At 30.2% G+C, this 144179-nt stretch overlaps 6 protein-coding genes and 5 long non-coding RNA genes across 20 annotated transcripts; 7 read left to right on the forward strand and 4 right to left on the reverse strand.

The window, feature by feature from the left end:
- Positions 1–5644: 5644 nt before the first annotated feature.
- LOC106694103 (uncharacterized) lies at positions 5645–37661 on the forward strand. Its single transcript, XR_001345370.2, has 5 exons — positions 5645–5904; positions 23451–23622; positions 23944–24064; positions 24840–24972; positions 37576–37661. It is a non-coding gene; the product is annotated as an uncharacterized LOC106694103 (long non-coding RNA).
- LOC103577980 (uncharacterized) lies at positions 6962–25368 on the reverse strand. Of its 5 annotated transcripts, XM_014444290.2 has the most exons (7): positions 25219–25368; positions 22565–22851; positions 22318–22420; positions 21899–22237; positions 21429–21758; positions 20108–21125; positions 6962–8120 (listed from the first exon to the last, which is right to left on the reverse strand). In XM_014444290.2, the coding sequence occupies exons 5-7, from the start codon at positions 21533–21535 to the stop codon at positions 7839–7841; spliced, it is 1407 nt and encodes a 468-aa protein (XP_014299776.1). In that variant the 5' UTR covers positions 21536–21758; positions 21899–22237; positions 22318–22420; positions 22565–22851; positions 25219–25368; the 3' UTR covers positions 6962–7838. The 5 variants fall into 5 exon arrangements, with proteins under 5 accessions (XP_014299776.1, XP_014299778.1, XP_014299775.1 ...); XM_014444292.2 differs by lacking the exons at positions 21899–22237; positions 22318–22420 and having other exon boundaries at positions 22637–22851; XM_014444289.2 differs by lacking the exons at positions 21899–22237; positions 22318–22420.
- On the reverse strand, positions 33117–100275 carry LOC103577979 (CYFIP-related Rac1 interactor B). 3 transcript variants are annotated; one of them, XM_053740849.1, is made up of 7 exons: positions 100034–100275; positions 38378–38519; positions 38076–38300; positions 37687–38009; positions 37408–37487; positions 37204–37330; positions 33117–35686 (listed from the first exon to the last, which is right to left on the reverse strand). In XM_053740849.1, the coding sequence occupies exons 2-7, from the start codon at positions 38460–38462 to the stop codon at positions 35549–35551; spliced, it is 978 nt and encodes a 325-aa protein (XP_053596824.1). In that variant the 5' UTR covers positions 38463–38519; positions 100034–100275; the 3' UTR covers positions 33117–35548. The 3 variants fall into 3 exon arrangements, with proteins under 3 accessions (XP_053596824.1, XP_053596826.1, XP_053596825.1); XM_053740851.1 differs by lacking the exon at positions 100034–100275 and adding an exon at positions 64822–64895; XM_053740850.1 differs by lacking the exon at positions 100034–100275 and adding an exon at positions 54632–54852.
- Positions 69029–73013, forward strand: LOC128668184 (uncharacterized). Its single transcript, XM_053740507.1, has 8 exons — positions 69029–69117; positions 70323–70511; positions 70629–70708; positions 70817–70986; positions 71075–71334; positions 71407–71588; positions 72287–72477; positions 72563–73013. Exons 1-7 carry the CDS (start codon positions 69042–69044, stop codon positions 72326–72328), a joined length of 999 nt encoding a protein of 332 aa, XP_053596482.1. The 5' UTR covers positions 69029–69041; the 3' UTR covers positions 72329–72477; positions 72563–73013.
- Positions 93872–94405, forward strand: LOC106693982 (golgin subfamily A member 6-like protein 7). Its single transcript, XM_014443696.2, has one exon. The coding sequence runs from the start codon at positions 93872–93874 to the stop codon at positions 94403–94405; it is 534 nt and encodes a 177-aa protein (XP_014299182.2).
- LOC103578096 (uncharacterized) lies at positions 96611–96991 on the forward strand. The gene has a single exon (XM_008559048.1). It carries the CDS (start codon positions 96611–96613, stop codon positions 96989–96991), a length of 381 nt encoding a protein of 126 aa, XP_008557270.1.
- A 1788-nt stretch (positions 100276–102063) lies between the features above and the next one.
- On the forward strand, positions 102064–104967 carry LOC128668267 (uncharacterized). 2 transcript variants are annotated; one of them, XR_008404023.1, is made up of 6 exons: positions 102064–102154; positions 102222–103147; positions 103419–103636; positions 103889–104125; positions 104324–104459; positions 104543–104967. It is a non-coding gene; the product is annotated as an uncharacterized LOC128668267 (long non-coding RNA). The 2 variants fall into 2 exon arrangements; XR_008404022.1 differs by having other exon boundaries at positions 102222–103143; positions 104543–104965.
- Positions 104968–108981: 4014 nt separating this feature from the next.
- LOC106693968 (uncharacterized) lies at positions 108982–112061 on the reverse strand. The gene is made up of 5 exons (XR_001345319.2): positions 111558–112061; positions 110569–111490; positions 110076–110293; positions 109587–109823; positions 108982–109388 (listed from the first exon to the last, which is right to left on the reverse strand). It is a non-coding gene; the product is annotated as an uncharacterized LOC106693968 (long non-coding RNA).
- A 16529-nt stretch (positions 112062–128590) lies between these two features.
- Positions 128591–130282, forward strand: LOC128668268 (uncharacterized). 2 transcript variants are annotated; one of them, XR_008404024.1, is made up of 4 exons: positions 128591–129385; positions 129466–129572; positions 129650–129779; positions 129851–130282. It is a non-coding gene; the product is annotated as an uncharacterized LOC128668268 (long non-coding RNA). The 2 variants fall into 2 exon arrangements; XR_008404025.1 differs by having other exon boundaries at positions 128593–129385; positions 129856–130281.
- A 99-nt stretch (positions 130283–130381) lies between these two features.
- Positions 130382–131303, forward strand: LOC128668265 (uncharacterized). Its single transcript, XM_053740853.1, has 4 exons — positions 130382–130514; positions 130589–130691; positions 130771–130861; positions 131085–131303. Exons 1-4 carry the CDS (start codon positions 130496–130498, stop codon positions 131184–131186), a joined length of 315 nt encoding a protein of 104 aa, XP_053596828.1. The 5' UTR covers positions 130382–130495; the 3' UTR covers positions 131187–131303.
- Positions 131304–133547: 2244 nt separating this feature from the next.
- Positions 133548–134256, reverse strand: LOC128668269 (uncharacterized). 2 transcript variants are annotated; one of them, XR_008404026.1, is made up of 4 exons: positions 134100–134256; positions 133913–134019; positions 133706–133835; positions 133548–133634 (listed from the first exon to the last, which is right to left on the reverse strand). It is a non-coding gene; the product is annotated as an uncharacterized LOC128668269 (long non-coding RNA). The 2 variants fall into 2 exon arrangements; XR_008404027.1 differs by having other exon boundaries at positions 133567–133629.
- Between the last annotated feature and the right edge of the window lie 9923 nt (positions 134257–144179).

Below are 144179 nucleotides of genomic sequence, written 5' to 3' on the forward strand. Positions count from 1 at the left end.
AAATAATAAATTCCTGTAAAATTTTTTTTTCAGTGTATTAATTTACTCTGGATACACACAATCAATGATATATTTAACTTCTTCAATTACAAAAGTACATTGCAGGTAGTAAATTAGTAGTTATATAAAAATGAAATAAAATTAAGTCAGTGATACAAGTTCCTTTTGGCCAGAAAGTATCCAATTATTTCAAAGTCATTTGTATTATTATTGAGTAAATCATATGATTGACTTACCACTATAATATATTGAGAAAAATAAAAAGTAAGTTAAGATAATTGCATAAAACTTTTCATCAACAACATTTGCAAAATTGATTGAAAGAAATCAATAATTTTCATCAACTTAAAACAGTATTTTTTTCAAATTCATAGTTGTTTTTATCACATACATAGGCGACTTCAGCTCCATCTCTTATTTTTTACTCTAATCTCACATTTCATTTCATCAAATACATCGTTTTAGACAGAAAAATTTCTATAGTAAGCCTAAAACCGTAAAGTCTTTCATTCAAATCTCCCTATGAACTTGTTTTAATTTCCATGTTTTTAAATCAATTGAAATTCAGTTGACTCAAGTTCGAGTAGGCTAAGTACGCAGTGTATTTTGCAAGAAAACACGATTTTTATCAGTGTAGTGAACCATCTTGAAAGTACGTCACCTACGTAATATTTACAAACACTGAGTTGATGAAAAAGTGCCAAGAGTTCGTGTCATGTTAGAACTTAATTTTTAAAAAGGAATGTCATAAATTGTCTTGTCGATACCGTGGTATTGATAAACTTCATCAACTATTAATTTTTTTTTGAACAAAATATTAAATTTTTGTACTTAATATCAGCCTAAACTTTACAGTCAATAGATATTATCAAATACATAACCAAATAATTACAGTTATTATTTAAAATGAAACTGCCAGTACCGTGTCTGTCAGTACCATGTAAAATAGTAATAAAAATAGTATATAGTTATACTAATTAGTTGTAAAATTATTTTTTGCAACTCATGGTAAAAAAGCACGTCTTTGATTGGTTAAAAATTACATTATAAAGAATAAATATCACGAAGAATGTCCACATTGTTCGTGAAAAATATGACAAACGTACGCTTTTTACATAAATATAGATATACTATTTATTAGCGATTAACCCTGATTAAAAACTCCGATTGAATCTGATTGAAACTCAATCAGAATTCTATCAGTTTCAATCGGAAACAAATTTTCAATCAGAAATGGTCGGGAGCGTTCGGGGTCTCCGATTGAATTTCAATCAGATTCAATCGGAAAATAATAATTTTTTAAAAATTATTTTCCGATTGAAACCGATTAAAACTAATTGAAAAAAAATCAATCGGATTCAATCACATTCAATCGGAAAACAATAATTTATTTCTCGATTATATTCCGATTGAATCTGATTAAAACTAATTGAAATATTTCAATCAGATTCAATCGGAAAATAATAATTTATTTCTCGATTATATTCCGATTGAATCTGATTGAAATACTTTAATCAGTTTTAATCAGATTCAATCGGAAAATAATAATTTTTTAAAAATTATTTTCCGATTGAAACCGATTAAAACTGATTGAAGTATTTCAATCAGATTCAATCACATTCAATCGGAAAACAATAATTTATTTCTCGATTATATTCCGATTGAATCTGATTAAAACTAATTGAAATATTTCAATCAGATTCAATCAGAATATTATTGAGAAATAAATTATTATTTTCCGATTGAATCTGCTTAAATCCGATTGATTTTTTTTTCAATTAGTTGTAAGCAGATTCAATTGCAAAATAATCATTTTTTTACGATTATTTTCCGATAGAATCCGATAGAAGATTCTCAATCAGTTTTAATCGGATTCAATCGAAAAATAATATTTTATTTCACGATTATTTTCCGATTGAATCCGACAGAAAATTTTCAATCAGTTTTAATCGGATACAATGAGTGAATAATACTTTATTTTTAAGATTACTTATCATGTTTTTATTAACTCGCTTTCATGTATGTCTGTCCGGGTGCGCGGAGAAAAATGTTGGCTCGAGACCTAGCAATTTTTATTATGCTGTCGACCAACCTTGAAACAAGCTCTTAATAATAATACTACGGTTTGCGTCAATCCGTTTTTCTTTTTTGTACTCTGTAAACATGAATAAGTGAAATAGGTGAATATTCACTTATTCTAAGTGCCAATCGAACCACTTTTTAAAATAAGTGGTTCGGATTGCACTTAAAATTAGTGAATATTCACCGATTTCACTTATTCATATTTACAGAGTATTTAAATAACATGGGAAAAAAACTTTTTATTTTTTAGAATTTTCTAACTTTCAAGCTTATCAACGAATTATTATGCACGATAGATATTTTTGTAGTAAATTGAATGCTCTACAACAAAAGTCTCATCATTTTTTGATAACTCTAACTGTTCAAAAGTTATTTGAGCTTAAAGTCAAATTTATAGTAAATTTTGAGATCTTTTTACTTTTCCGGCGAAACTATCAGTTTTATCAGAAAATCTCATAAAAACTTTTTTGTAGGTAATTTCATTTCTCAAAAATTATTATAAATAAAGTTTTTCAAAATTTCGCTTTTTTTTTTAGTTATTTTCATTTCAATATCAAGCTCTTAAAAAAATAGTTTTCTGATTTATTTTTTATAAATTCTAAAATATATTTTTTGTATTTTAACTTATATTTTTTAAATAAATTTTTTTCATGTGGGTGTTTAACGCAATGATTTTCGTATGCTTCAACTAATAGAAAAAAAAGTTGCTTGAACCAAGAGAACAATTTCTTAGGAGAAAAGATATATATGGAGGAGAGAAAATTCACCAGTCCTAGGCAATAGAAGTGGGAGTAGTTCGGTTCTCGCCACTAGATAGCGCCTACCACTTGTGTAGTGTCCCTGGTAAGAAACGTAGTTCAGACGTATTATATTCCAGACTTGGAAGCAATTCTGACAAGAGCACTCCTCTGTTCTTTGACAGAGTGACAAGTACTATTTTTGGTGATAATATAGTATATCCTATATTACTTCATGACATGCAATCTAATTGTTAATATAGATTCAACGTAGATTTTGATATATTCCATTTTTTTATTTTGTACTGTTTAATAATATATAAAATTATTTTTTCCCGGGAGTCGGTAATTTTTTATTAATTTAAAATCGAAACCTTCCGGAAATATCCGATTAAATCCGATTGAAAGTCAATCGGAAATTTCTGATTAACTTTCAATCAGAATCATTCGGAAGTTTTCGATTGAATCCGATTGAAACTGATTGAATGTCAATCAGAAATTTCCGATTAAATCTGATAGGACATTTTCAATCAGTTTCAATCGGAGTTTTTAATCAGGGAAACGATCCACCAGAAAAACTAATGAACAGCCGTCGTGAATTAAAACAACGGAAAGTCCGAAACTATAGAAATTCATCAAACTATATTTAATTATTGTGTACAATTCACTATACAAACCTGAATAAAAACCCTAGTTACTTTTGTTAAATAGGTTAAAAAATAATTGACAGCTCAGAGTGACGTAGATTAATATTAAATAAAAAAATAATCTTGATTAATTATATAAATACTATAATTAAAAAAAAATAAAAATGAGTGAAAGTGAAATAGATGAAAATGAACCATCGACTTCGCCGGAATTTGTTAATGCAGTGATGTAGCTTCATTGGATCTTTTACCGATAAAGTCAAAAAAAAAAAAAAATACAACCAAGTATATGACATGTTTATAGATTGGCGTAAGGTCAACAAAATCAAATCATTTTCAGAAAGAGTTATACTAGTATATTTTACTGAATTAGCCAAAACAAAAAAACCTTCAACATTGAGAGCAATTTCTCAATGTTGAAAAGCACTTTAAATATACATCACGAAGTTAATATTGGAAATTACGCAAAACTTAAAGATTTTGCAATAAAAAATCAAAAATATTGTCTTCGACAGAAATATTTACTTTTTTAAATGACGCATCAAATGATGAATATCTTGTTGATAAGGTTATTTTAATTTTTGGTTTTACTGGAGCATGCCGAAACGCTGCAATTTGTGCATTAAATATAACTGATGTTCAAGACTCGGGTACTTCTTCAAGTATCCAAATTAACGCTACAACAACTCATAATATTCGAAGATTTGACATCGATGGTGAATTTTACACAATAGTCAAAAAATATATGATATTTCGACCTTCACCAACAAAAACCAACAGATTTTTTTTTAATGTAACAAATAACAAGTGTACTCAGCAGCCCATAGGAATTAATAAAATTGGTGCAGTATCAAAGAGAATTACTACATATTTAAAATTACCAGATCCAGAACAATATACAGGACGTTGCTTACGTCGTACATCAGCGACTTTGCTCGTGAATTCAGGGGCAAATATAACTGAATTAAAACGTTTTGGTGGTTAGGCATCGGTACTGCAGCCGAAGGATATATAGATGATTCCAATAATAATAGTAGAAAACAAAACTTTCAAAAAATAACAACATTAATAAATCTACAATCAACAACTTATAATTCTATAACGTTAAAAACCATAAATTCTACTTCATTATCTCAATCATCATCGTCATCATCAAAAGCCGTCACTACATCTACTGAAACTACACACGAAAAAAAAATTCGACGAGAAATTCCAATATTACTATTGTAATCCTGGACTATACTTTTATTATCTGTAACTTTCAAATATATGATACGAGAATTTACAGTTTCTAAAAGATTTTTTACTATTCACTATCGTAATTTCATTAAGAGTTTGTTGTATAAAATTCAATAAGAAATATTACAATCTTACTATCGTAAATAGTAAAAGAATAAAAAATAAGATTTGATTATAATATTTATTCCTTTATTCTTCCTCTTAATTTACAGTGCTGTCTCTATGTTTTTACAATACAAGCCACAAAAATTACGATAGTTGGATTGTAAATTTTCTGAAATGGTATAGTATATGCCATCTGAAGCGTTTACGTACAATCAGCGCCATGTATTCATACCGTACCTGGTTACAACCCTGCTTAAAAAATCCGATAGATTCTTATAGCTGTATGTATAAGGCCCTATACTTAATTATAGCACTTCCCATAGGGCTCATTCATTCTCATAAAATTTCTATGGGAATTTATGAGAATCTATTGGATTCTATGAGATTTTCTAAACAGGAAAGCGTACCAACGAACTTTTCTATGTAGCAAACTCTGTTTATGAATTTCTCTAATTAATATATTTCTATGGACTTATAATTACACAAAATACATTTATGTTGTAATAGTTTTTCCTGACAAATTATATCCAAGTAAAATAATTCTAACTTGTACAAATAGTTACAAAAATATTTCATTTATAAAATATTTCCAAATGCGATATCTCTATGTAAAATAAGTATATGTAAATTTACTATAGGATAATAAAAATGTATGTTTGATTATTTATATTAAAAAACTTTTCTATAGCTGTACATTTCAATGCAAAATTTTTCTATCTCAAAATTTTTCTATCATAAAATAATTCTCAAACATACATCGCAATGAAAAAAAATAATTAACACAATAAAATAAAAAATGCATGTACAGTCATCAGAGCGGGTAAGTATCGGCGTGAAAATAGACTAGGTTTTAAATAGTGACGCTAAAAGCTGACGGTGACTTAGTCGTTGGGTGGAGGACTTGATTATTAAATAGTTTTAAATTTACGAATTTTGCAAAGTATTTTTTCATAATTTATATGGAAAATAAATTTTGAATGAATGAAATGTCATATCGTGTTAATAAATTCAAATAATATACCATGGAGAGTGCTTGATAATTGCGAAAAACCTGGATTATCATCATAATAAATATCGCGTGCAAAATGCCAAAAGTGCGTATAATTTATTTTATTTTTTTTCAATCGCTTTCTAAATATTTTCTAAGCTTAAAAAAAGAAAAAGACATCCCAAAGCCAAAAGAGCGCATGTCTTAGTTTATACGCCTTTTTGGCGTTAGTAATTCCAAAAATTTTTCTATCGATCTTGACGTTTTCAATGATTTTGAGTTGAATGGAAAAAAAAATTTTTTTACACGCCCTTTTGCCACAAAACCTTATCTAACTGCTGTGGTATGCCCTTTTGGCATTTCGCACGTGATATGAGTATATATGATTATATATGAGATCATATATAATTACATTATATACAATCATATTCTCAATATTATTATCAATAATAATGAAAATAAATTATTATCATTATTATTGTATTGTTGATGGAATTTAATGGTACCGCCACGCGATTACCGGTGGTAAGATACAAAATCATTCGTAAAACTTAGTTTATTTTTTCTAATAAAGAAATGTTGAAACTGACTTTGGTCAACATAGAAAAATTTTAAAATAGAAAAATTTTTTCATAGAGTCGTTTTTTCATAGAGATATGCAGAATAGAGAAATATTAAGGAGGATTGTATAGTTATGGAGAAATTTCATAATATAAATATGTTAACACCTAATTCTATCATATTATAGTAAATTTTCTAGAGACTTAATTTTCATAGAGATATATAGTATCGAGATATTTTGGACATGAATTATTTTAGCATATATTTATATTTAATAGAATAAATTTACACAGAGATAATTTTACATAGAATTATTTTGCAACATAAATGTATTTAATATTGATATTTTCGCATTGAAATCTATTTAAGAGAGATGTATGTTGGTAGATTACTAAAAGTAGAAAAGGAAAAAGTACGCTTGTAACCAGGTACGGTATGAATACTTGGCGCTGATTGCACTATTTTAATACAGGTGGCACCAATACTTCATGCTAAAAAGCTACCTGATACAAGCGACAATTCATTTATTCAATGTTTATTAATTTAATTAATTAATTTTTTTTTTTTTTTTAGTAAATTCTATAAAATAAATTATAGTTGCCATAAATTATAAAGTTAATCGTTATTAATCATCATTAATGTGTTAAATATTTATTAAAAGAAGAGTTTAAAAGTGTTACAACAGAATTTATAAATGAATTTAATAATTTTCTCAAACAATTTTTACCGAATTTATTTTATATCAGTACCATGGAACGCAAAACTTGAAAATTGTTTCTCGTTTTTGACGCTTTCAAGTTGTAGTAAAATCCTCTCAGATTTTTATTTTTACAGTAAAATAGATAAATAATGTCCATAAAAAAATTGAAAAAGTTTAACTTCAAAATCTTAAAAGTTTTAATAAAAAAAATCACAGTTAGAACGGAATCACCCATATAATCATATACTTTATCAAAAATCGAATAAATAGTTTTTTATTATTCTGAGAATTTTAGTTGATCGATAATATTAAATTATTTATATCATTCTTTCATTTATTGAGGTAGGATTAAGTAGAGATTTAAATTTATTTAAAAATTAAGAGATATGTATTTAATATGTTGTGTTTATAAATGTTATATAGAAATGCAAACGACATGGTCACAGCCATTATATTGCTTTGCTAAGATTATTTTATAAATCTCGCACACGTCTTAACTTATAATATGATAATATATGTATAATATAATATAAGGTACCATGAAATACATATGGCCAAAGATCAGTATGAAAAACTATCTTTTGCAATAAAGTAGTTATGATTAAAATTAATTGTGACAAATATTCACCAGTAACTACTGAAAATATTATTTTATACTACATTCAATCATAAATTTTTGAATGCTCATCTATTAATTGTACAGATTAAATCGACTTAATTTTTTTTTTAATCGGTAAATTAATATTGATTGATAAATGAGTTGCTAATTATTCTTGACTTTACATGCTTCCAAATATTTTACGTCCTTTAGTAACAGACATGGAAACAACGACAACACTTAATATAAAAAAGACTAGCCCTAAGATGGTAGTGAGGGCACGACACCATTGTCGTCTACGTTTAGCGCGAGCAATTAAGCGACCTAATCTTTCAGCTCTATGACCGTCTAATGTAAAATCTAAGCTTTTATTAAAAACATTTATGCCTTGATTCCAATTAGCTTTATGTGACGAGTTTCTTACTGCACCATAAGAAGAACTTTCATCACTGAGGTCCAGCTGCTAGAACAAATTATTGTTGAATTTAATAAATTTTATGTATGAATGTTAGGGTGGTTCGTTTAGAACTACTTTTTTTTTCATTGCCACTTCAAAATATTATTGTAGACATAGTCCAGTCGAGTTAGGCCCAAAAAGTAACCCTTGCTAGTCATAATTCCTGGTCACCTAATTTTTTCGCAGAATGATTCCAAATATGCTAAAAGTACGACAACTGAAAAAATCCAACAAAAAAGTGCATTGCAAATATGTTTTAGGTAGATTCCTTTAGAAATACATGTATGTATGCATGTATGTATGTATGTATGTATGTATGTATGTATGTATGTATGTATATATATATATATATATATATATGTATGTGTGTGTATATATATATATATATATATATATATATATATATATACAATATAACGCGCCTTGTCATCATGATAGCACCCGCAATTCTTAATTGATCTTAATGAAATTGTATACCCTTATTTATTGGACGATTACCTTGATCAAGTTCAAAGATGAGCCCAATCGGTTGATTAGTTTAGAAGTTGTGGGTGTTTGAAATTTTTTCTGATTTTCATAAAAATGAATTTTCTGGCTTTATCCTAAAATAACTTTTGAACCGAAAATGATAACTCAGTTATGTTAAAAGTATCTCAAAATTTGAACGATTAGCTTTAATTTTCACTGTAATACTTGATTTTTTGAAACATCTTTTCTAACAATTTGATGATATCGAAAATTTCAAAAAAAATAAAAAAGCTTATTTTTCTAGCTTAGTCTTCTAATAACTTCTAAATAATCAGGCATAACCCATTGCCTCAAAATTCGTGTTTAAGCTTACAAAATAAGTATTAATTACACTATTGTAGCTTTATTGTATTTATATATTTAAGAAATCTACCTTTCCATTCCGGGTGAGGCCGGACGGCTCTTTTTTTTATAACAAAATTATCAAAATTCCGGTTTTACGCAAATATTTAACAAACTCTAGCACATGGATAAAAAAAACCTTAATAAAATTTAAAGAAAAAAAAATAAAATGAGCTTATATTTAAGTTTCTACGTATAGGCTCATTTTATTTTTTTTTCTATAAATTTTATTAAGGTTTTTTTTATCCATGTGCTAGAGTTTGTTAAATATTTGCGTAAAACCGGAATTTTGATCGTTTTGTTATAAAAAAACATATTTGCAATGCACTTTTTTGTTGGATTTTTTCAGTTGTCGTACTTTTAGCATATTTGGAATCATTCTGTGGAAAAATTAATCGGCCAGGAATTATGACCATCAAGAATCTTTATCTCGACTGGATTAACATTGAAAAAAAAAATTCCCTGAAAGTTTCAGCTCTTAATTTTAATTTCAAGTACATTACATTTGATTTTGAAGTTTTCCCATTGAAAATACATAGGAAAGTTTGGATTTTTTTTTCAATTTTGTAGATAATTTAATACTCTTCAAAAGTATCTTTAGTAATTTTACAGAGATCCGAATGGTTTTTTCTGCATTGGATCACGAAAAAAAATAAACTTTAAAAACTAATGTTTGAAATTATAACCCGGAACGCAGTTGTCAATATGGGGAATTTTAACATTCCAAATAATAAATTTTATAATAGGTAGCGTCGATTTTCTAAGTATCACTTACGATTTTTAAAGTTCAAATAGTAATTTTTCTTGCATGGACAATAAATTTTAATATTCATTCTATAATTATTTACGTTTTAATTTATGAATTAAAGAATCACTATTTAGAATGATAATATTTACTGATCACTTTATTATTATTTTACCTGTCACTTCTTAATTTATATAGTTCATTTTTTTCCGTGTTCTGAAAATAATTTCTTTAATAATATTTTGGGTTTTTCGTTGATATGATCTAAATAACTAAATTTACAGTGAAAATCTAGATAACGATTTTTTAGTAAATTTGATTCTCTACAAAAAAGGTCCTCTTAGTTACGTGGCCTAAGTTCTTCGTTCAAGCGATATATTGATATATATAGGGATTTTATTAATTTTATAAATGAAAAATTTGTCAACGATTTTTCTGATGCTTATCAAATTCAGTCCTTCGTATTTTCATTAATGGGTTAAGTTATAAAAAAAAAATCGGTTTATCGGTTGACTCTGCGGGCTAGCCCCAAATTTTTCCGTTCATTTCGAGCTTCTTGAGCTCGAAAATACTTTTGTATGCCGTTGTTTTCGAAAAAAAACGTTTTTTACCATTTTTTTCTCCCACGATATTTCATTGACAAATGATTTGATTTTTATGTTTGAAGTAGCAACCGACTCGTTTTGATAAAGTTTAAAGCTGATCAGATTTTGAAATCATTTGGTTCAGTTGTTTCAAATATATTCGCAAAATACTATTTTTTATCATTTCTATTTCCCGCGATAACTCTGGAACGAATTATCCGATTGAGATGGCTAAGGTGCCAATCGACGCGTTTTATTAAGTTCTAGAGCTGATTAGATTTCGAAGTCGATCGTAAAAGTCATTTCTGAGAAATCAATAAAAAACAAAAAAAAAAAACCTTTTTTTTTCGTAATTCGCAAATATTTTCGAGCCTACTTGATCAAAAAATCTGAAATTTTCAGAAAAGTTGATGGCCAACAAGCTCTTTCGATTGCCGCCTTAACCATCCAAATCGGTTCATTAGTTAAAAAGTTATAGACCGGTCACACACACACACACACGCACACGCACGCACGCACGCACGCACGCACACGCACACACACACAGACGGACATCGTTCTAAAAATAGTCAGAATAGCTTCCTAAGGCCTCAAAACGTTGACATCTGATGAAATTTCAATTTTCGCAAATCGGGGTGAAAACAATAACTTCCCGAAATTTTTGAAAATCATCGATTTTCTTAGCGGAAAGTTAAAAATCGATCTATCAGTTGATCTTACGGGCCAGCCTTAAAACTTCCCGCTGTTTTCGAGCTCCTTGAGCTCGAAAAAATGTGTGAATAAATTTTCGAGCTCGGATATACTTTTGCATGTCGTTGTTTTTGAAAAATAATGTTTTTTACCATTTTTTCTCCAACGATATCTGTCGAACGAATTGACCGATTGAGACGGTTAGGTCAACAATCGACGCGATTCATTGAGTTCTAGAGCTGATCAGATTTTGAGATTCATTTATCAAGCCGTTTTTGAGAAATTTCAAAAGAACTAAAGAAATATTATACTACATACCTAGGCCAGTAAAACAAAAGAAGTCTCAGATTACATGTAATTGTTGGCCGAGGCTTCGCAGCGGCCCGAAAGTTTCTACTTTCCGGCCGTAGGGAAGAAAATAGGATTTTTTAATTCTTTTGTTCATGGTTTTTCTTGAACAAAGGAACCGATTTTGATGATTGAGGGGCATTCGACGCGACTTATAAAGTTTGAGAGCTGATTAGATTTTAGAATCGATCTATTGAGTACATTAAAAGTTATCTGAAAAAAACTTTTTTGAAAAAAATTAATTTTTGGAATATCTTCGAACGCACTTCGCCAATCAAGCTCAATTTTTTACAGCTTTTAGATATTAACAAGCCTCATTGAATGACACCTTGACAATCAAAATCGATTCATCAGTTCAAAAGTTACAAATATTTACATACGTACATACGTATGTACATTCACACATGCGTACACTCGGACATCATCGTGAAATTAGTCAGAATAGCTTCGTAGAACCTCAAAACGTCAAGATCTGATAGAAATTCAGTTTTCGAGAGTCGGACCGAAACCAGTAACTTCTCGAATTTTCGAAAATTTTCAATTTTCTTAGCGGGAAGTTAAAAAAATCTGGGCGTTGGATGGCCCTGTGGGCTAGCCCCAAATCCCTGATACTTCGCACTCAAAAGGACTCGGGTTCGAATCCAATTGCCAAACGATAATTATTTTATTCTTTTACTAGCCGTTACCCGCCTGCTTCGCTGGGCATTTTGTAATGTTAGATGACTCTACATAAAGTTGCCACTTCTCCAGTTTTGATCGGGAGACTCCCGAAATCGCGTAATGTTTTCCGATCCCTGATTTAAAAATAAAATCTCCCGAATTCCGTAAATATAATTTTTGTTAAACAGAATTAATTGATTTTTCTATGATGTCTATCATGCTCATGTTGTAAGTTCCCAGAGAGAAAACTACGACGGGCCCGGGCATGGCCCAGGCTTGGCCCAAGAATGTAGAACCTTGGCCCAAGATTGTAAGCCAGCCTTGGTAGGACTCTGGAATGATAACACGGGGCCCGACTTGGTTGCTAGACTTGGCCCGTACTTGGCTGCCAGGCCTGGCCCATGCTTTGTTTCCAGTCCTGGCCCAGACTTTATTGCCAGACCTTGCCCATCGAAGAAACGAATAAATTTAATTTTAAAAAAATTTTATTATTATTAACCTCGCAGAATTTATGATCATTAATGTTTAAATTATCTAAAGGAGGTAAATGATGTGAAAAAAACTCGGTGAAAATTCTGCTGGGTTCCGGGCACGAACTGCCGACCTTCCGATTGCTGAGTCCGAACGATAGCTACTGGACGAACCTACTAATGTTGAACTGCTACATTAATATGATCTACTTATTAAACCATAAGTATAACCAAACTTTGGTAATCCTACCTTGGCCCAAGACTGGCTTCCCATTGGATGGCCAAGGCTAGGTTACCCAGTCTTGGCCCAAGCTCGGGTAATAATTGTAACGGCCAGGACTGAGTACCCAATCTTGAGCCAAGCATGGGCCACTATAGGTGTGCCAAAACTAGGTTCCCCAGTGCTGGGCCAAGGAGGGCCCCGTCGTTCAACTCTGGCAGCTCCTACATGGGTTATTCAACAATCTGGGCAAAAAATAAAACTTGTTTTAAGCTCGCTTTACCTAATTTTCTTTTGAAGTTACCTATTTTCAGATAAGATCTCGACTTTTTCGACTTAAATTCAATTTTTCTCAACTTTTAGAGCTTTTTTGATCTTAGTTTGAACTCCCTAATTAAAGAAAACGATTCATTCAATGTTAAATATATATTTATATAGTATAATTGAATCATTTTGAATTATTTTGAATCGTTTTTTTTTTTTTTAATCAGGCTTATTCATCTTCACGCCGTGCAAAACAGTCGTTCCCCTTAATTTTTACTTTCTGAACCAAGTCGAAAAAAAGTTATTTATTCGCCTTACTTTAGACTTGCTAAACCAAGTTAAAAGCAAAATTTATTTTTTAATGTAAAGTGTGTTTTTCATATTTCACTTTAGTTTCAACGTTTTCACCTTATAATTTAACTTATATAAGTCAAAATCAAGTCAATTTCGACTTGATTTAAACTTTTTCGTCACAAATCGTGACTAAGTAAGTCAGTTAGGCCGAAACCAAGGTGAAAACTCAATGTATTTCATACCTCCGCAAAAAAAAGTCAAGTTTGTCTTCGAAGACTAGAAATTGTAGGAAGGTGTAGTAGTTTGCTCCAAATGAGGCATGCCGAATGTCAAACTTGTGGCAAGTGAGGCATCCAAACAAGGCCGATGTTTGGGAAGTAACGCAGTTGCGAGACTCAGGGTTACTTGGCTTCCGAATTCGGCGGCAGTTTGGAAGCCACACTTGCTGAAAGGTCCTAAGTGACTCTCAAGCGACCGAGCATAAAAATTTAAACTAAATTAAAAAAAAAAAAAAATACTCGATTTTTGTATTTTTTGTTAAATCATTTTGGTTCTGCGGGAATCATCAGTTATGTGATTAATTTAAGTCCTAATCTAGTAGAATTTTTTTATTTCGAGAAAAAACACTATACTTATCAACTATCCACGCAGCTTTAGTGGGATTCGAACCCGGGACCTAACGAACGAAAGACCGACGCACTAACGACTAGGTTACGCTACCGACAGTGACTACTAGGTTTACTTGTGCTATATGATATTGAAAGAATACATCACTTTTAAAACAGCAAAATATGATTGAATATCTATTATTAGTAATAACAAAAACATTTCTTATTTTTTTTGTCCACTATAAAATCAGGTGAATCAGTAATTGTGATATGTGTAATTTTGATTATATAGTTTTGTATAAAATTCTTTAAAAAGCATATAGGCTCTACCCCCATGAAAAAAGTATATAAAAAAATTATATGTTAAAATATAAAAAAAAATCTATTTTTCATATAAAAAAAATTTATTAAAAACATACAAATATATATAAAATACGTATAAAAAATATATATTTAAAATAGCTAACTTTTAGCCGATTTTCGTATATATTTTATATATCTCAAATATATCTTAGAATATATAAAAAATATGAAAAAAATATACTAATCATATATTTTAAATCTATAGAAAATTCAATTGCAAAAATATAAAAAATAATATAAATAAAAATAAAAAATTTTTTATTATATTATTATATTTTTTATGTTTTTTTCACCTAGGTTGTTGGTTGGATTAAAAATATACTTTTTATATAAAGTTTTTATATTTCTTTTTCTTTTATTATTGAAGAAACATAAAAAATTAATCAAATAAAGTTGCCAATTAAATAGAAATTATCCAGCACTAGTATTATAAGTAGATAAAAAAAATTATGAGTACACGTGAAAGATTTACATTCAAGTATCGAAGTTCGGCTTGCCATAGATGTCCCTAGTTCCCCTTAAGCTTGGCAAGCCAACTTTGAGAAACCTTTGGAACGCCTAACTTGCAGGAAGTAACGACAACCCTTGTAGGAAAAAAATATTGACAACGGGGCCAGTCTTGGCACAATACTGGGCTACCGAGGCTCGGCCTCCCAAGGTTGGTCCGAGATCCGACCAACGTTCAAGTGACGAACCTCGGTTCGCCAGCCATGGGCTAAGATTCAGCCAATACTCAAGTGACAAGCCTTGGTTTGCCAGTCTTAGGCCAAGATTCAACAGACATTTAATTGACAAGCCTTGGTTTGCCAGTCTTGGGCCAAGATTCAGCAGACATTTAATTGACAAGCCTTGGTTTGCCAGTTTTGGGGCACGGTTCAGCCAATACTCAAGTGACAAGCCTTGGTTTACCAGTCGAAATAACAAATGGTACCTAAAAACTTCTGGCTTTTGTGACTAGCGTAGCAGCCTAGTGGATAAGACGTTTGCCTACCAGCCTTTAAGGACTAGGTTCGAGATCCAGCAAATGCAAAAAAAAAAATTAGTTTCATCGATCCACCTGATTTTTCTTTGTACAAATTTATTTCCATATGTTACCATCACGAACATGTCTACAAATATTTTTTTTTTAAATTTATTTTCAATAAGCATAGGTGCGTATTTAGCAACAGTCGTGGCACAATACTGGCTCTCGATATTGGGCCAATACTAAGACGCAGTCTTGGCACAGCGCTGTCACCCAAGCTTAGCTCGTTGTTATCATTTCGATGCTTAGACAGACTTGGACCAAGGTTGGATTTCAAGCTTTCCCCAGAGTTAATAAGTCTAGCGCCAAGTAAATATCTGTAACTTTTGAACGGATGAACCGATTCTGATCGTTAAGGTGTCATTCGACGCGGATTATAAAGTTCTAGAGCTGATTAGGTTTTGGAATCAATCCATCGAGCAAATTAAAAATTATCAAAAAAAAAAAATTTTTGGAAAAATTTTATTTTTGAAATATCTCCGAACGCACCATATTGATTAAGCTCAGATTTTCACAGCTTATAAATATTAACAAGGCGTGTCGAATGACCTCTTATCGATCGAAATCGATTAATCTGTTCAAAAGTTACAGATATTTACATACGGACGTATATTCACATCTACATACACTGGGACATAATCGTGAAATTAGTCAGGATAGCTACCTAGAACCTCAAAACGTCAAGATCTAATAGAAATTCGGTTTTTGGAATTCTAACCGAAACCAATAACTTCCCGAATTTTTGAAAATTTTCAATTTTATTAGCAGGAAGTTAAAAAACAATTATAACCCATCATTATCCCATTACGAGACTAGGCTCAAAATTCATGTTTTGGGGAGTAATATTTTTGAAAATTTTTTTTCAAAAATCGAAGGATACAAACAATCTTAAAATCGCTGTTTTAAGTTTAAAATAATAAAAAAACAATCGAATTCATAATGAATACTTTTTTGCATGAATTTTCTAGAAAATTCAACAAGAAACACGAATTTTGAAAGAAAAAAGACCCAAATCGAACAATTTTTCACTAAGTTATGGCTATAAAAAAAAAATCTCCGAAATCTGAAAATATTCATATCTCCCGATTGGCTAGATGAAAAAATTTGAAAAAATTCATTAAAACCTTTTTATAGTGGTACAAAAAAAGTGACCCAATTTCAGCCAAATCGGAGATGCAAAATCCATTGGTAGGACGATTTGGCATGGAATTCCCCATATACATATATCATTGAATAAATCGTTTCGTTTAAAAACGTCTCAAAATTTCGGCTTGGTAAACTAAGTTTAAATCAAGTTTTATATTTGAGCCGGGAATCAATTAAACTAAAAATACAAAGATAATAGATAATTTAACTTAAGAAATGTTTGAACTTATTCAATTTTATGTATTGTTATCTATTTTGACGAAAAAAAAATAATAATGTTTCAATTTATTGTTAATCGTTGAGATTTTATTTAGTGAATAAAGTGTATGCATCTATCTTCCGAATGTTTGGAACTTTGAGGTGGCAATCCCAAGTCTATATTTTGTTTTGATTATTGATATCACTATCCTAGCATATACCGTTGAAACATCAGTAAATATTCTTATTCTCTTGCACTTTTCTATGTAAAAAAAAATGTAAATAGTAAAACCACAGGATAGAGTCAATTGATAATATGTACTCCGGCTAGCCCCATAACAGTCGGCCCTAACTTTATTATGAGGCAGAGGTAGAAGAGACATTCCCTCTCCTACGCATGCGCACTACACCGCTTGCCCCACTTCTTTGCGGCAAGGAAACACGCATCACTGAACACGCAGTGCTTATAAAAATCATTGTTTCTTAAAACTTTAATAACTTTATTTTAAATAAAGATATCGCAATAATTTTTTTTTGATAAGGGTCAAGTGTCTAGAGAATGAAACTCTGAAAACTTAATTGAAATCCAGTAGTTTTTCCGTGATGCGCGCACAACTGCAGACCTCTATCATTTTATTTATATAAATTTAATATTGCTCTTCAAATTATACAATGTTCACATCGTAATTCATATTAGGGGAGAGGGTAAGGTATTAAAACTTTTTTTTTCGTTTTTTTTAATATTTTTTAAACTGAATGCATGATATTTCAAGAATATTGTGTCAAAATTTCAAGTCGATTGGAGCAAAATTGACGAAGTTGACAGTATTTATATACCTGTCGGTTTTTATACCTATTCGACCCGACCACTTGTTCAGTGGCAGATTTTCACTCGCTATATAATACCTAATGTAACCTCCCAGTTATACTTATAGAAATTTCAACGTAAATGCAAACGTGTTTATACCTGTACTGCAAATTTTGTCAGTATGAGGTAAGCTGATAAAATTCGCTTATAGATGTTTTATACCAGAATTTTTAGCGTTCAAAATTTTAAAGCGTTTTTCCCACAACTCACGTTTTCAAAGTCCGGTGTCCATGATAACTTAAAAACAATTGCACTGATCCTTTTGAAATTTTGAACACTATATCTGTACATAATTTACGAGGTAACGCTTGAGAGATTTTTTGAAATTTATTAATAATTCGTACTTTTTAATAACAAAATGAGTCAATTTTTTCTCTAAAAAATCGTGTTTTTTCCCTTAAGGGTTCCAAAAAAGTGAAAAATTCGAATTTAGAAAAGCCCTCCCAGTGTTACCTGGGGAAAACTTTTATCTAAAGAAAAAACTTTGAACCCTTGATTTCAAATGATCCAGCACAAAGTTATGAGGAGCACCGCGATTCTACTTTTTTCTGAGGCGCGTCCGAGTAATTCATGCCATTGTCGTATTTTTCAATATTTTTTCGTGAAAATTTCACAAAATATTCTTCGAACACCATAGTTAAATGTACCATTAGTTCGAATAAAGCGATTTTAACTGTGTCGTTACAAAAAATTCTCAAAAAGATCTTTTTTTGTACGAATTAACCTTACCGGTTTTTTTTGAAATGTTGATTATAGGAACGGCACCCATGTATTTTATGGTAATCATTCCTATAATTATGGGAATAATTCTCATATGGTATCGAAATAGTTCCTATGTAATCATGGTAATCGTTACCATGTAACTATGATAATGGTTACCATAATATTATGGTAATTGTCACCATAATATTTAGAAATTATAATAAATTTTTTTTTTGTAATAAGCATTTTTTTTGTATACTTAAAATTTTGTAATATTTTGTAATATACAAAAAAAACGCTTCTTACAAAAAAAAAAAAAAAATTATTATAATTTCTAAATATTATGGTAATCGTTACCATATTATTATGGCAACGGTTACCATAGTATCATGGTAATAATTCCCATACATTATGGTAACCATTACCATAATATGTTGGTTATGTTTACTATAATATTATAGGAATAGTTACCATAATATATAGGGCTTATTCCATATACACTTAGGAACCATTACAATAGGGTAATAGGATCGGTTACTATTTGCTTATGGGAACAATTCCTATGAGTATGGGAATCAGTATCATGATTCTTTCACATGCGATATGAGAACTGTTACCTTAATGATAGGAATTTTTCCCATACTTATGGGAACTTTTCCCGGAAAGTATGGGTCTATATCCCATAATCCCAAGTAATCATTACTATAACGGTATGGGATGATATTTCATAAACGTACTAGGAATAGTTACCATAATTTTCTTTCCATGTATTATATCTGATTAAATCTGACCGGATATAAACGGTGGTTGGCCAGATACAATGAGATCTGATCATGTCTAAATATTAGATCTGATTAGATATAATTATATCTGGTCAGATCTTAATTATTTTCCCCGGATAGAGCTGATTAAAATTTGGAATCGATCGGGTCAGTCGTTTCGAAAATAATTGGAAAAAACCGGTTTTCACCATTTCTTTCTCCCGCGATATCTCTCGAACGCATTAACCGATTGAGATGACTAATGCGGTAATCGACGTGTTTTATCAAATTCTGGAGCTGATTAGATTTTGGAATCGATCGTTTAAGTCGTTTCTGAGAAAACACTAAAAAATTAAAGAAAAAAAATTTTTTTTTTTCGTAATTTGCCAATATTTTTCAGTCTACATAATCAAATGATCTGGGACATCATTCTGAAAATAGTCAGAATTGCTTCCTAGGACCTGAAAACGTCGACATCTGATGAAAACTCGATTTTCGAAAATCGGAGTGAAAATAATAACTTCCCGAATTTTTGAAAATTTACAATTTTCTTAGCGGGAAGTTAAAAATTATTTACTGATTTAAAGTTTGAATTTTTAAAGAAATTTGGTCGAATTTTCAAAAAAATATTTTGTTTACAAAATTAATAAAATCCCTTTAAAATCACGTGAACGAAGAACTTGAGCCACGTAACTAAAAATACCTTTTTTTGTAGAGAATCACATTTTCTAAAAAAATCATTGTTTGCATTTTTATTGTAAATTTCGTTATTTAGTTAATATTAACTAAATACCCAAAATATTATTAAAGAAATTATTTTCAGAACCAATATAGAAGAAACGATTACAGTATTAGTAAAATTACTAAGTAGACTTATAAAGAATATTAAATTACCTACAAAATGACGCAAACGGCGACCCGATAACTTGAAATGCAGCTGATCTATAAAGAATTAAAAAAAAATCCTAACTTTCCTATGTATTCTTGATGGGAAAACTCCAAAATCAAATTTAAAGTGCTTAAAATTAAAATTAAGAGTTGAAACTAGCAGGGAATTTTTTTTCAACGCCTACAACAATATATTGAGGTCGGAGTGAAAAAAAAAATAGTCGTTGCAAATGGACCACCCTAATGAATATTAATAGTAAAATCATAAATTTCGAATAATAAATATTTACCGTAGAATATACTGGTTCATCAGAATTATAACAAATTTTATCCTGTGTGTGTTCAATTCTAGGAACCATCTTGTTATGTTCTATATCTTGCAAATTATCACGTATTTTAATTAATCTATTATCATCTTTATCATTAGTATTTTCGACACTTTTGGTATTATAATTAGAAACCGTATGTGCAGTATGTATACTATTGCAATGAGGCACAAGAAAAATCGCTGGTATTTTATTACACTGTTCGTGTTTGCGATGTTTCTCTTGAGATTTAGCAACAGACTTAAGTAAAAGTGTTTTTCCTTCATGAAGACACTGATAAGATGTTTTAAAAGATGGCACAGATGGATTAGCGTATCCTGGTTTACTGTATAACTTTAAATTAACAGGATTAACAGTTACTGAATCTTTACCAATGACGCTGGATGAAGATGATGATAACCGATAGATGTGTTCTTCACTTGAAATACCAGTAGAAGTTGTACCATTTGTTTCAATTCCTTTTTGCACAGTACGCGAGATATCACGAAGAATTTCTTCAGGCGTCATGTCGGACTCACCGTCAGTGACAGAGTTGAGGGTCCGTGAGAGCTCGAAGAGGACGTCTTGTGCCGTATGGGCAGAAGGCTGGCAGTCTTGCCAAGCATTGCGACATCGACTGGCGTACGTGTAAGCGCGAGCGTAACTGCAACTGGCAGATAAGCCCTCGCAGTCGAGTGTCTCGCAACCAACTAAGTGTAAATCTCTACGATAAATAGATGAACAAGGCCAAATAGGACGTGGTATTGCTTCTGCTTCATGAATTACTGCTAGACCGAGAGTGGCCTCCGCTCCAAGTGTCCCAACTGCGGAATTTCGGAGGACTGAAGCACAGCATGTAGAATATGAACCAGCGGAGAGTGGCGGCGAATGGCTTGAATACCCGGAACTCGTTGAGTTGCGCCATCTCTTAAGATTATGAAGGGCAGCCGCACCTCCGTTTACTAATTGGGATACTTCCGCATCTATTGCTTCCTGTTCAGACCTAAAATTACATATTAATAAAATCTATGTTGAATCTTTATCAATTAATAATTTATATGCCTCAGTCATCAATTATATAAGTCACCTCGTTAGAATATAAACTGATCAAGTTTATATTACTTTCTATAATCATCTTGATTTAAGTGTATATACATGGTAGACTCCAAAAAATTCTTCACCTACATTTCGTAGTGTGACTAAGTCTGATCGTTAGATTCGACTTTTTAAAAGTGAAAGGAATATGTATATACATATATACATACATACACGTCACCCTATCTTACTAATAATATTCTTGGCTCACCACTCGACGTCACAGCGATGGTAGTCCTGATGAAGTTGTGGCGTTAACCCGACTCCATTGTTTGTGGACTGGCCAGCAGTTGGATGTGTCTTGCCACACCGGGGCATTCCCTCATACGGCACCACGCTTTTTACACTTATACGTCAATGCCACTAGACCGCATGGACTTGATGCAGGTTCATCCAGTGTCAGTACCCACTTTAACATTCTCCCTCCTCCAAGGACTGTCAGTCAACTTGGCCTGCTGCTAACCGCAAGTAGCCCATTATTATCCACATCCTTTGTTTTTCTTTTTTTACACGATTTTTGTTTATCTGCTCTAAATAAACTCTGGAATAAGATTAATTGTAACAATAATTTTATGCATTTGTTATTAGAGTGTATTGAAAAAAAGAGAATAACAAGCCATTAAATAATTTAATAATCACAAGAGTGGGGTCGTTCATAAAATACGTCACCCAAAATTTTACCTTTTTAAATCTCTCCCTACTCTTCGTCACATTTTCTGCGATCCCCCTATCAATGTTGTGTCAAAAATGATAGTTCCCTTCTCCTGTTATGACGGAGATATGCATAGAAATATTTATATACTTACAAATATGAAACGAATGACTTTCTATCATAGCAAAAAAAAAAAAATTAAATTAAAAAAACCCGAGAGAAAATTTTTTAAAATTGTTGGATGAGTTATGAACGTCACGTTTCCTTAGACCTCCCAACCCCCCTTGTCATATCTTGTCACAGTAAGCGACACCCCCTCCTTCCTCATAAATGCGAACGTATTTTATGAACGGGTCCTGTAGCATCATCTTGAAAAATAAATAGCGTCTTGTCATTCGTTAAAGTATCTAAAAACTATATATGTACAAGTTTTTTTTTCCCAACCGACCTGTTAGTAATTATAATTGATTGTTGTGACATAACGATAGATATAAGTATCTAATGAAAACTAAATACACGATATTAGTTTCCTTGAAGCCCCATAGCGTAAGCTAGTGTTAAACAAAACGAATAAACATGAATTATTATTGCATGATACCGACGAGGCTATAAAAAACAATTACGAAATTTCTCTGTGTTTAGAATGACACAAGAGTATAATAAATAGTAGTGTATATATTATATATACACTATACCTGCTACTGAGCAGGTAGTGCATAGGCATCATTTGTATCGTGATGATGAGGATAAGATATATCAAGAGTTACTTGACATCCGCTGAATTTAATCGGGACCTCGGCGGTGGCCGTATAAACTTTCACGTTGTCTTGTTGTTGATGTTTACGTTATTACATAGTGGAGCCAAGGAATGTCGATGGGCGCGAGGGCATTTGGCAAAGGCCGTCTGCATGGTCGAAGTAACCTGAGCGCTCTAGCGAAAACTCGTTACAGGAGTCACCTGAATGCTCTCGAAAGTCCAAGCCTATAAAGAAACTTAATGATTAAGACGTAATAGTGAGGGGTATTACGGACATTTTTGCGTTCGTGGTCAAGGTAGATGACGTGGTCATACTACATTACTATTCTACTGTATTCATAATATATTTAGGACAAAGCTAAAGTGGTAAAACATCTGGTTATTAATTTAATTTTTTTCTGTTCAATTCTGTTGACATAAATGATAATAAACTGATAATAATTTCAGATTAAAAATTATTATTGTTACAATGGATAACTTAATTTATGTAATGTAAATATATGTAAAAAATTAGTTCTATTTATGTAAAAGAAACAGGTTGTTACAAACTAATAAAAAGCAGTAGTCGTTCATAGTTATTTTAAGCAATACTTTTTTTCCTGAGCAATACTACTTGATTAAATCCGGGTGTCGATCGAACTAGCCAACTAATATCTTGTAGACTTTATTTTGTACTACTTTGGCTTTCACTATTTTAATAGACTTAATGACTGCCAATGCATTGCGGGAATATCGATCATAATAATAATATCAAATAATCAATTGGTACGAAAATATAGAGAATATGTCCAAACTTTAGTAATTACATTTTTTTTGCTTTTCAGTATCTCCTCCCAATATGCTACGGTATTCGATTGCGTATTCATGCGTATACGAAAATAACGTTGGGAGTAAAATCAATAAGGCCCATCGGCGCCCCGCAAGGTCGAGCAAGTTGAAATATCTCTGAAGATACATCGCTGCTGTTCGGGCAAAATACGGAGGCGTGAAAATAACGTAACTTTCACTTCTCTTGAAAATATAAATTTAAGTACAATTTAACTTTTATTTTGTATATCAAAATTTAATTGTTAACAAAAGTAAAATCAAGATCTTGTGACAAATAATTTAAATTTTAATTCTTCTAAATGAATTATAATTATATACCAATTTATTTGTATTATCAATTGTGTATTATTGGAATTAATTAAATTTATCCTATAATTTTAATTTAAATATTTTTTTTTTATTTCATTAAAAAAAAAAAAATTTAATTTAAGTAAATGGAACAAAATGAAAAAATCATGAATTTATAAAAATGAAATATTATTTTTTCAGTTAGTCAATTGTACACCCAATGAGTTCCAGAAAAATATTTGATTTACAAACTTTCACTCGAGCGCTGCGACATGGTCGCACAAGTCAGGGACGTCCTTGTCTTGCAAAAGAAGACGCGGCTGTAAGTACTTATTCAGGCGCCATGCGTTTCATCGTAAAAAAAAAAAAAAAAAAAAATGAAAAATTTATGCAATCCTATGCAGCGAACATAAATAATAAATAAAAGGAATCAATTAATACCTACTTTTGAATTCTTAGAATAAAAAAAAATTTTAGTCAATGCCACTTTTATCTCTAAACTATTTATTAATATGAATGAAGTAACTGTAGGCTAATTTTGGTGAATTATAAATTAACATTAATCCTGATAAAATTTTAAAAGATATCTATCGTAAAGGATAGACTTATTCTCAGTAAAAACCAAATTAAAAATAGTAGATAATATACCAACGTAATCGAGATGAGTCAAGTGAGAGTTAAAAAAACATTAAAAGGTAGATGGAAGAAACGTGACAAAAGTTTGGAGAAAGTCATGAGATTATTGATTATCAACAGTGAGATCATACCCTAAGTAATTTGAAATTCAAAGCCATGAAAGTATGTACATATATATATATATATATATATATATATATATATATATATATCTACAGAGAGAGAGAGAGAGAGAGAGAGAGAAAATTAACATAAATTAATAATATATTTAACAAAGAGCACAAAGGGCCCTGATTAAAAAAAAAAAAAAAAACGATTAAAAATGACTAAAAACAATTCAAAAGGATTTAATTTTAATACTATATAGATATACATTCATCATTGAGGAAATCGTTTTGTCTATTCAGGGGGGTGCAATGACACGCTTTATCATGTAATATCTAAAATTATAACTTTTACAGCGGATATTAGTAATGTTTGTGTGAGGTTTATGGTAAAGTATTCAAGGAGCGATCACTGCTATTGCGTCAACAAGTACAAAGTAACGTCTACATGCTTGAATGAATACTCGATGAAATCGTCATCGAGGTAAAGGTAAGGCATATTTACATAGAATTTTATTATACTAGCACCTGTACGTGCAATTATTTACTAAAACTAGTAGACTTAAATAAATGTGTAAATTATGAATCTACTGTGATACAGGCAAGTATTTAACATTTAGCACTGTTACTTTTAAATTATAATATGTAACCTAATGTATGTTACGAATTAGAAGAAAAACATCATATAAGGTTGCAAATAATGTTATCAATCAGTGTATTAGTTTCATATAAGTACCTATTTCAGAAAACAGTGGCTGTCCTTTTGATGTAAAACTTTCACGCGCGTATAGCCGCGTTGTTTGCGCGCGGTCGATCTTGCACTCGCGGTTCTCTAAAAGAAACTGAAAGTCCCGTTTATCGAGGGACACACTGTCCACAAACTCAGGTCAGACCGGGCTTGTCGACACATTTCATAGCCGCTTGTTCGATTATATATACATATATAAAGAAGTATACGTTTAGTTGTTAAATTTTGAGATGTATCTTAATTATTAATGTAAACATTTTATAACAAAAGTGAACAATTAAAATATATTAATTATTCATTAAACCATCTATTACTATTTATTCATTAATTTGAATGTTCAGCTACCGTTTTTTTTATATTATAGAAGCAATACATCTTTGAAAAGAATGAAAGTCATTAAAACGTACTTTGGAAATAACAAACATGAAATAAATAAAATATATAAAAATAATTTTCTTAGGCTCTAGTCGACTGTAATCTTTGACAATACCGGAAAATAACTGGATGGCAGCACAATCCACGTACAATTATTGATAAGTAGGACAAAAGTCTTAGACACTTTCCAGAAGCTTATAAATATTATCGTCATGAGAAAATTATTATTAAATATATCGCATGTAACAAGTAGTTATAGAACATGTGTGAACCGTTTGAAAATTTTTATTGAGGTAAATCGTTTTGTATCTATCTATATAAATGAGTAAATACAATAAGCTTCTTGTGGTCTAATGACTTAATATTTTTTTATCGTGTAAAAGAAATGCTTCCGGATCTGTTAGGAAATTTTGAATTTACTTTCATTTTTAATATTAAATATCATTTCTCTAATGCTGATGCAACATCTGAAAGAAATTGACCATGCTCTCTCTTTTTTTATGAATATTATAAAATATAAAAAAACAATTATAATATATATATATATATATATATATATATATATATATATATATATATATATATATATATATTAGGGCGATTCGAAAAATAACAAATTTTTTTTTTCTCCTCGGAAACAGGTTCAAAAGTTTCATTTAGATATAAAAAGACGCCTGTGAAAATTAGAGCTCTTAATATTAACATTAAGAGGTTCCGCATTGCAATTTTTTATTTTCCATAATAAGAACAACATGGAAAAATTTTTTTTTGTTTCTTCTGATTTTTATAACTAGCTAACCATGCATCATAGAAAAAATCAGCAGGCATATTTTTGTAGAGAATCGAATGCTCTACAAAAAAGTCTGTTTTCATTTTTTGATAAATTCATTTGTTCAAAAGTTATTCGAGGTTGAAGTTGAATTTATATTAAATTTTGAGATCTTTTTACTTTTCCTGCGAAACTATCAGACTTATCTCAAATTATTATAGGCCCTTTTTTGGAGACATTTTAATTTCTTACAAATTATTACCTACAAAGTTTTTTCGAATTCCGCATCGCTTTTTAGTTGTTTTCATTTTAATGTCAAGCTCTTAAAATCGATCAGAAGATTATTTTTTTTATGACGTTGAGATTAAAATGAAAATAACTAGAAAACAATGCGGAATTTGGAAAAACTTTGTGGGTAATAATTTGAAGGAAATAAAAATGTATAAATAAAAAAATCCTATAATATTTTGTGATAAGTTTGATAGTTTCGCAGGAAAAGTAAAAAGATCTCAAAATTTAATATAAATTCAACTTCAACCTCAAATAACTTTTGAACAAATGGATTTATCGAAAAATGATAAAAGACTTTTTCGTGGAGCCTTCAATTCCCTACAAAAATATGCCTGTTGATTTTTTCTATGATGCATCGTTAGCTAGTTATAAAAATCAGAACCCTAATAGTAGAAATAATCGAGGGCTGCCTAGATTACAAACTAGGCCCTCGCTAGCGATATCGAGGCAAAACTAGAAATCGCGCCACCTACAACTCATGCGTAAGTTTTGCTTGAACCAATATCCGTGTATGCTAGTATGTGTGTATTTTATTGTATACAGTAAAAGAAATCGATGTTTTTGTTATTACTTGATGATAAAGAACCGCTAAAATTTGATTCAGATTTTTAATATAAAATTTTTTTTATGTAATTATTGAATAAATAAAAAATATATGCTCAAACATATTAAAATGAAAATATTTTAAAGTTTACTTATTTATTAAAAAGTTCCAATCTTCTTTAGAAGTAGAGTTCAAAAAAACTAATTCATTTAAACGAGACCCAGTTAATCGACTACGCCGTTCTCTTTTAATGTCTTCTGCTTTTAAACACAAACGTTCCAATGGGACGGAAGTTGCAATAATACACAGGTATTTCATTGCAACATAAAATAAGTTTGGAAAAGCATTTTTCATAGACAGCCAATATTCTATTGGGTCACTTTCCATTGGAAATTCCAATGTTTAATTCACTCTAAAGTTAACCTAATGAAACGTATCACTTACGTATGACTATTAAAACACGAATTTGATTCACTTGATTAATAATGATTAATATCAAAGAACAGAATATTGTGAATAACTATGAATAGAAATATACCAAATATTAATGTCAAACTGACAAACAAAAGTGTAATGAAATGAGAAATAATTATTATTGGACACGCGTCAGTGGAAGGATTGATAGTAGCATTCAAAAAGTTAGGCTAGACAAATTAAAAGTACATCCGTTTTTTGTTTTAAATTTTTTTTAAAATTATTTCGATTTTTTTTTATTATAAAAAAAAAATCAAATAATCGATTCATCGGTACTTGAGAACATCGAGAAAAAATAATCGATTATAGAAAGAAAAACATCGATGTTCGATTAATCGATTTTTTTTTGCCCATCGCTAATACAGTGAATAACCTATTATATCTCAGTGTATAAATAAATACTTAATTTTAATAATCGATGCAATTGAAAGACTTGAAGATTGTCATTTAGATGATTTATTAAAAATATTACAATGTAGTGTACTTCCAGAAAAATATGTGATATTAAATCGTTCAATAATAATGATAGTTAATTAACGATATTAATGATATTAATGAAGTGAAGAAATAATAAATTCAATATTACCATAATTAATAAATGTTAAAATATTCAAATTTTAAAATATTACAAAAATAAATAAATTATATTGTACTGGCTTTTACAATATTTGTTTCATAAAAAAGTTTTTAAATTATGCAGATTATCAATAATTATTATATTTAAAATTAGTAATTTAATTATTACAAATAATTTCTATTTCAATTTTTCAAAATAATAATTTATAATAGTTTATTTGTATTTGATCAATTTAGAACCTACAATTGGAAATCATGATTTAGTATCGCCATTTTTTATTTGATTTCTAGGCAAACTAGCCTGGCGCTAGCCAGCGCCTCGATCTTATACTGGCTAGCACCTGGCTAAAATCTAGTAAAACTAGCCAGGCGCTAACTAGCGCCTTGAATTCATTTTTACTAGGGAAGACGCAAAATGAAATTTTTTCATGTTATTCTTATGGAAAATAAAAAAGTTCAATGCGGAACCTCTTAATGTTAATATTAAGGGCTCTAATTCTCACAGGCGTTTTTTTATATCTAAATGAAACATTTGAACCTGTTTCCGAGAAGAAAAATAAAAATTTGTTATTTTTTGAATCACCCTAATATATATATATATATATATATATATATATATATATATATATATATATATATAAATATATATACATATACATAGGTATATATTAGGGTGGGTCAAAAAAATCATGTATTTTTTTTTTTTACACTTACGATCAAAAATTGAGTTGCTGGACACCTTAAAAAAATTCTCACCAAATATGAGTTCTTAATTTTAATAGGAAGATCCTCCGCATCGCAGTTTTTTATTTTTTTCTCAGTCCAATAGAAAAAAATTTATACCTCATCATAAATTGATTGTACAAAAAAATGTTCAAAAAGAATTTTGTAGGAAATTGAATGCTCTACAAAAAAGGTATCTTACATTTTTTCCGTAGACCTCACCATTCCAATGATATTGATGATGTAAGTTTTATCATTTTAAGACAAAATTCATTATTGTTTATGAATTTTATAACTTGACAATAAATGACTATTATTGAATGCGCAATACTAATTTTTGTAGGAAATTAACTGCTCTATAAAAATGGTGTCTTATGTTTTGACGATTAATTTAAGCATTCAAACGATATTCATCATCAAACTTTAATGTGTACTGATTTTAAGAGTTTTTGATAAGATAATCAATAAAATTTCTATGTAATTTATAAGTTTTTAAAATTTACACGAATTTTAGTTTTTATCAGCTAAGAAACTTCAAAATATTTATCAAGTTTTTTTTTATGTGTAAGTATCTTAGTTTGCATTCAAAAAAATAAATTGTACATTATTTATCGCTTAGTTAATTATTTGTTGATAAAAAAAGCAAAGTTTTCAATATAAATGATACTATAATATGTTTCAGTTTTAGAGAAAAAAAATGTTCAATAAGTTATAAAAAAGTTTTTTATTTCAATTTTCAACTGAGTTGTTAATTTTCAACAATTTTTTATTGTAAGTAGGGTAATTTTTTCGATGCTCTTTAACAACTTGCAATAAGAAATGAAATACAAACCAAAAATTCTCTATAGAAGAAATTTTTCCTAGGACAATATCTAGCTATATTGGAAAAATTTTTATAGCCGTTTTGAAGACAAATTTGAAAAAAAACATAATCGTGATTTTTAATAATTAAAAATAAAATGTTTAGAATTATTGAAAAAAAATTTTCAAAAATTTTGAAAATTAAAGTCAAATAATACTTACATTAATGACGAAAAATGGAATTTGTATGAAATTCATCATTAGAATTGAAATTTTTCTGTGTCTCATCAAAAACTCTTAAAATCAGTACACATGAAAGTTTGATGATGAATATCGTTTGAACGCTTAATTTAATCGTCAAAACATAAGATACCATTTTTATAGAGCAGTTAATTTCCTACAAAAATTAGTATTGCGCATTCAATAATAGTCATTTATTGTCGAGTTGTAAAATTTATAAACAATAATGAATTTTGTCTTAAAATGATAAAACTTAAATCATCAATATCATTGGAATAGTGAGGTCTACAGAAAAAATATAAGATACCTTTTTTGTAGAGCATTCAATTTCCTACAAAATTCTTTTTAAACATTTTTTTGTACAATCAATTTACGATGAGGTATGCATTTTTCTTTATTGGACTGAGAAAAAAATAAAAAACTGCAATGCGGAGGATCTTTCTATTAAAATTAAGAGCTCATATTTGGTGAGAATTTTTGTAAGGTGTCTAGCAACCCAATTTTCGATTGCAAGTGTAAAAAAAAAAATAGTTGATTTTTTTGACTCACCCTAGTATACATATATATTAGGGTGGGCCAAAAAAAGAACTAATTGTTTTTTATTTAATTACCGTGAATATATTGTTAAAGATGATGAAAAAAAACGTCTGGTAAAGTTTGAGCTTTTAATATTAATATTAAGAGGTGGCACTTCGTGATTTTTGATCTCTCATTTAAATGACATGGAAAAAAAAATTTTAAGCTTGGAATTTTTTATCTCAGCAGTGGCTCATTGTGCAGACAAGGTCGAGAGATATGTTTGTAGGGAATTAAATGCTCCACAAAAAAAGTCTCTTATCATTTTTTGATAAATCCATCTGTTCAAAAGTTGTTGGAGCTTGAACTAAAATTTATAGTAAATTTCGAGATCTTTTTACATTTCCGGCGAAACTATCCGACTTATCACAAAATAACACGTGATCTTTTTTGTAGAGAATTTAATTTCCTACATATAAACTCTAGTAAAGTTTTTCGAAATTTCGCATTTTTAGGTAGTGTTTTTTAAAAATGTAAGTATTGCATTTGTCCTCATGGTTGATTTTTCAAGGAATTTTGTCATAACCTATCATAATTAGTTGAATAGAGTTCGAAAATACGATTCGTTGAAAAATTTATATATATATATATATATATATATATATATATATATATATATATATATATATATATATATATATATATACAGTCGAGTCTCGTTATGAGTCCGTGAACCAGGATTTCCACGGAAGACCTTCCCCCTCCACAACGTGAAAAAAAGTTAATTAATTTCAGAGTCTCGATATGAGTCCGTATATTCATGAAAAGAAATTAAGAGTTTGTTTATCATATTAGTCCTATTTACATGTAAGAAACATAACACTCAAGTCAAACTGACTCATAACGAGATACTGGAAACAATCACGTATACACTCACACGCTTAAAAAGTAGGGGAAGTTCAACTCACAACTGTCGCCTGCGCTGACAGAGTGGGGGTACACAAATTCTTAGAATTATATTCCCCTACACCCCTTTATGCGGGTTCATAACGAGACTCGACTGTATATATATATATATATATATATATAGACTTTTAAACCAAATGTAGTTTCTGACTCAGCTCGGCAAGCTGAGTTTAGATGTAGCAAAATTTTTCGAAAATTCCATCATGAGAACAAATACAATAGTTAGATTTCTATGAAATCTACTGAAAATTCGGGCGTGTGTAGGATTTAAACCGTGGACCTCGCGCTCCAAAGGTTAACCCGCTACCCGTTGACCTAAGAGATTGACTTGAGAAGTAAGTTTCGTATAAACTTCAGGTACAGTAAACTTTCTATAAAGTTTCGGTCTCGGGGGTAGGAAACTATTCAAAGTAGATCTTAAGTAGGCGTGGCTTATTTTTTATAAATCAATGAATCCAAAGCATGGTAACTCACCAATACACTGAAATAGTGCCCGGGAAATTCAAATATTCGTTTTGTAGTGATAACTCTTAAAAGGGCATAGCCGGATTAATATGGAAATTCTGCCCCCACGGCTTTTTTGACTCATACGTAGGGGGTCGATTTAGTGTCGAATGAAAATAATTCACCTAAATTTTTAGCTCTTTAACTCAAACGGTTTTCGAGAATTTCAAAAAAAAAATGTTTTTTCGAAATTACTTTTATTTTTATAATAAAATTTGGAATTAATCAATAATGATTTTTTTCTAAATAATATTAATAAATGATATTTTTTATGAAGAATTGACATTTTTTGTGTTTTATAATCTTTAAAGTTAATACTCCAAGCGGAAGCAGTTTACCCCGCTTTTACACCGATATTACTCCGCTTTTACACCGGTATTTTAACACTGCCGAATTACGACTCCTACTCCGGTGTAATTTCATTTTAACACTGAGCGGAGTTAAAATGAGTTTATTCTTAACACCGTTCTTTTGACAGTGTAGAGAATCAAATTTTCTGAAAAGTAGTTTCATGCATTTTTATTGTAAATTTTGTTATTTAGTCAATATCAACTAAAAACCCAAATTATTATTAAAAAAAAATTATTTTTGGATCCAATACAGAAAAAAAAAATAAGAATCCTAGTAAAATTACTGGGGAGACTTTTGAAGAGTTTTAAATTAATTACAAAATGCTGCAAACGGACCAGAAAACTTTTCATAGAATTTATTCATTCCTATAAAATCTCTATAGGAATTTATGAGAATCTATTGGATTCTAAGAGAATTTCTAAACAGGGTTAGCTATAGAGAATCAAAAAAAAGTTTTAACTTTCCTATGTATTTTAAATGGAAAACCTTGGAAATCAAATGTAAAGTAATTAAAAATAAAATTAGGGGCTGAAACTTTCAGGGAATTTTTTTCCGTGTCTACAACAACATTTTGAAGTGGGAGTGAAAAAATCAAAAGTAGTTGTTCCAAACAGAACACCCTAATAAAAATATGGATTGCATATGGACAAAATTTTCCTTATTTTCTGAATAATATAGATTAATATGTCTATTTACATGCAATTATTATATTTCATATATATTTTTATTTATTAATAAAATTTTTCTCTCTTGCAATATACATTTTATATAAGATCATAAACTTTAAAAATAATATTAATGTTTTCTAGTTTTCTGCAATATATATGTATATATATATCTTTGGTAAATTATCTGTGATAATTTGTTTAAATTTATTTTCATTGTGTTTTTGTAAATTATTTAGTTTTTCAGAGTATCAAGTTTACCATGAAGGGTGAGCAATATATCATCGTTCGTTGCCAAGTTATCATACTTTTATTTTTCGCTTGTTTTAAAGTTTGTTTAGTCAGAATTAAACATTCATTTATTTTTCAGATCATCTCTCAAAGATGAATTATTGCTAACTATATCAGAATGTTTGCATTTTAATAAAATTAATTCTACACTTTTCATTATTTATAATTTAAAAAAATCTGTTATATGCATGGTAAAGTTTGAATTTTTTTTTTTCATTTTATTAATTTAGCTTTGTAAGATGTAATCTTCCCAATTTTATTTTTTCGTCGATTCATAAGAAAGTTATAATGGATAAAATTATTATAAAATTTTAATTAAAATAAGAAGGCAAATTATTATCATAATTTATATAAATCACAATATACTACAATATATTTTCTCTAATAATAATAATGGTAATTATTTATTTATTGAATTGATTCAATTAAATGATTACAATAATAAATTCTTATTTTTACTGTTTGAATATTTGTTTAACCAATTAAAATTAATTAGTGTATTTAAAGTTCCTTATCAAAAAAATCCATGTGGGAATCCAGCATAAATTTATATATAGAAATAGATACCCACATTTTCCTACATAGATTCCTATTCAAATTTATAGGTACGTTTCTGTATCGATTTTCATACAATCTGATATAGATTTTTTGATAAGGTTATCATTCTTATAATTAATTTTGTTCATTTAAGGCTATTCACAAACAGTGCCCCCTCCCCGCTTTTCAATAATTTTTAATGACTTTCAACTCTGCTGCCTGATTTCAAAACACAGTAACTGACAAAAATAAAACTTTTGAAATATGGATTGAATGATATCCACAAGACCCCGCTGGAACTAAAAATACTAAAAAATTGAATTGAAAAAATGGTCTCTTATTGTGTTTTGAAATTGAACAGCCGAACTGTCTTAAGTGTGTCAAAAATTTATTAATTAATTAAAAAAAAATCTAATCATTAATTGAAAAAAAAGACAACGTAATCGTAATTTTGCTGAGACCCTTGTAAGAAAAAAAATATTGACAACGGGGCCGGTCTTGGCACAGTACTGGGCTACCCAGGCTCGCCCTCCGAGATCTGACCAACGTTCAAGTCACGAGTCTCGGTTCGCCAGTCTTGGGCCAAGATTCGGCCACTACTCAAGTGACAAGCCTTGGTTTGCCAGTGTTGGGACAAGATTCAACAGACGTTTAATTGACAAGCCTTGACTGCCAGTCTTGGGCTAAGATTCAACAGACATTTAATTGAAAAGTCTTAGTTTGCCAGTCTTGGGACAAGATTCAACAGACATTTAATTGGCAAGCCTTGGTTTGCCACTCTGAGAACAAGGTTCAGCCAATACTCAAGTGACAAGTCCTGGTTTACCAGTCTAAATAACAAATGGTATCTAAAAACCTCTGGCTTCTGTGTATAGCGTAACAGTCTAGTAGATCAGACACTAGCCTAGCAGCCATGGAGGACCAGGTTCGAGACTCAGCAAATGCAAAAAAAAAATTAGTTTCATCGATCTACCCGATTTCTTTATTGTACAAATTTTTTTCCATATGTAACTATCACCTACATGTCTACTAATCTTTTTTTTTTTTTATTTATTTTTAATAAGTGTAATGAGTGCTTATTTAGCTACAGCCTTGGCACAATATTGGCGGTCGAAATTGGTCCAAGACTCAAATGCAGTTTTGGCACAATACTGTCACTCAAGCTTGGCTCGATGCTATCATGTCGATGCTTAGACAGACTTGGACCAAGCTTGGGCTTCAAGCTTCCCCCAGAGATAATAAATTTTTTGCCAAGCCTCGGCCAAGCTTGGGCCTATCGTTTTCTTATAAGGGGATATAGATTTTCAAAGAATTATTTACAGTTGATATCAACTGGGAGTTAAACAAAGTTGTTAAGTAAATTTCAGTAAAATTCATGTCAATTTTATAATTCGAATTTCCGAATTTCTTACGCTAAAATTTATTCAACAAATTTTGTTTCACTCTTAATTGACAACAACTGTAAGTTAATCTATGTCTCGGCAAAATTACAAATACGTTGTCTTTTTTTCAATTAAGGTTTTAATTGTTTTTACTTGATTAATTAAATTTTAATACGGTTATTACAGTTGAAAGTCATTGCATATTTTTAAAAAGTGGAGGCTACTGCCTGAGAATGGCCTTAAGTGATACTAAATAAAAAAAAATATTTTTTTTGTTTCAATTTCGAATACAACAACCACGTTGCTTTGATAATCATGCTGCTAAAAGATTTTTTATATTTTTTGGTGTATTTTCTTCATTTAGATGTTTTGTTGTATATTTTAAAGCATTTAACAAGCCCTCGCTTTTGCAAGATGGTTGATCTTTTAAAAGTTTTACGCATCCTTTCACCTGTAATTATACATAAATAGTTGTAAAAATATAAGCTCTAGCGGATCTAATTACAGTAAATTACTGTACTTTTTATTTGCAGCAAATAACGGTAGAAAACGGTAAATTGTGGCAATTAACGGTAATTTTGTCGTAAATTTTCTCGTCTATGATGAAATACCGCAACATTACCGCAAATTTGTAGTAAAATACTGCAGATTTGCCATAAATTTACAGTGAACCCAGTAAAGACATTGACGTAAATTTGATGTCAGAGTGACGTTACGCTATGTCATCATTTACGTAAGATATAAAAGTCATAAATGAGCCAGGTGTGACTCATTATTTGACACTTTTTTACGTAAGATTATGAACAAGATTTGATAGCAGTAAATTATGAAAAAATCCTGGGCGTCTGCTGGGTTCGAACACGGCTCCTCTTGGCTGACAGCCCTAAACGTTGCTCACTGGTCATATCACGAGAGTTCAAGTCTTATGCTTAATTGATGTATTTAGAGTGAAATGCCGGTAAAGATAGAGTTCATAAGTTTTCGTGATGGATTTTTACAAAATTTAAAAAAACTCCATGACTTAATGAATGATAATTATAAAAAATTATATAAAATTTGATTAAGTTTCTTCAAATTTTTTAATTTTCTGTTGTGATGTGAAATTTAAAAAATTTTATATAAAATTTTGCGAAACGTTAAATAATTCCACAAAATTGTATGAAATTTAATCGATTGAAAAATTGCAATACTAAACTTTACAATCTTAATATCAAAAGAGTTCAAACTGTCGTTACATTTTCTTTGTCATCCTCAATAATATTTTCGGTATATTATTTAAAAAAATAAAGTTAATTTTTGAATGCTCACGCATCATCGATTACTTTGTTCAAAAAATATTCGACATTCAGTTGTTATTTTTACACATTTACACATTTTTGAAAATTCATTCTATGATTGTTTTATTTTAATAAATAGATGATAAAAAACTATGACTCGGAAATTACATCAGCATTGCGTAAAATACTGACTTGTCACTGATGTAAAGATATGATTCAAGAGTGACATCCATATTACGTATAACCGTGACTTTGCTACTGACATAAATGTATGATTTTAAAATTACTTCATTATGATATACAATAATGACTTTATTACTACGTAACAACGTGATGTAGATTTTATGTCAAGCGTACGTAACACAAGTCATAACTGTGACGTCATACAAGATTCATGCTTACATCAATATGATGTCAAGTTTTTACATCATATTAAAGTCATGTAGAACGTCAGATTGACATCAAATTTACATAAGGTGCCTTGAAATTTCTATGACTTACGTATGACGTCAAAATAAGGTCATGTGTTCAATGGGTAATTACTATACTTTTACCGTAAAATACCACAATTTGCTGTAAAATGCCGCGGTTTAGCGTCATTCTTCCGAATACTATAAATTACGGTAATTACCTCAATTTAGATCCGCCAGGCAGTTCGATATAAAGTAAAAAAGAATTTCTATCAACTTACATCAACGTTAGAGCCTTTAAAGAAAACACCTTGTGGATGAACATGATCGTAAAGGATAACTAGCCCAACCATTACTCGTAAAACAAATAACTGTGTTTCTTCTCGTTGAAATTGTGCCAATAGATTCCTATAAAAATAATATAGAATCTTAACAAAAAATACTTTTAAATAATAAATATTATTGCATAAAAATAGTATACTTACGAATTCTCTAACATCCTTAAACAAACTTTAGCCATTGTCCCCAAAGTCTCTGTAATATTCTCTCGTGGTATGTCTTCCCTCTAAAATCACATGTTATGAATGACGAGGTGTGTCAGCAAAAAGTAAATCATCAGCGATATAGGAAACTGATTATCATGATTGTTACAGGTGGACAATTTTAAATGAAAAGGGAGTGATGAACTAAAACATGATGATATATCTTTTAATTCATCATATAAAAAGATAAAGATGCATAATGTGAGGATATCATGAACTTACCTCCATCAAGAAAGTTATAGTAGCGTGGCTTAAGACGTGAAGCATGGGTGTGGCGTGAGCATAAAATAAGGACATGCGGTTGGCCAGTTCATTGCCAACAATCAGTTCATTCTCTGGATTGTCTTTGGCTTTTGTTAACGTTCTACGATAATAACTGAAGTCATTTTGAATTGCTGGTGTTTTCATTTTATGTTCATCGAATTTGAAGACAAATTCAAGAATTTCTGCGAATTGTTTTACAAGTGCTTGCTGAGTTTCAAGATGTTGCATAGGTGATAAATTCCCAGAGCATAATTGACCCAAAATTTCTGGTACAACACGTTCTAAAAACATTTCAAAATGTTATTATAAAGTTTTTATTTAATAAAAATATGTATTCAAATAAGTACCAAGTTCTAAAGAAAATTCATAGAATCTTTTCAGCTTAGCCACAAGAGGTACGACGGTCAGGTACGCCTTGCGCTGGCATTCTTGTGTAGGAACAGAAATTGCTTCTCGAATTTCCTTACCAGCACCTTTGTAGCACTGAATCTCTTCTAAAATAGATTCAGAATTTTTTAAAACTCGTTGTACAGCTTCGAATGTATCTCTTTCATTTTCGGATGGTTGAGCGTCTAAAAAACAAATTATAATTATTTATTAGCAATTTATCAATGCAATTTTTATAGAAAATTAATTATTTAATAATTACTCTCGAAATCCAGGAAGACGTCATATTTTTGCGGAGCACAACAGGTCGACTCGTCACGAGCCAAAAGACTGAGGAGTTTTCCCATAGTCAAAATCTCTCAGCTTTATGCTTTTTGTCAGAAAATTTATGCCTTGTATAGCATCTGAAACATAAATAATGATTTTATTATTGATGATAATTGAATTATATTTTTATTTTTTTTTATTTGTAAAATATATACCCGGGAAAAACGAATTATATATGGCCATATATAAATGCGACATATATGACCATACATGGAAATTGGCGATATATGGGCATATATAGTTTGATATGACTATATATAGCTTGATATAACCATATATGACTTGATATGACTATGTATAGAAATTTTAACTAAAATTAAAAAATATTTTATTTTTTAATATTCTGGCAACGCAGAGATTATCAGATCTGTGAATAATTAAATTCCTAATCGAATTGGATATTTTTTAATTCAGAGAAAGAACGCTAGATTTATTAATGACCGCACCCGTTTCAGTAGGATTCGAACCCGGGACCTTCCGTACGAGAGACCGACGTTTTGACGATTAGGCTATGCGACCGACAGTTACAATGAAGTTTAGTTGTGCTACGTAAGATTGAAAGAGTATAATCACTTTCGAAAAAGCAAAATATAATGATATTGGTTGATTGATTATTGTTATTACAGTAAAAATTGGTTGATTGATATTCGATGTGTATGATATCGAGATGCATAAAATTTTTATGTTTACTTTTATGTATGACCATATATTATTATATATACCTATATATATAGTTATATATATCCATATATAGGAACAATCGAAAATTATATATTCCCATGCATTGTTATATATGTCCCATATATGGACATATATGATCTATACATATGTCCGAATTACATATGACCATATGTAATTCGTTTTTCCCGGGTATATATATATATATATATATATATATATATATATATATATATATATATATACGTAGCATTGTTACAATAATTACGATCGATCAATTTCGGCAATCTACGCCGAACATCGATTTTTACATATTCCGTCTCTACCTCATTCGTAGTGACATATTACAAAATACACCGCTGAACTGCGTACACGCATTCAAGCAATATTAATTTGGCATACTTTCTTTTACTGTGTTAATTACGTTGGTTAAATAAAATATTTATTTAACATTATTAGTTGGTTTAAATAATTTATTTTGATATAATTAAATTTTACCCTTAACCACTAAATATATACATATATATATATATATATATATATATATACTAGCAGCCACCCGCCCGCTTCGCTGGGCACACTATTAATTTTAATCTTTATTTCTTATATTAAATACAAAATGTATATTTTCTTATCGATAAATGAAGTGAATTTTTAAAATTTTTAGTCAGGAAAAATAGTACCAGTCAATGCATTTGTCATTCACAGATTTCCGCATTACCCATGAGGTACTGTGTATTGTAATGCGTCCCCGTTATTTAACGTTGCGGGATCCCCAGGAGGCATACACAACAAAAAAAAAATTAAGTTTTAACTTTTTACAAAAATTTATTTCTCATAATGAACAAAAATATAACAATCACTCAATACTTATCAATGAATAAAATTAACAGTTTTATACAGTTACAAACTTAAAACTTAATTTTGACCTATAACTTTCAGAAGAAAAATGATTAACTAACCAATAGTTTAGACTGAATCGACCTAGTAGAAAATTTGAAATCAAAATATATTTGCCTAACATTACATAAAATAATACTGTAGATGATTTATAGAATATTAGTATTTAATATCTTTCTACTTTTATTCTAATGATTCCTCTGAATTTAATTGACAACTGAATATGTTATTACAATTTATTCATTTTGACAGTTATTATAACAACGGTTACCATGGTAACCACCTTGATAACCATAGTAACAGTAACCATGGCAACGGTAACCATGGCAACGGTAACCATAGCAACGGTTACCATGGCAACGTTGGGGGGAGGGGGTAGCATACGTGATGGTTATCGAAAAATCCATTTTGGCTAGGAATTGCGCAAAATCCCTTCTTATATCTCATCTACAGTGAAAAAGGAGTACCTATGCCAAATTTTAAATGAATCGGTCAAATAGTTTCGGAGATCTGGTGATGAGTCAGTGGTATTTCGCTTATATGTATATAGATATATATATATATATATATATATATATATATATATATATGGATATGGGGCATTCCACGCCACATCGACCACTTTTGACCCCGACCCCTTTCGATTTGGCTGAAAATTTTTTTTCCTTTTCTACCCCATTAAAATCATTTTTCAGGAAATTTTCAAATTTTTTTACCCAACCCAAAAAAAGTTATGAGTTTTTCAAAAATAAGGCTTTTATTTATTTAAATAGCTATAACATCTTCAAAAATTGACTCATTGGGATGTTTTTTTTTTTTTCAAAATTTTTGCCTTTGAACGTACTTTTCAGAAAAAAATACAAGAACAATTCAAGATAATAAACTCTATGAAATTTTTGGCTTTTTTGAGAAAAACCGCCGTTTTCTCAAAGTTCGCCATTTTTAATTTTTTTTTTTTTAATTTCTCAAAAAAAAACTTCAATTAATCTTACAATTTGGGCTTATTTTACAAAACAACACTCTGGAAATTTTTGAGAATTTATCGACGACTTCAGAGCTTGAAAAATTGAGACGAAAAAATTAATTGAAACTGGTAATCCTCGAAAAAATTTTTTTTTTAAAAGTCAGAAAAAAAAGTAGAAAATACGTATAAACAATTTTATTGTAATTTTTTTTTGGAAACTACACCTAAAAAAAAATAAAATGAAAAAGAAAAATTTCCCTTTGGTTTATTTTTGACCAAGTCATAGGCTTTCGAAAAAAAAATCTAACGCACATCGCTATTTCAAAAGCCTGTGACTTGGTCAAAAATAAACCAAAGGAAAATTTTTTTTCATTTTCTTTGTTTTCAGCTGTAGTTTTAAAAAAAATTATAATAAAATTATTTATAAGTATGTTCTATTTTTTTTCTCATTTTTTAAATAAATAAAAATAGAAGGCAAAGTCCGCCCACTCTGGGATCGGCGGAAAAATTTGTAGAACTAATTGAAGTTGTTTTCGAGGAATTAAAAAAAAAATAAAAAATGGCGAACTTTAAGAAAATGGCGGTTTTCCTCAAAGAAGCCAAAAATTTTATAGATTTTATCATTTTAAAATTTCCTTGTATTTTTGTCTGAAAAGTACATTCGAAGAGAAAAATTTTGAAAAAAAAACAACGTCCCAATTAGTCAATTTTTGAAGAAGTTATAGCTATTTAAAAAACTAAAAGTCTAATTTTTGAAAAACTCATAACTTTTTAAAGGTTGGAAAAGGAAAAAAAGTTTTCAGCCAAATCGAAAGGGGTCGGGGATAAAAGTGGTCGATTTGGCGTGGAATGCACGATATATATTGAAGAAAAACTATTGCATAATAGAAGCTGCTAATGAAATAATTATTTTAACAGAATTATTACACATTTCAAGCGTGAAAGCGCTGAAGGAGCTTTGCGATCACACTGTAAAAAATATTGTGTTAAAATCAATGTAACCTGCGAGTTATAAACGGTCACCCTGGCGGATCCGAAGGACAACAATTCACCGCGTTTTGTCGTAATTTACTGTACAATACATTACTTCTTTGGAAAATTTGCCGCTTTTGCCGCGACATTTTATGGTAAATTACCGCCATTCGAGTAAAATTTGCGGTAAAAATACCACAAATTTGCCGAAAAATACCATAAGACTTCCAAATACCGAACATTATGGTAATTTACTGTAATTAGGATCCATCAGGGATTTATTTAATTACCCAAATATTTACCAATATTTGGGTAATTTTTTAACACAGACTATTAGTGTTGAATTCAACAGTGAATTTGTTAAAATTTCAACATTTTCATTCCATTTTTGTACTATGAATATTCATTACATATAATTTACATATTATATCAAGGATATCAAAAGTAATAACAATTATTATTTAACATTAAGAAATTTTTTATAGTGAACAATGTTTTTAGTAAAGTAAAGATTAAAAAAAAAAATTATACTAGTTGTAAATAGAAATCGATTAATTTTTTTTAATGAAACAAAAACCTATTTTTCTTAGCGAAAAATAATTTTTACATTGTATAAAATAATCCTAAATTATAACTTAACTTTTTTGATTATCCAGACAGCATTCAAATCGGAATGACTGCTTTACGACGTCTTTTTGAAGGCGTCCTCAAGAAGTCTTATAATGACTTCTTAAAGATGTCATTTTTAAGAATTCTTAATTGAGAGTTCTTGAAGACTCCATAAATAAGACGTCAGTTTTATAACGTCTGAATGTATTCATTTTTAAATTTCTTTATGAAGTCAAAATTAGGAGCTCGTTAAAGACGTCATGGTAAATTCATACTAAAGACGTCATTTTGCTATCTGGGTAGCATGATAAAAATTCCAGCTTTTGGTAAACGCTGAATTCAATATATTAATAATTCAATATATTAATAATTTTTAAGTTAAAATGACATTTGTAAAATTTCGATTCTACTTTCAATTTTCTAATAAATATCCAGTGACTATTGACTGAGTTTTCAACAAATTTTATGTTAATTTCTAAGTAACAGTTAATAAATGTCGATATATCGATTTAGAATTTTTAAGCAACACAGTGAAATGTGTTGATTTAACACAAAATAATCAACACAAAAAATTTAACACAAATACACAACATTTTTCACTGTGCACTTTATTCTGTGTGACTAATGTTTAACTTTCCACTATGAAAATTGAAAATTTTCAAAAAAAGAAAAGTTATCAGTTTCGGTCCGATTTTTGAAAATCGAGTTTTTATCAGATCTCATTTTGAAATCCTAGAAAACTATTCTGGCCATTTTCGGATGTACGCCAGTCTGCGTGCGAGCGTGTGTGTGTGTCTATGTGGATTTGTGTGTATGTAAACTTTTTTTGTTCGACAATATATCTGTCAGACGAATCAACCGATTTGAGCGTTCTTGGCGGCATTCGAAAGAGCTTAGATTTTTTTTTTCTAGGTATTTTTCGTATATCTCATAAGCTACACGGCGAGAAAAATTTTGTCATTTTAGCGATTTTAATAATAGTCAAACAGTTGATTGTGAAAATAACTATTCACTTGTGAATTATTGCAATACGTATAGTTAATTTAACAACATTCTTATTTACTTTAATGATCTATAGTATCGTTGAATAAATTATTCAATGTTTGTCCTCTAATGAGAATTCATTTTTTTATTTGAGCCATACTTCGAAAAGTTGCCATCGAGATTCAGTTATTTTGACAAAATAGGTTATCGTTTTGTCATTATACGAATTCGTATCGTTATATTGATGATACGATGGATCGTAACAGCGTTGATTAAGAACGTGAAACTTGCGCAGTTAGGCAGATGTCAAGCTAACCATCAAAAAGCCTTTGTGAGCATTGTGTCACATACTTCTTATTCTTATTAGGCTGTATTCTTAACTTGACATCTTTCAATTTACATAAATTTTCTTTTATCCAAAACTACCTAAAATATTGTCTTATTAGCGTTTCTTTGGATACCTATAATGACATTAGTATTGCCATTTTGACGTTACGCGGCGACGATACTTGGATCGTCAAAATGACTGTACAGAATATCGTAAAAAGAGTTGACTATAGATAGTATAGCTGTAGTAACGAAATGTTCAGTTGTTTTGAGAAGATTTTTCTTGCCGTGTACTTGCCTGATTTGCCTGAAAATGGATTCAGTCCTAAGTCTTGGTGAGCTTTTTCAATTATCACCAAGAACACTCGAATCGGTTGATTCGTTCCAAAGATATCGTCGGACAAAAATTATTTTTTTTTTAAGTGAAATATACGTCGTTTCAGTTTAACAGTTCTTTTAACTCTAAGAGCTCAAAATTTTACAATGTTTTCGAGCTTCTTAAACTCGAAAACAGCGGGAAGTTTCGGGATTATCTTTCAGGCTCAACTGTTTTTCAGAGTTTTTTTTTCTACCAGTGATTTTTAAAATAATAATAATGCCCCATACAGGAAGGCCCAGAGTTTAACGACGGGGCCATGCATAGGACATTATTGGGAAGCCCATCTTGGCAAACTTATACTGTCCCATGCCCGGGCCATAACTGGGTAATTAGTCTTGGCCATTCCAATGATTACCCGGGCCTGAGCTAAGACTGAATAACCTAGCTTTGGCCAACCCTAGAGTCACCTTAATTTGGGGCAAGTTTGCGTAACCTAACCTCGGCCGTTGGATGGTAACCCTAACATGGGCCAAGACTGGATAACCTAGCCTCGGCCAAGCCTAGAGGGGCGGGCCCCGATTACACAGAAGTATATTGCACAGAGAGGTAACTGCGTAGAATCAATTTACACATGTAAATATTGCACAAAAACCTTTAGCACAGATGAAGATTGCCCATAGCAATTTTTTACACAGATCCCGTTTGCACAGAATTAATGGTAATTTTACCATCTGTCATACAGATTATACAAACAACTTTACGAAAATGACGTTAGATGGATAAGAATCGTCAAATAATTCATTATGAAAATTTTCAAATTATTACAAACCCTTTATTCAAATTTTTAATTAATTTTTAAACTCAAAATCGAAGCCTTCCAATTCGAAATTATAATGTCTTTAATTTTCAATCCCATATGAATTTACGAATTTTTAATTGAATGATTTTAAATTAAAATTTAATTTTCGATTGTCAATAAAGTTTTTTTCGTTAATAAATTTGCAACCCTACTCTAAATACATATTACAATAAAGTTATAAAATTTTTGAAATAATAAAAGAGTTTTTCTGTACCTGAAAGTGTAAAAATAATTTTTCCTGCAATACATTTAGTGGTAACTATTTATAATGTTTTTACTATTCACTATCGTAATTTCATTACGAGTTTGTTGTATAAAATTCAATAAGAAATATTACAATCTTACTATCGTAAATAGTAAAAGAATAAAAAATATGATTTAATTATAATATTTATTCTTTTATTCTTCCTCTTAATTTACAGTGCTGCCTCAATGTTTTTACAATACAAGCCACAAAAATGACGATAGTTGGATTGTAAATTTTCTGAAATGGTATAGTATATGCCATCTGAAGCATTTACGTATGAAAGACAAATGTCACAATACCATGATGTGATGCTTGTGTGAGAGTATACCCAAACAGGAAAGTACGACGGGCCCAGACTTGGCTCAGGCTTGGTTCAACTATGTTGAACTCTGGGCCAAGCTTGTAAGCCAGCCTTGTTCCAGCCTTGGTAGAAGTCTGGAATGATAACAGGGCACCAAGCCTGGTTGCCAGCCCTGACCCATGCTTGCTTGCCAGACCTGGCCCAACCTTGATTGTCAGACCTGACCCATGCTTGGTTGCCAGACTTGGCCCATGCATCGAAAAAACAAATAAATTCGATTAAAAAAAAAAAAAAATTATTATTATTAAAGTACTAGAGTTTGTGATCATTAACGTTTAAACTATTTAAGTGAAGTAAATAACGTGAAAAAAACTCGGTGAAAATTCTGCTGGGCTCTGGGCGCGAACTGCCATCCTTCTGATTGCTGGGTTTGAACGCTGGCTACTGGATGAACCTACTAACGTTCAATTGAAACTTTCATATGTTCTACTTGTTCATTTTACTACAACTACTCTGTTTTATGAAATATAAAGAGCAATTTAATTAATATTTTCGATTATTTAAAAAAAAAAGTAATTTCGTATTATTTATATTATAATTACATAATTTTTTAAAATAAAATTTATTAAATTTAATTGATTATTTATCAAGAACCCAGCTTAATTATCTTACTCTACCACCATAATTAAAAATAACATTTATTATAAAAATTCATGAGTTATTTTTTAATTAAATTAATTTTTATGAGTAAAATAATAAAATTACACTTGTTGATTGCAAATAATAACGAACTAAAAACTATATTAATTATTAGTTGTAAATAATTTTAATCAGAATGTTTAAATATTTATTCATTAAAACTTATTTTAATTCAAAACTAAATAATTATTAATTTAAAAACCATAATAATAAGCTGATTGAATAATTAATCAAAAACTTGGATTTGCCAATTCTGGACAAAGGATGGGTAACTATAGGTATACCCGAACTTGGATAATCCTACCTTGGCCTAAGTCTGGGTTGCCATTGAATGATCAAGGCAGAGGAACCTAGTCTTCGCTTAAACTCGGGTAATCATTGGGTCGGTCAAGGCTAGGTTACCCAGTCCTGGGTCAAGCCTGGGTCACCACTGAATGGCCAAAATAGGGGTACCCAGTCCTGGCCCAGACTCGGATAATGATTGGAATGGCTAGGATCGAGTAACTTTTCTTGACCCAAACATGGGCCAATATAGACGTGCCAAAGCTAGGTTCCCCAGTGCTGAGCCAAGGAGGGCCCTTTTGTTCAACTCAAGCAGCTGCTGTATGGGTTATTCAGTCTAAGCCCGTGTTAGGTTTACCACTCAACGGCCAAGGCTAAGTCATTCAGTTTTGGTCCATGCTAGGAATACCATTCAACGATCATGGTTAGGTTACGAAACTTGGCCCAAGTTAGGGTGACTCTAGGCTTGGCCGAGGTTAGGTTATCCAGTCTTGGCCCATGTTAGAGTTACCATCCAACGTTCGAGGCTAAGTTATTCAATCTTGGTCCATGTTAGGGTTACCATCCAACGGCCGAGGTTAGGTTACACGAATTTGGCCCAAGTTAGGGTGATTCTAGGCTTGGCCGAGGCTAGGTTATCCAGTCTTGGCCCATGTTAGGGTAATCATTGGAATGGCCAAGACTAATTAACCATTTATGACCCAGGCATGGGACAGTATAGGTTTGCCAAGATGGGCTTCCCAATAATGTCCCAGGCATGGTCCCGTCGTTCAACTCTGGGGCTTCCTGTATGGGTATATGTATATACAAATCATGACATCTATTTTGTTCGTATTATTTGTGGTTCAACTATACATGTTTATGAATCAGTGCATCTTTATCTACAATGTAGTGCAGAAATAGAGGTTATTTTTCATGACATTTTTCGGACAATGATATATAAAAAATTGAAAAAAAGACTGAGCTTTCTTCATTACAAACCTACATTAATTAAGGAATATAATAATTTGGTGGTGTAAGTATAATTATTACTATTCAATTTTTATTAAACTAAATATTCTGTGGATATATCGTTCGTTTTAAAATTATTTATTTGGACATGAAGTTTATTTTTATAAACAAGTATAGTATTATTGTCATAGGATGAATGATTCTAAATAAATGAATTTTTTTTTTTAATAAATTCAAATCTCCTGATTTTGTTACACAGTATTATTCATTTGTCGACAATGAATAATTTTATTCGACTTGGCGATGAGGTAAACATTTCAATAACCTCAAATTATGGACATTTAATGTTTTTTTATGAAGTTAGCCGACGCCTAATAATTTTTGGATTTTTTTAAAAATGCTAAATTATGAAAAAAAAAAATTTTTTCGAAAAAATTGCACCTATGATTTTTTTAATTTCCTACATGTGCATATTTTGGATATAAAAAAATGAGTTATTTTAATTCAAAAAGAAACAAGTATAGTACATTTTGAACCTGATGTGATATTATAACTTATAAGTTAAATTAATGAATAATTAATAATAATTCATAAATTTTATATACCAAAAAAGTATATTTCAAAAAATATTAAATAAATGTTTAATTATTATTACTTCAACATGTTTTATTTTTATTTCGACATTGTATTTACCTTCTCAATTTAATTATTAAAAAAAAAAATACAAAATGATAGATTTTCTTTTTTGTTTTATTGTTAGTTCTACTTTTTTAAGAAAATCAATTTTACTCCGTTGACTTCTAATTATACTTTTATATTTGAAGAAATTCTACATTACCGACTCATTCGTTTTACGATAGTTGCATTGTAATTTTTATTAACACAACTTGTATAATTTACTCTATAGTATCTGATTTTTTCTATCTTGTAGTGGTATTAATTATGAATCAAACTTTACGATACTCTATTGTAAAAATTATGATTTAAATTTTATAGTCCACCGTTATGATACCATATAATGAAAATTACGATAGTTAAATAGTAAAAAATCCGGAAATTTTTTTCCGTGTATTAAATAAATGTTTTATTATTATTACTTCAACATTTTTATTTCGACATTGTATTCACCTTCTCAATGTAATTATTAAAAAAAAAAAAAAAAAAAAAGTACGAAATGATAAATTTTCTTTTTCTTTTATTATAAGTTCTACTTTTTTAAGAAATAAATTTTACTCGGTTGACTTCTAATTATACTTTTGTATCTAAAAAAATTCTACATTACCGACTCATTTATTTTACGATAGTTGTATTGTAATTTGTATTAACACAACTTGTATAATTTACTCTTTAGTATCTGATTTTTTCTTTCTTCTAGTAGTATTAATTATAAAACAAAATTTACGATAGTCTATTGTAAAAATTATGATTTAAATTTTATAATCCAGCGTTACAATACTATACAATGAAAATTACGATAGTTAAATCATAAAAAATCCGGGAATTTTTTTTCCGTGTATATAGCAATGCTTTGTTATAGGTAGTGCTCGAGGATTTCTAAATGCACTCGAATATTTCAAAAAAGTAGGGGTTGTGGATACTATTTTCAGAGACTTTTTAACTCTCCATAGCGTTTCATTATGTTTTTTTTTTCGAAATTCCAATAAAAAACTTCTTATGAGTTACGAAAAATCAAAATATAATAATAATTATTCATTATTGTTTTCCAGTTATTTGCGTTTCAATGTCAAGCTCTGAAATCGAACAGAACACGACTTTTTTAAAAAGTTGACAATGAAATGCAAATAACTAAAAAATATCGCGTAAAATCAAAACTTTGTAAATATATTTGGTAGTGAATAGAATTGTTTGCAAAAAGAGTTTGTGAAATTTTGTGATACATCTAATAATTTCGCCGGCAAAATGAAAAAAATTTTTAATTTAGTATAAATTTTAATTTAAAAGTTTGGATTTTTAATTTAAAAATTAATTAAAAATTGAATAAAGGGTTTGTAATGATTTGAAAATCTTCATAATGTATTACTTGACGATTCTTACCCATCTAACGTCATTTTTGTAAAGTTGTTTGTATAATCTGTATGACAGATGGTAAAATTACCATTAATTCCGTGCAAACGGGATCTGTGTAAAAAATTGCTATGGGCAATCTTCATCTGTGCTAAAGGTTTTTGTGCAACATTTAAATGTGTAAATTGACTCTGCGCAATTACCTCTCTGTGCAATATACTTCTATGTGACCGGGGCCCGCCCGCCTAAAGTCACTCTAACATGGGCCAAGATTGAATAACCTAGGATTGGCCGTTGAGTGGTAAACCTAACACGGGCTTAGACTGAATAACCCATACAAGAGCTGCCAGAGTTGAACAAAGGGGCCCTCCTTGGCTCAGAACTGGGGAACCTAGCTTTGCCACGTTTATATTGGCCGATGCTTGGGTCAAGAAAGGTTACTCAATCCTGGCCATTCCAATCATTACCCGAGTCTGGGGAAGGACTGGGTTCCTCTATTTTGGCCATTCAGTGGTGACCCAGGCTTGGGCCAAGGTAGGATTATCCAAGTTCGGGTATACCTATAGTTACCCATCCTTTAGCCAGAATTGGCTAATCCAAGTTTTTTATTAATTATTCAATCAACTTATTATTATGGTTTTTAAATTAATAATTATTTAGTTTTGAATTAAAATAAGTTTTAATGAATAAATATTTAAACATTCCGATTAAAATTATTTACATCTAATAATTAATACATTTTTTAGTTCGTTATTATTTGCAAGCAACAACTGTAATTTAATAATTTTACTTATAAAAATTAATTTAATTAAAAAATAACTCATGAATTATTATAATAAATGTTTTTTTTAATAATGGTGGTAAAGATAATTGAGCTGGGTTCTCGATAAATAATCAAATAATTTAATAAATTTTATTTTAAAAAATGATGTAATTATAATAAAAATAATACGAAATTATTTATTTTTTTTCTTAATCGAATATATTAATTAAATTGCTCTTTATATTTCATAAAACCGAGTGGTTGTAGTAAAATGAATAAGTAGAACATATAAAAGTTTCAATTCAACATCAGTAGGTTCGTCCAGTAGCCATCGTTCAAACCCAGCAATCAGAAGGACGGCAGTTCGCGCCTAGAGCCCAGCAGAATTTTCACCGAGTTTTTTTTACGTCATTTACTTCACTCAAATAGTTTAAGCGTTAATGATCACAAACTGAGTACTTTAATAATAATATTTTTTTTTTCAATTAAATTTATTTGTTTTTTCGATGCATGGGCCAGGTCTGGCAATCAAGCATGGGTCAGGTCTGACAACCAAGGTCGGGCCAGGTCTGGCAAGCAAGCATGGGTCAGGGCTGGCAACCAGGCTTGGCACCCTGTTATCATTCCAGACTTTTACCAAGGCTGGAACAAGGCTGGCTTACAAACTTGGCCCAGAGTTCGATATAGTTGAACCAAGCTTGAGCCAAGTCTGGGCCCGTCGTACCTTCCTGTCTGGGGCGTAATAGTTTTCTAAGGATGATTGTCAATCTTTGACTCCGACTTTTTTTATATTTGAATTACATGTATATAAATAAGAATAATGTATGTAATGAACATTAGAGTGCTCTATTGTAAACGAACATTTTTTTTAGCGGACAGAAGAAAATTTTGTTATTCATGTTGAGAGAAAAATTCCCTTAAAATTTTGGCTCTTTATTTTAATTCTAAGTACTTGCTCTCGAGCATCAAAGTTTTCTCATTTAAAAAGCATGTAAATCGAATCACTTTTCTTTTAAATTACTATAACTCAGTCCGGTTTTGAGCTATCGTTTTAAAACCAGTTTTTAGTTGTAGAATAATTATTGCTTTTTAAAAGTGTATAAAACGGTTGTGGTCTAACTTGATCCATGTCGATTGTATCAGCTCCAAAAGTCAATTTTTCACTTTTTTCATTTATTTTTGATAATAGTGAAGAAACTGCTCATCTTACAAAAAATATGCATAGGACCAATCTTTTAGGAAATTTTAGTCCTCTACAAAATTTTTTATGACACTTATATTGCTAAAGTGCACGGTTCATGAGATACGTGCATTTTAATATTTTATAGTAAAAAAAAATAGTACTATAGTAAGCTTACAATTTTTAACTTCCCGCTAAGAAAATTATTAGTTTTCAAAAATTCGGGAAGTTATTGGTTTCACCCTGATCTTCGAAAATCGAGTTTTCATCAGATGTCGACGTTTTGAGGTCCTAGGAAGCTATTCTGACTATTTTCAGAAGGACGTCCGAGTGTCTGTATGTGTGTGTGTGGGTGTGTGTGTGTGTGTATGGATGTAAACTCTTAATATCTTTTTAATGAACGGACCTATTAATATGTTTAAGGTGGCAATCAAAAGAGTTTGTTGGCCGTCAACTTTTCTAAAAATTTCAAATCGATCGATCAAATAGACTCTAAGATATGGAAGAAAAACAAAAAAAAAAAAATTTTTTTTAAAGTTTTTTTCAAATTTACCAGAAATAGCTCGATCGATCAATTCCAAAATCTAATCAGCACAAGAATTCAATGGAACACGCCGATTGCTGCCTCAACCGGATCCCGGAAAAAATAGACCTGAAAAAATAGACCCGGAAAAAATAGACCGGAAAAAATAGATCCGGAAAAAATAGACCCGGAATAAATAGTCTCCGAGAAAATAACTTAGCAAAGATAGAACAAAAAAAAACGGATGCAAACATCTAATGTTTTTCATTAGACAACTAATTTCATTCTATTTTGTATAAGGCTTTGCTCCTGGACCCTACCGGGACTTTGCCCCTGGATTTCTTAGAGGTGTCCTTTTTTCACGAAAGAAATTAACAAGTAAATTGATAGCTACGTAACATTTGACCCGAAGACAAATTACCCGCGACAAAACACCCGCAAACCAAAATACCCGCGACAAAATACTCGCAAGCCAAAATATCTATAATCAATATACTATCAGATAATACACTAACAACAATTGTTATTAAATCCAAATTTTGTATGTGTAATTAAAAAAATGTACCCACACATAAAAAGGTGTGAAAAAAAGCGTCTTTTTTTTTTACGAATTTTGTGTGTGTGCAATTTAATCAATGTACACACACAGAAAAGGGTGTGAAACATAGCACCCATTTTTCACGAATTTTGTGTGTGTGCAATTACAAAAATATACCCAGACCGAAAAAAGTATGGAAATAGTGCCTTATTTTAGGAATTTTGTGTAATTAAAATAATATTCCCACACATAAAAAAATATCAAAAGTGGCACTAGCGGGTATTTTGTCGAGAGTGATTTGTCTTCAGGTCAAAGGTCGTGTCACCGAGTTCCAAATTGATAGACGTCGAAAGACATGATACCATCAAATTGTAAGGCCGAGTATGAAGTCCCTTATGAAATCGCTATTCAGTTGATAAGTTGATTTGCCGGGTCTATTTTTTCCGTGACTATTTTTTCCGGTCTATTTTTTCCGGGGCTATTTTTTCCGATTACCGCCTCAACCAACTCAATCGGTTGATTCGTTCGTAAGATATCGTGGGAGAAAGAAATGCTAACAAACGGTTATCGCCAAAAACAATGGCATACAATTGTATTTTCGAGCTCGAAGAGCTCGAAAATGTATCCACAACAATGTTTTCGAGATCAAGGAGCTCTAAAACAGCGTAAAGTTTCAGGGCTGGTCTGCAGGGTCAACCGATAGACAGATTTTTTTTTAATGTAAAATGTTAAAATGCATGCATCTCATGAACAGTGCACTTTAGCAATATAAATGTCATGAGAAAAGATTGGTCCTATGTATATTTTTCGTAAGATGAGCGGTTTCTTCAGTATTATTAAAAATAAATGAAAAATTGACTTTCGAAGCTGATACAATCGACATGGATTAAGTCAGACCACGACCGTTTTATACACTTCGTTTCAAAACGATAGCTCGAAACCGGGCTGAGTTATAGTAATTAAAAAAAAAAAAGTCATTCGATTTACATGCTTTTTAAATAAGAAAACTTTGATGCTTGAGAGAAAATACTTAGAATTAAAATTAAGAGCTGAAATTTTCAGGGACTTTGTCTCTCAACATAAGTAACCAAATTTTCTTCAGTCCGCTAAAAAAAAAATCTGTCTATCGGTTGACCTTGCGGGACAGCACTAAAACTTCCCGCTCCTTGAGCTCGAAAACATTGCTGTGGATACATTTTCGAGTTCTTCAAGCTCGAAAATACTGTTGTATGCCATTGATTTCAGGAAAACCCGTTTTTTAGCATTTCTTTCTCCCACGATATCGTATGAACGAATTAACCGATTGAGATGGTTGAGGCGGCAATCGACGCGTTTTATTGAGTTCTAGAGCTGATTAGATTTTGGAATTGATCGATCAAGCCATTTCTGGAAAATTTGAAAAAAACTGAAAAAAATTTTTTTTTTTGTTTTTCTTCCATATCTTAGAGTCTATTTGATTGATCGATTTGAAATTTTTAGAAAAGTTGACGGCCAACAAACTCTTTCGATTGCCACCTCAAACATTTTAATCGGTCAGTTCATTACAAAAATATTAAGAGTTTACACGCACACACACGCACACACACACACACACACACACACACACACACACACACACACACACACACACACCAGACATCCTTCTGAAAATAGTCAGAATAGCTTCCTAGGACTTCAAAACGTCGACATGTGATATGAAAACTCGATTTTCCAAAATCGGGGTGGAACTAATAACTTCCTGAATTTTTGAAAATTAATAAATTTCTTTTCGGGAAGTTAAAAAAATGTTCGTTCCAAATGGAGCACCTTAGTACATAATTTAAGATTTGTAGAAGCTACTAAAGTACATTTTAAAAGCATTTCTATAACGATTATTATAATAATCACTATTATATTTTATTTTGTAATTATTTATTATGAAAGATTTAGTAGAAATATCGGTCGATAAAAAATAAAACATATTTTCGATTCGCGTAAATTGACTTAATAACTATGTACACAAATGTAAAAAATGATTAACTAAAAATAATTTTCATGATACATGAAACTATAAATATTAATTACAAACCTTGAAAATATTTATATAATGCAGCACACACGCGCAGTAACTAGAGGGTGAATTAAATTAATTGTGTAAAATATAAATAAATCCAGAAATATGTCTCAAACCCTTTCAAAAGTTTAACATAGGCTAGTGCCCAAAACTCTTTGAGAGTCACATGTTAAAAAAACGATTTAATAAACAAAAAGAAATTAGTCAACAAGTGTAACGACCACTTCCGTTTCAAGCAAGCGTCACCATGATTATGATGCGAATGAGGGGTTGCTGATTACGATACTAGCGCGTAATTCCCTTATTTGGTTAGCGAATGCTATCGAAATGCCGAGGTTCAATAATCAATGGGGCGAGTGAGCTTCAGATTTCCGACGCTTAGATGGCAGATTTTTCAGTGATCAAACGCGCGCTTGACGATGAAAATTTCAAATATATGGCATGCACTCTACTGATCTTTTAGTACTTTATTTTATCCATCGGCTCTTATGATCTCTGTATTAATTTTCCCACACATCCCAAGACTGTGTAATAGAACTGCCCTATTACAGTCACAGTTTTTTTTTTAATTTCCCGCTAAGAAAATTGAAAGCTTTCAATAAAAAAAGAAGTTATTGGTTTCGGTCCGATTTTTGAAAACCGAGTTTTCAATAGATTTCGACGTTTTAGGGTCCTAGAAAGCCATCCTGATTATTTTCGAGATGATGTCCGAGTGTATGTACTCGGAAAAAAAATTCTAGTTAAATTTACGATGCTAACATCGTAATTTGTCCTATTGATTATTGTAGTAGTGGACTAGACTTTTAAAATCGTAGTTTTTACAGTGTAGCGTTGAAAATTTCATTTAAGAAATAATACTTCAGACAAATAATATGAAGTCTTAAGGTCTTTAATATAAATTACGATAAGAATATCGTAAAATTTGAAGAGAAATCTTAAATAAAAGAATAAAATAATAATTGTTCGGCAGTTGGATTCGAACCCGAGTCTTTTCGAGTGCGAAGTGTCCAACACCTTGGACAACTCAGCCACCGAAGAGCTTTTACTATATAAGGTTTTTAAGATCGATATAAACGATTTGAATAAACAGTCATAAGTCACGAGAGCGCCTCTTGCGAAGAACGCAGTTACTATTTAAAAATTACAATGTCACATCGTACTTTTTATAGCTTCCATCGTATTATAACAGAGCAGCACTGTGATATTTATTTTATTAAAAAGTAAATAGATATATTAAATGTACGAATAAATATAGTTTTAAAAACTTTAAAAATGTAATTTTTATTTCTTTTTTTTTATGATGTTAAATCGTAATTTTTTAAGTGATTTTTAATCCTACAAGTCTTTGTTAAAATTACGATGTAAAATAGTAAAAATTATAACCCACATAGTAAATTTTGAAATAAGACATTTAAAAAGTAACTTGAATAAAAGTCTAGTCCACGATTACGATGTTAACATCGTAAATTTTGGTAGAATTTTCTTTCCATGTATGGTGTGTATGCACTTACGTATGTATGTAAATATTCTGAAACTTTCGAACGGATGAATCGATTTTGATCTCCAAGGTGGCATTCGACGCGGCTTTAATAATTAATTAATTTCTACGGACTGTAAAAAATTGCGCTTGATCAGTATAACTCGTTCGGAGAAATTCCAAAAATAAAATTTTTTCGAGAATGTTTTTTTTTGATAACTTGTAATGTAGTCGCTGGATTTATTCCAAAATCTAATCAGCTCTAAAACTTTATAAGCCATGTCAAATGTCACCTCGACCATTAAAATCAGTTTATTCGTTCAAGAGAAACTGTTGTCAAAAGAATTAACGAAATCTGGGCATCGGTTGACTCATAGCATTTATTTCATAGCTAACCCGTAGATAAAAAGAAACAACTAAATCTATAAATTTTCTGGATCTGGTCATTATTTATTAAAATTACTAGCTGCGAAAACCCGCTTCGTTGAGTTATTTTTTGGCAGTGTACTTATTTATGTATTCAACCCTCCAGCACTCTCGCTACTATCATTGCTCTCGTGATGAGAAAAATTCTCACACATTCTGCGCAAGCGCGCACATGCGTGGATCTACTTTATTTCAAATATTTTCGAATCTTAAAGATTTTAATTGTCAAAAAAATCAACTTTTTTTTTCGTCTAAATTATGGGTGATCGTGTTTCTTAATAATGAAGAATATTTTTAAAATATTAAAATAATAATAAATATATTAAAGAACACAACAATAACTTTCATATGAAACGTAATTTTAATTCGATTTTTATAATTAAATACGAATAATTTTTTAACATTTTGAGCTATTACTTATTTATTTCTTTTTTTTTTTTTATAAATAAATCATATTACGTCTAAGAAAAATATTTTTCGTCTATTTACTTACATAAAATTAGTTCTGATAATCATAAACTTATGTTTAAACTTTGAAATCTAAATGACTAATACATCACATGTTTTAAATTTAAAAATAACGAATAATCTTGGAGTATGACCAATTACTGATATAAATAATCATTGATTAACACTAAAATATTAATTTTTAATCTCTGTAATTTATTTTTACACGCTGATAGATTGGAAATTAAGGTTAGAATGTCAGTTTTTTGTATACACCTTGTCGCGGTAGAAACGTGGCGTTTCGTGTGCAATTATGACACGGAGTTTTTACGGGATTTGGTCCGTGATTTTGAAGAGTTTTGCCAGTTTTCTCTTGGAGTTTTGTTGGTGTTTTCTTGGAATTTCATCGGTGTTATCGCGGGGTTTTCTTAGTGTTTTATCAGAGTTCTTTGGGTGTTTCCTTGTAGTTTAGTCAAAGTTTCCACAGACTCTGACACTTTTAGCACCACCGTAGACATTCGGAAAAAACTTGAGCGAAACTGGCTGTACCGTGGAAGTTTCGACAGTGTTTTCATGGCAGTAACGCGGTATTTTTGTATACAGTTACGACACGGAGTATTATTGGTGTTTTTACTGACTTTCGTTGGTTTTTTCTCAGAGATTTTTGATGTTCTCTTGGAGTTTTGTCGGTATTATCACGCAGTTTTCTTGGTATTTTGTAGGAGTTTTCAATCTTTTTGACATTGATACCGGACGGGTTATAATATTCATATATTTTATCGCATATGTTTTCACATAAAAAGCTTTTTCATGCGGGATTTAACCTTCTGGAAGGTTAAATGTTAGTTTTTCACCATCGGCAAAGAAGGAATATTAATTTTTTTGACGTATAATGGGTTTCGAACTGCCGACCCTTCGATTGAGAGCAGTTCAAGTCATGTGCTATAGCCCTGCTTACAAAATCCGATAGATTCTTATAGCTGTATGTATAAGGTCCTATACTTAACTAAAACACTTCTCATAAAACTCATTCATTCTTATAAAATCTCTATTGGAATTTATGAGAATCTATTGGATTTTATGAGATTTTCTAAGCCCCATACAGAGTCGCCGAGATTCAAAATTTTCGCATAGATCGGCCAATGCCTGGTTTGTAACGATTGGCCAATAAATGGCTAACTATACTGGTCCGTGCATGGTGAATCATTGGCAGCCGTCTTTTTGCTTATAAAAACGGCGCACCATTAACCGCCTTTTGTTGGCCAACGGTCTGATCGAGTGCTATTGATACCAAGCTTTGGCCGATAATTTGCTGCCACCATTGGCCAATGCTTGCGACTGCCATGCCTGGCATACTGTTATCATCCGATCTTCGGCCGATGCTTGAAAATTGGCAGCCATTCACGACCCAGTTATGGGCCGATTCTTTTTTTTGTATGGTACAAGAAAGAGTCTGGTCGGGCACTACACACATTGGGAAATAGGAATTTATTTTTTTACTTAAAGCTATTTAATACTAAGGTAAATGTCCCAATACCGGAACAAGGCCCAATACCGGAATGATTTGATAATCATTATATTATATTTTAACTCGTACGCGATAAAATTAAAAAAAAAGGCGATTCGGTAGCCGAAATGGAAGTAGATTTCTAATTATTTAAATATTTTTATCTTTCAAATAAAAGTTAATTACAAAATCAAAATTTGTTTGACATTCTTACACTAAGAGAAAAAATACGTTTTCAGAACTAGGAAAACGTAGTAAAAAAACATCTCAGCTATTGACTGTAGTGCCCGTAACTAAAGTGTTATAGTAAATAGTACTACAAAAAAGTAGTTGATTACACTATTATGCAGTTGAATACACTACTATAATATTAGTGAACATGACTGTTCTGAGTTGGGTAATTTAAATTAAAAATTTCTGGTCAGCGCAACTATATGACATGGTAATAATTTAATATTTATATCAAGTAAGATTAACCAATTGACCATAATTTTCTTAACTACAAATTTTAAGTCAGCGTAACTACAATATTTTGTTACGGCTTATCATTTATATTAAGTTAGATGAAGTATGTTACGCTGGGTTGTTTGAACTAAAAAGTTTATAGTATATTTTCCTAAGAAACCATAGTCATTCAGACTTTTCATACATACTATCCTCCGAGATTTTGTTTTGAGTTTAAAACGTTTTTTTTTTTTTTTTTGGTTAGCAGGAAAGTATTTTTTATTTTTTGATGTCGAGAAATTATTCAAGGAATTATTAATGTCATTATGTAGTTAAGCATCTACTATATGATTACCAAAACAGGCACTTGTCACTCTGTCAAATAACAGAGGAGTATCAGTGCCAGAATTGTTCTCAAGTATGGAATATAAAAACTCTAAAATATCGATCCAACCAGGAACAGCACAAGAAGTTGAGTGTCATCTAGTGGCGAGCACTGAACTACTTCCGCTGCTGTCTAGCACCTATGACTTTCTCCTCTTCCACATATATATTTTCCCAACAAATATTTCTCTTAAGTCTTTTACATTAAAAATCAAAGAAAATAAAAAAAAAAAAAAAAGACAAAATGTCGATACCACCAATCTGGCGATTTATTTATAACATTAGTTAACAAAAAAAAAAGTTCTCGGTACGATACGACAGCAATTGGATTCAGAAAAAATCCTGTCGATTGGTGGTATCAACATTTTTTCGATTTTTTCAATCTAATCCGGACTTTGAAAAAATCCATTTGTTTATAACTTTTATAGTTAACAAAAACAAAAAAAATGGTCTTTGGATGATACGATAGAAATTTACTTCGGAAAAAATGCTGGCGATTGGTGGTATCGACATTTTGTTTTTTTTTTTTTTTTTTTTTTTTTTTTTTTATTTTCTTTGATTTTTAATGTAAAAGACTTAAGAAAAATATTTGTTGGGAGAATATATATGTGGAAGCGGAGAAAGTCATCGGCGGTAGGCGTCAGCGGAAGTAGTTCAGTGCTCGCCACTAGATGACACTCAACTTCTTGTGCTGCTCCTGGTTAGATAGATATTTTAGAGTTTTTATATTCCATACTTGAGAATAATTCTGGCACCGATACTCCTCTGTTATTTGACAGAGTGTCAAGTGCCTGTTTTGGTAGTCATATAGTAGATCCTTAACTACATAATGACATTAATAATTCCTTGAATTATTTCTCGATATTAAAAAATAAAAAACGTTGTTAAATCAAAAACGTGACTGATTCTATTAACTTTCAGTGAAGCAAATAATAGAAATATTATTGTCAGTACTGCACTAGCTTGTTACAAGAACTTTATTTTTTTTTTTATAGTTATATCAACTATTCGAAATCTACTATGAAGACGTAGTTACTGATACTATTTTAATTTATTCAAATAAACTATGAATAAATTATCGTAACTACTGCGAAGGATTACGTTACAAAAACTAATTTTTCATAGTTATATCAAATATTTACGATCAATTAGATTAAAACGATTACTAATACTATTCTAATTTATTACAGCAAACTATTCAAACACTATTTTTCTTCACTGCTAAAATTCAAATTTTGATAACTTAATCATTATAATTATATCTACTAATTCATTCCCGCTGGGCTGAAATAGTTACTAACACTACTTTTATTTATTGAAGCTAACTACAAAATTATTATTGTCAGTACTGCCCAAGCTTCAGCTCAAATAACTTTTTTTTTCAAGTTACGTCAACTACTCAACATTAACTAAGCCGAAGTAGTTACTGATACTATTTTAATTGGTTGACGCAAACTATAAATCGTAGTTATTATTACTATTAAATCTTAAGTTTCGAAGACTATTTTTTTATAATCGTTATGTCCAGGTAAAAATTGTTTATAAAGAATAGTTAGTGCTACTATTTTGCATAGTTTCGTGGACTACCGTGTAGCACCAGTGACTACGAAAACTAGTTCACAGAACTAATATTTAATATCTGAGTTGTCGTAATTCAGGCTACTATGCATTTTTCTCTCAGTGTAAAAATTCTCAAGATAACAAAACAACAAAAAAATTGTAAAAATTTTAAGTTTAATGCCAAAAATTTATGCTAACTGAATGAGCTTCAGAAAAATTTTTTATGGTAATGCACTATGGGTTTTGATTTGAAGTTCTTTAAAGATACCTATGTATATATTTAAACTTTTGGACCAATAATATTTCGGATCGTACCTCGAGTCGAAATATAAGATCCATTTTAACCGTAGAAGTTTCCAAGCCCTTTGAAGTTCGATTTACCGCCTCAGAATACGCCTGTTTTAACGTAAAAGACGGTCTGTACGGTTAAAATAGGCCTCCTGAAATCTGTTTTGACCGTAAATGTTATCCGAATTGTTAATATTGTTATTATTTTTCTAACATTTTTTACAACGAAACCAGACGTAGAATAATAATAATCATAGTAAAGATAATAATAATGAGTATGCAAATAGTCTTTGAAATCTACGGATGCGGGTTCGAGTCTCACTTTGAGTCACTTTTTTTTTTGAATAATAATAATAATAATAAATAAATAAATCATTATTTTTAATATATTAAAATAATCATCAAATATTATATTAATAATAAAACAATTATAATTATTACTAATATTAATAATATTATTGTATAAGATTCTTCCCAATCCAATAATTATGATAATACCCGTGGATACTATCGATACTCAATACTAAAAACTAAAAACGTTGGAAAATCCAATAGTGCACACCTCAATCGCTCATTTTATTCTTAATTGTTACTTTTATTTAATTTTTATTTAATAACATTAGTTTTTTTTTTAATTATGAATTTTTCTATTCACCTTTTATGTTATTAATTTTATTTTTTTTTTAATTCTTCTTTTCAGTTTAATTTTTTTTTCTTTTTTTTTGCATATTTTACAGTTAGAAATTTTGTGTATTTGTGTTAAAAAATTATTTGGTTAAATTTTTTGTGTTGATTTTTAGCACAAAAATCTGTTAATTCAACACAAACCGTTTGTGTTATTTTACTTTAACAGATTTTTTATGTTAATTGATTAGAAAATCTAGAATGTAACACATTTCTTGTGTTATTCGAAAATTGACACAAAATTTGTGTTGTTTGACTAAACGTTTCCGCGCAATTCTTCATTACTATAACCAAGCAAAGCATTCTAGCAGCATTGTCTGCAGGGAAATTTGGATTATAATTTATTTACAATTAAATATATAGATTTAGCAATTAAATTGAGATAAATTCCATATCTTTTTGAACTGGTTCAATTGTTCGCTAAGTTGATATAAGTTCTACTAAGGGTAGATTAGTATACTTGAGTTGGTTAGGTTGTGCTTTTGTTTATTCGTTGATTTTAACACGAAAAATGTGTTAAATTTACACAAACTTTCTGTTAAATGTACACAAATTTTTTGTCAAAAGAACAGATTTTATGTGTTCAATTTTATTTAACATAAAATTTGTGTTAAAGATCAACACAAACGCAATGTGTTGAATTAACACAAAAATTTGTGTAGACCGTTTGCAACACACGATTTGTGTTGAATTTAACACAAAATTTCTAACTGTGTTCAAGCGCGAAAGCGCTGAGGGTGCACTATTGTTGCTCGATTTTTTTTCTAAATATCCAGCGTTTTTGTCTAAGATCTCCTCTCCCTTGTATATTCGACCCAATGGACTGTCATTTGTAGAGGCATGGCTTATGACTCGGTGATATGAGCTTACTAAAGTTCTCGCTTGCATATCGGTTGCGTAGCGTTGCGGTTAGCACATGACTGGCGAACGTTAGGTGATTTCACCTGGTTATTATCACCTGGTGATAGGTTCGAATCCCGGAATTGCGATTTTTCGTCGATTATTTCTTTCTACGGTAATCTTAATTCAATTAATAGCATGAGTGTGCTAAGTCATAGAATCTAATAGATATCCTGCCTCTTTCAGATCCTACCTTCAAAAGTTCCTCGAACTTGAGAATAAAAATATTTCTGCGTTAGATTTTTTTTTTGTATTTGAGTCAAATTTAATTATTTCATTATGTATTTATAATTTTATAATAATTATGATTTCATAATTAAAACGGTGTTGTCGCTTCTAACGTGTTGACGTGTTTTTAGTTTCTTTATTTTTTTATAATAAATAATTACTATTTTTATTGCTATTATTATCAATAGTAATATTATTTAAAAAAAAAAAAAAATAATGGGCCTAAGTGGGATTCGAACCCGCGCCCTCCGATCTGAAATAATATTAACATTATTATTGTTATTATTATATTTTATACTATGATTATTGAACGTCTGGTTTCATTGTAAACTCGGTATATTGGGAAAAAAACTCCTCGAGTTACTGCTAAACCAGACGTACGCTGATACAGTACCCAATAGCACAAGGTCTGTTTTGACCGTAAATTTTTCTCGACTTAATTCCAGAAAAATTTACGGTCAAAACAAACCTTAGATTTCGACTCGGGTACTCGGTGGTACTAGTTATCTAAGGTACTATTTTGAAAAATTTGGAGTTTTATATTATGTTGCTACTTATTCAGAAAATGTTAACAAAAAAAGTTTTTAGAATCAATCATGAACATTTTTCGTTTCTTATAAGAACTTTTCGGGAACTTTTTTTACTAGTCAAAAAATGTTCATAATTAGTTCCATTAACTTTTTTTTGGATCAATTTCTGATTAAGTAACAAGATAATATAAAAAAAACCAACGTTTCTAAAAAGTCCTGATAAGAGTAAAAAAATGTTTATAATTGGTTCCAAAAACTTTTTTTTTTAACAATTTTTGAACAAGCAGCAAGATAATGCAAAATCCAAAATTTTCCGAAAAGTTCTAATAAGAGCCAAAAACTGTTCCTAATTAGTTCCAAAATCTTTTTTTTTAATAATTTCTGAACAAGTAGAGCAACAATTTACAACTTTCTTAACGGGAAGATAAAAATATAAAAATCCTGCAAAAAAAATACGCCGTTGTTTATTTTTTGTCTGGGGGTATTTTGTCCGGGGATATTTTGTCGAGGATATTTTGTCCGGGGATCAAAACGTCTGCTACCAACTTCGAGAGGGTGAGAACGAAGTTAAATTTTTATACTGAGCCTGACTGCTCTCGATGATTCCATATTTCAGGCTGATTTTTCTTGATCGAAAAAAAAACTAGATTAAGTGCACGGAAAATAAATTGTAGTAATGGCAACAACAACTGGAGTTCCATTTACCACAAGCTGTAGTATGACATGAGACAACTCCAAATTGTGGTTAGATTTACTACAATATTGTAGTTAAGCGTCAACTATCGAAAAAAGTAAGATATGCCACAGCATGCAGTATTTGTAACTCCAATTGTAGTTCAATTTACTCGATATGCGGTTAACCGTTAACGTAATTACGTAAAAATGAACGGTATATAACTTAAAATTTTTATAAATTATTTTTAAAAATCATTTATTGAGTTATTTGTATATACTAAACATGGTAATTATTTACAAATAGGGTCCACCCATGCTGGGCCATGTTAAATTTTTTTTGATCAAATTGATCAATTTTTTTTTTAATTGTTCATTGTTTTATGTACTTTAGAAAAAAAAAAAAATACATCAATATTATCAAAAAAGATAAAATAGAAATTTTATCCAAAAACATGAAAGCCAATTTTTTTCCAACTTTTGAAGGCAAAAAAGCTATCGAAATCTTAATTTTTTTCTCACGACATTTGTTATCATAAATGCGCCGTAAGAACAAGCAGAATAAAAAAAATTCAAAATTGTTAATTTTTGGGTTTTAATAAAGTCAGATGATTATTTATGAGACACTTTAATAATTGAATATACACAAAAGATTAACCTCAAAATGGTGAAATAGCGGGAAGTGCTCCTTCTGTAGTACTCTCAACTCTCGCCTGGAGTATTTGTTACTGCAGTGTGCACTGTGCTGTAGAATTAACCACAAGATAGAAGTAAATTCAACTTATTAACTAAGTAAAATTTGTCGCATATTTAGTAACTTTTATCATTTATGTGGTATTTTTAACTACCAACACATTTAATGCAACCTTGTAGTAAATGATACTACATATTATTTTCCGTATGGTATCTACGAAAGTATACGTATGTGAAACGTATATTTTTGCCAACAAACACGAATAACATAGTGGTTATCCGCAAGCCGTATCGCTCATATCACTTTGCAACACGCACTAGATCGACTATAGAGCTTGTTAAAAATTTATTCCTGTGTTTTTGTCATTATACACAGACAAGCATTGACAAAGATATTTTCAACAAAGTTTCTTAAAAGAAAATTTATTAATTTCTTCTAATTGATATATTTTATATTTTCCATAATATTATCAGAATTTAAATAATTGTGTATTTATCAGCCCGCTTATAAAGCCAAATTGTACACCTTATACATCAAATGAGAAATGTTTTAGTATATTTGATACCAAAATAACTGAATGTTGATTTCATTTTTTATCATCTGTAAGAATTATAAAAAAAAATAATCAAACTCCTATGAATAATGATCGAACGAAAATTTCGCCTGCAGCTATTATGGTATTGTTTTCAATTATTTACCATGTTTTATTTTAATTCTAATAAAGTACACTTGAGTTGTTGAAATGACATTGAAGCGATCAGCATATCATACTTCCTATCGTTAATATACTCATTAGGGTGTGTCAAAAAAATTGACAAATGTTTTTTTTTCGAACGGCCGTGGAATTCTGTCAGAGGACGTCAAAATAAAGTTCCTGGGAAATATGAGCTCTTAATATTTATATTTACAGGTCGTGAATCATAATTTTCTATTTTCCATTTAAATAACATGGGAAAAAAAAATTTTAAGCTTAGAATTTTATTCCTCGGCAATGGCTCATTGTACAGATGAGTTCAAGATATATTTTTGTCAGAAATTAAACGCCCTACAAAAAAAGTTTCTTATCATTTTTCGATAAATCCGTCGGTTAAAAAGTTATTGGAGCTTGAAGTCAAATTTATAGTAAATATCTAAATCTTTTTACTTTTTCGGCGAAACTATCAGACTTATCACACAATATCATGATAACTTTTAATCTAAGAGCCAGTGGGCGGCAGACTACACATATTTTAGGAAAGCCTAAAATTTCCTCAGTGAGTCTGTTGTACCTACCAACTATGAAATGGCAGCTAGCTAAGCGCGGTCGCGGTGGCTTCGGCTACACTCAGGTGCGACAGGTGTGAAAATTTCATGAACTAAAAACATATTTTAGGAAAGCTGCTGTTTGGATATGTTGAAATATACTATCCTAGCTATCTAAAATTGAAATGGCAGACCATTATCGCGGTTCTAGAGTGGTGGCAGACAATTTTAAAAATTAAAAAAAAAATTTTTTTCAACATAGTTTAGGAAACTTGAAATTTATATATGTTATTCTTTGAAGTATCAGAAGCTTATATTTCTGAAGGCAGACCGATACGTCGGTTCCTTCGACCTGGCAGACAGTAAAATCTTTTTCTCCCACGAGTTTACTTGGATGTAGTAGATACGTTGTGTATAAGTAAGATCACGTCAAGTGGACCCCCTATTTTCCACTTGATCATAAAAATTAAGTCTATGTATCTTTTTCTCAAATAGTCACTATGAAAAATCAATTTCCCAAACTATTTTTCAGAATTTCCATTTTAAAATAATTTTTTTTACAATGAAAATTATGAATACTTTTAATTAGAAAATAGATTTTAAAACAATCGTTAAAAATAAAGTAATGAAATTTTCAGGATTTATTGTCAAATATCTATATTTTATTGAGATAATGATAGCTTAAAATTATTTATTTACTATCCTATTGTTGATTAACTTTTAAGTAAACAAATTAAAATTTCATTGACTTCTCGATAAAAAAATGAAGTTTTGTTTCATCGGTTCCATGTGTTATTTATTAAAGTTTAAAATCCCTGAAGAAAATCTCACTGTTCGCAATTAGTTTAAACAATATGAATTTATTTATCACCACGCGCGGAGTGTCGGGCGCTCTCAATACAGTGCGCGGCCGAGCGTCTCAGGCTATATTGCATCTTCAATCAGTCATATTTAAAATAACAATTAAAAATATAGGTGTCAAACAAATTTTATTTTTTTGAACAATATCATGAACAATACGATAATATAATTTTTTATTATTACACTGAAAAAAAAAAAAAAAAAAAAAAAAAAAACTGTATTCAAGTATCTGCATGTTTGTATCTTCCCGAGTAATTATTTGTTTTTACTGTCCGCCAGTTCGAAGGAACCGACGTATCGGTCTGCCTTCAGGAATATAAGCTTCTGATACTTCAAAGAATAACATATATAAATTTCAAGTTTCCTAAAATACACGGAGAGAAATGAAGCTCAAGATCAACGAAAAAATACTGTCTTCATATCAATTTTTATTAGATCCGTTTAAAAAATCATAAATTCAGATAATTTTTATAAAAAATTGGTAAAATGTAATAGGTACACAAAAAAAATTATAGAGTAGCATAATAATATTTAAAGACTTCAATTATTAATAACCAATAAGGATAAAATATGTTAAGCGATAAAAGTATTATCAAAATAAATTTTGAAATTTTATAAATCGGAATTCAAGTTTTGATAAACGCTTGCTATTAATTAAAATTTAAATAATAATTATTATCTGTTTCTTGTTATAATTTTTCAATGTTGGATTTATGGATTTTTTTATAATTTTGTATCGAAAATTAAAGTCAACGTAAAAACATTTATTTTTAACAGTATTAAATTCGAAATAAATTAATTATATTTTAAACCTCTTCGATAAATTTTTCTACAAAAAAATGATTTTTTTGTTTCATTTTATATAAATATTATAATTTTTGTTCATACAAAAATTAACTAGAACTAAACATGATAACTGGGATAATAGAATAACAAACTTTTTAGATTTTGTCATGATATTTATATTTACTTCAATTTTTATTATTATTATCTGTGTATAAATTCTCGACATTGATTCTATATAAAAATATGAAACCAGCATAATAAAAATTCTTAAAATTTTAAGAGTTTTAGTTTTGTCAGTTGGTAATTCTCATTATATGGTTAGTATAAATTCTACTTTATCAGCAAAGTAAAATTTCTCTTGCTAGCATAATAAAATTTGCAAAATTCAAGCTAATATTTACTCATTTGAGGAAGAATAATTTTAAGAAATCATTAAAGTTTAAAAAACTAATAACAGTCTTTACACCCATTTGCTAAAATTTCATTGAAATACAGCAATTTATAATTTCTTGACAATAATTTTTGTTTGTCTTTGAATAGATTTTACAAGGGTGTTAAAACAAAATGATCTTTTGTTCTGAATGCTGAGATTTGGGTTACGTTTATGGTCAGTACTCCGCGGGGATTCATTTAAGGAACACATCTACTGTATTTATCGTGTCAATTATTCACTTGATTTTTATAAGATTATGTTGTGTCACTGTGAAAATCTGTTTTTTTTTTTTAGTGATTTAAATATTTTGTGTTGTTAACAAAAAAAAGTGTCTAATTTTACAACTAGTCATGTGGGAGATGTTGGTAAACTGGGGTTTGGACCACTTGAAACTCAGATTTGAAGGTAAGTTTTATTTTCATAGTGAACCCGTCGTACATACAACTAATCAATTATCATTGACAAAAAGAAATTGGTCATTGAAAATTTTTTACACTTGATCGAAATATTTTGAGACATATTAATGTATTCAAGCAAATATTCGGAAAATATATTAATTAAACGTCTACTCATAAATTATTTTCTTGTTTGATCATACTTAAAATTGTGAATAAATATTTCACTTATCATTCGCTTATAGGGGCTTGCCTAATTCCTCAGAACTTCGTAGACGATCCGTCGCTATCTGGTCGTCTAATTCATGATGAAAACGAATTGAATTTATTTAATAGACGACTAAGAGAATGGCACGAAAGTCAAAAAAATTTGCAATTTGAGGTATTTCATTGTTTTAAAAAAATTTTTAATCTGTAGGTTTTTCTTGTGTATCATATTTGAGCCAAAATATTTATTTTAGACACCCATGCATAATTCTTTACACTATGAGCAAAATGGTCTTCTAAATAATCCTATTAATCCTACAATAACTCACCAACCAGGTATATTTTCATTTTTTATTTCTTTTGTTAGATTGCCAATTATTACTTATTTCATAATTACACAGTAAAAAATATTGTGTATCTGTGTTATAAACGGTCCGTGTGAAATTTTTTGTATTCATCATTATTTTGTGTCAAATCAACACAATTCTCTGTGTTACTTAAAAATTTTTAACCTAGTACAAAAATCGATATTATCATCATTTATTAGGTGTAATTTTAAAATCAACAGAAAAAGTGTTGAAGCAACAGTTATATTATGTTAAAAAAAAATGTCTTTCTTCTATTCACGTGGGAAGTGCCATTAAGGTAGTTCCATTGTGCTATAGTATAGTCAGAGTATTTACTATAGACAAAAATTTAGAAGCCTCGGCACACAGACGTTCACACATACAGTTACATATGGCTAGTTTCAGTGATCTGACAACGTTGCTCTGAGTGTTTATGTATTTTTGTTTATGGTCTCAGTGCATACAAATAGTATTTCGCTTTGTAATAATAGTACCTATTATTTAATAAAAAAGATGCCCAAACAAATACGACACAAAGGTCAATTTATAAAAAACGAAAATTTATCTAAAAAATTGTCTTTTAATTTTGATATGAAAAAAGCCAAAGAAAAAAATGGGTGAAATAAGATATTTATTTAAAAGTGACCCAAAGTTTATTTTAACGTTAAATAACTTATTTTACATTTTATTTAAATATTTATACCGTCATTAAAGTTTTATGTTCTTACTTTATGTTAATTTTTTTTATAAAATATATGTTTAAAAGAAAAAGAGTATCATATTTATTTATTTATTTAATCGTTTTTTTTATTCATAACTAATTTAAATAGTGATTTTAATATTTTAGTTACGAAGCTGAATTTGACTAAAACCGTGAAAGTTTTGAATTTCCCGCTTTTTATTATACACTAATATTGTATGCACCGTTTCTAGCACACAGATTATGTTGATTTCAACACAATATTTTTTACTGTGTATTTTTTAGCCAAAAAAAAAAACAAATATTCAAAAAAACTTTTTCTAACTCTGAATCTAATTTTATTCATTATATTGTCGTTGATTATTATTAAATATAGATATTTTTTTAAATTTCGAGTGAGTGGGTAAAATGATTTTTTATCTCTTTATTCTTTTGCTGATAATACAGCTTTATAAAAATATCAGTTACATAGTTATAAAACAAAGTTTTATTAGGATTCCAAGATTATCAAGTATGTCATTTACCAACTTATGAAGTATCTTCATTACATTATGGGTCAGAGTCTCACATCGGAACTGCAGGAAATAATCATCCGCCAAGCAATATAAATTCTAATGCTGAGAGAAGGAATTTAAGTTCTGAATTGACAGATCTAAGCAATGTAGTTAATGAGGAAGCAGCAAGTAAATCTAATTTTGAACATATCCTCAATATTTCATTTTCAATAGATTTCTGAGCTTAAGTTCATTATCATAACTTTTGCTATGTTTTATTCTCAGCTTTTCATATTCTTCCTTTAGACCATAATTCTCCCAATGATATTCCAAATATCGATCCAGCCAATCAGCAATTTTTGATAAATACAACAAATACACCTCTTGTAAGTTAGGTTGATTTAACTAGAGTCCACCTGATGAGTCATTCATATCTTATTTGTTACAAATTAAAGTAAATGATACTGACTTATGTAATTTTATATTTGATTTAGATGATTTATGAGTATTTAAAAAATGACGTCGATGGAAAGGCTATAATCAAAGATTATGAGGAAAAGAAATTTAACTCAAAAATTCGAAACTTACTAGTTAGACGTTTAATTAATCGTGAAAAGGTCAAAGCATTTGAAAATATTCCATTAAAGAAAAAAGCGACGTTCCAGTATGTGTTTTTGAAAAAAAAAACTCATTAAAAAAGCCAATGAAGATAATAACTTCATTTTTTTAATAATAATATCATATTTGTTCAGCCTTTCAGCTGCTGTGTTGAAGAACTATTCAGTAGAAATCAGTACAGTTTTTCCTACTGAAAAATCTTCAGTATATTTCATGCCCTATGAAGCAAAGAATGGTTTAAAAATAGGACCATCAGGCAAACTTGTTGCCCATTATAATTATGTTCTTGGGGTTTTAAAAAAAAAAGGTTTGATTGGGCCTGATGAATCAACTGATGAGTCTTCAGCCAACGATACCATCGCAGACACCGACCCCACTAATGGAACTGTGAATGGTACTATTTCTTTTTTTTTTATTTCTTTATTATTGAAATTATTATATTTGGAATATTACTTATTATTTTCAGAACACATTGATAACGATTTAGAAATACTGACAAGTTTACAGCAACAACCTGAAACTACCTTATTGAACAGTTGGAAAGCAACATTTGCCTATCGCAAAAATCTTCTATTAGCAGATAAAATATCTATTAGTGATTATTATGATCGATTTCCGTGTTTACAGGCAGAAATTGGAGTTAAATTGGTAAATATGCTGACTTTATACAATGTTAATATACATCAATATGATAATGTGTAGCAATATGAAGTCTCTAGTAGGGAGATCATTCTTAGCTTTTGCCGGAAATTTTTAGAATCGATGGTTTGATTTTGACCATGCATATAAAATGTATAAAAACATTTCAATAGAATAACCAGGACAATATTCTAAGAATGATGATTAGTAAACCAAAAAGAAAAAAAAATATTTTGAATCGGTTATTGAATATAATCTTCTTTATAATTTTCGTTTCTTTTTTTTTTGTAATTATTTATTTCAATATTTCAAGCCGTGCGAAATTTTCAATAAAAAATGTGCATAACAACATAATATTTTGAGATGTTAATTTAAGATATGATTCGTGTTTGAGGTTTACAAGTGTTAGTTTATCAACTTTTTCATTTATTTATTTATTTTTTTTTCTTTTTTAAGATAAGTTCTGACTTCTATCAGCTTTATCCAAATTTAGCAAAACAATTAAAGACAAGTTGGAATAATTTCAAAACAAAATTAACAGTATTACTTACGCAAAAAAAAAAACAAAGCTAAAAGATATCGAAGACAGAACTTTTGCAAACAGTTTACGGCACATCACGGAAGAAGGTGTTTAAAATAAAACAACTTTATTAACATTTCTTTTATGATTTGGTCTTTCGTTTTAATTTTTTTTCTTTATATTTTAGCCGATAAAGATGCGATTATTTGGTACCTTTTGTCCAGTCTGATACCAGGACCCTACATTACAAAGCTAGCTAGCGATACACAACAACAGTTAGGCAAGGAAAATAATCCATCAGCAGCAAAAAAGAGAAAAATCACAAAACGACGAGTAACCCCTGCGGAAGCTCGTTATTCTTCTTTTTTAATTTTGCCGGTAATTGCATTCTTCTTTAATAAGTATATAATCTTTAGAGAACGCATTGATTTACTGGTTATAATGTTACATAATTAATTTTCAGAATCTTGCGGAAATAGAAGAAGCTGTCAAACAACGGCAGGAATACCTTGCCAAAAATAATTTATCGTGCCAGCCTATTGCTGTTCTTATAGGATCTATCGATAAAGTTGTAGACTCATACGTTTACATTGAAAATAAACGTTACAGAACGAAATCGACGTTAGCTGCTCTCGATTTGACTTTTAAAAGTTTCTTCACCTTAGATTGTGAATATCCGGTTGCAGGAGTGCATGTGTGGACCTTTCTCCAGCAGGTTGTATATAATCTTCATTATTCTAAAAAAGACTTTACTTCTACGAGTTATAAAGACTTTGTAAGTGATTTTGAACAAGTGAAATGATTCGATATCGAGTATGATTCACTATGAGTCAAAGTTTTGACATATATCTTATTTTGAAAGTTACCTTTTATTTATATTCTGATATTTAATTACTCTTTTTAGTATACATTATTCAGCTATGTTATAATTAAAAATAATAATTTAATAAGTTATTTAATATATTTATAATAATTTGTTTTTGGATACGAATTGCTGTGAACCACAGTTGCGATAATTATTTTTAAGATTATTTTTGATTAGTCTACTATTATTTAATTATTCTTTTTAGTATAAATTATTCTGTTCTTATATAATTAAAAATAATTATTCAAAAAGTTACTTGATGTATTTAAAATAATTTGTGTTTGGATACGAATTGCTGTGAACCACAGTTGCGATAATTATTTTTAAGATTATTTTTGATTAGTTTACTATTATTTAATTATTATTTTTTAGTATAGATTATTCTGTTCTATTATAATTAAAAATAATTATTCAAAAAGTTACTTGATATATTTATATTAATTTGTATTTGTAAAATTTCGATCGTCACTTTAAATATTGTCATTAATTTATCACAATCATTTTATTCTTACAATCAATAGATATCGTTCAGTCGTTTATTATTCGGAAAAATGTTTGTTTATTTTCATTGTCAGGAAGCTATTCAAAGCAACAATATTTTGCTAGATCATATAAAAAAATTCCATTCTGAATTAACAGAATATCGATGCTCCGAATCTCAGTGCCAACGTATTTATTCTATTTTCTATAGTTATTGGAAGCATCGTATGAGAGAACATAATCAGCATTTGATTTTTACTCCTACCGTCTTAGAACTGTCTTCAACTTCACTAAGTTTAATAGATAATGCTCTATCTGTAAGTCTGCCATCTGATTGTCGTAATTTAGATGGCGAAAGACTAGAGAACGTCGATGAATATACTGAAAGTTCCGACGAGGAATATTTTGACGCTCATTCAAATGATGAAACAGCCATGATTAATAATCTATTACAATCAACTAACATTCAGTATGATCTGCCGATTATACCTAATTATTCTAATCAACAAAATTTTAATTCTGAAACCGAGTTAGATTCAAATGTATCCAATGTTCAGAGTGTATCTAAAATTTTTGAAAATTTATTACAGCGACGGTCTCTCCATTTGGTATCTAAATTACACAGTCTTCCAGATTTATCGAGAAAACGAACTGAAATGATTATTAAAGATCATACATCGTTCGTTAATGATTATTGTTTTAACTTATTAAGAGATCCGGTTTTAAAATGTTTTGATCAATCAGATGTAAGTTCGGAAAATAAAAATGTAGTCAAACAGATGTTTAAAATTTTACAAGGTTCTTTTGATAGTTTTCGATCTTCTTTTAAATCGTTTCAATATTTTGAAGAAATGGGTACTTTTATAAAACCAATTCATTTAAACGTTGGTTTTAGAGATGAATACAAAATGCGGCAAGGTTCACTTGCACTTTGTACAGTTCCTTTGACCGTTGAATTTATTCCTCTTCGCCATGTACTTAAAAAATTTTTTGAACTTGGGACTATCTTCGAAGATACGTTGGCTTATTTAGAATTATTGATAAATACTAATATTTTAATATCTAATTACGTGCAAGGAAGTTATTGGACAGAATTTATAAAATCTAGTGAAAAAAGAATAATAATACCAGTTGCATTATTTTTTGATGATTATGAAAATAATAATCCACTCGGTAGTCATCGAGGTATACAAAAATGTGGAGCTTTATATTTATTATATTAATTATTTTATGCTTGCCTCCAAGATATAGATCGAAATTAGCAAACATAATTTTATTTCTTTTGACAAATACATTAGATCGAAAATTAATAGGAAAACAAAAAATTTTTAACACAGTCATACAGGAATTAAAGTTTTTAGAAACAACGGGCATTACCATTAATATTAACAATGAATGAAAGCAGATTTATTTTAAGTTAGCTGTTATACTGCACTGAGAGAAAAATGCATAGTAGCCTGAATTACGACAACTCAGATATTAAATATTAGTTCTGTGAACTAGTTTTCGTAGTCACTGGTGCTACACGGTAGTCCACGAAACTATGCAAAATAGTAGCACTAACTATTCTTTATAAACAATTTTTACCTGGACATAACGATTATAAAAAAATAGTCTTCGAAACTTAAGATTTAATAGTAATAATAACTACGATTTATAGTTTGCGTCAACCAATTAAAATAGTATCAGTAACTACTTCGGCTTAGTTAATGTTGAGTAGTTGACGTAACTTGAAAAAAAAAGTTATTTGAGCTGAAGCTTGGGCAGTACTGACAATAATAATTTTGTAGTTAGCTTCAATAAATAAAAGTAGTGTTAGTAACTATTTCAGCCCAGCGGGAATGAATTAGTAGATATAATTATAATGATTAAGTTATCAAAATTTGAATTTTAGCAGTGAAGAAAAATAGTGTTTGAATAGTTTGCTGTAATAAATTAGAATAGTATTAGTAATCGTTTTAATCTAATTGATCGTAAATATTTGATATAACTATGAAAAATTAGTTTTTGTAACGTAATCCTTCGCAGTAGTTACGATAATTTATTCATAGTTTATTTGAATAAATTAAAATAGTATCAGTAACTACGTCTTCATAGTAGATTTCGAATAGTTGATATAACTATAAAAAAAAAAATAAAGTTCTTGTAACAAGCTAGTGCAGTACTGACAATAATATTTCTATTATTTGCTTCACTGAAAGTTAATAGAATCAGTCACGTTTTTGATTTAACAACGTTTTTTATTTTTTAATATCGAGAAATAATTCAAGGAATTATTAATGTCATTATGTAGTTAAGGATCTACTATATGACTACCAAAACAGGCACTTGACACTCTGTCAAATAACAGAGGAGTATCGGTGCCAGAATTATTCTCAAGTATGGAATATAAAAACTCTAAAATATCTATCTAACCAGGAGCAGCACAAGAAGTTGAGTGTCATCTAGTGGCGAGCACTGAACTACTTCCGCTGACGCCTACCGCCGATGACTTTCTCCGCTTCCACATATATATTCTCCCAACAAATATTTTTCTTAAGTCTTTTACATTAAAAATCAAAGAAAATAAAAAAAAAAAAAAAAAAAAAAAAAAAAACAAAATGTCGATACCACCAATCGCCAGCATTTTTTCCGAAGTAAATTTCTATCGTATCATCCAAAGACCATTTTTTTTGTTTTTGTTAACTATAAAAGTTATAAACAAATGGATTTTTTCAAAGTCCGGATTAGATTGAAAAAATCGAAAAAATGTTGATACCACCAATCGACAGGATTTTTTCTGAATCCAATTGCTGTCGTATCGTACCGAGAACTTTTTTTTTTGTTAACTAATGTTATAAATAAATCGCCAGATTGGTGGTATCGACATTTTGTCTTTTTTTTTTTTTTTTATTTTCTTTGATTTTTAATGTAAAAGACTTAAGAGAAATATTTGTTGGGAAAATATATATGTGGAAGAGGAGAAAGTCATAGGTGCTAGACAGCAGCGGAAGTAGTTCAGTGCTCGCCACTAGATGACACTCAACTTCTTGTGCTGTTCCTGGTTGGATCGATATTTTAGAGTTTTTATATTCCATACTTGAGAACAATTCTGGCACTGATACTCCTCTGTTATTTGACAGAGTGACAAGTGCCTGTTTTGGTAATCATATAGTAGATGCTTAACTACATAATGACATTAATAAATCCTTGAATAATTTCTCGACATCAAAAAATAAAAAATACTTTCCTGCTAACCAAAAAAAAAAAAAAAAAACGTTTTAAACTCAAAACAAAATCTCGGAGGATAGTATGTATGAAAAGTCTGAATGACTATGGTTTCTTAGGAAAATATACTATAAACTTTTTAGTTCAAACAACCCAGCGTAACATACTTCATCTAACTTAATATAAATGATAAGCCGTAACAAAATATTGTAGTTACGCTGACTTAAAATTTGTAGTTAAGAAAATTATGGTCAATTGGTTAATCTTACTTGATATAAATATTAAATTATTACCATGTCATATAGTTGCGCTGACCAGAAATTTTTAATTTAAATTACCCAACTCAGAACAGTCATGTTCACTAATATTATAGTAGTGTATTCAACTGCATAATAGTGTAATCAACTACTTTTTTGTAGTACTATTTACTATAACACTTTAGTTACGGGCACTACAGTCAATAGCTGAGATGTTTTTTTACTACGTTTTCCTAGTTCTGAAAACGTATTTTTTCTCTCAGTGTGGGTGATAATTTAGGTGTTAACGAATTATTCGGTTTAGTTGAAAGTTTTTCTGCTCATCATTTTTGCCGCTTCTGTTTAATTAGAAAAGAAAATATTAAAACTACTTTATCCGAAAAGTTTTGCACCCTACGTAATCGAGAAAATTATGAAGCTGGTTTATTATTAAATCAAACCTCTGAAACTGGCATCAAAGAAAAATGTTGTTTCCATGAATTACTCAATTTTCATTTTACAGAAAATTTTGCTGTCGATATAATGCATAATTTTTTAGAGGGTGTCTGCCAATACGATCTTGCACTAATATTGAATTATTTTATTTCAAACTTGAATTTATCACTTGATACATTAAATACACAAATTACTGGATTTTTTTATTCTTATCACGATCGACAAAATAAATCACCAATAATTTCAGAAGAATCTCTTAAAAATAAACGCATTATTACGTCAGCCGCGGAAATGCAAAGTTTGGTGCGTAATTGACCCTTGATGATCGGTCATTTGATACCAAAAGATTGTGAACACTGGGATTTGCTATTAAAATTAGTTGAAATGTCTGAAATTATTACCGCTGATTATTATCAGCTTGGACATTGTGATGTGCTCGAATGTATCATTAATGAATATTTATGTACTTAGGTAAAATTGTACCCAGATAGCATGAAACCGAAACATCACTTTTTGATACATTATGCCCGAGTTATGAAAACATCAGGTCCGTTGCGTAATCTATCTAGTATGAGAGGGGAAAGTAAAAATAAAGAATCTAAAGAATTTGCATCCGTTGCTGTCAATCGAATCAATATTTGCTACACTATCGCTAATAAACATTAACTTAAACAAAATTATCACTTTCAAAATTTTCAAACTCCTGATGATTTTACTATTAGTCCAATAAAAGGATTGAGTTCATCATCTAAAAAATTAGAAATTTTATTCCCTGAAATTTTAAATTCAGAAGAAATATATGAAATAAATTGGCTGAAATTTAATGATCAGTATCTCACGCAGGATTCCATAATAATGGATCGAACTGAGGACGGTCCCGTTTTTTATATAGTAAAAAATATTTTTTTGGAAAAATTGAATAAAATTATAGTTATTACACAAAAAGTTTCAGCTTATTTTGACGAGCATTTTCATGCTTTTATTGTAATACATTACTCTGTTAAATATACATTTTTTTTATGGAATGAATTGAAAAACTTAATTGTAACGCACAAATTGCGAGCCGGGAATGGGGAAGAATATATTTTAAAAAGATGGATTTAATCACTAAATCTTTTCATTAATTCTTATGAGATTTGTTTGTATAACTTTTTGTATGGTTGATAATAAAATACACACGAATAAGAATCAATTATATTTTTTTTGTATTAATAAAATAAAAAACTATTTAATGTATTATCATATGTAATAAATGTAAACCAAGTGGATATTAATTTTATAAAAAATTAGATGTGTTTTTATTTACTTTATTTTATCCTTATAAATGTTTATTAAATTGGATAAGTAGTTAAAACACTTTGTAATATTTATAACATTAATGCAATAATTTTAACGAGACTTTTCTTTACGTTGTAAATTTAATATTGTACGAATTGTGAAATTAATTTTAGAAATATATTGTCGACTATCATTATCAATGTTGCTGAAAAAAATGAAATTAATACAAAATGAAAATACACTGATTAATATTTATATTTTCATAGGTTCCTATTAATTACATTTAATATTCATACGTATACGTTATTATAGATACATATAAAACTATTGAAAATAATTGATAGAAACATATAAAAATATAAACACAAAATACTGTATCTTTAATTTTTTATTAATTTCGTGTTTTTCAGCAGCATTTGTATTGATAATTAGTCGACAATATATTTCTAAAATTAATTTCATGATTCGTACAATATTGAATTTATAAAGTAAAGAAAAGTCTCATTAAAATTATTATGTTAGTATTATAAATTTTACAAAGAGTCTATAGAAATATTTTAGATCAAAACTATAATTTTCATATAAAACAATTTAAAAAGTAAAAAAACAAAAATAAAAATTGCTATTCATTTTCAATAAATTTAAAAAAAATGTTGATCGAACATTTAATATAATTTTAATAATTTTTATTATGCTTTTACTAAAAAAAAAAGAAATAATTTTACAAGTATCAAATAGCTAGTAATATGTTTTGTTATCATAAGACGGTAAAGATTGAATCCTAGCGACACAATTTCTGTCGTGTCAGTTATTATAACTATAAAATACTCTATAATTTTTATTATGCTTAATATGAAATGTAGTATGTGCAAGAAAGAAATTTTTGTCGACAGAATAGAAATTTTATTATGTTTCAATACAATAAGTAGCAACATTTATAGCATAAAATATTGGACTATCATACGGTTTCAAGTTTAGTTAGCTAGCATAATAAAAATTCATTGATTTTCACATAAAATTTCATGGAATTTTAAGCTCCATTTTTCTCCGTGCAAGGAATAAAATTCCAAGCTTAAAAATTTTTTTTTCCATGTTATTTGAATGGAAAATAGAAAATTATGATTTACGACCTGTAAATATAAATATTAAGAGCTCATATTTTCACAGGAACTTTATATTGACGTCCTCTGATAGAATTCCACGGCCGTTCGAAAAAAAAAACATTTGTCAATTGTTTTGACCCACCCTAATACTCATATTTTGATGAAATAAAAAATTTCTCTACAACTTTAAATCTGTAATGGATATCCTTATCATTATATAACTTAATCTATTACTTTTCATAAAAAAGTATACAAGCATACAAAATGAATAAATTATAAAAAATAAATTTATTTTTTTTTTTATTATTAAAAAAATATTAATTATATTATTTGCTATTAAATAATATTGCATACGTTATCAAAAAAATTATCTGAGATTTATTATTTATGACAGAAATATTGTTTTAATGTGAAAAAAAAAAAAAAAAAAAAAAAAAAAAAAAAAAAAAAAAAACGTACAAGTATAGTAAAGCATATCATTCGATCGTTTTCTACGCTTATCCGGTATATGACGATATTTCCCCCTTGTCGGTCATTGGCGCAAATATGACTAGATTAAAGTGGTATTCAATGCCACTGATTTCCACGTGTTTATCCAACTTTTATCACAATATGGTTGTACATAACAAAAAAATATCAATATTTACTATTTGATGCACTGTATAAATAATAAGAGACTGACATCGAACTCCCTAAGAGTTTGACAAATTTCCTCTTCAGTGAAACCAAATTCGTTTGAACCAACGAAAACTAGTTTGTCTCAAGAAAATCATTTTTATTGAATTAAAATCTCTACTTGATTATGAGAAATCGCTTAAGTTTGCTTAAGGTAAACTGCTCTCACATACATTCAAGTAGTATCAATATGTTTATATACACATACATCCATAATATTCGAGAAGTGATCGTCGCAACAACGTTCACTGTTCTTGCGCACGTTTTTTGCGTTTAGTGATGTTTATTATTGTAGTCCTAAGACATAACCACGGTAACAATTAAATAAACGGAGTTGTTAAGCATCAAATTAATAGAAATGTTAAAACGTTTATGTTATCATTAGTTAGTAAATAAAGTAAAACAAGTGGCTAATACACGTAAAAAAATGTGTAGTTCAATTTACTACAAATGGAGTTTCATCTACTACACTGACTAGTAATATATAGGATAACTACAAGTTTAGTAACAATTACTAGTGTACTGTGGTACACACCCTGTAGTACCATGTACTACAGTGAGTAGTAATAAGAACTTGCATTAAATAACCACTGTGGTTCTTTTTACTCCACAACATAGTAGTTGAATATATTTTATTCCTAATGTATTAATTGAATATCTGTTAGTTAACGATCATTAGTTTTTATGATATTGAAAAAGTTATAAAAATTTATCTTACAATCTTCGGACTTACAGTTTATCAAATTAAAATGATATAAAAATAAATTTATTGATGGATAACTTAAAATAATAAGGACTCAAATTTTAAAAGCCAACTTTTTATCAATACCTGATAAGGATCATTTTAAAAATATATTTATAATCTATGAATTCTCGTATAAGCATAAACTTAGAATAGTTAAGTATTAATTTTTATTAATAGAAAATATAAAAAACATCGTTTTAAAAGTTATAATTCCCCTAAATAGCAAATACTCATTAAGCAATGATTTCAGAAATTGCGTTTATTTATAACAAATGTCCCTCGCGGTTTTGAGAATGCCGTAAAAATGCCGTAAATTTACCGTAATAATTTGGTATTAATATGGTTATATTGGTCAGTTTTTTTTCCTGTAGTTATGCCATAAACTTTCTGTACTTATGCTGTAGAGTTACCAGATTACTACAGTAATATTACTATAAAAATGCCGAACTTTTACTGAAAAAATGCTGCAAAAAAACTATAACAATACCGAACTTTTACCAAAAAAAAATGCTGTAAAAAAACTGTAAAAATGCCGAACTTTTACCAATAAAATGCTGTATAAAAACTATCATACGATAATGTTATAATAATGAAATCGTTGTTTTTGTGATAATAATACTGTCAGTATCCTGAAATTTTGCCAGATTTACGCTGATGAAATAGAAAATTGTAAAAAATATGGTTTTATTTTTTGTTCGCTTCTGCATTTAACATCATCGAAAATGTGCAAAATGTAATATTTTTTATTTTATTTTATTGGTTCACACAATTCTTACTCAAAAAAAAAAAAAATGTAAGTGAAAATAACTATCTGTGAAAATTGATGTTTTCAATTTTTTAAAGTTTGTTTGTATTCATGTGAATACAATTAGTAATATCTTTCAAGTAAGTGATTTGGCATAATGGCTACCAGATCAGACTTTGAATAATTAGATCTCGGGATCGAGTCCACGAATAGACGGGAGTTTGTTTTTTTTTTTTTTATGACAGTTATTGCACATAACTTTATAAGGTTATATATAATTATATAAAATTAGATATAACTACATAAAATTTTATACAATTATATATAAATTTTTTTTCTGGGTAGAACAGTTAGATGCTGCAAAAATGCCGAAAATATACTCTAAATATGCTGTATAATTATGGTTTTAATGCTGTGAAAATACCGTATTTTTTCTGATTTATTGCCGTAAATATTCTGAATTTATTTCGTAAATTTTTGGTAATAATACGGCAAAAAAACTGGCCAAAATAACTCGAGTAATACCATATTTATGCGATATTTATACCGTACAATTCCGGTATTATTTCGGTATTTCCAAAACCGCGAGGGACGTATCACTTATTCTTCATTATATATATTATTATTTTTAAATATATATATTATTATTGCACCCCTGATTAAACAAAACGATTTGTGACGATTATAACTGTTTTAATCGTTTTAAATCGTGATAAATCGTCAATTGATGATTAAAAACGATTAAATTTTTCGAATGAAGATTAAAGATGATTCATGACAATTTGAAATTTTAATCGTCATTAATCATTTTTAATCGTAAAATAATAAAGCGTCTTTTGATGATTTGGGACGATTAAATCTGAAAATCCATGACGATTATGACGATTAAACGGTCATTGACAATTTTTAATGGCCCGTGAACGGCTGAATATACAAATGATAACCCCGGCCCTTTAATGGCGCTCGACTATCGGCCAATTAATGGCAGCCGGCAATCAGCCAAGCATTTAAATGAATTTAATTAAAAAAAAAAAATTTTTTTATTAACCTAATAGAATTCATGATCATTAACGTTTAAACTATTTAAGTAGGGTAAATGATGTGAAAAAAACTCGGTGAAAATTCCGCTGGGCTCTGGGCGCGAACTGCCGTGCTTCTGATTACTGGGTCCGAACGATGGCTACTGGACGAAACTGCTAATGTTGAACTGACATTTTTGAATGATCTAGTTATTCATTCTAATACAACCACTCGATTTTATAAAATATAAAGAGCAATTTAATTAATATTTTCGATTATTTAGAAAAAAAAATAAGAATTTCGTACTATTTTATTATAATTACATAATTTTTTAAAATAAAACTTATTAAATTAAATTGATTATTTATCAAGAACCCAGTTGAAATATCTTGCTCTACCACCATTATTAAAAATGACATTTATTATAAAAATGTATGTATTATTTTTTTATTAATAAAGTTATAAAATTGCGGTTGTTGGTTGCAAATAATAACAAGCTAAAAAATATTTTAATTGTTAGTTGTAAATAACTTTAATCGGAAAATTAAAATATATTATTGATTAAAAATTAGTTTAAATCCAAAAAAAAAATAATTAGTAATTAAAGAAAACTATAATAATAAGTTATTTGTATAATTAATAATTGATTAGTCGATTTTTTATTTGACAAAGTCATGGACCACTGACTCACTAACAGGATCCCAACGTCGCGAAACGATAATTGGCCAGTCATAAGTAGCCATTCATTGGCCAGCCATCGGCAGCGTCGTTTAAAATATTAAACGGCTGCTGGTATTTAACCATGCTTGGGCCATTACTAATTGCCAGTGCTTGGCCGAGTGACGGCAGTCAGGCATCGGCCGATCTACGGCATTTTTTCTATTAACGGCGACTCTGTATGGGTTTCTGTATATATTTTATAAGTTTATTTTTAACTCCCTGCTAGGAATATGGTAAATTTTCAGAAAAAAGAAAAGTTATTAGGTTCGGTTCCATTTTTCAAAACCGAGTTTCCAAGAGATCCTGACGTTTTGAGGGCCTAGGAAACTATTCTGAATAATTTTGAGATGATTAACCGATTTAAATCGTTGAGGTGGCATTCAAAGCGGCTTATTAATTCCTAAAACTTTTGAAGAGTTGAGGATAATCAGTATAGTATGTTCCCTGCTAAGAAAATCCGATAGATTCTTATAGCTGTATGTATAAGACCCTACACTTAACTATAGCACTTCTCATAGAACTCATTCATTCTTATAAAATCTCTATAGGAATTTATGAGAATCTATTGGATTCTATAAGATTTTCTAAAAGGTGTTTTTTTCGAATAAAAACAAAAACCTTGAGGGGACCCCGTGATCTAGAAATTTTAAAAAAATTTTTTTTTTCTTCATATTTCGAAAGTATAGTATCTCAAAAATATACTGTTAAAATATGGTGATGATATTCCCAGTATTTCATGTTCTACACTGATAGAAGTATTTATTTGATATTAATAAATGCATTTATTTAAAACAGTTTTTCAGCCTTATTAGACTGAAATAAGCATTTATTTGCCTCAAATATAGATTTATTGGTAGTTAATAAATCTCATATTTGAGTGAACATCACTGTGATTTTTGACTACAGCGCCACTTTCTGTTTACAATACCTTTCAGTACAGTGTCTAGTGTAATAAATTTAAAATATAATCAACTAAATTTTGTTTCATAAATAAAAAAAAATGCTGAATATTTTTTAAATTAATTACTGTGCGTATTGTTTTCTTTAAAAAAATAAACTTAAATGGGACAAATTATTTGTCATTACCCTACTTAATTAACTTCATGTGTCATTTCCTATTCACACAAGTCATTTATTAACTATTAAGAAATGTTTATTCGGTTCAAATAAATCTCATTTAATAAATCATTTGTTAACTATTAATAAATATTTATTTGGTTAAACTTTCAAATAAATCGTTTATTAACGATTATGAAATCTTATTTGATTCAAATAAATTCTTCTATCAGTGTAAAAGCTTTTTAGCAGGCCGGCCGAGTGAGTAATTTGTATTTTATTGTTCGGCGGAAAACATCTGCTTTGAATTTTATACCTAGTTATAATAATGATAAACAAGTTAACATAGAATGAAAAACAAGAAAAACCGAAGAAATGCTCAAGAAAAAAATATGGTGCTGGAATAGCTGATTAATCGTAAGTATATGTTCAAATCTAGTTTTCTTCAGAATTTCTTTGAATAAAACTTTAAACGCGTTTATCTCGAAACTACTTTTTTCTGCCTGGCGTAGGGGGAAAAAAACTATCCGGTCGATTGCTTTCAAATTTAAATATGTTATTTAATACACTAACAGCTATCGCTGGAACAAGAATAAAATTTTTGTGTTGAATATTTCTATTTTTTAACATGCAAAATGTTAAAAAAAAAAACGCAATTTTTGGACTACAAATTTCGACAAAGTGCCACTTCTTCAAAAAAAAATTTATTTTTTTATTCTAGTTCCGGTCATAGGTATATTTATACTGATTAAAAATCCATTAAATTTTTTTGTTTCAGACCCATAGAAGAGCTGAATTGTTCTACGCCGCCCGGGTCCCTTTTTTTTAAAGGAGCTGGCTTCAACGCCATCTTTTAAATATTAAAAATAATTTTTTTTCTTAGCTATAAGGATTTTTGTATATTTTAATAACAATTAAATAATCCCTCAAAATTTCAAAAGGTTTGATTTTTATTAAGATATAAAAAAAAATTTTTTTTAAATCATGAAATTTTCAGCCTTTAGACCACCGGGTCCCTTTAAATTAATTATTTTCAAAGATTTTTAGTGATAGAGTGTTACGTCCCAGCCTGCTCTTCGGATGTCTCTGACTATTTTTAAATACTAATTATTGAGAGACCGATCTGAGACCTAACTAATTGATTGATATGTATATTGATAATTTAGCAAGTGGCATAATTAATAAAAGTCACTCTATGTTATAGGGCATAATATAATATAATATAATATAATATAATACAATAATACAAAATAATAGTACATAAAATAATATGATATTATTTAGAATATTTAGAACATTTTGATAAAGGTATTTTTCTCTTAATATTTGTTTTTTTATTTAATTGCTAATCCACCATGTATTTAGACAAGCATTGCCTGTCACATGGTATACAATGTTTACTCAACTCATTTTTCCTATACCCAGTTGTTTTGTGCGGCTGTGGCCCGACTTGTGCTTGTACTGTACTGCGTCATTACGATGATACACAGCTACCTCCCTTGTGCAATGGAAGAGTAGTGGTGAAGGGAAACCACAAAGAAAACCTAGTCAGTACGGTTTCGGTTTGAGTGAAGTTCCAGTGATCGATAAAATTCCCATTTTACTCATCATTGGATCTTCATCCCACACCTAACGGTCAGAGACCTCCGTTCAAACCCGACGTGTGGCTAAACGGTCACCCAGCCAAGTAGGAATCTTGCTCGATGCTACTAAACTTCGATGATCGCCCGAGCCACACGCATGTCGAACAGCTGCCTCAGCCGCTTCTTTTCTCTTACTATTTGTTATGTACAAATAAACGCTGACGCCTCGAGTAAATCCTCGAGACGTGTAGCTGCACAAATATCTATTTTGTTCTAAGATAACTTTTTATTATAGATAAATGACTTATTTGTTAATAATAAAAACGGAGAAAGCGTGAGAACGGAAAATGGATCATTCGAGAATATTGCGTATCTCGATCCACCCCTCTATATCGAACAAAGCGCGGGCCTGATATCCAAACGCCTCTTATTGATAATACACGGAAAATAATATGTAGTTTCATTTACTACAAGGTTGCAGTAAATGTGTTTGTAGTTAAAAATACCACATAAATGATAAAAGTTACTAAATATGCGACAAATTTTACTAAGTTAATAAGCCCTGATTAAAATCTCCGATTGAATCCGATTGAATCTGATTAAAACTCAATCAGAATTCTATCAGTTTCAATCGGAAACGAATTTTAAATCAGAAATGTTCGGGAGCGTTTGAGGCCTCCCGAAAATAATAATTTTAATTTTCGATTATTTTCCGATTGAATCTGATTAAATCCGATTGAAATATCTCAATCAGTTTCAATCAGATTCAATCGGAAAATAATAATTTATTTCTCGATTTTATCCTGATTGATTTCTCCGTGTAGAATGTTCTAATTAATTTTAAACTATCTTCCTGATGAGCTAGATATATAGCTAAGGTCCTTAGTAAAAATGAAACGAGGCACTGGCTAGCGTTGCTAGAATCAATGCTAGCAGAAGATGACAAACGAGGCGGCCCTCGTTTATTTTTAATAGGGGTGTGCGTATTATCCATGAGATACGAGTAGTTTAACATTAGACAGTATAAAAATTGTAAGCTTAATATAGTATAAATCCTTTTTACTGCAGAATGATCTACTGATTGTATCTTATAAACAGTGCACTTTAACAATATCACCCTGCTTAGAAAATCTCATAGATTCTCATACATTCCCATAGAGATTTTATGAGAATGAATGAGTTCTATGAGAAGTACTATATGGTTAAGTATATAGAGCAATTTGTTTTATAGACTTTCAAATTCAATAAATTCTCTGCAAATTAAAACTGGTTTCAAAACGATAGCTTAAAATTTGGCTAAGTAACCTCAAAGAGCTCGAAAACATTAGTGTAGATATATTTTCGAGCTCTTCGAGCTCGAAAATGCTATCACATGCAATTGTTTTTTTTATGATCTTTTCAAGCTCTAACAAGCTACCTGTTATGCTGAAGTTTGAAAATTTAAGAATCGAAAATCATCAATGAAGCGGTTTTTAAAATTTAGTTCCTGATTTTGTTCAGTAAAATAAGTGTATTGAAGCAGAAATCAATGTCGGCGATCAAAATCAAGATTTAAATAAATTTTGACTCATGTAAGAAACAATAAAATATGAAATATCCGATAAAAATATTAAAAACTACGTTTTATCGATTTTTTTGTTGATAATATGATTTAAACTAAAAACCAAGTTCGATGACATTATATAATCGAAAGAAACCATAAAAAAGATGAGTTGGTATGATATCAGGCACATTTTAGTACGTCATATTCTGATTTATCCGGAAAAAATAACATAGAATGTTATTTTTTTAACTTTTCAACGCCGATATCTTTTGAACTAATCAATCGATTTTGATAGATGACGTGGCAATCGGCGCGTTTTATTGAGTTCTAGAGCTGATTAAAATTTGAAATCGATCGCGTCAGTCGTTTCGAAAATATTTAGAAAAAACCGTTTTTCACCATTTCTTTCTTCCGCGATAACTCTCGAACGAATTATCCGATTTTGACGTTTGAGGTGGCAATCGACGCGTTTTATTGAGTACTAGAGCTGATTAGATTTTGAAGTCGATCGTATAAGTCGTTTTTGAGAAATCAATAAAAAACTAAAAAAAAAATTTTTTTTTTTTTCGTAATTCGCCAATATTTTCGAGTCTATTCGATCAAATAATCTGAAATTTTCAGGAAAGTTGAAGGCCAACAAGCTCTTTCGATTGCCACCTTCAACAACCATCCAAATCGATTCATTAGTTCAAAAGTTACAAAGAGTTAACATACACACACACACACACACACACACACACACACACACACATATATATATACACACACTCGGACATCATTCTGAAAATAGTCAGAATAGCTTCCTAGGACCTCAAAACGTCGACATCTGATGAAAACTCGATTTTCGAAAATCGGGGTGAAAACAATAACTTCCCGAAATTTTCGAAAATCGTCGATTTTCTTAGCGGGAAGTTAAAAATTTCGTTTCAAACGAAGCGGATTCAATTAGAAAATAATAATTCATTTATCGATTATTTTCCGATTGAATCCGATTAAATCCGACAGAAAATTTTCAAGCAGTTTTAATCAGATTCAATCAGAAAATAATAATTCATTTATCGAATATTTTCTGATTAAATTCGACAGACAATTTTCAATCGGTTTCCATCGGATTCAATCGGAAAATAACAATTCAGATAGTATCGATAATTATTAAAATTTGGGCAGATATGAATTTCATTTATCAGTATTTCAGCAATTTTTAAAATATCCGAGTATAGAATTTTATCGGTCTTTCCAATTTAATCAATTTTATAAAAAGTTAAAACAAGCATTTTTCAGGATTATATAAAAACTTTTTTTAAAAAACTGTATTGATTGAGTTTAAAACTATCACGAAAATAAAAGGAAACATCAATAAAAAATTATATATATATTAAGTCGGTTCAAAAAAAAAAAAAATTTTTTTTTCTTGGTATCCAAAAATTAAAAGTCTACCTAAAAATACAAATTTTGGTACCAATCCAAGCTCTTAATATTAATACTACGGTTTGCGTCAATCAATTTTTCTATTTTCTATTTAAATAACACGGGAAAAAAACTTTTTATTTTTTAGAATTTTCTATCTTACAAGCCAATCAACGAATTATTATGCACGATAGATATTTTTGTAGGATATTGAATGCTCTACAACAAAAGTCTCATCATTTTTTGATAAATCTAACTGTTCAAAAGTTATTTGAGATTAAAGTCAAATTTATAGAAAATTTTGAGATCTTTTTACTTTTCCGGCGAAACTATCAGTTTTATCAGAAAATCTCGTAGAAACTGTTTTGTAGTCAATTTCATTTTTCAAAAATTATTATGAATAAAGTTTTTCAAAATTTCGCTTTTTTTTCTAGTTATTTTCATTTCAATGTCAAGCTCTTAAAAAAATATTTTTCTGATTGATTTTTTATAAATTCTAAAATATATTTTTTGTATTTTAACTTATATTATTTAAATAATTTTTTTTCATGGGGGTGTTTAACACAAGGATTTTCGTATGCTCCACTAATAGAAAAAAAAGTTGCTTAAACCAAGAGAAAAATTTCTTAGGAGAAAAGATATATGTAGAGAAGAGGAACTTTACCAGTCCTAGGCAATATCAGTGAGAGTAGCTCGGTGCTCGCCACTAGATAGCGCCTACCACTTGTGAAGTGTCCTTGGTAAGAAACGTAGTTCAGACATATTACATTCCAGACTTGGAAGCAATTCTGACACGAGCACTCCTCTGTTCTTTGACTGAGTGACAACTGCCATTTTTGGTGGTAATATAGTATATTCTACACTAATGGAAAAAATTAAAGGATCAAAAAAAAATTCCAAATTTTTGGGTGATATCAACAGGCCGTAACTTCGAGAGAAATGGTCGTACAAGAAAAAAAAAAGGAAATTGTAGCTCCAAGTATCTACTTCTTGGATTAAAACTTCAAAATTTTTTTGCGTCAGCGGTTTTTGAGTAATCTTAGAAAAACCAGCGACAAAACAATTTTCAAATTTTTTTTACTTTTTTTTTTTTGGTCTACGGGCGTGGGAAATTTGTTTTTTTTTTTGCTTAGCCACTATAAGGATCGGATACCTTCATTTTTCAGCTTTAATTTCATTTTTTATAGACCTTGATACGTCCACTTGTCGCCGAGATATTTCAAAAAAAAAAAAAAATTTTTTTGAAAATTTTTTTTTGTGAACGACTTTAAAAAATTTAAGAGACCAACGCTCAACCATTTTTAACACGTTATCTTCGCTGCATTTCGTGGTCTCTTAAATTTTTTAAAGTCGTTTACAAAAAAAAATTTTTTTTTTTTTTTTAATTTTTTTATTTTTTAAAAATTTGAGCACTGTTAGAATCGAAAATGTGGACGAAGTTCGGAAATTTTTTTTTTTTCATTTGTTAAAGATTATGAGCTTTTTAGAGCAAAAAACGTGATCCTTTAATTTTTCAAAAATTCGATCGAGTGAAACAAAAAAAACGGCTGGTCGGATTTATCTGGCTCTTGGTAGGGTTTTTGTGGGCATATTGAACTGTAAAATGCATACTTGCATTATTGATTTCCACAATATTTTCGATCCAGCGCTTGATTTTCCAAAAAACCACCAAAAGCCCTTTCTTTGTTGCATTTTCAAATTCATGTGACGACAGGAAAAAATTTTTTTTTCGAAAAAAAAAATGGCTAATTGTTTAAGGGAATTTATTTAAGTTTTTGAAACCCACCATTAACTTTCTGTGCGATCATTGGTTGTTGAGATATCGATAATCAAAGACAAAAGGATCCTTTTCCATTTGAAGACCGATATCTCGGCGACAAGTGGACGTATCAAGGTCAAAAAAAATGAAATTAAAGCTGAAAAATGAAGGTATCCGATCCTTATAGTGGCTAAGCAAAAAAAAAAACAAATTTCCCACGCCCGTAGACCAAAAAAAAAAAAGTAAAAAAAATTTGAAAATTGTTTTGTCGCTGGTTTTTCTAAGATTACTCAAAAACCGCTGACGCAAAAAAATTTTGAAGTTTTAATCCAAGAAGTAGATACTTGGAGCTACAATTTCCTTTTTTTTTTCTTGTACGACCATTTCTCTCGAAGTTACGGCCTGTTGATATCACCCAAAAATTTGGAATTTTTTTTTGATCCTTTAATTTTTTCCATTAGTGTATATTACTTAATGACATGAAATCTAATTGTTAATATAGATTCAACGTAGATTTTAATATATTTGATTTTTTAATTTTTTACTATTTAATAATATATAAAATTATTTCTTCCCGGGAATCGGTAATTTTTGATTAATTTATAATCGAAACCCTCCGGAAATATCTGATTAAATCCGATTGAAACTGATTGAATGTCAATCTGAAATTTCCGATTAAATCTGATAGGACGTTTTCAATCAGTTTCAATCAGAGTTTTTAATCAGGGAGTTGAATTTACTTCTATCTTGCGGTTAATTCTACTGCACACTGCAGTAACAAATACTCCAAGCGAGAGTTGAGAGTACTACAGAAGGAGCACTTCCCGCTATCTCGCCATTTTGAGGTTAATCTGTTGTGAATATTCAATCATTAAAGCGTCTCATAAATAATCATTTGACTTTTTAAAACCCAAAAATTAACAATTTTGAATTTTTTTTTATTCTGCTTGTTCTTACGGCGCATTTATGATAACAAATGTCGTGAGAAAAAAATTAAGATTTCGATAGCTTTTTTGCCTTCAAAAGTTGGAAAAAAATTGGCTTTCATGTTTTTGGATAAAATTTCTATTTTATCTTTTTTGATAATATTGATGTATTTTTTTTTTCTAAAGTACATAAAACAATGAACAATTAAAAAAAAAATTGATCAATTTGATCAAAAAAAATTTAACATGGCCCAGCATGGGTGGACTCTATTTGTAAATAATTACCATGTTTAGTATATACAAATAACTCAATAAGTGATTTTAAAAATAATTTATAAAAATTTTAGGTTATATACCGTTTATTTTTACGTAACCGCATATCGAGTAAATTGAACTACAATTGGAGTTACAAATACTGCATGCTGTGGCATATCTTACTTTTTTCGATAGTTGACGCTTAACTACAATATTGTAGTAAATCTCACCACAATTTAGAGTTGTCTCATGTCATACTACAGCCTGTGGTAAATGGAACTCCAGTTGTTGTTGCCATTACTACAATTTATTTTCCGTGCACTTAATCTAGTTTTTTTTTCGATCGAGAAAAATCAGTCTGAAGTATGGAATCATCAAGAGCAGTCAGGTTCAGTATAAAAACTTAACTTCGTTCTCACCCTCTCGAAGTTGGTAGCAGACGTTCTGATCCCCGGACAAAATATCCTCGACAAAATATCCCCGGACAAAATATCTCCAGAAAAAATATCTCGATGACAAAATATTACCAAGAGAAGGTGAACTTTTTATAAAATATCCTATTGATATTAATTAATTTTTTACGCTGCTAGTAATTTACATATAGATATTCTGAAAAAACTCATAAATATATATATATGTATTTTCCACACATTCGTATGGATTTATTTTCTAAGAAACATACACAAAATCCATGAAAAAAGTGCACAACACGATAACAAGCGTATGTGTTGGTCTATTTTCAAATGAAATCAGAGAAAATTCATGAAATAAGAGCGCAAATAACAGCACGATAACAAGCATATATGCAAGTATATATGTTGGTCTATTTTCGAATAAATTCGAAAGTATAAATGTTGATGACAATAATAATAAAAAAATATTTTAATAATGTTGAACTTACATAATATAATAAAAATATCATGATATTATGTACTTGTAATAAGTTGTTGATTTGATTTTCATTATGTAAACTACCCATGCAGCAATCAGAAGAACGCCAGTTCACCCCCAGAGCCGAGCAGAATTTTCAACGAGTTTTTTTCACATCATTTACCTCCCTTAGATAGTTTAAACGTTAATGATCATGAACTCTACGAGGCTAATAATAATAAAATTTTTTTTAAATTAAATTTATTCGTTTCCTCGATATATGAGCCAGACCTGGCAACCAAGCATGAGCCAGGTCTGGTAACCAGACTTGGCCCGAAATAATCATTTCAGACTTTTACCAGAACTGGGCCAAGACTGGCTTACAAGCCTGACCCAAGGTTCTACAAAGTTGGGCCAAGCCTGGGCCTATGGTACTTTCCTCTCTAGGTACCTGAGAATATTTAAGTATTTAATATTTTTTATCAGAATATGAATTGAAAAAATATTGAGTATTGCATAGTGATATTTTGTTATCGAGATATTTTGTCTGGAGATATTTTGTCTTCGGGATATTTTGTCGGGGATATTTTGTCCGGGGATCAAAACGCATGGAACCCTCGAAGTTATTGTTAGGAATATCTTAATAATATTATAAATTACTTCAATTGTATATTTTCACATCTATCGAACTATTTCTTTACAATTGAATAAATCGGATTTAGATATATTAAATAATATACTCAAACAAACAGTTTATTTCAACCACCAAGAATTTTTCAAAGATAGTGGGGAAAGCCAAATCCAAAAATGATGAGATGTTGGAGCAAATTCTGCATAAGGTAAATGGAGTTAAGAAAAAAAATGGAAGCAAAGAAAGAAGAGATTAAGGGAGAAATCGAGAAAGTAAAAAAAAATATAAGGGTAAGAGATGAAGAATGGAAACGGGAAAAAGAGGAATTATTCAAGGTTATCGAATCATTAGAGGAAAGGATAAATAAATTTGAATATGGAGAGGAGAACAATGATGGTCACGCAAGATATGGTGGTGAACAGAAGGAGCAAAGATACAGATTAGAAGAAGAGGCAATACGACGTAAACAAGACATAATTGAGAAAGAGGTTGAAAGAATGAAGAGGATTATAGAGGCACAAGAGAAAAAAGAAAGAAAGAATAACATAGTTATTCGAGGCCTAAAGGTCAATGATGCAAAAGTGGTTGAAGAGACAGAAGAGTTTTTGAAGGAAAATTTAGAAGTTAGAGTTAAACTGCGCGTGGCGTTCAAACAGGGAAAAGAAGGTAAAAAATTCATTGTGGCAAAATTAAATTGCTGGGAAGATGAGGAGGAAATAATAAAAAAGAAAAGTCAACTAAAATGAGGAAAGATATATATTGAACACGACTTAACGAGAGAAGAGAGAGAAGTGCAGCGGGAGATAGGAGAATGGGCTCGCCACGAAAGACAGACAAGCAACAACGTGAAAACTAGATACAACAAAGTGTGTAAAAACGGAAGGTGGGTGAAATGGGAAGGTTAAAATGGAAAGGAGAGGGAAAAATGTTTAAAAAAGCCGGGTGAGCGAAAAGAAGCGTGCTAAGGTAGTCTTTTGGAATGTTGTGGGTATGGGGAGGAAAGATAAAAATTTCTGGGATTTTATCAGGAAACATGAGTTTATAGGACTCACAGAAACATAGATAGAAGAAAAAGGACGAAAGACATTAGAAAAAAGACTACCTAGCGAGTTTATTTGGAAATGCCAATTTGCAAAGAGGGAAAAAGGTCGAGGCAGAGCTAGTGGGGGGGGGGGGAGATTTTAACCGGGGTGAAGAAAGAATTGGGCGTAAGATACGACGATATGGACAAGGTGGAGGCGCACAAGACAGAAGATTGGAAATAGAAGGAGATAGATGGCAAATCTGGACTATATGTAACAAAGGCAAATTAAAATAAAGTTTGAAGAAAATAAGTGAAGAGATAAAAGGAAAACGTGAAAATAGGAGGAGACCTAAACGCAAGGTCAGGGAATCGCGAAAGCTGGTATGTAGGAAAAGGAGAGGAGGAAAATAGGAGGTCTAAAGACAAGAAATGTGATGCGGAAGGAGTGCAGCTGATAGCAGCGACGGAAGAAGGGTGGTGCATACTAAACGGAGTAATGGCGGGGGACAGAGAGGGAGAGTTCACATATATATCGGAAAGAGGACTGTCAGCAATAGACTATACGATAGTTAACTGGGAAAGCATAGGAAAAATTAAGGATTTTAAGGTGGAAGGGAGGATGGAATCGGACCATATGCCGATTGTGTGTGAACTAAGACAAGGCTACAAAAAGAGGGACCTGGAGATAAAAAGTGAATTTAGAGAAAAAATTGTGTGGAATGAGGAGAGTAAAACGAAATATCAACTTGTAACAATGAACGTGAGTTTTTAAGAAGAGACAACGGAAGGAAGATGGGAAGAGATAAAAAAAGTAGTAAATGAAAATATGCATAATGAATTATGGAGGTGCAAACAGATAAACATCGGGTATAAGAAATGGTGGGATAAGGAATGCAAAAGGAAGAAGAGGCGCGTAAGCGGATGCCTCAAAAGATGGAAAAAGGGCATAGAAGGAAAGGAAAGATACTTGGCAGAAAGGAAAGGGTTTAAAAAGCTGTGCTAAGAAAAAGAGGATAGGATGATTGAAAGAGAGTATAATGAAATAAAAAAAGTACGAACTGAAAAAGAAGTGTGGAAATACATAAAAAAATATAGAAAAGAACACGTACCAATAAACAAGGAAATAAAAATCGAAAACTGGAAAGAATAATTCATGGATCTGCTGGGTGGAGCAGAAGAAAAGGTAGTCGGAGATTGGAGCAGTGTGAAAGTCGCAGAAGAAGAAAATAGAGAAGAAATTCAGGATGAGCTGACAGACGAGGAAATCAGACGGTAAATAAGAAAGCTGAAAAAAGAAAAGTCAACAGGAAAAGATGGCATTCCAAATGAAGCGTGGCAATTTATGCAGGGCAGAACGGAGCAAGAAGTTTGTGACACGATGAGAAGAGTATAGAGTGGGGAGGGTTTCCCAGAGGACTGGAAAGTGGGACTAATTTCTCTAATCTACAAAAAGGGAGAGAAGGACAAAGTGAATAAATAAAATAATAATAATAATTACAGAGGGATATCGCTACTCAACACCAGCTATAAGATATACGCGATGGTGGTGAATGAAAGGCTAAAGGAGGAGATAGATAGGAAGAAGGTGCTACCGGATACCCAGCCAGGATTTAGAAAAGGAAGAGAAACGATTAACAACATTTATATCTTGCAGCACATAATCGAGAAAGAGTTGGTGAAGGAAAAAGGGAAGCTCTTCACGTTCTTTGTGGACTTGAAAGCGGCATTTGATAAAGTAGACAGGAAGATTTTGTGGGAAGCGATGAAAAAATTAGGCATCAGTCCAAAGCTCATTGATAGGATAAAAAGGATATACGAAGAAACAAAGTGTAAAGTCAAAGTAGGAGAAAATAAATCGGAAGAGTTCTGGACAAAATAGGGGGTAAGGCAAGGATGCCCGTTAAGCCCAACACTATTCACACTGCTAATGGTGGACCTAGGAAAGGAACTAGGAAAAGGGCAAACAGGAAGGTTAGTGATAGGAAAGGAAAAATTCTGGTGCCTGGAATATGCAGATGATATCGTGTTGTTGGCAACAAGCGAAGGAGAATTGAAGGAAATGATGGAAAGATTGGAAAAATACCTGGACAGAAAGAAGCTGATCTTGAGTGAGGGCAAGTCTAAGGTAATGGTATGCAGAAAATCAGGGGAAAGAAAGAAGAATTCAGTTTGGCGATGGAAAGATAAAGAAATTGAAGAAGTGGTCGAGTTTTCATACTTTGGTTATGTGTTCAAAAGTAGTAGGAGTTGTCAAGGTCAGATTGATAATTTAGTGAAGAAGGCAACAATAGTGTGCAAGAGCACATAGAGCATAGGGGAAAGAATCTTCAGAGACGATGACGGCAGGAGAATGAAAATGTTTGATAGTCTCGTGGTGAGTGTCATGGCATATGAAGCGGAGATATGGGGTTGGAAGGAACGCACAATACTTGAGAAAATAAAACAAAAATATATCAAATGGTCGCTGGGATTTGAACAAGGAACGCCGGATTGTATTGTATACGAAGAGACAAAAAGGGACAAATTGTGTGTGGATGAAAGAAGAAAAGGCAAAGGAAACAAAAGTAATTTAGAAGATAGAATGAACTTTTTCAAAGAATGCGGGTATAGTCAAGAGGGTATCGACAAGTTAAGAGAAGAAGGAGTGGGAATAGGAGCAGAATTAAGAGAGAGAGGGTATAAGGTACAAAGACAACATCAGGGAGTGAGGATACAAACGCTGAAAAATATAAGGTACCAGGAAATATAAACCTAACCATTAGTTAGCCTAAATCTAACCATTTAAGAGATATTGAAGCTCAAACTTTGATTTGTTTCTAAAAATTGACGTTTTTGTTTGAAATTTGATTACTCTAACGCATAGACATACAATTAAGTTTTATAATTTTTTTTAATTTTGTTAATTATATATTAATTAATTAAATTTATATACGGATACTTGAAGAGAGCGAGTCAAAATATTTGTTGCGGATGTATATAGGGGGTATTAAAAAATTAATAACATTAGGTGAACGGATATTTTCAGAGTGGCCTCATAGAGAGAGTCGACTGTACTTCAATTTTGTTAAAAAACTCAAATTAATATTCTACAATTTTTTCAAAATTTATTATTGTAGCTGTCATTGGTATTATTTGTTTTAATTCTATCGGTTAAACACATTCTATATTAAAATAATAGTATTTGATATTTATAAAAATTTTTTATATTTATTTTCTTTATCGAAATATATTTAATTTAATCCCTGATTAAACAAAACGATTTGGGACGATTGAAACTGTTTTAATCGTTTCAAAATCGTCATAAATCGTCAATTGATGATTAAAAACGATTAAATTTTTCGAATGAAGATTAAAAACGATTCGAAATCTTAATGGTCATTAATCGTTTTTAATCGTAAAATAATAAATCGTCTTTTGATGATTTGGGACGATTAAATCTGAAAATCCATGACGATTATGACGATTAATAATGATTTATTTTTTAATCGTTTTTAATCGTCACAAACCGTTTTGTTTAATCAGGGATTTTCTCTATCAAAAATACAATTGCACTTTTTTATTTATATCATTATATAAATTTTTATATTTTGATTTTATAACGAATTTTTATTTTTTATACTTATTTTATATGTCTCTTACAATTATAGAGCATAATTTTTTGTAACCATCAGATTTCGTTTTCGTCGCGCTCCCTGCCAATATGAGTTTAAAGAAGATCTACGAATTTTTTTTAGATTTTTTCTTACAGAATAACAATTAAACGAGCGGTGGATGTTAATGCCTCATATTCAAAGTTTACGGGTGCTGAAAACAGTGACATGGGATTAGTGTTAACTTTCTATTTTAATCGCATTCGTCGATTTTTGTTCGAATTCATTGAGTTCATTAAGCAAAATTCTAAACAAAAATTAAAAAACCACGTCTTGGAGTTCGAAGAGCTCAAAAATACGAATGTATTAATATAAAGTGTCGAGCTCTTCAAGGCTCTTTGAGCTCGAAAACAGCAGGAAGTTTCGAGACTGGCCTGCAGGGTCAGACGGTTTCCAGATTTAATTTCAATTAAAAATTATTACAATGTATTAGATAGCAAAAATCCATTTTTATTAACTAACTCATAAAATATTTTAATTGCCAGTGTGATAACTTACGTTTTTTATGAGTAATTATGGATTAAAAAAAAAATATCAACTTCAAACTTTTTTTTTCTTTTCTCTATAAACAGATCTATCTCAGTATTTCACAAACTACTAAACTAGTATAGTAGCCATGGATTTTTAAAAGATATGACTATTTAAGAGATATCTGAGTTAGTGTCAATCAGTAAACTTGCAGGTCTTATCCCTTTCCTAATTCCTATAAATGAGCATGTGACCCAGTTGTTAATTGGTTGGCAGATATAGTGCCACGCTCTGATTACGAATAACGTTCTTTGATAATTTACTAAATAGCTTGATTAAAGTTCACCTCACCATAATAACAGTAGTCTTAATATAAAAATAATTTTATCAAGGAGGCAAATAAATTAAATAAATAATTCTTGAAGCTTTTTTCACCGTGGATAGCTATAAATATTTTATTCTTTTAATAATTGAATATGGTCGTCGAGTTTTCCATTCTACTCTAATGCATTACTTACATATTAAAATAAAAAAAACTTAATACAAGTTGAATATTCACATACAAGTTCTTAAGTTAGATATTAATTACATTGTCATTAGACAATAAAGTCGTTACTTGTTAATAAAAATAAAACGGTTGAGATTTCAATCTAAGGCTACTAAATTACTAAGTGAGATCAATTGTAAATTAATTATCATTTATCAAGATCGTTTGTATGAGGGTACAATTATTTAAACAATCAAATAATATTTTACAAGAACACTGTCCGTATTAGAGTCATGAGGGGCAAGTGTGCGCAAACGCATGCATTTCATTCCGAAATGAATGGGTTTGTGCCCACTTGCCCCACATGACTCTGATGATACACGAAGAAGAAATAATGTATTTTACTTACAATATGTAATTACATTATTCTCGAATAAATTAAATAACCTCGCATAAAAACGATAAAAATGAAGAAAAGTAAGCAATGATTAGTTTTTTTCATTATTCGCGTCAAGATTAAAATGACACAACACATGTGTGGAGTTACATTCCTACCATGAAATCTTTTGTATTAAGTTTCCGGTATTACACGACTTCTACTGCTAAATTCTTTTGTTTTCTTTCATTATTTATATTTACAGTGTAATAAAACAAAACGATTGTCAACCGTGAACTAAATATTTTGTTATGAAAATATTACATGATTTTTTTATTTTAAAAATATTTAGACGATAAAAATACTTACCACTTATATTTATATATTATGACTATAATAGATCTATATATTTAATCACTTTAATCGTTAACGAAGAGAATAAAACACACACACTCGACTCTTCATTGGTATCAACACGTTATATTTATCAGTTTTGTATAATTAAAACAAAAAAAAATTGTAGTACTAATAACGAGACGTTAGATATAGTTATCAATGAAAATTCGCGCCTCGGCAAACTAAAGAACTTAACTTGGCTGATCACGGTTCCACGGGTGTTCCCCTTCTGTCTGTCAGTCAGCTGATACCCCACTATGATCTCGCAAGACAACGTGTGAGTCCCACATCGAAGCTAAGTAGGAGAGTAGAATAAAAATTCACTTATGTATCATATTGTCTTTTAAAGTTGTCTATAAAATACAACGGATAGTCCGAGAGCTGGTGAGCAATTTCGGATAGGTTCTTGAGGCACTTAGCAAAATTTTGTAAGTGCCCCTGAAAGACTCCTAAAAAAGAAAGTCGAGGTCTGACTGGAGGGTAGCGGCCCTCCAGCAACCCTTGAATTTTTGAAGAAGGGAAATTTCCTTATTTAAAAGATATTTTTGAGGCATTTTGATTGTTTTATATCTTTAAGTTGGATATTTAAAGAATTGATATATAAAAAAGCCAGATCAATTAGTCGGCACTAAATGTTAGCCAGAGTAGTGAAAAATGGTTTGTTAAACAAAAAAAATGTTTTTGAGGCACTCTAAAATTTTGGGAGGGTAATATAGGTAATTAAAGATAAATTATCCCAAAAAGCCAGATCATTTTGATGGAACTTTCCATCTGCCAGATCGTCGTACAAGTATCGCGTAAGCGCGTGTGAACAGCACTATGTGACTATATCGGCTGTGCCTCTCGCTCAAGGTCACTACGACGTGATTGGCTCTCGCGGGACCACGTGACCTACAGTGTCTATACGGAGGTTTATTCAATGATTTCGGAGTAAATAAATAATTTTGAAAATAATAATAGCAGTAATAATTGTAACAATAAAATTTAAAATAATAAAATAATAATATTAATTTTTTTGATTAATAATTGATGGCAATGCAATCCATTTTAATAAATATTTATTAGTGATATTTCATCGGCCCCTCCGTGCCAACATCCTCAGACTGACTGTTAAATTGTTATTTACATTTGTTTACAATTTGTATTTTAAATTGAGTGCTATTTTAAATTTGTGCATAGTTAAAGTTTTAAAATTACTTAAAATATTTGCAAATATGGAAAAAATTCTTTTATATAAAACCAATTATTTTGACATAAATTTCAATTAAGTGATAATCCGGAATCAATATTTAATTATAATTTTTGTTATATTTATAACCATGTCGTTGAGATAGGTTAATTTAATAGTCTATACCTTAATTATTACGTGCTATTTCCTTCATTTTCTTTTTTTTTTTATTAATTTTCATTGTTGTTATCTTTTTTTGTTAATTATGTGTAATTATTGTTGGTTGATTGTTATTTAATTGAATTATCATATGCGAATTTAATTTTATGCGATATTGGGATGTTTAATATTTACCATAAACAAGTTGACGCCAAAAATTAATTTTTTTTGAAAAACTAAATGCCAAAAAATTGCTTATGAATTGCTCTTTCGAAATATACAATTGCTCTACTTCTATAATTAATAATTAATTAATTAATCGTAATTAAAAAATCAAAATAAAATTTCCAATTATCTCTTATTGTAAAGACTTATTTGGACCGTAATTGCTGCCAAAAAATTGCTCCTCCTTTTATCTATAAGAATTGATAATTGTTTTGTTCATAAAACCGTTTTTAATTAATTAATAATATAAATAATTATTTTGCACCTTTAAACCTGTGAATGACTATTGTGACGTCATCGTCGCGACAATTTGATTGTCGTTTTTATGAGGACGAGACATAGTGGGATATTAGGTTACATGCGTATGTGACTTTGTAAACAAACATTTTATTGTTATATTCTATTTAGGCTCGGTGTATAATTATAAAAAAATAATAATTTTAATGATCCTGAAATCAAACAGTGTTCTATTTCGTAAAGTTATCTATTAGTAATAGAGAAAAGCTGTTTTTTTTGTCATATTCAACATTCACTCAAAAAAGGTATGCACTTTAATTAAATATTAGTGACTAATTTTGTAAATTATTAATGACATTATTCATATTTTAGGATTACTTCTATATAAAAGGGATGCTAACTGAGCCAATAATTTTATGATCACGTTTTTCTTTATATAAGAGTATTAATAAATAGATGTAATTAAATTACCAAAGCAATTGTATTCTAACTTAACTATACAAATAGTTATTGCGAATTTAAAAAATCAATATTAATTGTGGATTTGCTCCAAGTACTTATAAAAATAAAAAAATTGTTATCAATCGGTTAATTGAATCATATGGAAGACGTGACAGTAACTCCAGCATCTGAAAATACTGTTAATCAAGATGAACTTAACCATCAACAGCACCGGAACATTGACGGCAAGGTATCGGAATCAATACTTCGTATTGGCAAAAAAAAAATCAGTCAATTATCTTGGACGCAAGTATGCAGAAGACCAAGTGTATTTTTCGAAAGCTAAAGTCTTGGGGGAAATATACTCGTTTATAAGAGTTGCTATCAAAACCAGACCTGATTATAACGGCGATTCTGAAATCTCGCTATGCAATTCAGTAAGAGTACATCTGTGTTTAATAAATTCGGTTCTACGGATAAAAAAGTGTAAGGCATAGTCATAACATTTTCCTATATCGGACCACAGACAAGCAATAAATAATTGCTATTATATTGTATTCAATGAAGTAATCATCCAGTCCCACCATCTTAGCTCTAGCGTGTCACAACATTTTAGAAAGAAACTTTTGCAGCGTTAACTTGGTGCTCCTTTATTATTTCGGTTAACACCAGTTAACTAAAATCTAAAAGTAAATTATTCAAATTTATCTTAAATTTAAGAAATAATGGAGAAATGTATATAAAGTGAATTTCAATAATTGTCATTTGATACTGTGATTGACAATGGAAGTCCTAGATTCAAGACTTACTCACGACAATGTGCCACTCTGTATCAATGATTCCATCAAAAAGTGTAAGTATGTTGATAAACATTACATCAATTCTGACCATAAATTTATTGAGCACGTGTTAATATCTATCGCCAACATATTAATATACTGGCATATTGTTTTTTATTTAATCACATCATAGCAAATCACATTAACTCTTCACAACAATTATTTCTTGGTATACTTAATTTTGTTATCACTATTCAAATATAAAAATATTTTTCTATATTTTTACCCATTTTTATTATTTGTAGATTATTAACTATAATATAACCAACTTTTGCTTATTATTTAACAGTCACATTGAGGCAGATACCGGGGGACACAAAATCCTTTGTGAAAGCGAGATACATCTTTAGAATTTCTATGATTCGCGCTGATCTATGCTAAACGACTTGATCTATTGATTGCCATTGTATCTATGGATAATCAGATGATCTACTCTAATAATAATGACGTCAATGATACCATCGATGTCTGTCCACAAATTACTCCTGTCAACGATACATTCTGCCTGTAAGTTTTTTTTTTTTTTTTAATAAATAATCCCATTGAATAAAATTATTTAATTGAAGATTTTGATTGTAGTGAATATTCTATTATTTTTTATTTGTCAATCAACCGTTTATCCTAGTGGATTTTAGTATTAAATTTTTTTATTCTACTACTTAGTTTATAATTATTTGAATACTAATCATTTAATATTGTTGTAAAAAATTTTAATTTATGAATATTAAACAGAAAACATAATAGGATTCATTTTTACAGAGTCCAGGAGAGTTCAATTGGAACGATATGACCCAAGTAATAATACTGGGTTTGTTTTCTTTTGGCTATGTAATCGGAAATGTTCTGGATAGATGAATGGATGAAAAAATCCACGGTAACTTAGTTTACGGTTTCGGCATATTTTTAACTCTTCTATTAACCGTAGTAGGCCTATTTGCTGCTTACTGGAATTTTGTTCCGTTTTTAGCTGTAAGAACTGCTGAAGGATTTACTGAGGTATTTTTATATTTGGTATTAAAACTTACTTTCAGTTAAATTCAAATTTTCAATATTTCTTGAAATAATTTAATTAATTGTACAAGCAATTTACCATTTTTTTTTATTGATTATAATTTTTTTATAAATTATTAATCATTTCAAATTTTTAGCAATTATAATATAAGCTACATTTAAAAAATTAATTAATAATTTCAGGGTGTGTCGTTTCCTCCATTGCATTCAATGAATGTACACTGGACCCCGCCATTAAATCGAAGTAAATTTACTGCTTTAGTTTATGCAGGTTACTATACTTTAATTAACAATTACATATTACAATGGTATGTTAAAGGTTAGTTTAAACTACATTGAGTATATATTTGTTTATGAATTTTTGAATAATTTTATATCTTGTTTAAAATGAATTATTATTAGTTTCCAGATACCTCACCCATGCAGTTGTCAGAGGACAACATGTAAGCATAGAAGTCGACAAACTAGAGATAGAAAACAGTAATTCGATCAACAGAAAAATCAAGAAAAATACTATATTACTTCAAATTCAGTAACCTTGCTTTAATTTTTTGAATGAAAAAAAAAAAAAAACAATTAATAAGAAATTATCATTTAATAATTTATATTAAAAGGCACATATAAAATCCTTAATTTTCTACAAGTCAAGTTTCTATTTTTTTATTTTTCATTAAATATGTAATTTTTCATTTTTTAGTATTTTAAAAATTAATTAATGTCTGCCTGAATCTGTTATCACTACTTTGTTCAATCTATCTTACTTACATGATGATGCACTATTAATTTAGTTGTTTTATTATCATAAAAATCGACTTTATGTTTCTATAATTAATTATAAAAATAAATTCTATAAAAATTTAATTATTATTGTTTTATTTAAACGTTGGTTTGCCGCCAACTTTTTTTACTCTGCGCATCTCGACGCACCATATTTAAAAACAATTGAATAGCGCGCTAATCATGAACAATTAGTTGTAAAATATTATTGTTGTTGTTGTTTAAGTTTGGTGTTGTTTAATTTACTTTTTTATTATGACTTCTTGGGCGGCAGTATCTCACTTTGAGATATTTGAAACTATCCAGAAATTCGAAATTTTCGAAAAAAATGGTCAAGTGAAATCTAGATCTAATCCAATTTGGAAGGACATTTGCTCAAAATGGAAATTAAATTCTGGAAGTTACCGCATGAAGCCTTTAAATTTATATTTTTACATTTCGCAAAATCGAAATGCGATCCTTACAAGCTACATTAAATGTAAAAATGTAAATGAATCTGAAGCTGAGGTGGAAGATAATTGTGCAGATGACAAGTCACCGTTAGCAAGCGATAATAGTGATTTTTTAGACGATCCAAATGATCCTGATTTTACACTCCATACTCAACCTAATGATCATCCTTGTAAAAGTAAATTATCGACATTTGTCATAAAATTTCCGACAGATGTATGGGCTTCGATTAAACCTATCCAAAAATATGACAAAAACAATCGACCATACTTCGAGCTGCAGGAGAATTGGACGCATACTATGGCAGATTTAATTTACAATGAAACTAAATTGCCTTGTGCATTTAGTTTCCAAAGTAATAAAGTTTTTAGTCTTGAAAATGAAGATGACAAAAGTACTAAAAATGATTATAGAGTAAAAGTTAATGGGTTTTGTGCTGATAAAAATTGTCAAGCTGCTATTTATGGTGAAAGTAGTTATAATACCCAAGATAACAACGCTGAAATGACCATTTTCACTTTAAATACCAAAGAAATTCCCCATTATAAAAAACGTTATGTGTCGAAAGGAAGAAGAAAACAAGTGAAAAAAGAGTTGAAAAATAAAAAAAGTGCTATGTATCGGGAGGAATTAATTTTAAGATTCCAGAAATATGAAGATCAGATTTCACCGCTCATCCCGTCAACTAAGGTCTTAAACGAAATTAAACACGAAGCTGAAAATGAAGATTTTGGGATACAGGGAAATTTATGGGAAAATTTAAATCGGATAAAATATGAAGCAGAATTTTGTTCTACGTTACGACAAACGGGCTTTGATAAGTTTTTTGCATTTTATTGGAGCATCGAGCAGATTGATGTGTATAACGACATACTTAAATTGAACCCTATAGTTTCGATAGACGCAACTGGAAGTCTAGCACGGAAAATATTTTATGATGGACGTCTTTCAAATGGACCAATATTCCTCTATCAAGTTGTAACTCACATAGATGATTTAATTGTTCCAGTATGTCAGATGCTTTCGGAACGCCACGATACCATAATTATCACAACGTGGCTTCGGGAATGGATTTCTAGTGGTGCCCACATCCCACAAGATATTGTGACTGACATGTCAAAATCTTTACAGAACGCGATTTGTTTAGCGACAAATAATCAGACTTACGGTGAATATTTAGAATGCTGTTATCAATATTTAATTAGTAAGCGTCAGTCTATATCAAAACCGTATTTAAGAATTGATATCGCGCATTTAATTCACTGGATATCTTCGTTAAAATGTTTTACAAACGCGAAACCAGGTATTAAAGATTTTTATTTACGTATCATTGGATTAATGAGTACGATTGATTGTTTTGATCAACTGAAAAAATTAATGACAGCAGTCTTTAAAATCTGCCAAAATAGTCACGGCTGTAAAGAAGATATTCAGTGGATTTTATCCAAAATAGAAACGTTTCAATTTGATAGTAGTATTAACTATAAAAGCATGCGAGAAACAACATTTTGTGGCAAAGAAAAAGAATGTGATGAACATTTATCTTGTAATGATGATGATAAAGAGGAAACAAGTGGCCAGGAACTTGAAAATTTTATTGATAATCTTGCTAAAGAGGCATGTATTAGTAATACAAAGTTGGATCTTGCATCAGTGAGTTTCGATGATATTAATTCATACCATTTTCCCGTAATTCTAGAAGAATTAAAACGTTTATTTAAAAAATTTCCTGCTTGGACCAATGTAATGCTAGCAATTTTTGACTCGGATATTAGTGTTCCAACATCTGCAAGATCCGAAAATTATTTTAGGACAGTTAAAGAAGAGTTTTTAAATAATCATCGGCCTAGTAGTATAATTAAAATACTTATAAAACACATGAGATCATTGACAGCCCGGATGATAGAAGCTAGATCTAAATTTGATAAAAAAAAATCTTTATTACAACCAAAATTTAATATGAAGAACAGTACTAAAGCAAAGAAAATAAATAATGATGTATTGAATGCTCGTGAAAATTGGAAAAACAAACTGGACATTGACGAAAACATAAACTCAACCTTCGAAGACAATGACACTCATCTAATAACTAATTCGATTAGTTCTCTTCCCACATCTATAGGTGATTTAACGGCGTCGAATTCTTCATTGGCTGATTTAACACCTGTAAAAAAACATGCAGACTTACCTATTTTGGACTCTTCACTTCTCTTCTCAACTGAAAAAAATTGCAATTCTTTGCTATTAAGATCTGAGTTTTCTAAATTAATGTCTGAAAACAAGATACAAGACTCGTATCGAAAATGCCCATTATATGAATCTACACCAGAAAAAAATGAGCAAAATATTTTAATTTCATCGACTTCCAACGCACTTTCTTTCACTCAAAACGGTGACGATAGTTTTAGTATTATATTAGAATTACCTAAAAAATTTAATTTAAAAACTGAAAAACTACCAACAAAACGGAAAATGGTGCATTGTGAGCCAACAGTTAGCAAAAAAAGAGGTAAATATGTAACTCCATGTCCTGATGTTAAAACTCTTCACGAAAATATTGCTAATAAAAAACTATCTCAAATAAAGAAGAAAAAACAATTAATTGAAAATGGTAGTAGAAAAAAACCACGAACAGTTAACAAATCTAAATATATGTTACATAATACGTGCGGATTTGATAGTTTGTGTGAAATTTTGTCATTTGGGTATTTGAACTTTCAAAATTTAAAAAATTTCATCGATTCACAGAGTCAATCCAAGAGTTTTTTTTCATGTATTACACATTATGCTCAGTTTGGAGCTTTAGCACCATTTTATCAAAAAAGGATCGAATTATTATTTACTTTATATCCGGGTCAAAATGGTACAATAAATTGTGCGGATGATATTAACGTATTAATGCAGCGACTATTAAATAAATTTCCATACAATTCAAGCATTGTAGAGTTAACTTGCACAAACCGTTTATGCAAAAAAAAATCAATAAAAAAATTTGCAACATTAAGCATATCAGCAAAGAAAGTCTGGCAGAGTGGAATAGTCAAGTTACAGGACAGTGTTTCAGATGCATTGAAAGAAGAATCATCACTCTACTGTAAATCGTGTTCACAAAACTCTGGTCAAAAATCTACTTTTATTAATGCATTTATATGCTTAGATATAAGTCATTTTTACATACCTTCGACTTCTCTCTCAAAACTTCATAATAATCAACGTTTAACGGAGAATTTGGCAAGTATCCCAACAAAATTAAAGATACTTGACAAAAATTACTTATTATTTGGTTTAGTAGAGTTTGTGCCACCAGTATATTTGAATAGTGTCGGTCATTATGTAGCTTATACAAGATCGATCAACAATAATTGGCTAAAAATTGATGACTTGGTTTCAAAACCTAGCCCTTGTAATCCCAAATCAACTAATATTAACATTTCCTTATTATTTTATGTTTTAATTTGATAATATCTATTATGTTTTATAAACTAAATTAGGGTAAAATATAATAAAAATGAATTATTGACCTGTTTAGATAAAATTACTTTTTTTTAATTTCGAATTTTATTAAAAATAAATTATAAATATTTGCAATAAGTTTATTAATGTAGTAAGAATTAAGTTAGAGCTCAGATAAGAATTTAGAATATATTTCTTCTCAACAGTGACATGCATTGTAATTTCAAAAAAGATTATACTGTAAGTAAAAAATTCACAATTTTTAATATAATAACTAGCTTTATTAAAAAAATTTGATTATCAACAATTGAATGAAAGAGAATAATTTAAATCGTGAATTATTACGAACTCTATATTACAACAGAATGATACCGATTTGTGTCCTTTAATTACATTTATTTTACACATATCTTGGATGAAAAGTTTATATTTTAACTATTTACCATTGTAATATGTAATTGTTAATTAAAGTATAGTAACCTGCATAAACTAAAGCAGTAAATTTACTTCGATTTAATGGCGGGGTCCAGTGTACATTCATTGAATGCAATGGAGGAAACGACACACCCTGAAATTATTAATTAATTTTTTAAATGTAGCTTATATTATAATTGCTAAAAATTTGAAATGATTAATAATTTATAAAAAAATTATAATCAATAAAAAAAAATGGTAAATTGCTTGTACAATTAATTAAATTATTTCAAGAAATATTGAAAATTTGAATTTAACTGAAAGTAAGTTTTAATACCAAATATAAAAATACCTCAGTAAATCCTTCAGCAGTTCTTACAGCTAAAAACGGAACAAAATTCCAGTAAGCAGCAAATAGGCCTACTACGGTTAATAGAAGAGTTAAAAATATGCCGAAACCGTAAACTAAGTTACCGTGGATTTTTTCATCCATTCATCTATCCAGAACATTTCCGATTACATAGCCAAAAGAAAACAAACCCAGTATTATTACTTGGGTCATATCGTTCCAATTGAACTCTCCTGGACTCTGTAAAAATGAATCCTATTATGTTTTCTGTTTAATATTCATAAATTAAAATTTTTTACAACAATATTAAATGATTAGTATTCAAATAATTATAAACTAAGTAGTAGAATAAAAAAATTTAATACTAAAATCCACTAGGATAAACGGTTGATTGACAAATAAAAAATAATAGAATATTCACTACAATCAAAATCTTCAATTAAATAATTTTATTCAATGGGATTATTTATTAAAAAAAAAAAAAAAACTTACAGGCAGAATGTATCGTTGACAGGAGTAATTTGTGGACAGACATCGATGGTATCATTGACGTCATTATTATTAGAGTAGATCATCTGATTATCCATAGATACAATGGCAATCAATAGATCAAGTCGTTTAGCATAGATCAGCGCGAATCATAGAAATTCTAAAGATGTATCTCGCTTTCACAAAGGATTTTGTGTCCCCCGGTATCTGCCTCAATGTGACTGTTAAATAATAAGCAAAAGTTGGTTATATTATAGTTAATAATCTACAAATAATAAAAATGGGTAAAAATATAGAAAAATATTTTTATATTTGAATAGTGATAACAAAATTAAGTATACCAAGAAATAATTGTTGTGAAGAGTTAATGTGATTTGCTATGATGTGATTAAATAAAAAACAATATGCCAGTATATTAATATGTTGGCGATAGATATTAACACGTGCTCAATAAATTTATGGTCAGAATTGATGTAATGTTTATCAACATACTTACACTTTTTGATGGAATCATTGATACAGAGTGGCACATTGTCGTGAGTAAGTCTTGAATCTAGGACTTCCATTGTCAATCACAGTATCAAATGACAATTATTGAAATTCACTTTATATACATTTCTCCATTATTTCTTAAATTTAAGATAAATTTGAATAATTTACTTTTAGATTTTAGTTAACTGGTGTTAACCGAAATAATAAAGGAGCACCAAGTTAACGCTGCAAAAGTTTCTTTCTAAAATGTTGTGACACGCTAGAGCTAAGATGGTGGGACTGGATGATTACTTCATTGAATACAATATAATAGCAATTATTTATTGCTTGTCTGTGGTCCGATATAGGAAAATGTTATGACTATGCCTTACACTTTTTTATCCGTAGAACCGAATTTATTAAACACAGATGTACTCTTACTGAATTGCATAGCGAGATTTCAGAATCGCCGTTATAATCAGGTCTGGTTTTGATAGCAACTCTTATAAACGAGTATATTTCCCCCAAGACTTTAGCTTTCGAAAAATACACTTGGTCTTCTGCATACTTGCGTCCAAGATAATTGACTGATTTTTTTTTTGCCAATACGAAGTATTGATTCCGATACCTTGCCGTCAATGTTCCGGTGCTGTTGATGGTTAAGTTCATCTTGATTAACAGTATTTTCAGATGCTGGAGTTACTGTCACGTCTTCCATATGATTCAATTAACCGATTGATAACAATTTTTTTATTTTTATAAGTACTTGGAGCAAATCCACAATTAATATTGATTTTTTAAATTCGCAATAACTATTTGTATAGTTAAGTTAGAATACAATTGCTTTGGTAATTTAATTACATCTATTTATTAATACTCTTATATAAAGAAAAACGTGATCATAAAATTATTGGCTCAGTTAGCATCCCTTTTATATAGAAGTAATCCTAAAATATGAATAATGTCATTAATAATTTACAAAATTAGTCACTAATATTTAATTAAAGTGCATACCTTTTTTGAGTGAATGTTGAATATGACAAAAAAAACAGCTTTTCTCTATTACTAATAGATAACTTTACGAAATAGAACACTGTTTGATTTCAGGATCATTAAAATTATTATTTTTTTATAATTATACACCGAGCCTAAATAGAATATAACAATAAAATGTTTGTTTACAAAGTCACATACGCATGTAACCTAATATCCCACTATGTCTCGTCCTCATAAAAACGACAATCAAATTGTCGCGACGATGACGTCACAATAGTCATTCACAGGTTTAAAGGTGCAAAATAATTATTTATATTATTAATTAATTAAAAACGGTTTTATGAACAAAACAATTATCAATTCTTATAGATAAAAGGAGGAGCAATTTTTTGGCAGCAATTACGGTCCAAATAAGTCTTTACAATAAGAGATAATTGGAAATTTTATTTTGATTTTTTAATTACGATTAATTAATTAATTATTAATTATAGAAGTAGAGCAATTGTATATTTCGAAAGAGCAATTCATGAGCAATTTTTTGGCATTTAGTTTTTCAAAAAAAATTAATTTTTGGCGTCAACTTGTTTATGGTTTAATATTTGTGATGTAAGTTATTGTCGGTAAGATTGCTATTTATTATAGAATTAGTTGTCGGTAATCGCGATGTCTTTATCTCCCTGATAGCCACTAATACTCTGAACAAGGAGAATAGAGACATAGAGAAATAGAGAATAGAGATGTCTCTATTTTCCATGACTAGAGATGCGAGCGGTCCCGCCATTGACATTTTTTTTGGTCATCGGACGGTCACAGGACCGTCTGGTGGGTGCCATATACTTGTCCTAAAAGCTAGTTACTTTCAGTGTTAAAGAATACCAATCGCTTATTATTCCTAGTAGAGCTGGAAGGAAATTGATGTTAAGCCTTGACGTAATTACTTCGAATAAGTGATGGCGGATGATTTGTAAGCAGTCAGTCGTATTTAAAGCCGATTTTATTTAATTACATATGATTTTAATAACAATCGGATATTATGCCCAATAGCTTTAAAATCTTTCTAACTTTAAACTTATTGCATTTAGTACTCATATGATATTCTACTATGTAACGATAAAGTCTTATATTCAATGCCCTACTTTGACTTGGTGCGATTGCAAAAAAGTACCAGTGACTTATAAGTGCATACATAATATAATGCAGTAAGTGCTAATAACTTTTATTAAAAAAGTCAAGTGGATTATAAGTTGTTTGTAATTGATATCGATGAGACTTGGAGTTCGGTATATTTTGGTCTACTGCAGCTTTAATCTACTGACTAAATGGGCTTGCTGAAGCTGGCTTCCGTCAATTTTGATTTTCACACTTTTTTAATTTTTCAATGCTCCAATCGTTTTTTCGTCGTTTGTTCGTTATTGTCCGTCGATTGTTGTTGTTTGTTCGCTTATTGTTTATTTATAATTAAATAATTAAATTTTCAACCTCAACTTAGCCCCCCTTAACTTATCGTTATTTCAATTCTTCCTGTTATCAATCAATTAATATTCATTTTCGTTTGTTCTTTCATAATCTTTGTTTGTTCGATCATTATTAACGTCTTATCGCCTTTTATTATCAATTTTAATTAATTAACATCTCATTACCAGTGTAGCTATGTCGCGCATGCGCATTAATACTTGTGACGCAGTGGGATCTCCTTCCAGATGCCCGGGAACATTTAAATTTAAGATTTATTACAAAAAAAAAGTGAATATCCAATCAAACAAAATATGAACTTTTAATTGTACTTGTCGTTATGAAATTTATATAAAATAATCTATATTGATATTGTGAATAAACTTAATATACAGCATCAATCTGAATAGTTAGTAAATTAGTTATTAATTAATGGAAAATATAAGTGAAAATCTAATTTATCATGCTTTTCAGCGTACGTCTCTACATTCAACGTGAGTGCATATATATTGTATTTACTTGTGAAGATTTTATGTCTGCAAATTTTTGGTTGTGTATGTGAAGATTTCCTGTGCGTGCATATTTATATATGTTGAATTTTACAGCAAATTTTCCATTCATTTGTATAAATTAGATTATTTTCAGTTTTGATATCTACTGTAAAAATTAGATATCTCAAAAAACTTTTTTTTTTTTTTTGTTATAATTTTTATAGCCTTATATAATTTATTCTTTGCATAATTTTATTTTTTTTCCTCAATAGGTTCATTTTTGAGTAAATAAAACGAATATTGATTTTTATGGATATTTATTTATTACTTAAGTATCACAATTCACAGTATTGTGAAATCAAAATACATTCTAATTTGACTTGAACATCGATAAATATCATGAGACCACATAGATAAGTTTGGAATCATAAGTTTAGACGGAAGCACTGTAATAAATAAAACAAATTGTTGTCAGTTGACTCTGCGGGCCAGCCCTAAAACTTCCCGCTGCTTTCGAGCTCCTTGAGTTCGAAATCATTGTTGAGAATACATTTTTGAGTTCTTCGAGCTCGAAAATACTTTTGTATACCTTTGATTTCGAAAAATAACGTTTACCATTTTTTCTACAACGATATCTCTCGAACGAATTCACCGATTGAGACGGTTGAGGTGGCAATCGACGCGTTCTATTGAGTTCTAGAGCTAATCAAATTTTTAAATTGATTTATCAAGACGTTTTTGAGAAATTTCAAAAAAACTAAAAAAAAAACAATTTTTTTTTAATTCTTTCGTTAACGGTTTCTCTTGAACGAATGAACCGATTTTGATGGTTGAGGTGGCATTCGAGGCGGCTTAGAAAGTTTTAGAACTGATTAGATTTTGGAATCAATCCATCGAGCAAATTAAAAGTTATTCAAAAAAAACATTTTTGAAAAAATTTTATTTCTGAAATATCTCCAAACGTACCATACCGATTTAACTCAAATTTTCAGTGCTTATAATATTTAACAAGCCGCGTCGAATGACACCCTGACGATTAAAATCAGTTTATCCGTTCAAAAGTTACAGAATATTTACATACGTACGTACGTACATACATACACTCGGACATCATCTTGAATCTAGTCAGAATAGTTTCCTAGAATCTCAAAATGTCGACATCTGTTGGAATTCCAATTTTCGCGAATCGGGGTGAAAACAATAACTACCCAAAATTTTTGAAAATCATCGATTTTCTTAGAAGATTTTTTTAAAGACCCTGATTAAAAGAAATGGTTCGAAACGATTTGCAATGTTGAATGCCCATAAGAAGGATGATTCAAAAGTATTGAAAGTATTCAAAAGCATTAAAAAGTATTAAAATTTTTTTTTTCAAATCGCTTTAAATCGTTTCTTTTAATAAGAGGAAACAACTTTCTAGTTCATGATAATCATAATCATTTTTACGTATCAATAAAGTCATATGAATAATTACAATCATATATATATATATATAGATTTACACAAATATAAGAACTATACTCCTACTATCGTTATAAATAAAGGGGCAGGTTTTCGGTACAAGTTTATTTTTATCCGGGTTTAAATTAATATTGCTGGTGGTTTCATGACAGCTAATCCCTAACAATTGATTCCACCGATCCAAGATAATATATTCTTCTAGTTGTTTTTATATCTTAGGCTAATAATAATGAGAATAGTCTATTATTTTCACAATAATAATCAAAAGTTTTTATCAACTAAAATGAACTGTCGATGGGATCAGATGCCGGTAGGATCAATTTGTAAAGATTACTTGGCGTAGTATAAAATTGATGGGATGTTGAAGGCACACCATCGCTGGTATATCTAAATATTATTAATGTATTTGGAACTTAATTTAAGCCCGGATAAAAATAAATGTGCTTTGAAAAACTGGCTCTAAAAAATTCATAGTTTTATGAATATTAGATAGAATATTTTTTCATGTTCGAAAAGAATTTAATATTCTTAGTTGACATGGAAATACTTACTTTTAGGTTATGTAAATATTAAGTCTCGAATTAAAAAATAGTTAATCAAGAAAATCGATAAAAGGAACAATTGACACAATAATATCAAATATTCACTGGTTAGAATTGTTTAATCCTTTAACCCCACAAAACATGGGATTATTTCTAATGTTGATCCTTATTATGTTTGTTTGTAACTATAACTCATTAATATATGTAAAGTTCTGAAGATAAATAATTCTATTCATTTTTTCGCCAGGAAAACTACATATCAAACTTTTACCTTGAGAAATCAATGAACAGTTCGACAAAATAAAATACAATACAACAAAACATTTTGATAAATCCATAGGAATATAATATATTGATTAAAGAGTTAAATTTCTAATAATAAGGTTCCAATTTAATTTTTTTATTAAAATACAAGTAACGAATCGAAAATATTTTTCTATAGACTCACAAAAACCGATGACAACATAATCGATAAACCAAATCAAAATTGAAAATCCGATGGTAATTATGATAATTGCTATATTAATAGATGGATTAAAAATTGACATAATTATTTTTACATAAGCATTGACAAATTAGTACAGCAACTATTACATTTTTTAATTATTTCAAAACGATTTTATGTCTATAATGACATCTGAATAGAAGTTTAAAATAATCTGTACTGTGTACACAGATACTTCTGTACACTCAAAAATTGTTTTAATTACCGAATAAGCATTTTTGAGTATACAAGATTGTATTTGTCATGAACTATCTTTATCAGATATAATTTTATAAAAACATCATTTATAGTGATGCCATAACCTACATTAATCACACCTTAAGATTATCATTATTATCCAAATAATCAAGGTGCTCAAGCAAAAATTTGCTATTATTTCACCGTGAAATGTCTGTCGTAAATTGGAGGTAAACGAATTCAAGTTTGAGCTTATAACGGTGACCTTGGCTACTTCGTGTCCAGTAGCCACGAACCACAGTTACAAAATTTCCCGATTAAATAATTAATTATTAATTATAAATATGAATTTTAATTATTATATTGCTGGTTCTGAACGCGGGAAATAGATCTCAGGGATGGGTCGACTCGTCTTGACCGGACACGCGGCTGAAATTTAACTTATTCTAAAGGCACTGGTGATGAAAAGTAATTTCTTTGAGGCTTAATTTAATTATTATATACAAATTTTATTTAACCAAATTCCCAATATATACAAAATTTCCCTTTGCTGATTAATTTAATTCCTTTAGAAATAAATAAGTGTTCAGCGACAATGCTATAAATTTATTTAACGCACCAAGCTTAATGAACACGGGAAAAATAAAATCTAATAATTATTTACGCTAGATCGCGTTGAAGAGAGATAAATAGTAATAAATTTATTATAAATCTTATTTGGATTTTATTGAGCAGGACGTACTGCAGGAATCGGGCGTCGCTGCATGGCGAATCCTAGTGTGACTTCCTTTCCAGTTCCTGGGCTGTTGATGGACTTGGTGCTTGACACTGTGGCAAATCACTTCACAAAAAGAACTTAACGAATTTTGGTTTTCGTAAACCACTTGTATCAAAATTATCACTAGGACGAATTTAATAATTGTATGGAATCAATAGATTGACTTCAGCGTGACTATCTAGCCGAACACTTGAACTTGAGTGTCCCTTGAATTGAATTCTTCGCCTGCACTTGAATGTCGGACTAAATGACTAGATATCGTTAGGCCGACTCAAATAAATTGTTATGAGTCCTGGTGCTAGAGTGGGACCTCGCTAAGCGTCCTCAGTCCACTCTAGCTGATGGCCAGGGCCTAAGTCTCTGAGCAAGTGTTTGCTGGCCCTTTCATATCTTAATTTTGGAGGGGTGGAACTACCCCACTGTCGTCTAAGTTCGAATTCGATCTAGGTGGCCTCTAACATGGCCCCCAAGTGACTAAGGAAGTGTTAATTAATATACAAATTATTCTAATAGATGGCCGTAGAATCAGTTAGACTTTGCGCTCGATTTTCAAATCGTAAAATCAAAACGCACGTTTACAAGCTGTCGAGCTGACTATCTTTGAAATTGATAGCAAATAAACGTCAACTTTATTCAGTTTTCTAACTACAACATGAGCATAACACACGGTGTAAATTAACAGAAAGTTAACTGAAAATTTTGATCTTCAACTCTTGCTAGCAATTTGCTGCCCAATTTTAACCGCATTTTGGTCAAGTTGAATTTTTAAATTGACATTAATATGCAAAAACATGGTTACCAGTTTTTTGCAAACAATCCTTATTTAGCCTCTCATTATTAACTATTTCAATTTATTTTAGGACGAGACTATTCGCACCCAGGCGTGTATGCAGCGTATAAAATTTTGGGAAGTTATTGTTTTCACCCCGATTCGCGAAAATTGGAATTCCAACAGATGTCGACATTTTGAGATTCTAGGAAACTATTCTGACTAGATTCAAGATGATGTCCAAGTGTATGTATGTACAATACTGGCCAATAATTCTTGAGGGGTAGCGTAGAATCGGGAAAAAAAAAATATCTCAAAATAAAAATGTATATGACTACTTTCATACAAATGTAAAAATATAAAAATAAAAAGTTGTAAAAAAAAAATTCAATAATTAAAAATATATATACAAATAATAAAATGTAAAATTATAAATATGTAAAATAAGTAAATAAAAAAAAAAACCCTATAAAAAATGTCTCTATATTTGAAAATCACTAATAAAAATATGGTCACTATTTAAAAATTACTAAATAATTTTAGTGCATATATAAAATTATGAATCATTAAAAAAAACTAAATTAAAAAGTCACTAAAAAAAATTACTATAAAAATAAAAAGTCCTACAAACCAACATTTGCATAACCAAACACGTATATAAAAAAATTATGTGAAAATAAACATCTCCAAAAATAATATGTCTATAAATAATCGACTGTTTTTGAATATCTCTAAAAAATATAATGTGTATAATAAAATATCTGAATAAAATTTAACCTACAAATTGAAGAATTTCACCATGTGCTCATAATAGTGACTAAGTTTATATTATAAAATATAAGTATTAATAATTATGATAAAACAACAATAATTATAATAAAAATTATAGTTATTGTTATGGAAAAATATTAAGGAAAACAATAAATAAATAAATTATTTTAAACTTATAATAAGAGACCTGGAGTAAATGTGAAAAATCAAAATCTGATGTAGAGTTAAAATAGTAAATAAATTAAAAGATGCGAGTTTATAAAAGAACTTTGTTTATTTTTCAAGTTTTTATTATTTTTTTTTTAAATGTTCAAAATTAATGTTAAAAAAGTAATCTATATTGTAAATATATAATATATACATACGATATAATTTGTAAAAAACATAATGTTGTACAGTTAAGGAAAATAAATAATAATAATAAAGTATTCTATATTTACAAAAAAAAAAAAAATTGATTTAATTGATTTAATGACACTATTGATTTAATGTATAATAAATCTAACTTATAAGATTAAATTGTTTAAAGTTGTATGGATAAATATTTAATAGTAAAAATAAATGCAGCTTAAATACATTTTATAATAATAATAAACAATCAAAAACTTCTTTAATTACTATTTTGGCTTTGAGAAGCCTCCTAAAACTAAATAAAAATATAAAACTTTGTCATTTTGGAATAAGTAACGTCATATAAATAATATAGTATATATTCAGTGACATTCAGTCATATTGAGTGATAGAATAATTAGAATATTAATTTATTTAAAAAAAATAATTACAATCATATTTTTCCTCGCGTAATTTAAATGTAATTCGAATGACAGATAATTTAATTTTTCTCAATGATTGATAATAAAAAAGAGTTAAAACTATGAAAAGGCACAAATTCAAGTCAAAATCTTCCTAACGATACTAAATTTAATAACATTAACTAATTCTATCATACAGATATGCCGGGAACAAAATTTTCCTTATTATCTTAATAATATAAATAATAATAATAATTTAGAATTTTTTTTTTTTATGTTTAAATAACAGAGTATGATCCGCTATCCATGCATTGTCGGTCAGCCGAGGCAAGTGCCCCAGTTTTAAAATGTAAACATTTTATTGGCTGTTACATTTGCTATCTTGATGATTACTGGGTCCACAGAAGGAAGAATTGCCCATTGTGCCGAACGGCATATAAAAATTATATAATAACTACTAATATAAAATGAAAAACATTAAATGCCTTTTAATGATAAGTATTTAAGCTGCATTTATTATTATTATAAAATTTATTCAAGCAGCGTTTATTATTATTATAAAATGTATTTAAGCTGCATTTATTTTTACTATTAAATATTTATCCATACAACTTTAAACAATTTAATCTTATAAGTTAGATTTATTATACATTAAATCAACAGTGTCATTGAATCAATTAAATCAATTTTTTTTTTTTTTGTAAATATAGAATACTTTATTATTATTATTTATTTTCCTTAACTATACAACATTATGTTTTTTACAAATTATATCGTATGTATATATTATATATTTACAATATAGATTACTTTTTTAACATTAATTTTGAACATTTAAAAAAAAAATAATAAAAACTTGAAAAATAAACAAAGTTCTTTTATAAACTCGCATTTTTTAATTTATTTACTATTTTAACTCTACATCAGATTTTGATTTTTCACATTTACTCCAGGTCTCTTATTATAAGTTTAAAATAATTTATTTATTTATTGTTTTCCTTAATATTTTTCCATAATAATAACTATAATTTTTATTATAATTATTGTTGTTTTATCATAATTATTAATACTTATATTTTATAATATAAACTTAGTCACTATTATGAGCACATGGTGAAATTCTTCAATTTGTAGGTTAAATTTTATTCAGATATTTTATTATAGACATTATATTTTCTAGAGATATTCAAAAACAGTCGATTATTTATAGACATATTACTTTTAGAGATGTTTATTTTCACATAATTTTTTTATATACGTGTTTGGTTATGCAAATGTTGGTTTGTAGGACTTTTTATTTTTATAGTAATTTTTTTTAGTGACTTTTTAATTTAGTTTTTTTTAATTATTCATAATTTTATATATGCACTAAAATTATTTAGTAATTTTTAAATAGTGACCATATTGTTATGTCCTGGGAGGTTACTAGGATCGGAGCTGACGCCACCTCCTGGACAGTGGGCAGTTCGTTGTCACGCGGGACCAAATTTTGAATTTGAAAACAGTGGATAAATTTATTGTTTACTACGATGATGATGATTATGATTGTTATTTAATGAAATAATTAAACTATGATTAAGGATAGATGTAATTGATAAAATAACATTTATCTGAAGACTGAATTTTATTATAAAGTATGGATAAAACTTGATCAGTAATAACAGTTGTATTCGTAAAGAGTTCTCGGAGAGAAGTGAAGTTACATCAGACGGCAGAGAGATCTCGGACCTTCACTCTCCAACTTCTCCCCACTACTCTCATGTTCACACTCATGCTTATATGTATATATTCTTATATATCTATGTTCTTTACTAAATATTATACTTATACATTTATACTTTCTACTAATTCAAATTTGGGATATAAGCTTACACATATACGTTCTTCACTTTATCCATTCTACAACTTCTTATTACTTATTCTATTTATATGTACTTAGATACAATCTTCCAGTTAAATATTCTAGGCTATCAGAGGTGTATTTCTCCATAATTATTCTATATTTAATTATTTAGTACGATTGACATTACTATTTATTGTGAAACATTATTATAATCAATATAATGCTATATTTCTATATTTTCTTTAATTTATTTATTATACGCGTCACTCTTTATTTAATATTAACAGTAATAGTTAAATTCTGGTGAGACATGGTTTTCATTAGTAAGTAACATTTATTAATTATATATTTTCTTTTCTTACTTGTTGATAGAATATGTATTTGTTTATAACCATATTGACGGTTAACTTTAGAACAAGGACCTATTCATGATTTTTATGCGTATGTTTTGTTTAGGTTTTAAGTATCGGATGACAGGAAACGTTCCAAGACCACTCAACCTGTATTTATATTTCTCTGAATACAAAATAAAGGTTTATCTATCTATTTATTTAAACTTTCTTATAATAAAAATATATAATTTAATGAGTATGTGCCACGACGATTTATCATTTAAATTATTGACTCAATATTGTTAAGACGCAATAAGTGTTTTAAGAAATTAATATATAATTTCAAATGGAATTCAAATGCGCGCTTCTTATATATCTCAAGTTTACTAATTAATTAACAGGTGGAGGCACCTGAGGCTGTTGAGGACATAACACCTCCCCCGTTAATGAAAATTCGACATATCGTTCGTCGAATTTTTCTCTCATATATACACATGTATATAACGATATATAATAATAGCTAAAGCTAATTCTGAATGAAATATAAATTCTGCAAGACAATTACCTATATAAATAATACCATTACTGGTTGTTAAATCGTGGTCGCACATTTACATTACAAGTTACAAAAATAATCATTTTCATGATTTAAAACTAACAGTAAATATTAACTCAGGTTACGCACAATATTTATATTACACAAGAATACATATTTTTTAAGGGTGAGCAGCACTAACCGGATGTTCGAATTTATTTTTCTAATTACGTTTGGAATAATTACGTCACTTAAATGATGAAAACCTTCAAAAAAAAAAGTTTATCTTAAACATTTTTCGGAAGCTATAAAATTTTTGTAATAAGAATTGATCAATAAATTCAAAGAAAAGTAAAATTTAAAAACTCGTTTAGTACGGCCCAGCCTTATCATTGAGGTCACGGTGTTTACATTTTAGCAAGAGTTTAATCCAGACTATGAAGTATTATACGGATCAACAAGGTAATTTAATTTTATAGAGTCTTTTGACGAATTTAAAGAAAATTTGATTAAAGTTATACTCGGAAATTCTTATCACTTATGTTATATTATTCCAGATATATTAATTTCAACTTGTTTGTATGTACGACTTGGTATGTGGTGGGGTGAATTAGGTAGCTACATTTCATTATTCCAGGTTTCAGTAATTTTATAAGGGTCTATATAGTTACGATCAAGTTCGTTGGTTTTCGCGTCATTTGCCAAAAATACCCAATTTCCTTAAGAAAACTTATTAGGGTTTACCCGACAGTCACAATATTCCTTTGATTTGAATGTAGCTCTGTCTGGATTTTCAGCGGCTTTTTAATTGTGTTACTTGACTTATAATCGGCAGACTAGAAATTACACAACAAGTAAGATTGATTTTCTGATTCTTTTTGTCAGCCATTCAGGGTTTTTAGGGTTCTTGTCAGGTTCATCGTCTGAGGAATAAACGTCATTTAATATCGGTTCAGGAAAAGTATCATTATCATTAAAAGAATTGGCAGGGAGGTTGGTTTGAACCGGATATAAGAAAACTAGATATTTATGACTACAAACATTTGTTGCTGATTCCGGAATATTTAAATATAAACTAGTTTCACTTCTTTTAGATAACTTTAATGTTAGTACTTAAGCATGCATTTCTATAATGTCTCTTTCATTTTCACACATTTCAGGCGAGGACGTCCTCTCTGGCATCTCATGCATGGGGGACTCAAACCCCCACACGACATCCGAGCTCGGTACAACAACTGCTGGGTGGTCCAACCACCCAAGGGACAGGGCTAATAAACCCCTCTGAAGAGGGCTGCCACTCATCCAACAACTCGTCTCCCTGGGAAGAGAGTACTGTCCTCGTTCGAGTCTCGCTTTCCGCCTCAACGTCAGGTCGGCGAGTCGTCGGGAAGGCATCTCTATCCTTCAGATATGTGCACAACGTGCCAAGGGTGGCCATAAACTTGCTGTTTACGCCACTATATTTGGAGGGGGTTGTCCAACAACCCCAAGGAGTCGATGCCATAATTTTTTTTTCACACTCTTTTTTTTTATCTTATTCTGTTTTTATCCATGCTAATACTCAACCTACTATTTCCTATGAGTTTATCCTCAAGAAGCGGTTTCCCAAGCTTTGTGTTCTAAATCAATAATATATTAAGTAATTTTATGTCAATGGGGTTTCGAGAGAGCGCATCAACATTAGCGTTCAATCGACCTTCCCTATAATTGACTTCATATTCATATTTCCGTACTTCAGCAACCGATGTAGGAGTTAAGATATAGGAATTTTCATTCTATGAGCTCACACCAATGATTTATGATCTGTGACTTTCAGGAGTTCAGGGGCAGAGTAGTAGGAAGGTATTTTCTAATGTCTTCTGGCTGAGAATTGCACCGAGGCATAAAAAGAAGTGTTTGTTGTCGTGACGGAAAGTTTTGAAAGTGGGGGAACTGGAGAATAAATTAATATCAATTTATAATTAATATCAGAATCTATCGTGAATTAAAATTTCTCCAAATTAAGTAGTTCATCACTATTAATAGTTATACACGGTGAGGTAATATGCTTGTTGTTGTGAGTTTTATGGAAGCGTCATTTTTGAATAAGTTTTTGTTTCATTTGGTCTTCTGTGTGGGCTGTATTGTCAGTTTGTTGGTCGTTGTATGCATTGAAATTTTGGTTTGATGTTGTGTTATTTTCTCTAACCCAAGTTAACCTATTTTTGCAGATTTGTGCGAAATGGCCAGGCTTAGAACATATTGAACAAATTACGTTCATGGAGTTATTTCCATGAATGTCCATAATGATTGTTCGCAAATTTAATATGATTTTGGGAACTACTAATGGAATATTGGCTGGAGTAAGGATTATTACTACAGTGGGAATGTATTTTAAAAAGTGAATTTCTTTGTTTCAATTCTTTTTCTAATTCTACGGCAAGATCTACTGCTCGCGACAGGGTAAGAGGTTTTTGACTAGCAGCCCACAATCCTAACTCTCCCCTAAGACCCCGTACAAAGCTATCTCGAGCTCCTTCTTGGGTACTAGCTAATAACCCGGTTCGTATTTCACCCGAATGCTTATCCATAATTACTTCTGACGTTCCTTGAACGATTTCGTTGATTCTAGTAACGTAATCTACGATGGTTTCACCATCCTTTTAATAAATATTCGAAAGTAACGACTGCCATTGAGATAGAGTTCTACTCGGCACTAAAGCTCTTTTAAGATTTCCCAAAATCCCTTCAAATGCTAATCCCGATTGATTTGAAATATATTTGCTGGCTTTACCCAATATACGAGATTTTATCAACTGAGTTAAATACAATTTACCAGATGGATGTATTAGATTTAAGGTTTGATTACAAAGTTCAATAAAATTATTAACTGGCATATTTTCTCCATTGAATACGGGTATAAGGTTTATAGCGTCTTTGATACTCAAAAATTGGGAATTACTTGTATGAACTAGATTATTGGTAGCATAATTGTGCTCATTATTTCCGTAGCCCGCGAGTACCGGTTCAATTAGTACGCGATTCGAATTATGAACTGGAGTAGCTGGAATGCTAGGGGTTATAGAAGGAGAGATGGTGGAAAAATTGTCATTATTAGTGTTCTGAATGTCAATAGAACTAATCACCACTTCAGTGTTCGCGTCCGAAATGTGTTCGTCTGTAGTCACTAAATTAGACATTTTCGCCTCAAATCATGTTAATGCTTCTATAGTCTTGATTCTATTTGATTACTATATTTAATATATTAAGGAAATACTATATCAAATTACATTTGAACTTTTAATTATAATTATTAAGATTATGGAATTGTAAATAATACAAAATATTATAATGTGTACTTATTTCGACTGAAACTTATGTCTGATAGCAATTTAAAAGTGTTAAATATCAAATAATCGTCAAATTTCATACATGAATAGTTATAGAATTTCCTTTAAAACAAAATGCCTTTAGTTTTGATATAAAATAATACTTCATAGAATGACTTACAGGTTGCAGAATTAATACAAATAAAATACCTTAAAAAAGAAAATAATCACTTTTCACTTTTCACTCGCGAAATTGCCCTTATTAAAATCGCACTACATAATTTCACTTCACTAATATCTTCTGTCAGCATGAAGTTTCCTCCTAGATGACCCTTCGCAGTTGAATTGACCCTCTGGAATTGGAAGATCGCCGATAAACTTACTGGAACGCCGGAACAGATGCAGAATAATACACTCGATGATGCTTTTGAATTTCAAAACGCTGATGGACCAATCAGGATTTTCCAGAACGCTGTTGAATCTCCAGATTTGCGTTGAACCCAATTGGTGTGACTATCCCACCGCTGTCACCAGTTGTTATGTCCTGGGAGGTTACTAGGATCGGAGCTGACGCCACCTCCTGGACAGTGGGCAGTTCGTTGTCACGCGGGACCAAATTTTGAATTTGAAAACAGTGGATAAATTTATTGTTTACTACGATGATGATGATTATGATTGTTATTTAATGAAATAATTAAACTATGATTAAGGATAGATGTAATTGATAAAATAACATTTATCTGAAGACTGAATTTTATTATAAAGTATGGATAAAACTTGATCAGTAATAACAGTTGTATTCGTAAAGAGTTCTCGGAGAGAAGTGAAGTTACATCAGACGGCAGAGAGATCTCGGACCTTCACTCTCCAACTTCTCCCCACTACTCTCATGTTCACACTCATGCTTATATGTATATATTCTTATATATCTATGTTCTTTACTAAATATTATACTTATACATTTATACTTTCTACTAATTCAAATTTGGGATATAAGCTTACACATATACGTTCTTCACTTTATCCATTCTACAACTTCTTATTACTTATTCTATTTATATGTACTTAGATACAATCTTCCAGTTAAATATTCTAGGCTATCAGAGGTGTATTTCTCCATAATTATTCTATATTTAATTATTTAGTACGATTGACATTACTATTTATTGTGAAACATTATTATAATCAATATAATGCTATATTTCTATATTTTCTTTAATTTATTTATTATACGCGTCACTCTTTATTTAATATTAACAGTAATAGTTAAATTCTGGTGAGACATGGTTTTCATTAGTAAGTAACATTTATTAATTATATATTTTCTTTTCTTACTTGTTGATAGAATATGTATTTGTTTATAACCATATTGACGGTTAACTTTAGAACAAGGACCTATTCATGATTTTTATGCGTATGTTTTGTTTAGGTTTTAAGTATCGGATGACAGGAAACGTTCCAAGACCACTCAACCTGTATTTATATTTCTCTGAATACAAAATAAAGGTTTATCTATCTATTTATTTAAACTTTCTTATAATAAAAATATATAATTTAATGAGTATGTGCCACGACGATTTATCATTTAAATTATTGACTCAATATTGTTAAGACGCAATAAGTGTTTTAAGAAATTAATATATAATTTCAAATGGAATTCAAATGCGCGCTTCTTATATATCTCAAGTTTACTAATTAATTAACAGGTGGAGGCACCTGAGGCTGTTGAGGACATAACAATATTTTTATTAGTGATTTTCAAATATAGAGACATTTTTTATAGGGTTTTTTTTTTATTTACTTATTTTACATATTTATAATTTTACATTTTATTATTTGTATATATATTTTTAATTATTGAATTTTTTTTTTACCACTTGTTATTTTTATATTTTTACATTCGTATGAAAGTAGTCATATACATTTTTATTTTGAGATATTTTTTTTTTCCCGATTCTACGCTACCCCTCAAGAATTATTGGCCAGTATTGTATGTACGTACGTACGTATGTAAATATTCTGTAACTTTTGAACGGATAAACTGATTTTAATCGTCAGGGTGTCATTCGACGCGGCTTGTTAAATATTATAAGCACTGAAAATTTGAGTTAAATCGGTATGGTACGTTTGGAGATATTTCAGAAATAAAATTTTTTCAAAAATGTTTTTTTTGAATAACTTTTAATTTGCTCGATGGATTGATTCCAAAATCTAATCAGTTCTAAAACTTTCTAAGCCGCCTCGAATGCCACCTCAACCATCAAAATCGGTTCATTCGTTCAAGAGAAACCGTTAACGAAAGAATTAAAAAAAAATTGTTTTTTTTTTAGTTTTTTGAAATTTCTCAAAAACGTCTTGATAAATCAATTTAAAAATTTGATTAGCTCTAGAACTCAATAGAACGCGTCGATTGCCACCTCAACCGTCTCAATCGGTGAATTCGTTCGAGAGATATCGTTGTAGAAAAAATGGTAAACGTTATTTTTCGAAATCAAAGGTATACAAAAGTATTTTCGAGCTCGAAGAACTCAAAAATGTATTCTCAACAATGATTTCGAACTCAAGGAGCTCGAAAGCAGCGGGAAGTTTTAGGGCTGGCCCGCAGAGTCAACTGACAACAATTTGTTTTATTTATTACAGTGCTTCCGTCTAAACTTATGATTCCAAACTTATCTATGTGGTCTCATGATATTTATCGATGTTCAAGTCAAATTAGAATGTATTTTGATTTCACAATACTGTGAATTGTGATACTTAAGTAATAAATAAATATCCATAAAAATCAATATTCGTTTTATTTACTCAAAAATGAACCTATTGAGGAAAAAAAATAAAATTATGCAAAGAATAAATTATATAAGGCTATAAAAATTATAACAAAAAAAAAAAAAAAGTTTTTTGAGATATCTAATTTTTACAGTAGATATCAAAACTGAAAATAATCTAATTTATACAAATGAATGGAAAATTTGCTGTAAAATTCAACATATATAAATATGCACGCACAGGAAATCTTCACATACACAACCAAAAATTTGCAGACATAAAATCTTCACAAGTAAATACAATATATATGCACTCACGTTGAATGTAGAGACGTACGCTGAAAAGCATGATAAATTAGATTTTCACTTATATTTTCCATTAATTAATAACTAATTTACTAACTATTCAGATTGATGCTGTATATTAAGTTTATTCACAATATCAATATAGATTATTTTATATAAATTTCATAACGACAAGTACAATTAAAAGTTCATATTTTGTTTGATTGGATATTCACTTTTTTTTTGTAATAAATCTTAAATTTAAATGTTCCCGGGCATCTGGAAGGAGATCCCACTGCGTCACAAGTATTAATGCGCATGCGCGACATAGCTACACTGGTAATGAGATGTTAATTAATTAAAATTGATAATAAAAGGCGATAAGACGTTAATAATGATCGAACAAACAAAGATTATGAAAGAACAAACGAAAATGAATATTAATTGATTGATAACAGGAAGAATTGAAATAACGATAAGTTAAGGGGGGCTAAGTTGAGGTTGAAAATTTAATTATTTAATTATAAATAAACAATAAGCGAACAAACAACAACAATCGACGGACAATAACGAACAAATGACGAAAAAACGATTGGAGCATTGAAAAATTAAAAAAGTGTGAAAATCAATATTGATGGGGGCCAGCTTCAGCAAGCCAACTTAGGCCAAGTGAAAGGAAATGTATTTAAAGTGATTAATAGTTCAATGACATATGTAAACAAACATAAGGGTTAGTAAATAAATATTAATTTTTAATTGTTTATATAAAAAACAATGTTGTGCTTGGTGAAAAACTGTTTATTAAAGTATGGAGCTTTAATTGATGGATTAAAATAAATAAAACGTTATTAAAAGTAGTAATTGTGATTTAAAAATTTCTGATCTGTAGCGTGCAGTGTTAAACGTGAAATATTAATTAAAAGTTGAATAAAATTAAGTAATTTCAATTAAAGAGTATATACAATCACAGACTTTAGGTTAAATGTGCATAAGTCTGAGGAAAAGTTCAATTGGAGCACTTGCTAGTACTCTAGCTAAGTATACTATTTACGGATACTACTGGTTATAAGATGTTATAAGGTAATGAATTTATTTATTAAAAATGTAAATAAGATGAATGAATAAAAAGTAAATTTTAATAAATATTATGAATTATACAGGTAGCTAGGACGAATTCTAGAACAAATTCACTAAGATGAAATTGAAGTTTTTGGTGGACTCTGGCTGAGGATACTATTTTTACAAAGACTGCTGGTTATAAAGTATTGTAAGTTAATAATTCCACTTACTAAAAATTAGATGAAATCAATTGAAAAAAAAAAAATCAATAATTATTTATAACAGTACTAGTTATGGTGATTATTATCTGGGCAAATCTGCTCGAGGCTGATTGGATGTTAAATTGGAGCATTACGTTGGATCCCGGCTGAGGACTTCCTCTTCATTGCGAGTACTGGCCATTAATTTATGGATGGTAATAATTTCATTGATTTAAAAATTCGCTAAAGTTAATGAACAATTAATATTAATAAATTTATTATTTAGTACAGGCTACTTAAAAAATTTCCCAATAAAATTTTCACGGATTAAATGAAGAATTTAATTGGAACACTCCAAGAGACTACGACTCAGGATTTTGTTCGATTTTCTCTGTTGGTAATCGTACATTTCTCCATTATGATTTCATTTTCCAATATATTAATTAAACAAATTCCCTGAATTCGTATTAAAAAAAAACAAAAACAAATATAAATCAATTCGTACTATTAGTAACAATGAAGACTTTGTCCCTTGTTAATAAAAAAAAAGTACATAAAAAATAAATATACTTGTTACTTACTAATGTTCAAAAATTTTATTATTCTATATATGTATGTATTTTAATTTATATAATTAAAAAAGTAATCAATTATTCTAGAGAGATTATTAATTTTCTTCTAAATTTTTGTGTTTATATTTAACTGTATTTAACTGGATATGAAATCAATGTATAGATAATATAAGAATACAATATATATATATATATATATGCATTTTATTTAATTTTTTTATTATATATGTATAGCGATTATCTTGACAGTGATTTTTTATTTAAGAAGTAACAATTACGGTCGAGAATTTCAGTTATTTTTAGTGTTCACTTCATTTATTCATTCGTCACCGGTTACCATCGCATCATCACTTGCCACTATGGTCTCTCTAAACAAATGTAAGTTTTGTATTATATAATTATTACTCTCACTCGTTTCTATGATTGATTAATTATTTTTCTTTTAATTACAGGGACTTTCAATGAAGAATATGCAATGGTTCGTTCTCGTCTCCTGGAACATGGGATGGATTATAAGTTTAATCGTTTACGAGACGATGACCTTGGCATATGGGAGTAAGTAGTATAGTATCAAAAATATATTTCAATTAATCTGAAGCTAATTAATTATAAAATAATTTTTGTTTTATTACAGAATTATTTCTCAAGAAGCAATTCTCGTAAACGGGAAAAAAGACGCTACGATGTGCCGGGACCGGTTCTTCGACATCATTGATGATTTTTTGGTATGTTTAAGTATTTTTAATTTAGGGTTGTGCTATTTTAATTAAGTAACGATGTTTAGTTTTGGTTACTGTGTGAAACATAGGCATAAACATAATTTATATATATATATATATATATATATATATATATATATATATATATATATATATATATATATATATATATATATATATATATATATATATATATATATTATTAATTATTTTAATTTTTATGTTTCAGGTTTATTTTAACATGCCAGACAGGCAACGAATGTCGGTGAACTTGCCTGCACATTACATGCTTTTTCAATATTACCTCACTCAATGTGATGCAGTTTTTTAGAAAAATTGGGTTGAGTAAAAATTAAAAGTGATCTTCAAAATGAAAATGAATAAAATTTTTTTGGATTCTTAACAAATTAATCATATTTGTCGTAACCTATTACATAATTTTTCCCAATATTATATGCTAAAATTCATTTCTATGTAAAAAAAAAAAAAAAAAAAAAAATTGATTAATAAAAATAAAAAAAAAAACAAACAATGCGATCGAGTTTTTAAAGTTTTTTGAAAAAGTAGGGTATCAAGATGTTCTCAACGTTGGAGTAGCACCGTTTCAAGTTGTACTTTTGAGGATGGCTTTTATTTCACAAATAATCAGAGTTATAAAAACGGAAGCTGTTTATATTTCGTCACATAACACATCACACATAACCATTAAGTTTATATTATGTAAATAAAATTATATTTAATACAAAAATTAAAATTTTTAAATATTTAGTATTTTTTCGAATAACCATCATTCGCAATAACTTCCTCCAAACGTCTAGGCATGGATCTCACTGTCTTTAATAAGTCAGGAATTTTGTAGCTTACGTTATCCCAGACCCCACGAACAAATTCATTCAGCATCGCCTTAGTCCTGATTGGTTCCACAGGTTGCCAATTCCTTGTCATCATAGCTATAAGAAGTGTAAACAAAAAAAATTTATATATCTTACAAGTTCAAAAAGAAACAAAAAATTAGAATTATGTCAATAGATTATTTATTTTAAATGTGAAGATAAAGTTTTACCCCACACATTCTCGATTGGGTTAAGATCTGGTGACTTAGAAGGATGTGGTATGAGGATGAAGTCAGGATTGGCCATAAACCAATCCTGAGCAAGGCGTGAGGTATGGATCGGGCTATTATCTTGCAGGAAATATATGAAAGGATGGTCTTCCTCCGGATAAATATCACGGACGGCTGGTTCCATACACTCACTCAGTAATTCGACATATTCTTCACCATTGATATTTCCCGACAAAGGTTGCAAAGCTATTAATCCTCGTCCAGACATGCAACCCCAATGGTTGGATGTAACTCGACCAGACCAATAATCCGGGAGCACATAAGCTGGATTGAACCTCTTGTTTCGTGGTCGCCAAACGCGCAATCTGTTATCTGCACTCGTTGAAAAAGACTGAAAATGTCAAAAATTATTTTTTTTAGTTTAACTTTGAAAGAAATTTGACAAAAATATATTAGTAAAAAAGCTCTTGCTCGTTTGTGAGGAATGATATACCAAAAACAAGTACTATAATATCATTATATACCTTTTCATCTGTGAAAATGACATCTTCCCATTGTTCAGGCATCCAATTTCGATAATTTCTAGCATACTGCGCGCGATTAATGCGATGGGCGTCTGTGAGCTCTGGCTTTTTAGCAGGACGAGCTGACATATTACCATACTTTTTAAAGCGACGATCGACTGATATTGGCGAAAGATTGGAGCCGCATAAATGAATGATTTGCTCGCATGATGAAAACGGGTTGTGTAATGACGTTTCCAGCAATAATAAATCTTCAACTGTAGTAAGTCGAGGACGATGATTCAATTTACGGTGGTCTAGCAATCCAGCTTCACCATGTTCTCGAAATTTCTTTTTCCATAAATAAACTATCTTAATATTGCAATTGCATAAATCGGCAACAACATTTGCATGAACATTAGCCTGAAAAAAGCCGACGATTCGTCCCCTTGTGATCACTGATATATTCGCAAAAATATCACCTATTATAGTCACTCAATGAACTGATTTAAAAGATGTAAAAATCAAAAACTTTTTTAAAAATATATTAATGAAATAAATAATAAAATTCTTGACAATGAGTAAGTGACAAGTCTCGGATAAACGCAACACGATAGATATCTCAATAATAAATAATTTCAACAAGAACAATAGACGATAGTGCATGGAAATAACAAATGAATAAGAAAGAGTTAAAAATACATTAATTATGCAGAATAGAGATGGTAATTTATCTCAAGCTTTTATTAAGGAAGTTAAAAATACAAGAACAAGAATATTTATTTTTGATGTATTTTTTTTCTTATTCACAAGAGACTAAGTCCTCATTGTTACTATAGTTACAAACCAATTAATATTTTTTTTTTTAATATGAATTCACAGAATTTGATTTATTAATATATTGGAAAGTGACATCATAATGAAGAAATGTACGATGACCAACAGAGAAAATCAAATGAAATCCTGCTCTCTTAAAATGAATCTGTAAAAAGTTCTGCAAATCAGTGAATATTCACTGCGAATCTGTCCCAAGTATATCACTAATTAAATCAGTGATATACTTGGGACTATTCATGCAGTGAATATTCACTGATTGGACTGCTTTTCACTGATTTATTTTAAGAGAGTGAGCCAGAGTCTTTTGGAGTATTTCAATTAAATTCTTCATTTAATCCGTGAAAATTTTATTGGGAAATTTTTTAAGTAGCCTGTACTAAATAATAAATTTATTAATATTAATTGTTCATTAACTTTAGCGAATTTTTAAATCAATGAAATTATTACCATCCATAAATTAATGGCCAGTACTCGCAATGAAGAGGAAGTCCTCAGCCGGGATCCAACGTAATGCTCCAATTTAACATCCAATCAGCCTCGAGCAGATTTGCCCAGATAATAATCACCATAACTAGTACTGTTATAAATAATTATTGATTTTTTTTTTTTCAATTGATTTCATCTAATTTTTAGTAAGTGGAATTATTAACTTACAATACTTTATAACCAGCAGTCTTTGTAAAAATAGTATCCTCAGCCAGAGTCCACCAAAAACTTCAATTTCATCTTAGTGAATTTGTTCTAGAATTCGTCCTAGCTACCTGTATAATTCATAATATTTATTAAAATTTACTTTTTATTCATTCATCTTATTTACATTTTTAATAAATAAATTCATTACCTTATAACATCTTATAACCAGTAGTATCCGTAAATAGTATACTTAGCTAGAGTACTAGCAAGTGCTCCAATTGAACTTTTCCTCAGACTTATGCACATTTAACCTAAAGTCTGTGATTGTATATACTCTTTAATTGAAATTACTTAATTTTATTCAACTTTTATTCAAATATTTACCCTGACGGTTTTAAATCAGCCTGGAAACACCCTGGGAGTGGAAACACGGTGGAATCACGGTGGATCCAGGGTGGGTTTGTGCCATTTTATCACCGTGTATACGCGGTGGTTACATGGTGTTTCTGCGATGGTAACACGGTGTACCCACCCTGATTCCACGGTGTATTCACTGAGATTCCACAGTGTATCCACGGTGATTACACGGTGTACGTGGAATCACGGTGGGTACACCGTGTAGTCATCGTGGAATCACGGTGATAAAATGACAAAAAACCCACCCTGTAACCACCCTGGATCCACCGTGATTCCATCGTGTTTCCGGGGTGTTTCCAGGGTGAATCAAAACCGCGAGGGTATAAATTGAAAATATTGGAAACGATGGTGAGTAAGTCAAATGTTCAGTATTTTATAAGATCCAGATAATTATTATATTTAATTATTAAGTATTATTAATGAAGTCAAAAAAAATATTATTATAGTACTTTCAAAATTTTTAAAATGAAAGTAAGTGAGTCAAATGGTAAGTATTTTATAAGATTCAGATAATTGTTGCATTGAATTTATAACAACTATAAATATTTTGAAAAATATTATTTCTTTGCTCTCATTCTTATAATATTTTTAATATATTAAAATCATATTTGTTTACTAAATATTAAGGATATTGCCTATTCCATATAATTATCATATTTAATTCATAACATTTATGAATAAGTTTCACGTCACTCATAACAATATTTTTGAATTTTAAAAGTGAGAGCGAATGAGTTATATACGAAGGATTTTTCAATGCAAAATAATTACTGTACTAAAATTATAATTATAATAAGTAATTTCGGAGGTAACTCGTTATTCTCTCACTCTCAGTCCTAAGATTTTAAATATATTACATTTTTTTATTTCTACTAAGTATAAAAGTTCTTATAAATTATCAATCAATCATTGTTATATTACATTTTCAATTGTTAGCAATAAAAGTTAAAAAACTCATTTTCCAGTCGCTCCTATTAGAAATATTCTAGTTATATATAATTTTAATATTTCCATAAAATAGAAAGGTTTTTATAAGTTTAAAATTATTATTATACTAAATCAATAATAATTATCAGTAAGTTTTAAATTTACTTATCATAATATTTTCAAAATTGAAGTTTGGAAAATGCGAGATAGTGAGTAATAAGTTATTTTTTTAGTAATTATTTTTTTTAAACTTATTTATAGTTATTTTAAATCTTATATTAAAATCGCTCAATATTTTTTTGCTTCCTTTTGTGAGAAATTATGATTTATACACTTCTGTTGTAGAGTTAACAAGTCCACGGCATACAGGACACGTTGATCGATGGTTTCTATTTACAGCTAAGTGATCCGCTCATATTAGTGACTTACAGGTAAACTGAAACATAATTACCGCAACTAATTCGAGGTTTTACTTTATTATCGTATTCGTTAAGATCATTTTCTATTATATGTATAATTGCAGATGATGGTTTGATGGTACCAGCAAATAAGGATGGCGGTGTCTACGAAAGAATAGAAGCTGGAGTATGTGCTATTGCCTATCGAATAAGCCAAAAATTAGAGTGATTCCTTGCTTCTACTTATGTTTATGTTTACGGTCCCAGAAGTTGTTTTGGCCCCCTCTAGGGGGCGCCAAACTAGCAAGTACCACCCTCTTCGCGGGTTCTGGGACCAGTACTCCAACCGTTAGCGGTTCCCGCATGTCTTGCACCCGTAAAATGCGGCAACTCCGTGGTTGCAGGAAGCCAATAGGTACCTCTGCGCGAGTGAGACCAACTCTTCAGACTGTCTAAAAATTCTAAGGGATACTAGCTCGTAAAAAATACTATCACTAGCATATAGTGATAATCACTGGGTAATAATAGTCGAGGGCAAGTTTATTTGACTGCTGTCAGAAACCCAAGTAAGTATAATGTGTAAGAAACCCTTTTTGGGGTCACTGAGTGCAGGCTGTGGCTCAGCACTTATTCTGCAGCATGTCCACCAATACATGGAATTGGTACCATGGGGGACCCAAATCCAAGCTCCACTTCGACCAGAGTCTCTCTATTTCCTGAGATGGGAGGAGTGTTTGGGTCCAAGTGAGGACGGTCTCGTGGTGGTTGTTGGTGAGGCACCCACATGTACTGCATGCCTAATGGGTAAGCTAATGTGAGCTTATGCTCACATTTCGCTTTTATAATATTACGGTAGAAGATAGGCGATTTGCGCAGCGCGAGTTCGGCCCACAGTTAATAGATACGGATCGGTTAGCTGTAACTACCCTGCTTAAAAAATCTCATAAGATCCGATAGCTTCTTATAAATTCTCATAGAAATTTTATGAGAATGAATAAGTTCTATAGAAAGCGGGAGACGTCTTCTCATAGAACTCACTGAATTTTATGAGATTATGACAGAGAGACTAATCTTGCCAAGTCTGGTCGCACCTAGTATTATAGTCGAATATTAGGGCGCCACTGGAAGATGGACTCGGCCTTCCAGAACCGGATGTTGGAGGATTTTATTTTAATTAATTTAAATTAATTTTATTTATTACTCAGGGTCGTTTGTAATATTTTGTGAGTGAGAAGAGGAATCGTAGAGTAGGCTGAAATAATGTTAATTCAAATTTTATTTAATTTAAGCACCTTGCTTTATTTTCTTAACTTCTTGACAATAATTATTTCCTTATGACAACTAATTTACTTATGACAAACTATGATTCCTTATGACAAACTAAATTCCTTATGACAAACTAAATTCCTCGTCCCCTGGACGGTTACTTATGGCAAACTAAATTCCTCGTCCCCTGGACGGTTACTTATGACAAACTAAATTTTCCTCGTCCCCTGGACGGTTACTACACCCACACACCCACTTAAATTATCTCGTCCCCTGGACGGTAAGCCTTAACTTCAATTTAAAAACATCCCCTGGATGTATAATTATTTAAAATAACCTTATTATGTCCACCGGACCTAAATCACAGGCACAGTTTTTCTTTACTTAAAATTATTGACTCTACTTTACTTTATTTAATTCATGACTTCATTTTCTTTTACTCAATTTCTAAACTCGACATAAAAATTTCACCAATAAAAATTCTCAGTATAAAAATTTCACAACTATTTAATTCTTATTTATTTTCCCTGATTTATTTAATTCATTTATTAATTTTCACTGTCTTATTTAATTCAATTATATTTATTAATTAATTAATTTTGGTTTGATTTTAATTATTAATTAATTAATTTTCCACTGATAATTTTCCCATTAATATCTAATTCCAAAATTTATATATTTTATTTTCTCAATTTACTAATAATTATTTTCATTATGTAATTTAACACTCAACTTAATTTACTGACAAAATAATCCATCCTTAACTTTACTCGAGACAATTTTATCGTAATTTTCTAGCGTCTTACTTTTGATTTTATAATTTTAATTAGAATTATTTTAACATTATTTTATAAATATTTTATGACTAAATTTTACGACTAGAATTACGGTTAAAATTGACTAGAACATTCGGCCGGTGAGTTGGCGTCGCAAGGCCTTAATTTACGATCTTACACGCAGACAATTATTGTCTAGAGCGGCCGACAGGCCTGAATACTTTTATTAAGTTATTGAATTTAATTGAATTTAATTATCAAATAATTTACGCGGAAAAATTTATTTTATTCCAGCCGAGAGGCCTCGAATAGAATAAATTTAGAGTTACGACAGAACAACGAGTACCCGGCAACGATTTTACGGAAATTTCGAGGGCGTATTCAACTGGCCGACGGGCCTTGAGATACCGATCTAATTTACGTAACCAGTAGAAAGATGTTAAGTAATTAATTTATAATTAATTCGGCCCTCTAATAATCAAATTAGAGGCCTTAATCAATTATAAATTTTACCTTGCGAACTCCAGACGCGCTGAGTATTTTCCTGTTGCTGCTGTCTTGGTTCTGCTGGTGATGTCTGGGGGCCTCTCGAGTTTACCGCCTCTCTCTCTCTCCAAATCAATTTTCCAATTTATAACCTGAGGGTTTTCTTCCTGGTGTACTCGTCGTCTCGACAACTCTCTTTCTGCTTCTTTCTCGTTCCGCAGTCCATTATATCATTTCACTCCCGTTCATTATTCCGGAAACCTATTCCCACTACCTTAGACTAAGGAAATGACGAACGGACGGGCCTTAGTGATTCCTGCGACGCCCGGTGACTAGTCGCAATACTACTCGTAACATACGAGGTCATCGGCCGGTCATTGGCGGGAACGAAATTCAAATTCAAATTAATTTAATTATTCATGTTTATTAAATTTACCCTGTTACACTCCCCCCTGCCAGACTGTCACCCGGGCTTCGAATGATCACGAAGGCCTGGGCGTCCTAAGGATAGGTAACGGCCGTGTGTTCCAAACTAATAAGATCTTAATATTGTGGAAAATGAAATAAATTTTCATTAACATCCTTCCCCAGTCGATTTAATTATAATTTATAATTAGGTTTTATTATAAGTCTTAGCAATTAATCGTTCGCTTCTGCGAGGGAGTTTTAAATCGGGAGTATAATGGGTACCGAGTATTTTACCGTTATCATTTTTCAACTCGACTACCAACGGACTGACAATTTTTGATACTATAGCCGGACCTAGATATTTATTGCCTAAAGTCGCACTATAACCTTGGCTTTTATTACTAAGTTTACGATTTGGGTAGAAAACTTTGTCACCCAAATTAACTGTAGGAATTTGTGTGTTTTTATTATGATATGTTTCTTGTCTTTCACTTTCCTTCCGCATAACTCCTTCGATTTTATGACGTAATTCATCGAGACGTTGTACACGATTTTTCCATTCTTCATTATCAAAATCCAGATCATCTAATTCAGTTTCAGTGATCTTGCCTGATAATCGTGGTTCTTGTCCATGAACTAAGTAGTAAGGTGACAGTTTTAGAGCAGCATGATATGAACTGTTATATGCAAGTTGGAAATTACCCAGATGTTCATCCCATTTAGTCTGATCTTTATCAATGTACGCTCTGAGCATCGGCTTCAAAGTTCTGTTGATACGTTCAACTGGATTGGCCTGCGGATGGGCGACTGCTAACGGAGTGAACTTAACTCCAGTACTCTCCAAAAATTCCTTGAGAGTTTCGTTGACAAACTCTCGACCATTATCAGTTACCAAGAATAATGGATATCCTCTTAAAGAAAATGTGCGTTTAAGTGAGTCGACCACTGCAGCCCCAGTATGACGACGAAGTGGATACAGTTCAATGAACCTCGTGTAAAGATCTTGTATCACTAACACATATTGATGACCTCTTTTGGACCTCGTAAATGGGCCTGTAGTGTCAGCAGCGACTACTGCCCACGGCCGAATAGGTTGTCTAGTTTGTATAGGCGCCTTGGATGATGTTTGCTTGTACTTTATCTTCTTACAGGTTTCGCAGGCTTCTACATAGTTATCAACATCTTTGAACATTCCAGGCCAATAATAACGTGGTTTTATTCTCTCGTACATTCGATCTCGTCCTTGATGAGCCGCATCAGGATCTTCATGATTCTTATTAAGTATTTCCAACACTTCTGAGTCCTTAAGTACTTGTTTCCATGCCGTATCATCACCGACTATTGATTTAAACGGGTCTGGACGATAGTATTCTAGTCGATCGTCCACAATTCTCCACTCTGAATGACTACTAGGATTTCTACGTACATTATTAAATTTTAATTCATACCGATTTGCGACTTGCAAGTGAAGACAATCAACTTCTTTCAGGTTATCTTTAATGTCTAGCCAGTCTTCTGAGTCTTGATCTTCATACATTCGACTTAAAGCGTCTGGACCCTCATTCTCAGTGCCTTTACGATGCTCCACAGTAATTTGATGAGATAGCAATTCCATTGCCCAACGGGCAAGTCTTCCATTGGGATCACGTAAAGAATGTAACCATCTTAAAGCTGCGTGATCTGTAATTACTGTAAACGGTGTACCTTTTAAATAGCATCGAAGCTTCCGCACTGCCCAAACGACTGCCAAACATTCCTTTTCTGTGGTCGTATATCTTGTTTCTGCACCACGAAGCTGACGACTAAGACAGATAATCAAATATTCTTTTCCAGTGTTCAGATCTTTTTGTACTAAAAACGCACCGAGTCCAGTGTCACACGCATCAGTGTACAAATAGTATGGGAGATCCAGTCGAGGGATAGCCAACGGTCGGGCTTCCACCAAGGCCTGCTTGAGCTGTTGAAATGACTGTTCTTCTTTTTCACCCCATTTCCATTCGGTATTAATTCCAGTTAATTTATTAAGAGGACCTTGAGCTTTGGCAACATCTTGTAAATGACGGTGGTACCAGTTAACAAGTCCCAAGAAACTGCGAAGTTGTTTTCTATTTGTAGGTCTTGGATAATTGACGATTGGCGCGATCTTTTCAGGATCAGGATGAAGTCCATCTCGATTCACAATAAATCCCAGAAATTTAACTTCTGGACGACAGAATTTACATTTTTCAGGGTTGATTAATAATCCAGCTTCTCGAAATACTTCGAAGACTAAACTCAGTATAGCTTTATGTTCATCCAGTGTGGTACTGATGACTATCCAGTCATCCAAATATGCGAATACCTTTTCTGACCAATACAGAGGCAGAGACCGATTAATCAATTTTCTATGAAATTTATCCTTAAGTTCATCCATTGCTTTTTGAAACGTACTTGGAGCCGCGACAAGTCCATAGGGCATTCGCAGCCACTCAAACTGCCCTCGTCCTTCTACGAAAAAAGCGGTAAGAGGAATCGACGCAGGAGACATACGAATTTGATGAAAGGCTTCTTTCAAGTCCATAGTACTAATCCAAATAGCCTCATGTAACGCACTTAAAATTCGCAACATATTAGGTAATGGATGCGCAGGTGGTATAGTAACTTTATTAATCGGTCGATAGTCTACGCAGAATCTCCAGGTTTTATTTGGTTTCGAAACCATGACTGGTGAACATGACCACACACTATAGCTGGGTCTAATGAAATTTTTCTTTAATAATTCATCTATTTGTTTATTTAATTCTTCATTTATCACTGGACTTCGACGATATGGTTTTATTCTCACTGGAGTAGCTTCTGGCTTCAAAACGATCTCATGTTCAATTAAATTGGTTAAACCCTGATTAGGAAGACCTTCGAATTTCTTCATTTCCTGATCAATAAATTTTTTGAAGTCCTGTTCTTTTTCTGAAGTCAAAATGGCGCAGGCAGAATTATTATCCTTACAGGAGATAAGTTCAAAAGGATGATTTTCAGTGCTTCCGTTAAAATGCCAAATTCTTTGCTTGCTATCAATCACAACTCCAAAATGCAGTGCAAAATCCATTCCTAGGACGACTGAATGTCCCAGATTCTCTAATATACTCAAGTACTGTTCCCCTGCTACCGAGCCAATCTGAATTATGAATGGGGCTCCACCAAGACTTTTGCACTGAGTATGATTAGCCAACAAGATACCTTTTTTCTGAGTTTCATCAGATCTTAATTCTCCTGAAGCATATTCCCGTATATCTTCATATACTTTCGCGTTAATGTATGACCTTTCACTGCCAGTGTCCAATATTCCATTAATTTTGACTCCAAAAATCCACAGCGATACAGGAATCCTAGCCGTAATGATAGGAGGCCTCGGACCTGATCCTGGGATGAAGATTTTCCTTTCTGCCAGACGATGTTTAATTGCCGAAGATAATGGTTTCTTTTGAAGTAATTCTGGAACGAATGCTTCTCTAGATGACGTCGTTGGTATAAATGTGGAGGCCTTAGGCTCCAAGGGTTGGCCGGGAGAGCCTAATTCTTGAGGTATCGGCCGAGACTGGACTGAATGATGGGCCTGGGATTCAGAGAGTTGGCCGAGAGGACCTAATTCCAAAGAAGACGGCCGGATCGTGTCGTGTACTGGTTCAAAACCTGGATCAAATTCTTCTTTATATGGAATCTCAAGCTCTTCGTCTTCTAAATTCATAGCTGATGTTAATAAATTACAACTGGAGTTCATTTCAATATCCCTTATATCTTCTGGGATACAACTTGGATCTTCAAGTATCCGTACTGATTGAATGACAACTTCCTGAATATTCCTAGACTGGTCAGCTTTGCTCCAAGAAATTATTTTATTTATGTCTATGGTGTCAGTTGACATTTCCAATGTTGATGTTGATGATGGAATTGAAACTGGAGGGCTTGAAATAGAGTGGGACGGCCGGGACCAGGCCTTACCCGACTCCAAACAGCCGAAATCATTTATTAACCCCTTCTTTACTTCTTGGATAACCTGTACCGACGGGGAATTCGGGACAGGTTTTACTGGTTTTTTCGTTCATCTTCAGTATTAATTATATTGTCCTGACGACCCGTATCCCGATTGTCTTGTTGTACATTTTGTAATGAATTATTATTATTACCTCGAACCAACAAACTACAATTATTTCTCAGATGACCAATTTCGAAACAGTAGTTACAAACATCTTGTCTCGGGTTTTCACACACTTCAAACATGTGTCCAAGAATCCCACAATTAAAGCATGGACGATTAATTCTCGGTGGTGATGAAGGATATTGATTGTAATTACTTGCAAGACCCGTAGGTTGATTCATACGTGGCCGATAATAATTCTGTTGTCTTTGATTGTAAGATGATGAATAATTATTGTTCGTTGGTCTAGTCTGAACGCCATATTTGTTGTTATAAGATGATGGACTAGACGACTCCATTACGTTACAATTTGTTAGCTTGTATTCATCCTCTTCCTGGCTGAGATTCTCCGGTGTAGATTGTAGTAAACCAAATCGTGGTTTATCCTGGAATTTCACTGTTTTTACTGTTGGAGCTGGTTGTTGGGCTTCATCAATACATCTGGTTGCTTCGTGTAAGGCGTTAAACAGATGCTCATAAGTGAATACTGGCCTCGCAAATACAAGTAATCTCAATTCATCAGTAAGATGGTTTCTGATGCATGCCACTTGATCATCAACAGGAGGTGGAATCTGCATGCTCTGATATTTCTGTTGTATTTTTAGTACAAATTCTGTTGGGCTTTCTCCAGGTTTCATACGGAGCTTACTAATTTCCATTATGATTTGATGGTCTGTTGTTGATGTTCCACAAGCTTTAATAAACTCAGACTTGAAGTGTTCAAAATCTGTCCAACTTTGGTAATTTGCATCGTACCATCTTGCTGCAGTACCATGTAAAATATAACTCATAGCTTTCAGTAATTTATCCTGTGTCCAACCCTCTCTACGTGCTCTGGACTCTACTGCGAACAAGAACTCGTTAACAGACATTCCTTCTTGTGGATAAAATAAATTACCCATTTTAAGACTTTGCATGATTCCTTTCCATCTTCTGTCATCTGTGTACAACCCAGATGGACTTTGTTGTAAATTTTGAGTCGGAGCGGCCGACCTCGGCCTTATATTAGAAAAGGCCTGGGGTACCGGGCCTCCACTCGATCCCAAATTATTTTGAGGACCACTCGAATGACGTTGTTGTGTTGACCGTAGTTGTTGTATTTGATTTTGAAGAAAATTTATTCTTTCAGCCAATGGAATATCTTGACTAGGTTCGGCTCTTTCTTGATGATTATCAGGTTGAGGTCTTGATGCAGCTGGATGGTCTCTCCCCCCTGCCAAACCTTGACCCATCGGGGCAAAGGTCGAACCTCCTAATTGGAATTCAGCTGCCTGCCAATTCACGGGAGAACTTCCTCGGAAAGAATTATCACGAGAGGTTATCCGGTCCAATAGCTCTCTCTGTGTATTCATCATATCACCTAGCATACGTGTCAGTTGATTAATCGACCGCGAATTATCCTCATTAATTGCACGTTGTTCCATTGACATCTGTCG

This window comes from Microplitis demolitor, chromosome 7 (assembly GCF_026212275.2).
Source record: "Microplitis demolitor isolate Queensland-Clemson2020A chromosome 7, iyMicDemo2.1a, whole genome shotgun sequence".
Taxonomy (NCBI): Eukaryota; Metazoa; Arthropoda; class Insecta; order Hymenoptera; family Braconidae; genus Microplitis; species Microplitis demolitor.

Coding starts and splice junctions, on each gene's coding strand:
- LOC103577980 (XM_053740848.1), bottom strand. CDS start 21,535: ATGCCCCGGTGTGGCAAGACACATCCAACTGCTGGCCAGTCCACAAAC. Junction 21,126..21,428: donor CATCGCTGTGACGTCGAGTG/GTGAGCCAAGAA, acceptor ATGTAATTTTAG/GTCTGAACAGGAAGCAATAG. Junction 8,121..20,107: donor ATGAACCAGTATATTCTACG/GTAAATATTTAT, acceptor AATTTGTTCTAG/CAGCTGGACCTCAGTGATGA.
- LOC103577979 (XM_053740849.1), bottom strand. CDS start 38,462: ATGGGAAAACTCCTCAGTCTTTTGGCTCGTGACGAGTCGACCTGTTGT. Junction 38,301..38,377: donor CGTCTTCCTGGATTTCGAGA/GTAATTATTAAA, acceptor TTTGTTTTTTAG/ACGCTCAACCATCCGAAAAT. Junction 38,010..38,075: donor TGAATTTTCTTTAGAACTTG/GTACTTATTTGA, acceptor AAATGTTTTTAG/AACGTGTTGTACCAGAAATT.
- LOC128668184 (XM_053740507.1), top strand. CDS start 69,042: ATGCATAATTCTTTACACTATGAGCAAAATGGTCTTCTAAATAATCCT. Junction 70,709..70,816: donor ATACAACAAATACACCTCTT/GTAAGTTAGGTT, acceptor TATTTGATTTAG/ATGATTTATGAGTATTTAAA. Junction 71,335..71,406: donor CACTAATGGAACTGTGAATG/GTACTATTTCTT, acceptor TATTATTTTCAG/AACACATTGATAACGATTTA.
- LOC106693982 (XM_014443696.2), top strand. CDS start 93,872: ATGGAGTTAAGAAAAAAAATGGAAGCAAAGAAAGAAGAGATTAAGGGA.
- LOC103578096 (XM_008559048.1), top strand. CDS start 96,611: ATGGTGGACCTAGGAAAGGAACTAGGAAAAGGGCAAACAGGAAGGTTA.
- LOC128668265 (XM_053740853.1), top strand. Junction 130,692..130,770: donor GATGACCTTGGCATATGGGA/GTAAGTAGTATA, acceptor GTTTTATTACAG/AATTATTTCTCAAGAAGCAA. Junction 130,862..131,084: donor ACATCATTGATGATTTTTTG/GTATGTTTAAGT, acceptor TTTATGTTTCAG/GTTTATTTTAACATGCCAGA.